The sequence below is a fragment of the Mustela putorius genome, unplaced genomic scaffold (genome assembly GCF_011764305.1).
Source record: "Mustela putorius furo isolate JIRA1106 unplaced genomic scaffold, ASM1176430v1.1 tig00003871_pilon_pilon_pilon, whole genome shotgun sequence".
Lineage (NCBI taxonomy): Eukaryota > Metazoa > Chordata > Mammalia > Carnivora > Mustelidae > Mustela > Mustela putorius.
Genome location: NW_025422023.1, coordinates 9763025 through 9907203, shown reverse-complemented (window position 1 = coordinate 9907203; position 144179 = coordinate 9763025). Strand labels below are relative to the sequence as shown.

At 39.0% G+C, this 144179-nt stretch overlaps 1 protein-coding gene across 3 annotated transcripts; it reads left to right on the top strand.

Annotated features, from left to right (window-relative positions):
- The first annotated feature begins 59182 nt into the window (after positions 1 to 59182).
- Positions 59183 to 143284, top strand: SLC39A8 (solute carrier family 39 member 8). Of its 3 annotated transcripts, none has more exons than XM_004748165.3 (9): positions 59183 to 59312; positions 60033 to 60484; positions 85177 to 85339; positions 92237 to 92406; positions 93513 to 93635; positions 94295 to 94462; positions 137969 to 138176; positions 138366 to 138550; positions 141346 to 143284. In XM_004748165.3, the coding sequence occupies exons 2-9, from the start codon at positions 60266 to 60268 to the stop codon at positions 141493 to 141495; spliced, it is 1386 nt and encodes a 461-aa protein (XP_004748222.1). In that variant the 5' UTR covers positions 59183 to 59312; positions 60033 to 60265; the 3' UTR covers positions 141496 to 143284. The 3 variants fall into 3 exon arrangements, with proteins under 3 accessions (XP_004748222.1, XP_004748221.1, XP_012909496.1); XM_004748164.3 differs by lacking the exon at positions 59183 to 59312 and adding an exon at positions 59458 to 59607; XM_013054042.2 differs by lacking the exon at positions 59183 to 59312 and adding an exon at positions 59639 to 59779.
- The last annotated feature ends 895 nt before the right edge of the window (positions 143285 to 144179 follow it).

Here is a 144179-nt window from a genome sequence, read left to right as displayed (position 1 = left end):
CATATTTATATTTAGTTCCAAACTTCTGATTCATCAAAGTCAAAAGACACTATTATGAAGTAAAGAGAAACACTGTCTAAGTACCCCTGGGGATAAAAATATATGTTTATAAAAAATAAAAAAATAATTCAATAGAAATAATAATAATAATAGTAGTAATAGTAATAGTAATAGTAATAGTAATAATAAATGCAGACAGACCTAAAGAAGTCAATATCCTTCTGGTTACAAAATTTGAGGAAGACTTCTCCACAAATTTAGTATTTTGGATGCTTAAGAATAGGACAAACAATCTTGGAATGAACAGTATTAGCAACAACATCCTTAAAATCAAAACAGCTGGGGCACCTAGGTGGCTCAGTGGGTTAAGCCACTGCCTTTGGCTCAGGTCATGATCTCAGGGTCCTGGGATCGAGCCTGCATGGGGGTCTCTGCTCAGCGGAAAGCCTACTTGCTCCTCTCTCTCTGCCTGCTTCTCTGCCTACTTGTGATCTCTGTCTGTCAAATAAATACATAAAATCTTAAAAAAAAAAAATCAAAACATACTGTTTAGTGCAGCTCTTTCTTTCTTGGATATAGGGCCAAAGCATGACGTAGTAAATGCAATAAGTAGGTGGTACAGAAATGAACAAACAAAAAGCAAGTAAGTTTTCTTATTGTCTGAGTTGATCTAAGGATCAGTATTTAAATTACTTATTGGGCTGAGTGGACTCTATTCCCCTTAATTAGTCCTTCATGAATATTATTTCTTGCACTTTGACTTTTGATAAATTTGACCAGAGACAGGTATTTTGGAGTAATTATTGGAGTAATTATTTGGTGTTACTGATTGAAGTATACATGTGTTTTTAAAGCTTATATACTTTGAAAAGTACTTTAAAAATCAACCGGGCGAAGAGAAAAAAATAAATGTCCCCTTATGAAAATTAAGGTGCCTAATGTAAACTTTGTCTTGAGGAGACATTGGCCTACGTCTGCAGAGCAGAGGCCTGGGGAACACTGTAGACAGTATAAAGATTTTTCTCAGAAAACAATTCTGGATCTGCTCCAGGATAAAGGCAAATCAATAAATAAGGTTCCAAAGTTCTATTCTGTAGACCATGGCTTTGACAATTTTAACCTGGGAAATTTTCAAAGCAAAATTGCCCATAGAAAAATTTTAGAAATCCATTTACGAAATGTGTGAATTTGTGAGCTTCCCAGAGAATCTTCTGGAGGTACTTTATGAAATGTACCCTATGCTAGTAAAAAGTATTGACATGCTGTTTAGAGTTGTTGATTTCAACCAATTAAACCTTGGAGGACTTCGGCCAGAAATGTGAATTGTGTGTTCAGAGATAAATTGGCCTTAAATGAACTCTTTCTGACTATTACATGGTAGGAAGACTGTTGCATGGTAGGAGACTAGTACAATCACAAAATAGTTTTTTGTTTTTTGTTTTTATTTTGTTTTAGTTTTTGTTTTTGCAAAGGAATTATATGTGAGTTATAAATTTGAGATTGGTGTTTCTCAATTTCTGATAGTCTTAGTGAGATTGCTGTTAACTGGATATTTGTCTATAAGTTATTAACAAATTATAAATATTAAAATTTTCCACACAACTGCTCAAGGAAGGTGGAATATTAGAATAAGTACTCCAAGGCCTTCTGAATTTCCACTGAGCCAAAGCCATATATATGTGGGGCACCTGGCTAGCTCAATGGATTGAGCACATAACTCTTGATCTAGGGGATGGGAGTTCAAGCCTCCTTTTGGGTGTAGAGCCTTCTAAAACAAACAAACAAACAAACAAAAACTACGTGTTGAAGGAACCCTCAGTGACTGAACTTGCATATAATGAGTCATACCTCAGTCACATAAAATGGCTTCTGTCCTCTGAGTGACCTCATGCCTTCCTTATTAAAATTTCTAATTTTATCTCAGGTGCTATAGCATGCAGAACTTCAGGAGTAGATCAACAAACATCACCATGGGAAGGTGGGAGGAAGTGAGAAGGAAAAAGAAAGCTGGTTTGTTCTAAGTCTTTAGAAAAAATTAAAACCAACAATTTTTTCCTTTTTAAAAAGTAGGCTTCACACCCAGTGCGGGGCCCAACATGTGGCCCAAACTCAAGACTGAATCATCAAGACCCCAAGATCAAGACCTGAGCTGAGATCAAGAGTCAGGCACTACTGAGCCACGCAGGTGCCCAACAACTTTCTCACGTTTAATCTCTCTTCAAAAATTGTATAAGTTATATGAGTTTAGTGTGAGTAAAATAGTATAAAGATAAATTTAAAAAGTGAATGATTAATCATTTTTCCCACCTCCTTTTCCACTTAATCCCCTTCTCCTGGGCCTTCACAAGTGACAAATGTTCACGACCTGATGTCCATCCTTCCACACATTTCTACATGCTCATTCATTCCCAAATCTATATGTGAAATCCCATGAGTCTTGAATTCAGCTTCTCCTTTCTCTCAATGGAGCTGGATTTGGGCTACCTTTTTTCTTTGTCTTTTTCTTTTTCTGAAAAGATTTATTGATATTTGAGAGAGAGAGAGAGATAAAAAGTGTGAGCAGAGGGAGGGTGAGAGGGAGAGGGAAAGAGAGAATCTCAAACAGACCTCCCTTTGAATGTGGAGCCCAACACCGAGGCACAATCTCATGACCCTGAGATCATAACCTGGACTGAAATCAAGAGTCAGATGCTTAACTGACTGAACCACCCAGGTGGTCCTGGACTATCCTTTTTTTAATGGACATTGAGTAATTGCTATAGCAGCCTGGGCTATGAAATGAGAGCTGGCAAGAAACTTGGAGAGAGCAAAACAGAGATGGCTCTGGGGTCTTAGGTAGGATGACTCAAATGGCTGAGGTGACTTGAATGACTGGGGTTGAAGATCTACTTCTAAGACAGCTCCTCCATTTCGTATCTCTCCTGGACTGTGATGGCTAGCTCAGAAGCAGCTCAGCTGGGATCGTCAGTGGTCTCTGTCTCTGCCCTCCATCATGGCCAGCTCCCGTAGTCAGATTTCTTCTAGTGCCTCAGGTGATTCCAAGGCCGAGCAAGGCAGAAACGGCATGGCTTTTTATGCCTCACCAAAGAAATCACATGGTATTGCCTCATCTGTACCGTATTGATCAAAGGAGTCACAGGCCCACCCAGATTCATAGAATGGGCACATGGGCCCCACCTTTTGATGGGAGGCTGGGTACAAAATTTGTGGTTACTCCTTACGAGTCTTCATGTGTAATAGTTATCTGAGAAGCTTGTACTTGCATTGTATCAAAATGAAGTATGGAAAAGCTTATGGGCAGGCAATTTTGTGTTACTCTTTTAAAATTGCTCTTTGAAAACATAGGGCTGTGTATATTCTGAGTCCAACCAGGCAGGACCATCTTCTTCGAGATTATAGGTGCCTGTAGAGATTTTCAGCGTGAAAATCAGCCTGCCAGAGAAGAATTGACTGAATAATGGCAAGAACTCCTCAATTACATATTTTAATTAGGTTGAGCTGTTAAACACCTCTTCTAAAGGTAAAACTTTACTAAGGTAGAAACAGGCCCGGGTCACCAAGTTCAGAGTAATTGCCCTACAAATAAAGCTGAGAAAAGCAAACTTCTCAGGCATCCTGTGTGCTTTGGACGTGCATGATCTCACCCAACACAATGATACTGTTGGCTTCCCTATCTCCACATCTGCCTTCATTAGTGGTTCCAACAGTGGAACTCAGGCCCTGCACAATCATTTATCATGTGTAAGGGTTCACAGTGCAGCAAGAAATTTACAGGAGAACTATGGCTAAGTGGTGGGCATGGTACCAGGTGCTCAGATATAAAGATGAATAAGGCAGGGTGGTTGGTTACAAAGCACACGCAGGCATTTGAGCAGATAAACTGCACCACAAGGCATTATTTGTAAATGAACCAGGTGATCTCAGAGGGAGATCTTCCTGTCTGGGTGTTTCCCTGGATTAGCACCTATAACCACTACCTCTCTGTCCCATCTGAGCCTTTGAACCTTATCTCTTATCTGGGCTTCTAGGATGTCTCTTTGATAGTCTTCAAACCCTGTGTTTCCCTCTGCCTAGATTTTTTGCTTTAAGTTCTGACTTGTATTTTTCTCTCTTTACCTATCATTTTCAATCCCTCCAATATCCTATCTCAACACTGCTTATTGCATCTATGCTCTAAAGCTTGAGGGTAAGAGATTCATTCACTAAAAATATATGAGCTGAACAGTGACTATATGCTGGGCAAAATGTTAGATGCTGGGGATATAGTGGTGAGGTGGTTAGATACAATTCCTGTCTGTTGCAAGGAGCTTAGTTCTAGTATGATGTCTACTCAACTCTTGGAATTATATGCCCAGTCTCATCAAATGTGGGGTGGTTTAGACCCTGAGAAAAATCAGAGAAGCCTTTCTAGCAGGTGAAATTTGATCTACTTATTTATTTTCTTAATGAAAAAATAGTTTTCCAGGTTGGAATGGAGGTAGAGAAGATCAGACATTTCACGCAGAAGGCATAACATATGCAAAAAGTAGTAAGGGTGCAGTATGGGAGATGAAGAGAAATTCATTTTTGAGTGTAGTGCGGCATATCAGTGAAGCTGGAGAAGCAGGTTGGGGTCATACTGGGAAGCGCCTTGTATGGATAGCCCTTCTGATTAAGTGTGGACTTAATAGGCAAGGGAGAGTCAGCAAAAACTTCTAATAGGTTTGTGACAAAATTGGATTTGTTGTTTGTTAAGAAGAGAAAGCCAGGAGGTGGTCTCAGAAGTGGGGAAAAGATAAGTGACAGGAAGTTGATGTCACTTAGGAGACTATTGTATTAGCCTAGATTAGAACAAAGAGGAATGAGAGCCCGAGGAAAATATTGGAAGAGGGAACAGAAGATAGAAGTTAATTTCGTGACCACATTTTAAAGTGGAATCAAGAACTCTTGGCCACTCATGAGTATGGAACCCTTGATGAATGGTAAGATCATGAATCTATGGTGGAAAAAAAAAGGGAAGAGAAGCAGCATTTGTAAAATGAAATCAAGTTTTGTTTTGGATACTTGGATATTCAAGTGAAATGAACAGTAGGCAGTTGGAGACTTTGATATAAATCTAAAAAGGGAGAGAAGATGGGTTAGAGACCCATTTTTGGAGGCCAGAAGACAGGCAAATGGACAGAAAATTAAACAAATATTTGAGAAAAGAGAAAAAAATCAAATCAATGAATAAGAAGGAAAACCAGGAAAAGATTAGCCTCCCCGAAGAGAGGAAAGGTCAAATAGATAAGTAGTGTTGCTTTGCTGACCAAAGTTCTGTAAGTGCTGGTGTCAGATATTGGCCATGTCACGACAAAGTTATAATAAGGGTCAGTTGTCAGTTCTGCAGCTTGGAAGGCTGCCATTGATGGTTGCACCAAAGGTGATATCCTGTGTATTTCCTAGCCCTCCCTCTTGGTTCTTGCCAATCAGGAGTTAGAATGGAGTTAGAACACTTCCCAGATTGGTGTCACTCCCAAGAAAGAGAAGACTCAAGAGACTTGGTACATCATTTTCCAAAACTTGGAAGACATAATTGTTTTGTCTTGGGAGATGATAGCACTTAGGTTTGGCCTTAAACCTGTTTTCTATGCCAGAATATCTTTTGCCCTATTTTTTTGGTTGGATACAAATTTTTGTCTTCTACTATATTACAGATGTATTTGAGTATATATGTTATGAAATTTTATGCTGGACAATATTTCAAATTATTCTAATAAAGTCCTCTCTGATAAAGTGGTCAGAATTTTCTCTTTCCTCATCAAACATAAACACACAAGCTGACCCAAAGAGAAGAGTTGTCCAAATGTCATTTGTTTCCATAGTTTATTTATTCATTTAATTTGCACTGGGAAGTGTATTAATGATAAATGCTCCATTTGTTTAGGATGAGTCATTTAATTTGCTCAGTAGCTACTGAGTAGTGTTTGGTATCAAAGCATCTGGGCTCAGTACAGATGCTAAGTGACACTTAACTGGGGTGTGGTGGAGTTAGGGCAGGATGATGTTGGCTAAGGGCCTTGGATGGATTAATATCCAAATGTTGGATTATCTAGCAGGATGAAAGCACTGTTTGTATAGTAGGAGGCAGGTGACCTGGAAACAATCTTAATAGTGGAGGAAAGTCACCATAAAACCAAATCAGACCAAGTCAAACCACTTAGTCTGCCCTGGGAAGGAGATACTGGGACAGGGCTTATGGGAGCCCTGAATTTCACTTCCAAAATTTCGTCTTTGTACTCCCTCATTGTTTATAGCATTTTCATTTTTATTCCCTGTAAGTGACATACTCTGTGTGATGACTCTTTCCTTCTTTTTAAAAGTTAGATGTTAATCAGCAGTGTAATTGAGGCTTTCCTGTTTGGCCTAGGAATGAAAGTGGTCCATGAAATGCACTTAATTAGGCTTTCTTTCAGATGGGAATCTCTGTTGTAAAAATACAGTGGCAAACACCACATCTATTGGCTTGTATCTGCTCAACTCTCTGTGTACCAGTTGTATTTTTCTTATTTTATAATAAATACCTTGAGCACAGGAGACACTAGCCTTTCACCCATCTAACCATCTAGCCATTTACCTAAAATATAAGTATCTCTGTGTCAGGCACTGTGGTGAATTTTGGAATGACCAAGACATAGTCTTTTCCTTCGAGGAGTTCACAGTCCAGTTTGGGTGATGGTTCTGAACTGTGGCTGCACATACGAATCACTTGGTTGCCAGACTTTACTTTCAGGAGGTCTGTTTGCATGGCACTAGAGTATCACCTGGTTTCTCCAATATAATTTTTAGAGCTTCCAAGGTGATTCCAGAGGGAAGCAGATTGAGAGCCACTGAGTTAGGCACTTAGGCCTATATTATGTTAAGTTCTATAACAAGGTAAAAATAGAATTTTGCTGGCTCACAGAAGGAAATGCAGTCTTAGAATTTGTTTTTCTTTTACTTCTTGTAGCACCAACCATAGGGCACAGGTCTTGAATATGTTAAACATTTCTTTAATTAATGAACTTGCTACTGTTAGACTCAATCATCTACTTCAGTATCATTAGATGCTTTTTCATACTGCGGTTTAATTAGGACAATGCTTTCATTTGTTAATTGGCTTTCTGTCCCAACTTAAAGAGTTTGGGACTTTAAAAAAAGAAATAATGAATTTGGTCATTTCTTTGGTCATTTACTTTTATAGGATTTGGATTCTTGATTTTATTTGTTAAAATCTAATTTATCTTTTTATGAGTGAAATTCTTTTTTGATTTAAAAAAAAACCCTGACTTGTTTTTTCATATTGGTTTTTCCTAGTTTAGTTAGGTAGTTTACACATGTAAATTATCTATTTTTTAAAAAGATTTTATTTATTTGAGAGAGTGAGAGAGAGATCGAGCATAAAAGGTGGAAGGTCAGAGGGAGAAGCAGACCCCATGCTGAGCAGGAAGCCTGATGTGGGACTGGATCCTGGGACTCCAGGATCATGACCTGAGCTGAAGCAGTCGCTTAACCAACTGAGCCATCCAGGCACCTGTAAATTATCTATTTTAATGTACTACATCTGCTTAAAATTTTAATTGCACCTCCTATAAAGTAGATAATGAAGCGTATATCAACCCCTGACCTAGGAAGAATATTTGAAAGATCACTTAGGTAATATTACGGTGCTGTACTTTTCTTTGGTGGGGAATCCATTTCTGCTCAGATACCCGATGTGGAAATAACTCTTCTCATTCAAGTTCAAGTGAGATAAAAATCCCCCTCTGTTCATAATAAGCAGCAAGCGTGAGATTGGAGAGGACACAGGGGCAAACCACTGAGTGCACAATTATAGTCCAGTTCTAGTCATGCTGAGAGACGCCGGTTTTGGGGGAACCAGTAAACTGTGGTGGACATTAATGGTATATTGAAGGTAGCCAACCTCGTAAGAAATGTTATTGAGGAAATATAGTTTTTCTTTTTCTTTCTTTCTTTTTTTTTTTAAGAGAAAGAAAGAGAGTGAGGGGGAGGGCAGAGAGAGGGAGAGAGTCTTAAGCAGGTTCCATGCCCAGTACAGAGCCTAATGTGGGGCTTGATCTCACAACCCTGAAATCATGACCTGAGCTGAAATGGAAAGTTGAACACTTAACCGACTGAGCCACCCAGGTGACCCTGGTCAAATGTAGTTCTTATACTGAACTTCAAGGAGTTTCAGAACAAAAGTGTAAAAATCTGCAAGTAAGACTTTGGCCTAGGAAAATGGCCTCTCAACACAGACCGTATTTTCAAGTTTCCCTTATAGTGCAGTGTGTCCATGTGACTAATTTCTGGGTAAGAGGATGTGAGTAGAAGATCTGTGTGCAACTTCAGGCTTTTGCTCTTGGAAATGTTCTCTCCTCTTCCCCATCTGTCTTCCTACTTACTGAAACATGCACGTGGTGGTGAGCTACATTGAACACTATGGATAAAGACAAAGATAAGAGGAACAGAGACCTGGATAATTTTAAGGAGCAGAGAAGTCATACCTGCTCAGAGTTTTATGCGAAAGCAGGATGAACTATCAAATTCAAGCCACTGCTACTTTGAGTCTCTGTCATATGCAATCTGTACCATATCTTAATTCACTGTTCCTTCAACGTGCAATTTTTATTAATATAAAGATTTATTCATTCATTTTAGTGAAAGACGGTGTGTAAACAGAGGGGGAGGGAGAAAGAAGGGGAGGGAGAAGTTTTTCATACCTTTTTACCTTCACCTTGCTGTTCCCTGTACCTGAACGGTATTTTCTTTTCTTTTTCTGAACTGCATTTTCAACAACATCTTCTCTATTAGCCAAGTAAACACCTACTTGTTTTTTAAGACTCACATTAAATATGGAAGTCTTCCTCAATATTTCCATGTAGAAGTGAGAATCCTTTTATGATTGCCTTCGATAGACCTTGTACCTAACTACAATGATGACAACATACACACTTTATTGAGTATCTACTTATGTCATGTACTTTATATTTGCTTTGCATAAAATAGCTTATTTGTTCTCACAGCAGAGAATAAGTTTTATGGGGTGTGTGTATTAAACCCATTTTATAGATGAGAAATCCAGACTTGCAGAGAGAGGCTAGATAATTTGCCCTTGTCATAATGTTAGAGTAAATCAGAGAGCTAGAATTCAAAGACAGATAAATCTGGTTCCAATTCCATGTTCTGTCTATCCTGCCTTCATTACAGCACTTCTCATAAGGCCTTGCATTTATTTGTTTACATGTTCACCTGGTCCAATTATACTCTGGATTCCTCACTTCTAACTCATTGCGGGAGCTCAGTATATAGACGTTACATTAACTGAGCTACTCAGTTTTCCTCGCCAGTTAGTTGCCTTCTGGAGTTCTGGTACAAACTCCAAAAAGAGCACCGCGCTGCCGGTGCTCGGCCAAGGGCAATCACTGTCTCGTGTTCTGATTGCTCTCTGGATCATGTCTCTGTCATTGATCTAAGGCCCCATCTTCTCTGTCAAGCAGTGGGTTAGTCTATTAGGGTTGTCATCACAGAATACCACAGGCTCTGGGGGGCTTAATCAGCAGAAACTTATTTCCTTGCTGTCCTGGGGGCGAGAGGCCCAAGATCAAGGTGCTGTCAGGGTTGACTTCTGGAGAGACTTCTCTTCCTGGATTGTAGACATCTGTATGCTTGCTGCGTTTTCATATGGCCTTTACTCCGTGCCATACAGGCCTGTATCTCTGTCTCTTTCTTTTTCTAAGGCTACCAGTCCTATCAGATCAGGGTGTGCCACCCGAATGACCTCATGGTTCAAGTGAATTTCTAGGCCCAAGACGGAGCCACTCCTGTCCCCAGTGGCAAGTTCGTCCTTACAGCACTTTCCTTCCCTGTGATGCTCCCTTTGATCAGAACACAGTATAAACAGTTCCAGAACGCCAAGTCAACTCTGGACCCTATCCATATTTTATTGTTGTTCATTTTTCTATTTTTCTCTTGTTTGTTCTTTATTTTTTTTTTAAGATTTTATTTATTTTATTTGACAGACAGAGATTACAAGGAGGCAGAGAGGCAGGCAGAGAGAGAGGAGGAAGCAGGCTCCCTGCTGAGCAGAGAGCCTGATGCGGGGCTCCATCCCAGGACCCTGAGATCATGACTTGAGCTGAAGGCAGCGGCTTTAACTCACTGAGCCACCCAGGGGCCCCTGTTCTTTATTCTTTATCCAGTAAAGTTTCCCGCCTTCCACCCCATTTTACAGTTTTCTGGATCCTTGAGAATAGAGGCTGCCTGCTTTGTGGAGTGTTGGAGGAAGTTGTTGGTGTCACCTAAATTGTTTTCTTTAATCATTTTTAACACTACATAGACACAAAGCTCCCCTCCTCACTATGTTCTCTGCACACTACTGCCCAAATGTGCGGTGAAGACGTACCTCAGCCTCCCTCATCCTTACTTTCTCAGTCTTTAAGATGGTGGGTAATGATAACTGTCCCATAGAGCTCACAATTTTCTTTTTATCTTTTTCTTTTTCTTTTTTTTTTTTTTTCTTTAGTGTCGAATGCAGTGATATTCAGAAAGTACTTTACTGATTAAAGGTCTGAAATGTTCTTTCCCCAACTGCCTGGTAAGTGTTGACTCATTTTTAAGACTCTGATTAAATATCACCTCTGCAGTGGAGCTATTATTCTTGCTTTTCATATGTGCTGACTAGTGGATGGGTGACGTTTTTACATGCCCAGGGGTCAGATCTCATTTGGGTGGAATATTAAAAAAACACAGATAATTTGCTGAAATCTTGTAAGTAACCAGCACTTGCTTTTCTAACTTCGAAAGTACATGGTTCTGAGTAAGTCCGGACACGGAGCAGACTTCTGGTTATTTCCTTCCTTCTCATCCTGTTTCTCGTCAGTGTCTTACAGAAAAAGTGTAAGATTTGTAGGTAGATGGATCAGGGGTTTAAATCTTTGTTCTGGGGTCTCCTGGGTGGCTGTCAGTTGACCATCTGCCTTTGGCTCAGATCATGATCCCAGAGTCCCCAGATTGGGCCCTGTGTCGGGCTCCCGCTCAGTTTCTCCCTCTGCCACTTAGCCGCCTCCTCTCTCTCTCTCTTTCTCTCTCTCTCTCTCAAATAAAGAAATAAAATCTTTGAAATAAACATCCTGATTCTGCAACTACCTGCTTATTTGACCTGGGACAGCTCATTTGACTTCTTATGAGTCTCAGTGTTCTATAAGTCTGATACTTCAGACAGAATTGCTTCTCTGATTTGGTTCCTACCTCTGTATGAGCATCAAGTGCAGGGGTTATGGGTGCAAGAGAAAAGAGACAGGTGGTGGAGAGTGAAAGGGAGAAGTACTGAGAACCAAGAGGATAAGTGACATTTGTGCCACTCTTTGGCTTTCGACTGCCATATGTGTCCCCAGATTGGGATCCTTCTCTAAAATCTCTGGATCTTCTATGTTAATTTCCCATTGAGTAAAATCAGGCTTGTATTATCTTTTATAAGCAATACTCTTTGTGTTTGGGGGAAACAGATGTCATAACTTACGCACAGAGTTCTAGGAGCCGGAGGAGGAAGTAGGAGACGTGACCTTACGGTAAAGCAGGTGGTAGGCTGTGGATGCCCATAAAGCGTGTGTGTGTGTGTGTGTGTGTGTGTGTGTGTGTGTGTGTGTAGTTGGTTACTGTGTTTACTTGGCCTAGAATATAGGAGAGCTTGGATTTTCCAAGAAGGTGAAAGAATTTTTTTTTTGGCACATGGGACAGAACAAAAGACACCAACCTTCTCTGTTGGTTTCAGATTTGTAGGGGTCTAAGGAATTTGAGAAGGGTGTGCCAACTGAGCCAGAGTGGAAGCTTCACATACTGAATCAACCAAGTATTTTGAGGCTTGCACAAGTACTGAACATGGTTCAGGCCTTCTCAGTAAACATTTATGACATTTCTCAACTCTGAGATAGCAAAAGAAAAAAAAAAAAAAAGGAAACACCTAACAAAAAGCACCAATTTACAAAACGATGGGAAAGGTTTTATCTTAAGACTGCCAGTAAATGCTGTTTTATTCCAAGAGGATCTTAAATGCTTACTTGTGACTTAGAGGGTTGAACTCCCCTGCTCTAACCTGCTGTTAGGTATAGATTCATTCTTCATTAGAGTGATTTTTTTCTTCAAATGGACAATGTTAACTCTTACCCATGTGGTGATTTAATGTAAGCGATGTACGTGTGGTTTGAGACTCCCAGGAAATGAACTGACAGGTATCTAAGAGCAAAGTTCTGTAGTAATGATTGGGTTATAAAATTGCATCTGGGGAAGGTGTTTTGGCACCAAGAGAGAGAAAGGGCTGGAAAATAGGATGTATAAAAGGCAAAGGTCTCCCAATTCACACAGTATCTCCTCCATCCCGTCCTTATGGTCTGTCCTGTCCCTTGAAACACCTTACCTTGGAAAATCTTGCCCAAAGAAGCAAAATCAAGCATGTGCCTATTAAAAGGTGGCTGATTCATTGAGCACCTCTTAAATTAATGAATCAGAGACCTTGGTTTACATTTTTTAAAGCCTGTTTCCTTCTCTGAAGAATAAAAACAATAATAATAGCTATGTCTAGTGAGCATTGACCAGGTGCTTCACATTCATTATTTTTGGTCTTAAATAAAATAACCTAACAGGAGCACCTGGGTGGCTCAGTCGGTTAAGCATCTGTCTTCAGCTCAGGTCACAATCCCGGAGTTCCTGGTTGGGGCCTCACGTGAGGCTCCCTGCTCAGCAGGGAGTCTGCTTCTCCATCTCTCTCTGCTCTTCCCTCACTCATGTTCTTTCTCACTATCTATCTCAAATAAATACGTAAAACCTTAAAAAAAAAAAAACCCAACCTTATAAACTAAGCATGATTTTCTCATTTACTTGAAGAGAAAATGATGTACAAAGTGGTTAAATAATATCCCCAAAGTCATCATGAGTGAGTGCCTGAGCCAGGATTCAAGGCAGACTTAGGGGACAGACAGCCTGTTGGTGCAAAGCAGGCCTCCAGGAGCACAAGTGCTGTGGTCAGGACTGAAGTGTGAGCGCGCCCTGTGTGAAGGAGGTACATGCCAGGCATTTTTCACATGTTGGTTCCCTGACACTTTGCTTTGGGTCTCCAAACTCTGCCCACGTCTACATTATTTCCTTCTTCAAGATAAACTTGTATGTGTATGTATGGGATCCAGGGGGATTCATAAGATGCCCCTGTTGATGTAGTACCCCAATGATTCACCACGAAAAAGATGTTCAGCTCTTAGTCACTTAATTTTTTCATTTATGTAACAATCAAGTTTTATTTTTCACTGCACTTTGGGTACAGATATGAGGGGAAGCCTAAACATTGGAGGATTAGGAGAAGAGATATACTTAAAATGGAAACTGTGGTACCATGTCCAGGATGTAAGGGGCTAGGCCAGAGCCTCTATAAGGGGGTATCAGGGGTGGCAGACAGTGGCCAATGTGAAAATTCTCTTCACCGAGGAGTTCAGAATAAGCTGAGCATTGCAGGGCAAGGGCTCAGCAGGCTGGCGTGAGATTAAAGTAAACCCATTGGCCAGGGTCTTAAGGTGTAGCAAGTTTTTTGATTTGAAGAAAGGACCTACTTTCTAAGAAAATATTAATGAGGCAAGATTTCTCAGGGTCAGTGGGGTGATTTAGCAATCCAATAATGGCGATGTGTATCTAATCTCTGAAGGGCCTTTGACCATATCTACCTAATAGTCTAGCTCTGATAATTCTGGGGTTGTGTGTTGACTGATACTCTCTTTGAAGAGAACTTTGAACTATAGATTCAAACTAGAAAGGAAAAATAATCAATAGTCAAAGAAAAGCCACACAGGTAAGGAGCCCCAGTTTTAGGCTGCTGAGCCATGAAATGTACTGCAGATAGACGCCAGGAATTAATACCAGACTGCGAATCGGAAGCTGAACCTTCCTGGAAGGGCTCTTGATAGGCAGTCTTTCTTCTTGTCTTCATTTTTTTGCAGAAGATTATATCTATTCCCATTTTTACTGAAGGGAAAGAATAGCGCGGGAGCAGACAGTGATGGCCAGAGGGACAGCTGAGTTTGGCAAATCATCCATCAGCCCTGCTAAAATCCACAAGACAGAGGATTGGTGTAAGATCTCTCTCTCTCTTCTCACATTGCATCACCACTACAAAAACAAAAACGAGATAAAAAACAAACAAGACACGACAAACAAAAACAAAATTCCATACTAGACTGTTAGTGATATACTTCCACGGGGATTAAACATTACAGAGGCAGAACTAATAGCTGTCACAGGGAGGTTATTGCCAGTTTTTTGTTTTGTTTTGTTTTGTTTGTTTTAGTCTGGTCCAGACATGCTGTTTAATTAAACAAGGTGCTAAATTCAGGAATTCAGTACTGGGGACGTATAATGACGTGTGGGCCTTCACCATGCCGGACACTAGAGTGAGTCATGCAAGTCAGGACCCTGAGCCTGTGGCCTCTAGTCTGAGGGCCTGTCTCCAAAGGAATCTTCCTTACTGTTTTCTCTCGAACTCCACTCTTTCAGATCCAGGAAGGGCACCAAGCATTGTATATATAATTCTTGAAGATTTCCTTTGAAATTCACATCTTAGCGATCTATCTCGTAACTCAGTTTTATTTTTTTTACCTACTTTTAAAAAGATTTTATTTATTTATTTGAGAGACACAGAGTAAAGGGGGGGAGGGGCAGAGGGAGAGGGAAAAGTAGACTCCCCGTTGAGCAGTGAACCTGACAGAGGACTTGATCCCAGGAGTTTGGGATCAGGACCTGAGCTGAAGGCAGACGCTCAACCAACTGATCTACCCGGTGCCTTCATAACTCAATGTTATACCTCATATCTTTCGTACCTCAGTCTTTAGATACAACGTGGTAGCAACTTCCAAGTTAACATTCTGGGATATGTGCATGGGGTTGGGGTAGAGAAGATTTGAATAGTTCTTATTTTCCTTTTTATGCTTATCTCTATTTTCTATAATAACCATGTATTACTTTTATAATAAGAAAAATTCATATGAAGTGTCACTTTCATTCATTTATCTTTTTAGCTCCAAAATGCTCAATGAGAGGTAGACAAATTCCTAATACCAATCAGGTATAGAAAGATTGCATGCAAAAACAAAGTTAAACAGTTTGGAGAAGTATCTCTCTACCTATTTTAATTTTGAAATGATTTTAAATGTTCAGGAAGGTTACAAGAATATTACAAAGAACTCCCAGAAATCTTTTGTCCAGAGACTGCATTCAAGTTTCCCATTATTGTAATAATCGTTTTTACGCAAAAATTTTCTATTCAGGCCAACCTGTTGCAACCCAGTTGTCAAGGTTTCAGTCTACTTCAATCAAGAACAGTTCCTCAGTATTTCCTTCACTTTAAAGACCTTGATATTTTTAAATATGATAAGCCAATGATTTTATAGAATGTCTATCAATCTGGATTTGTCCATTGTAGCTTCATGATTATAGCCAAGTTTTGCATTTTTGCAGAATATCACAGACGTAATTCTCTATTCTTCCCATCATATCGTAGCAGGAACATACTCTGGCTGTTTGTCCCATTACTGGTGGAGTTATATTGGTAATCACTTTACCAAGATGTAGCTGCTTTGTTTTTCTGTTATAAAGTTACTTTTCCACCTACTTAATAAATATTTGTGGGGAGACACCTTGAGATCAACTAAAGTTTTTTTTTTTTTTTTTTTTTTTTTTTTTGTGGTTGTTTCTTTTTTCTCTTTTTAAAAATTTTATTTAAATTCCAGTTAGTTAACGTATAGTGTGGTATTGGTTTCAGGAGTAGGATTTACTGATTCATCCCTTACATGCAACACCCAGTGCTCATCCCAAGTGCCCTCCTTAGTGCCCGTCAACCACCTATCCCATCCCCCCCACCTCCCCTCCAGTAATCTTCAGTTTGTTCTCTACATTTAAGAATCTCTTATTGTTTGCCTCCTTCTCTGTTTTTATTTATTCATTTATTTGAGACAGAGAATGTGTAAGCAGGGTGGGAGGGGCATAGAGAGTAGAAGAGAGAAAATCATAAGGAGCCTGATGTGAGGGCTCAAAATCACAATCCTGAGATCATGACCTGAGCTGAAATCAACAGTCAGATGCTTAACGGACTGAGCCATCCATGTGTGCCTGTTTTTTTTTTTTAATTTTAATTTAAATTCTATTTAGTTAATGTATACTGTATTATTAGTATCAGGGGTAGAATTTAGGGATTCATCAGTTGCATATAACACCCAGTGCTCCTTACATCAAGTGCCCTTCTTAATGCCCATCACCCAGTTACCTCATCCCCTCAGCCACCTCTCCTCCAACAACCCTCACTTTGTTCCCTATAGTTAAGAGTCTCTTTAGGTTTGCCTCCCTCTCTGTTTTTATCTTATTTTATTTTTCCTTCCCTTCTCCTAGGTTCATCAGTTTTGTTTCTTAAATTCCACATATGAGTGAAATCGTATGGTATTTGTCTTTCTCTGACTGACTTACTCCACTTAGCATAATACCCTTTAGTTCCATCTACGTTGTTGCAAATGGCAGGATTTCATTCTTTTTGATGGCTGAGTAATATTCCATTATATCTCTATACCTCACATCCTTATCTATTCATCTGTTGATGGACATCTGGGCTCCTTCCATGTTTTGGCTATTATGGGCATTGCTGTTATAAAATTGGGGAGCATGTGCCCCTTTGAATCACTATTTTTGTGTTCTCTGGATAAATACTTGGTAGTGCAATTTCTGGGCCACAGGGTAGTTCTATTTTTAATTTTTTGAACTACTATTTTCCAGTGTGGTTTCACCAGTTTGCATTCTCACCAACAGTGTAGGAGGGTTCCCTTTCCTCTGCATCCTCACCAACATCTATTATTTCCTAAGTTGTTAGTTTTAGCCATTTTGACTGGTTTGAGGTGGTATCTCATCATGGTTTTGTTTTGTATTTCCTTGATGTTGAGAGATGTTGAGCATCTTTTTATGTGTCTGTTAGCCATTTGTATGTCTTTTTTGGAGAAATGTTTGATCATGTCTTCTGTCCATTTCTTGACTAGATTTTTTGTTCTTTGCATGTTGAGTTTGATAAGTTCTTTTTTTTTTTTTTAGGATTTTATTTATTTATTTGTCAGACAGATCACAAATAGGCAGAGAGGCAGAGAGAGAGGAAGGGAAGCAGGCTCCCTGCTGAGCAGAGAGCCTAATGTGGGGTTCGATCCCAGGTCCTGGGTTCGATCCCAGGACCCTGGGATCATGACCTGAGCCAAAAACAAGATTCAGACACTTAGCTGACTATGCCATCCAGGCATCCCAAACGTCTAAATTTTTTAATAGATTTTATTTATTTATTTGACAGAGAGAAAGTAGGAGATCACAAGTAGGAAGAGAGGCAGGCAGAAAAAGAGAGAGAAGCAGGCTCCCTGCTGAGCAGAGAGCCCAAGCAGGGCTCAATCCCAGGACCCTGAGATTCATCACCTGAGTAGAAGGCAGAGGCTTTAACCCACTGAGCCACCCAGGTGCCCCAGGTTTGATAAGTTCTTTACAGATTTTAGATACTAGCCCTTTACCTGATATGTTATTTGAAAATATCTTCACCCACAATGTAGGTGCCTTTTGGTTTTGTTGATTGTTTCCTTTGCTGTGTGAAAATTTTTTATCCTGATGAAGTCCCAATAGTTCATTTTTGCCCTTGCTTCCCTTGCTTCTAGAGATGTGTCTAGATAGAAGTTGCTGGGGCCAAGGTCAAAGAGATTGCTGCCTGTTATCTTCTATAGAATTTTGATAGTTTCCTGTCTTACATTTAGGTGGAGATCAGATAAAATCTTTGTCCTTATCCTGCCCTCATCTATTAGTTTTTCATCTTTTGATAACAGTTGTGCAAATTAATTATTATGATGGTGATTGCCAAATTGTGATTTTCAATTTTGTTACTTCAATTTTGTTAGCTGGCATTTTATTCTAAAGAGGAACTTACTCTTCTCCCATTTATTTACTCACATATTTATTTATATCCATGGTCTTTTGAATCCTTATATTTATAAATGGGTTATAATTCATTGCTGTTACTATTTATTGAGACATTCAAATTATTCCATATTTGGGTGGTAACAGCCTTTTCAAATGGTTTCTAAATCTGTTTGACAGGTCTCTATCATTTTTTGCACATGTTCTAGGATCATCTTGTTCTTTCTCTGTTCAAGTCCTAGAATTAGCCACTTTTTCCAAGCACTTTGGTTCTACTTCGTGGAGAGTGATATTTAGAAGGGCTAGTCTGGCTGACAGGTGTGCTTATTGCTACTGAGATATTGCTGATCCCACATCCTTTCAGTGGAAAGCATTAGAAAAAATACATATGTATACACACACATCTCTGTCTTACTTATTTCTATCTATATTGCAAAACATGAGTTGACACTCATGTCTCCTATTCCAGCTCAGCACCACAGGATATATTCCAGCTTTCCTTGTTTCTCTATTTGTACCTTTCTTTGCTGCCATTATCCTCATCATACTTACTTACTTTTTTTTTTTTAATCTCTCTAAGTATTGCTCTCTTGACCTCATTAAGCTGTACCCCCAAGTGGCCACCTTCTTTGTGTGGACCCTGAGACACCCTTCTCATTCAGACACCCTGCTTGTATGGACTCCTATTTCAGCTGGGCTGGTTTCTTGTCTTCTGGGACCATCACGTGGGCCCTGGCCACCTTTTGGCTGCCATCATGGAGAGAAGGAAAAAAGAAAAAAGGAAATAAGAAAGAAAGGAAGGAATCTGAAGAAATAACCACAGTATTAATGATATAAATGAAAAATGATATAAAGGAAAGCCATTTATATAGTCATTGTCTTTTTCGGAAACTCAAGTTATAGATTGTGTTGTTTTATAGCCATTATTAAGGAATTGTTGCACTGAGGCTTAAAAGAAAAGTTAAAGAATTTCTAATCAAATTCTCCCATGTAACATATATGAAATAGATATCCTGAGAAAATAAACTACTTGGACAGGTCACATAACTAATTAGATGCCTTAATGTAAACAAGAAGTCAAGATACCTGAGTCCCTGGAATGTTCTGTCTTTGCTAGATTATTCAGAGGCTACTAGAAAAGTTTTTTTTTTTTAAGTATCAAATATGATTTCCGTATTACAGTGGAAATTTGTTGTTTTTGCTTTCTTGGTATACCATTTTTTCCTTTTGGGAGATGTCTCATGGCCACCATAGTTTCCTCTCAGCCATCACCAAATGTGGGGCTAACTCTACACAATAGCTCCAGGAGTGGGCGTGGCCCCAGGCCTGTCTGATAAGAGTCCATGGGGGGCATTTGTAGGAGCCCTCATGAGGGAGTTTCTCTCTACTGGGATAGTTAAATTGATCAGAGGTAAATCTGGCACTGTGTGGAAAATAGATACCAAAAATGGACTTGACTACAATTTAGGAAAAGACTGTTAATGTAGCCAAGAGATAAAGAGAGCTTCCTGATGACATCCTTAATCCCTGGAGCAGTTTGTGCTTCAAGCCATGAGATATCCCTAAACTTCAATGCTGCATAATCCAGTAAATTCTTTTGTTTGCTTAAGGCAATTTGAATTGGGCTTCTGTTACTTGAAACCTAAGGAGTAACATGCTCTCAGTTAACATCTCTGTCTCTAAAAGTGGGAAGCAGTAAAACAGAGCTGAGCTTATCTTCTGTTAACTTGATGTCAGAGAGTTCTTCCTTAATACTTTGATACAGGATAGGAGGAGGCAATAAGGAGTATTGGTTGAACACCTGGCCCTTTTGCTTACTTATGTAATGGCAGTCTCACCCATGTGAAGTTTCCAAGTGGTAAAGACTATTACTTCACATAATAGATCTTTAGCAGTGAACCGCATCATCTTTCAGCAAATAGAGGACTTTATATTTCCTTTTAGTTATTAGCCTCCCTGAAGAGATGATTCATACTGTGGAGCAATGGTGGTTCATTTACCTCAGCTTAAAAATAGAAATGGATACACATCAGATGGGTTCTGTTTTCTCTGAAGAACACTAATATAATAGCACATACTTTTCTTCTCATAAAATTCTTACCAGGCTTCCTAAAATTAAGTGATTAATGTTTCTGCTTCTTTGTGTCCTCCTGAACCTCAGGAAAGACTTGCCCACTATACAGAGGAAGAGAAGGGTCAGAGGGGCTCAAGAAATCCACCTATTTAAATAGTCAGCTGCTAAATAATTGAGACATTAGTAGTACCTATCTGAATTTCTAAGCAAATTGAAATTAGACAATAGAAGGTGTTGACTAAGGCCAAGGGAAGACAAAGAGTTTATGTTGACAATTTTTTGTAAACCAGTGCATTCAAAGATTTTTAAAATATCTACAACTGTGCTCATTAGAATCTTTTGTATTTGCCTTATTATTAAAATTTGTTGGTAGTTTTAGTACATATTTGTCTTATTGCTGTTAGAATATATTGCCAGCTATCTGGCTCCAATGTTGATGAACAGATTAAAAGTCTTGTTCAAAGTTATGTTCAAAGTCTTCCCTTTGAACATAATGTCAGTGTCACGCTTTCCCTGATAGTGCTGTGCTCACATATGACTTGCTTTTCTAGGATGTGTTGTCCTTTGAAGTTCTTTCTGTGGAGTTTCCTATGGCAATCCTAGACCACCACAACTCTTCTCGCTGTCAGATCCAGAAATGCTGCAGAAGAGATGCAATTGTTTGATAATAAAAGATACATGAATTGAAGGAAACTAATACATATGTTGCTCAAGGGGAGTCCTAATTCAACATTCTGCTGTCTCGGTCAATTAGCCTTGATCACACTCGGTAAAGGAGTTTGAGATTAAGAGCTTGTCCAAAGTAAAGTTATGAATTGGCGTAGGGAAGCAAACATCCTTCTAATATGGGAATGTTTACTAATGAACTTTCACTCAAAAAATTAATCCCAACTTATACTTTCTTCTCTTTAACATGACTAGAGATTTTGGTGACGATCGTGTGCCTCCTCCACCTGGACCTTACAGATTTTTGGATGCCAACTTAAAATGCAAATCAATTGCAAAGTGAAACTCCAAATCTTGCCAAAAAAGAAGGATTACATGCAGCATTAAATACAGTATTGAAGAATTTCTCAACCCCTTTATTGCAAAAAGAACATCAGTCACAATTAAATCAGTTAGCAATAGAAGATAGCAAGTCTATATAGATGTTAGAGTGATTGGAATGTCAAAGAGATTGATTCGAATACATTTTGAATATCAAAGGATGAAGAAACATACATTAAGTCCCCCCTTATCTGCAGCAACCATGATCCAGAAGCACGTGTTCCTCCTTTTGACATATTGTCAGAAGGTCAATAGTAGCCTATCGTTTAATCACAGTGCCTACATGGTTCTCACTTCATCTCGTCATGTAGGCATTTTATTTTCTCACATCATCACAAGAAGATGATGTGATAAGATATTTTGAGAGCGTGAGACCACAACTGAATAACTTTCATTCCAGTGTATTTTTATAATGGCTGTATTTTATTACTAATTATTGTTAATCTTGTACTGTGCCTAATTTATAAATTAACTTTGTCATAGGTATATATGAATAGGAAAAGACAGTATGTTTAGGGTTTGGTAGCATCTGTGGTTTCAGATATCTACTGGTGGCCTTGGAACATATCCACTGTGGATGGGAAGGTAGGGGAGACTACTGTACCAGCAATCAAATATTTCTATAAAAATGATGAGACATGCTGCTTGATCAAATATGAAGGATGTAATACAGTGATCTCTTGGAATTTTGTTGGAAAAATGCCAAAAAACCACCCAAATTCAAATAATACTTTGGCTCATATTTTTTACTTGTTTTCCTCCTCTTTTGTTTGATTACAAGTAGGAAAATGTTAAGGTAATAATACTTTTTGGCTCATGAACTACAATTAGTATTATTTTATTAGGTGCATTTCTTGTTCTGTTTGTCAGCTATCTATCTATCCATCCCTATCTATTCATTTTTTGTCTGTCTCACCTATTCTGTTTTTACCCCATTTCCGAATTCTGTTTGGGAGCCTCCCATATGAATTCAAACATATTTATTGTATATCCCAGTAATGTCATTCTTCGACCCTTGGCTCTTGACTTTTAGACTTCATGGTAGAGGGACCAGAACATCACAAAGACAAATTATCTAAGAGCACCCAGGAGGAGCCTCGATCACTAGGAATCCAGTGTTCAGACATATAGCATAACCTGTCTCTCTCAGCATTCACACTCCTGAATAACCCCACTTACTACTCTGGGGAGAACTTCTGTGTCTTTTGCCTGTACCCTCGTGGGCAAATACCCAGAAAGTTTGTGCACTGTGCTGTTGCCAGCATTAAGACAGACAATGTCTACAGTGCAGGAAGGGTTTGAGCAGTGCAAACATGTAGGTAAGAGAAAAGACAAATTACTTTGTCAAATCCTTGCTCTCAGATAGTATGAATGTCACAGATTATGGACCAATGTTTTAAGTGGTAAGTATTTTCTTGACTTCTCTCTGGGAATATTTCTTGCTTCTCTTTGTGTTCAAGTTGTGTGGTTGAAGGAGGATTTGTGAATTAGTGTGTTATTTGCCACAGTTACACATGGCAGCCAAGGAATGGTCTGTAATTCAATAATTACTCAGCCAAACATTGTTGTACCATAAAAGAACACCAAGCCATGTGCAATGATAGTGAAGTTCGATCTCATCACTGATGTTTTGTCAGATTCTATATATATATGTATGTATATATATATATATACACTTCTATATCTATATATCTATATCTATATATATCTTTTACATATATGTATATATATACTTATATATTTGTGAAGATATCTTTACATATGCTATTAAATTTTATCATTAGGAAGGGATATTTGCTAAAGTAAAAGAATAAAACATTTTATTTAACTATATATCAACTTGATTTATAACTCTTAAATCCTTAGATATGCAGACCTTTATTTGCATTCTTCTTCTAGGTCCTGCAAATTCTGTATATGGACTTGATCCATTTGTTTGTTAGTTTTGCTAAATATGTATGGTTAGTTAATATGCATTCTTAAAGAAAAATTATAGAAATGCTACTGTTTGGTAGACCTCATCTCATTCATTCATTCATTTTTTTTTTTTAACTTGGCTTCTCGATGTAAGATCTATCTGTGTAACTGTAAATAGCAGAGTCTTTCTAAATATTGTGTAATATCCTTTACTGTGCCTCTGTCACATTGTATTTATCAGTGCCCATGAGGGATGACTGTCAAATTGTCTTTGACTTGCTTTTATGACAATGCTGTGATGAGCATCCTTGAATATGTTTCCTACAGATTTGTGGGGTTGTCAGATTTCTCTCCAGAGAGACCGCACAAGTTTGCATTCCTGTCAGTAGAGCATAGGGGTCCCTCTAGTCATATATCCCTGCCCAAACCTGGCATTATCCTGCTAGCTAATTTTTGACAATATAATCACTGTTGTTTAAATTTTAATTTCTCCCATGGCTGATAAGTTTGGTTTCTTCTGTGAGTTTCCTGTTCATAACTTAAGTTTTATCTTCTTTTTTTTTTTAAGAGAATTTTAACCTATTTTACGTATTAGATCCTAGTAGACTTCACATATTTCTTTCAATCTACCACTCATTTGTTTACTTTATTGACATTGTTATTTGTTGGAAATACATCTTTACTTTTGATCTAATCAAATGAATCCAATTTAACCTTACGGTTTGTGGTACTGGGATTTTATATAAGAAGTTCTTTCTTTTGTTCATAAAGATACTCTCCTACATCAGACTCTCTAAGGTATCTTAACATTTAACCTCATTTTAACATTGATTCTTGGGTTTATAATTCATCTGTGATCCTATGATGCTAGATCTTCAATCCATACATTGACATACTTTTCCACTGGCATCCACTGCAACAGTTTTTACCTTCGCCATTGATTCATGGTGTCTTTTTCAACATATTTTAAATTCCCATGTATACAGTATTCTATTTTTGAGTTGTCTATTCTGATACATCATTTCATTTTCTCTTCTTGTGTTACAGTATTATCATAATACATTTTAATATCTGGAAAAGAGGTCCTCCCTTTTGCTCTTTTTTTTTCAAAGTTGCTTTAGTTATTTGTGGCCATTTATTTTTTCATATCAATGTTAGAATTACTCATTGAGTTTCTTGAGTTGAATGACCTCATTTCTCACTGGTTGAGAAGTCATATTACATATTTAGAAATTATATTTCTCTCTTTCTAGGATCCTATTTTCATGATAGGTTTCTCTACTTCTATCCTCCATATCTCTTAGTTTTTCTTTGATATTTTTATTTATTTAAGATTTTACTTATTTACTTGACAGACAGAGATCACAAGTAGATGGAGGCAGGCAGAGAGAGAGAGAGGAGGAAGCAGGCTCCCTGCTGAGCAGAGATCCCAATGCGGGGCTAGATCCCCATGCAGGGCTTGATCCCAGGACCCTGGGATCATGACTTGAGGTGAAGGCAGAGGCTTTAACCCACTGAGCCACCCAGGCACACCTATTTATTTATTTTTAAGAGATTTTATTTTTAAGTAATTTTTTGCTCTATGTGGGGCTTGAACTCACAACCCTGAGATCAAGAATCCCATGCTCCACCGACTGAGCCATCCAGAAACCCCTTCTATATTTTTAGTCTCTTTACATTTTTCTGATAGTTTCTGGGAGAAATTCCTTCATTTAATCTTATAGTTCATTGACTTATTCATTAGTAGTATCTATCTTATTTATCCAATTTATTGTATTTTAGTTCAATTATAATATTTCTTCAAACTCTATGACTTCTTTTACTGGTTCTTATTAATATTATACTCTGTGTGCCATTAAAGATAATTATTACACTTACTTTAAATTCTTCTTCAAGTGGTAGATTCTTTTCATTTTGATTCCTTTCTTTTATACTGGTAGTATTCCTGACATGTTAGTTATGTAGGCAGTTCCTAATATTTCCATGGAGACATCAGATATCTGGATGGAAAGACACATTTAGAAGAACTATGACCCTAGGTAATTCCAAATGAATAAATCATTTCAGTGGAGATAAGTAGAATGTGAACAGTAAATCAGGCCGGTGTGATGGAAAGGATGTGGGTATGTTAGGTATGTTAGCATTGACTGGTTAGTAAGGGAAAATATTTCTGAGGTTATAGCTGAGCTAGGAGTAGACTAAGATAGAACAACAATGAGCAGATCTGGGACATGAGCATTCTAGGTAGACACACATGTAGACACTTTGCGGACAAATAAACTTGAAGAACAGATGGGAGACCAAAGTCATTGGAGCAGAATGACACTATGGTGGAGTGATACTGGATGAAAACACAGAGTGCCTTTTGGCCTAGATTACACAGGGCAGTGCATGCTGTGCTTCAGGAGTATATGTTTTATTCCAAATGAGATGAGAAGCTTCCTTAGGTTCTAAATAAGGAACAAAATTATCTCATTTGCTCCCTTTGCCCAACATTTTATTATGATAATTTTAAACATACAACAAAATTGAAAGATTTTTACATTGAATACCTGTATGTCCATAGATTCTACTATTAACATTTCCCAAACTTGTTTTATCACATACTTATTTACTTGTCCATCTATTAGTCTATCAGATTTTAAAATACATTTTATAGTATTTTACAGACCCCAGTGTGTTACCTGTAATTAATTTTGTGTGTATAGCATTACTTAGAGTTTTGACCCTTTTTATTTGGATGAAAAATATACATAAAATGAAATGCACAGATTCCTGACTTTTTGAAAAATTTAAATTCAAGTTAGTTTCCATTTAGTGTATTATTAGTTCTGCGGTAGAATTTAGGGATTCAGCAGTTGTATACAACACATAGTTCTAACTACATCAAGTGCCCTCATTAATACCCAAATACCCATCACCCAATTACCTCATTCCCCTCACTCCCACCTCCTCCAGCAACCCTAACTTTGTCCCTAAAGTTAAGAGTCTCTTTTGGGGGGCGCCTGGGTGGCTCAGTGGATTAAGCCGCTGCCTTCGGCTCAGGTCATGATCTCAGGATCCTGGGATCGAGTCCCGCATCAGGCTCTCTGCTCAGCAGGGAGCCTGCTTCCCTCTCTCTCTCTCTCTGGCTGCCTCTCTGTCTACTTGTGATTTCTCTCTGTCAAATAAATAAATCTTTAAAAAAAAAAAAAAAAGAGTCTCTTTTGGTTTGCCTCCCTCTCTGTTTTTATCTTATTTTATTTTATTTTTCCTTCCCTTCCTCTATGTTCATCTGTTTTGTTTCTTAAGTTCCACATATGAGTGAAATCATATGGTATTTGTCTTTCTCTGATTGACTTATTCTACTTAGCATAATACCCTCTAGTTCCATCCATGTTGTTGTAAATGGCAAGATTTCATTCTTTTTGATGGTTGAGTAATATTCCATTATATGTACATATATATGTGTGTGTGTATAAATGTATATAATCTCCATATCTTCATTATCCATTAATCTGTTGTTAGATGTCTGGGCTCCTTCCATGATTTGACTATTGTGGACATTGCCACTATAAACATTGAGGTGCATGTGCCCCTTTGAATCACTATTTTCGTATTCTCTGGAAAAATACTTGGTAGTGCAATTGTTGGGTCACAGGATAGTTCTATTTTTAACTTTTTGAGGAAATTCCATACTGTTTTCCAGAGTTGTTGCACCAGTTTATATTCCCACCAACAGTGTAGGAGGGTTCCCCTTTCTCTGCATCCTCACCAACATCTGTTATTTTCTGAGTTAATTTTAGCCATTCTGACTGGTGTGAGGTGATATCTCATCATGGTTTTGATTTGTATTTCCTGATGCTGAGTGATGTTGAACATCTTTTCATGTGTCTGTTGGCCAGATGTATGCCTTTTTTGGAGAAATGTCTGATCATGTCTTCTGCCCATTTCTTGACTAGATTTTTTGTTTTTTAGGTATTGATTTGGTAAGTTCTTTATAGATTTTGGATACTAATCCTTTAATGATATGTCATAATGATAAAGATATTTATCTTCTCCCATTTTTTTCAGTTGCCTTTTAGTGTTGTTGATTGTTTCTTCACTGTGCAAAAGTTATTTTTATCTTGATGAAGTCCCAATAGTTCATTTTTGTGACAAATTGCTGACTTTTGACAAGTACTATCACCTGTGCAACTTGAAGCCCTGTTGAAATACAGATCATTATCATCACACCAAAATCCTGTGCTCTTTTCCAGTTAATGTTCATACCATCTACTCCAGAGGCAGCTACTATGCTTACCTTCCCCCACCATAGATTAATGAAGCCTGTTGTAGAACTTCTTATGAATATATTCATACAGTATGTGCTCTTTTGTGTAAGATGTCTTTCATTCAACATGTTTTCTTTGAAATTCATCCATGTTGTTGCATATATCAGTAACTTGTTCTTTTTTTTTTATTGTGGAATAGTAGTCCATTATGTAAATATTTGACAGTTTATTCACTTTAATGATGGACATTTGGACTGTCTGGGGTGCTTCACAATTATGAATAAAGCTGTAATGAGATTCTTATACAAATCTCCCTATAAACATGTATTTTTATTTCTCTTGGGCAAATCCCTGGGAGTATAATTGATGGGTCATAGAATAGGTCTGTTTCATTTTACATGAAATGAGCAAACCTTTTCTCAATTGCTCATGCCATACTCGTTGAGTTTTAAAAATGATCATTTTGATTACAGTGTGGGAAGGAGTGGAAAGGGATGGGAACAGAAACTGGGAAGCCAGTATTTTGTCCCAGCCTAAAGCCAGAATGTATGTGTAGGTTTCACCCAGAATTTTTGTAAGATATTGGTATGATTTTTAATTGCCCATCAAGCTGATATTTAACTCAGAATGTGATAACTAACCCTGGGCCAGTTTCAACTGTGTACTTTGGAGATCTGAAAAGAATTTTAAACTCCACTTCCACCTAGAGGAAAGAACTCTTCATTTGAGGGAAGGCAATACTTGTAAACCATGCAAGGTAAGTATTTCAGTGAGCCTGTATGGTGCTGTCCATGTGAGTGATGAGGTGTCAAATAAAGCTGTGTTAGTTTAGGTATTTTTTTTTAGTCACAAAGCTCATATTGTTTCTTCTTTATTGTAGAATAAAATACAGATCCAGAAAAACCACACAAAAGAATTGTATACTTCAAATTGTTATAAGCTGACCACTCTTTTAACTACCACTTAGACTAAAATGTAAAACTTTGCTGACCATTCCAGAAGCCTATCCAGGTGATCTGTTCTAAATATACCCACTCTTTTCTCCAAAGGTGAGCACTACCTTGGCTTTTACCGTAATCACTTCCTTCCTTAGAATTTATCACATGAATATGATTTTTTTTAGATACTATTGTTGATTTTGCCTATCTAAAAAAATTTAGTATATCTTTTATGTTTCTTTGGTTCTTGAGGCTTATCCTCCCTCACATTCCTTGCCTTTCGGTTTAGCGGCTGAAGAGCGTAGGCTCTCTAACGTGAAGGCTCTTCCACCCCGGACTTTTCTTATTGCATCCTGCTGATGCAGTTCAGTTCAGCATCTTTTATCTTTTGTCTTTCCTAAACATTGGCAGCTGGATCCAGGAGCTGGATCAGTCTCAGATTTTATTTCATTGACTCATACGTCTGCCTCCTTTACTTTATCTGATGCTAGAAGATGTTAACACTCATGGTCTCAAATTTTTCATTCATTGAAGGTTGTAAAAGGGTAATGCTCTAATTCTATTATGGTTCGCAATTATTAGCTAAAATACTTTTAGGAAGAGATGCTTCCTTCCCTTACTATTGGGCTATCTGCTAGTACAAGGTATATAGGAAAGGCAGGATGAACTTTTGATTCATGTCCTTTTTTTTTTTTTTAACGATTTTATTTATTTATTTGCCAGACAGACAGAGATCACAAGTAGGCAGAGAGGCAGGCAGAGAGAGAGGGAGAAGCGGCTCTCCGCCAAGCAGAGAGCCCAGGACCCTGATCATGACCCAAGCCGAAAGCAGAGGCTTAACCCACTGAGCCACCCAGGTGCCCCTCATGTCCTGTTTTTAAGTAAAGGATTGGAATTGGTTCCATGTCATCTTCTGTAGGTGAATAATTAGTTTTATATATGTATAGGGGGAGGGAGTTTGAAAAAGGTTTTAAAAATTCTCTTAACCTACAGTGTTAGCGATTGTGCTAGTGTTTTTAAAAAAGGCTGTTTTGCAAAGATATACATCATGAGTGTGTGTGTCACAGGAGAAATAAACTAGTACAATAAAGATGTTGATGAATTATGGTACTTTGGGTAATATAACTAGTGCCCCTCACTTTCCACATAGTAATTTTTCTGTAAAGCAAGACAAATTACCACTGTTTGTCTGCCCTATGACATAATACATTGTATTAAGTCACTATCCTTATGTTTATATAAGATATAATAAGTAGCCATTTTCTTTACTTCATAAATTCCTTGGCAGTAAAATACTGCAAGAAAAAGGAAAGTTAGAAATCATAGTTACCTCATTAAGCGTTAATATATGAGGATCTAACATTGACCAGACTCTCATAACCTCACTTTATTTCTTTTGTTCAGGAAGTAGAATAACTTCATCTCCAAAAAATAAAAAATAAGAGGAGCGCCTGGGTGGCTCAGTGGGTTAGGGCCTCTGCTTTTGGCTCGGGTCATGATCCCAGTGTCCTAGAATTGAGCCCTGAGTCAGGGTCTCTGCTTGGCAGGGAGCCTGCTTCCCTTCTCTCTCTGCCTGCCTCTCTGCCTACTTGTGATATCTTTTGTCAAATAAATACATAAAATCTTAAAAAAAATTAAAATTTTTTAAAAAATAAATAAATAATTAAATAAGAAGAAGTATACTTCCATGGAAGTCTGTCCTGGTGGACAGACATTTTGGAACATGTGGTCATAGCCGTAACCTGGGCACAGCGGTTGTGGATCCCATTCAGGCTGAGTAACTCCTCTGTACCAACATGTCTCCGTCCCACTTCTTTAAAGAAGAGCAGCCATAAGAAAGTTTTGTTCACTCTTTTGTGTTGAAAAGGAGATCGAGTAAGTTCTGCAATCTTTTTCAACCCCTAGGTAGAATTGGGAACATTCTTAAGCCTAAAACATCTTGTCTCCAGGAATTTTTCAGCTAATTCCTTCTCCTTAGTTGGTGATTGTTGAAACTTAAATCTGTATTTCCTATACAATAATAAAGGGGTACAGATACCCATCACTTTCCAAAAGTTGCATTACCCCACTTTTCTTTTTAAAAATTTATTTATTTGAGAGACAGAGGCACATGCACAGGGAGAGGGCTAGGGGAGAGGAAGGGAGAGAATCCTTAAGCAGACTCCCCGCTGAATGTTGAGCCCCACTTAGGTTTGATCTCAAGACCCTGAGATCATGACCTGAGCCACCCAGGCACTGCATACCCCACTTTGCTTTTATGAGAGATCTACATTAATCCCTGTTTTTGCTGAAAGAAATCCAAAGAGGATTTCATTTTTAAGAAAAACACCATTACTATGCTAGTTTAGATCTTTCATAAAAGTGAAATAGACTAACATAAATTTTTGGAAATTTTGGAAATTGGGTGATACTCTTCATTTTAGGCCATGTTGGCTTAACAAAAGTTTTCACAGGAGGACTCTGTTTTTGGATAGTAGGGGAAACCTGTATTATGAAATCTGCTTGGTGCCTTAGCCCAGTCCCAGATTCCATTTCTCAAACATCTCCCATTCTCTTGGTTATGAAGACTTCTAGGAGCCACCTTCATAGTTGCTAGCATTTTAAATTTTAAATTCCCCTCCCCCTTAAAAAAATAGGACTATTCTCAGCAACATTAGGAATCACTTTCTGTAAATAATCTGTGAATTGTGTATGAAAGTTCAATGCTGGCATTCTTTGTCATTTTAGAGCTAAAATGATTCTGTCTCTATTTTTGGTTTTGTTTTGTTTATGTAATTTATTTCCTAAAGTTGTCACCCTACTTAGTGAAGTTAAGGTATAAAAACCTATGAAATGAATAAAAAATCATTACCATTTAATGCAGAAGAGTAATTAGTGCTGCCGATATCAACCATGATTCAGTTGCTACCTATTCTTGTTGAGCTGATTTTAGCCTGTTTCTACTGTCCGAGTTTTGAATCCCAGTCTTTCAATGGTTGTTTGAATTATTTATCAGTGAAGCTGTTATATTTAAGTGGCTTGGTTGATCCAATTCAACTAGCAATCAATCCATGCTGCCTGAGTAGATACAAAGGTAGATAAAACATGCCCCCATCCCCAAGGAATATACATCTAAAGCAGCGCTACCCAAGGTGTGGGTCATGGACAAGTGCCAATCTGCGCTGGTTTCTTACCCAGTCTATCATGAAATAAGTACAGGGATTGAGAGTAATGTCTAAGAAATCTTATAGCAATTTAACAGAGTCATTTATGTGTGTTGATTTTATTCTGTTATCCATTTATATTTATTATATTTTTTAAAAGTATTGGTTTGAGATAGACTGAAAACTAAAAAAATTTTTTTTATCCAATGCTGCTGATGATTTGAGAGACACCTGTTTAAAAGTATGTCAGACAGGGGTGCCTGGGTGGCTCAGTTGGTTAGGTGTCTGCCTTTGACTCAGATCATGACCTCGGGGTCCTGCTCCTGCTTCTCCCTCACCCTCTACTCCTCCCCACTGGTCATGCTCTCTCTCTTTCAATAAATAAATAAAATCTTTTTAAAAAGAGCATGTCAGACATGTAAACAAATAGCTACAGGTCATCAAAAGGTAATCACTAACTATAAATAACTGATAACTAAGTTTCCTGTCATCAAATTAATCTCTGATTTCAGTATTTTCTTCACATCATAAGTGGTTTTCTTTTTCTCTCTTCTTACTTTTTAATTGGGAAGTGATTCATATAGAGTAAAATCAACCCCTTTAAAACATACAATTCAATAGTTTTTAGTATATTTATAGCTATGCACTCTATACTGCTACCTAATTCCAGAACACTTTCATTACCCTCAAAAGAAACCTCAAACCCATAAGCAGTCACTTCTCACTTCCCCATCCTCCCAAGCCTTGGCAAATGCTTATCTACTTTTTGCATGTATGGATTTGCCTATTCTGGGCATTTCCTATAAATAGCATCCTATAATATATGACCTTTTGTGTCTGGCTTCTTTCACTTTGTATAATGCTTTCAAGGTTTATCCAGGTTTTGGCAGATACCAGAATGCATTCCTCTTTATGGCTGAGCAATATTCTATTGTATTGATATGTCACATACTGTTTATTCATTCATCCATTGGTGAATATTTGAGTTGTTTCCACTTTTTGGCTCTTTTGAGTAATTCTATTATGAACATTCACGTGCAAGTTTTTCTGAAAACATGTTTTTGGTTCTCTTGGGTACCCGCATAGAAATTGCTGGATCATACAGTAGCTATGTTTAATTTTTTGAGTAACTGTTGAACTGTTTTCCAAAGTGGCTGTACTATTTTACACTCCCACCAGCAACATATGAAGGTTCCAACTTCTTCACATTCTTGTCAACATCTGTTATTATTCCTCTTTCTATTATAGCCATCCTAGTGGGTATGAAGTATCTCATTATAGTTTCAGTTTGCATTTCCCTAATAATTAATGATGTTAAACACTATTTCATGTACTTGTTGGCCACTTGTAGGTCTTGGATAAATGTATATTCAAATTCTTTGCCATTTTTCTTATTGAATTCTTTGTCTTATTGCTGAAGCATAAGAATTCTTTATATAGTCTGGATTCTAGACTCTTATTAGATACAGGATTTGTAGCTATATTTTTCTCATTCTATAGGTTGTCTTTTCATTTTCTGGACAGTGTTTTTAAAACACAAATGTTTCTCATTTTGAAATTCAAATTTGTCTATTTTTCCTTTCATTGCCTGAACTTCAGTAGTCAAATCTAAAAAGCTGTTGTTTAATTCATTGCCGCAAAGATTTGCACCCAAACACAAAAAGATGTTTTTCTAAGCATTTTATCATCTTAGCTCTGACATTTAGGTCTTTTATCCATTTAGAGTTAATTTTTATATATGGTATGAGTTAGGGGTCCTACTCCATTCTTTGCATGTAGCTAACCAGTTGTCATGGCATTACTTGTTGAAAAGTCCAGTCATTCTTACTTAAATTGCTATAGCATTTTTGTAGAACATTAACTTCCTATGTTTGTATGGGCTTATTTTTGGACTTTTAAGCTATCCCGTTGATCCATATGTTTATATTTATACCAGTACTACACAGATTTAATTACTTTAGCCTTGTAGTAAGTTTTGAAGTTGGAAAGTGTGAATCATGCAAGCTCGTTCTTCATTTTCATGACTGTTCTGGCTAATCTGTGTTTTCTGCATTCTATCTGAATTACAGAATCAGCTTGTCAATTAAAAAAAAAAAAAAAGCCTGTTGGGATTTTGGTAGAGCTTCAGTGAATCTATAGGTCATTTTGGAGAGTACTGTCATTCTAATAATATTAAAATTTCTGACCTATAGATATGGGATGCCTTTCCATGTATTTAGTTCCTCTTTATTTCAATGATGTTTTGTAGTTTTTAGTGTATAAGCCTTGCACCTCTTTAATTTATTCCTAAGTATTTTATTCATTTTGATGCTATTTTAAATGAAATGGTTTTCTCATGGGCAACTGGCTGGCTTAGGTGACAAAGTGTGACTATTGATCTATGACTATGTGATTTATGACTATATGATCTGACTACGTGACTCTTGATCTCAGGGTCATGATTTTGAGCCCCACGCTGAGTGTAGAGATTACTTAATAAAACTTTAAAAAAAGAAATGGTTTTCTTAATTTTATTTTCAGATTGTTCATTGCTAATTATAGGAAAGCAATTGAATTTTGCATATTGATCTTGTATTCTATAACTTTGCTTAACTCATTTATTTATTCTAATATTTATATAAGTATATTTCTTAAGGTTTTCTATATACAAGATCATGTCATCTGTGAGTGGTTTTACTTCTTCTTTTTCAATCTGGTTATTTTAAGTTCTTTTTCATGCTTAATTGCGCTAGCCAGAACCTCAAATGCAATGTTGAATAGAAATGGTGTGAGCAGACATCCTTGTCTTGTAATTAATCCTAGTGGTGACCCTTCTGTTTCAATCAGAGATATATAAAATGTGGGCTGTATTTTCATAGTGTTTTCAGGCCAGTCCCTCCTGTGAGGGTTCACGTCATCATTTTTTACGCTAGTCGTAATCTTAACACTTGAAGATTTTAAAAAGAAATCCTTCATTTTGTGTAAAGTATAAATAAATCTAGATGAGGATATTAAAAATTATAGCATATACAATAATCTTTTAAAAATCTAGAAGATAATGCATAGAATGCTAGACTAAAGAGCTAGTTCTCTTATAATTCATCATTCATAAGTTTTGTTCTTGTTAGTGTAATGAACCACTGTGATCTGAATACATTTCAGGATATATTTCAAAGGTGAAGTGGGAGGGAGGGAAAAGATAGTTCTTGGTTGTTCAGGACTTGTTTATTGAGCATGTAGAATTTAGAATCCTGGGATTTCAAGGTCGATATTGCAAGTCCACCAAGTTCAACCGTCTTCCAATACCTGAATTCCCTTTACACTTAGCTTTTCTAAGTTATGTACATAACCTGTGGTTCAAACCCTCTGATGAGAAGAAACTCTATCAGCCATTCCACCTTGGTCACTTCAGAACATTTATTGTTTCAATGACCTAAACTTTTTTTCTCATTAAAACCTTCTGCAGAGAGTGGGAAAGTAAGTTAAATGAGACAAGATTGTTATTACCAGTAGTAGTACAGTTAGCTAGAAAGTTATGAATGAATTGCGTCCATGTAATTTAAGAATAATAAATATCAACTTGTTTTTACTTAGAAAATGAAATTTGATGGAAAGTTAAATATCAAAAATAAGCTGAATAGAGTATAAAAACCAAAACTGAATAGCATTTCTTTAAATTTATAGCCAAATGTTCAGCTATTAGATCATAGTGATGGTCTTGCGTATAATAGGAAAATCCATCAATTAAACATGTTTATTGAGGACCTCTGTTGTAGGTGCTGTGGATGGCGAACAACACCTTGAGATTCTGCCTTTTAATGGGCTTATAATCTCTTTGAACAGGTAAGATAAAAAAAGAAAAAAGTAACTGAAAATAGGAGGACAATGACAGTTTGGCCAATGAAGGGTTAAAAATAATAACATGTAGGGCTTCCCAGGAAGGTGAGGTACCACCGAGGGGTCAGTGGGCTGTGCTATGGAGGATAGGACTTATCTTAGCAAGAAATATTATTTTTATTCTATTATATTTAGTGGTTGGGGGGGAGGGGGGAACTGAGGGGTACCTTGGAAGATGGTGTAATTGATCTTACTGAGGATGAGCCTGAGGAAGAGGATGCCTTTTGGGGCTGAAGAATGTGAGCACAGCCAGGGAGACAGAGCAGAAGAATGCCTGCAGGCAAGTCTGAGAGCTGCCGGAGAAAGGGATGACAAGGTGAAAATGGGGCAGATGGTAGAGGGCCAGGCTGAGGAATGAAGGATTTTGTCTTGCAAATGTATGAGAATGAAACAATGAGTTTGGATCCAGACATGCTGTGCTTCTGAAGCTCTAAAAAGCCAGAAGAACGAAGGAGACGGCAGTCATGTAGACGGTGATTATTTCAGAATTGAAATGGAAGTCCAGCCTATGATGGCGGTGGGAATAGGAGAGCAGGGCTGCATGTCAGTGAAGCTACACAAGAAAAATCAGAAGAATTCAGCAACTTAGAGTCAAGGGGCAAGTAACTCTCCAACTTCCTGATAATGATTATTCTAAGACAGGTATTTATATATTTCACATAGACGTATGTATATGAATAATACATGTATATGTAAAACAGAAACAGAATGAAAATTCTAATAGTATTTACCTTTACTCTAAAGTGATTCTTGCCTTGACATTTCTATTTCATTAAAAGATAACCTGGTGTTAACCCACTCAATAGGTTGTTATCCCTAATTTGAATAGTATATCCCCAGGGGTAAGAGTTAAAGGATACCACAAAGGTATCTTCCCTTATGACCTTTTGCCGATGTTGCATCTCTAGCCTTAGAAATGAGATTTTTGTTCTCTGTTTAAGGAAACATCTTTGGAAAAGGGCTAATTTTTGCCAATCTTGTACTTGAGAGTAAATTATTTATAATTTTTCTGGAAAGCAAACTGTGTGAGAGGGAAGAATGGAGAAAAACTGGAAGCTTTAAATGTGTGCCTGAAAGGGACAAAAGGTGAGAGAAGTTCTGAGAAAAATGTTACCTTTATTATTTTAACCAGAGGTTGCTGCAATATGTACAGATAAAAGTAATATTTCTTGCTAAGACAGGGCCTTAGTAGTTCATTCTCTGAGTGAGGAAGAAAGAATCTGGGAAGAAGGTTAAATCAGGACTGGCAAACGGACAGTAACAAGTCATTTCTCAACTATGCAGATAAGGTATTAACCGTACAGCTGGAAGTTGGAAGACAGGAAAGGGAGTGGTCTGAAATTACCAGAAGAGGAAAGGAGACAAAATATAGGGTTTATCTTATCATTTATTTGTTCATTCATTCATTCATTCATTCACGAGACAGAGAGCACATGTGCACCAGGGGGAGGGGGAAGGAAGTGGGAGGGCAGAGGGGGAGGGAGAAGCAGACTTCCTGCTGCGTAGGAAACCTAACAGGGCACTAGAACTCAGGACCGTGAGATCCCGACCTGAGCCAAAGGCAGACATGCCCCCAGGGCTTACCTCTTTAAAGCAAGATGTGTCAATGGGCCTTAATAAAAGTGACTCTGGTCTTCAGGTTTAGGCAAGTTACCTAATCTGGGCCCTTTATTTTTATTATTATTATTTTTTTTGTTATGAAGACTTAACCCCATCAGATTAATCTGTCCAAACAAATCAACAGCTAGAGAATTAGGACAATTGGTTCAGAGGTCATCAATTGTTTTGTCAGGAGGATAGAAGAGTCAGGAGGCTGGTACTGTCCTAGTGGTTCTACAGATTGAAGAAAAAATCACATTGGAAAAGGCGCTTTGAGTTCATGTTTAAATTTGTGTGTCTAGAAAAGGCCTCTTGTCACTAAGCTTGAATTTTGCCATGTTGGTATGTTCTGCGCTTCCATGGTTTTGTCTGGGCTGAGGGGTCACTTATTAGCAATGCAGGGTTATTCTGTAGCAGATCATTTTGTCAGTATGTAGAACTTGGCAGTTTCACCTTCAAAACTGAGTTGTTACTTTGTTACAAATAGCAGTCAGGGAGTGAAGTCAGATAATTTAAATGGAGCACAGTGGATGCATTAAATTTTATCAGTCTCTGTTATCGATTGCGTGAGACTACTTCTCTCTGGAAGGACCAATACCCGTAGAAGAAAGATTAATTTTCTCTTACTTAATAAATAGAGGCATTATAAATTAAGTTGCAATTCAATCCTCAAGATTTCTACCTAAAAGTTTCTCTTAAAATTGGGAGTAATTTCTGTGGAACTGGAATAACCAGACGAGTTCATCTGTTTTCTCTTTATCAATTTACAGAGGAGTCAGATAAAAGGATATGGCCACATTGCTTCATCCCAGAATGACAATCGCTCAAGTGCCCGAGAAGCCCAGCACAGAGTTCGAAGTCTTTATTTCTAGTCTCTGGTGAGAGTGTACGTGGAAGAATGTGGGCCTGTTCTTACCTGCCTGAGATTGAGGAGGAAGGGAAGCGTGTGTGTGAACCCCTCCTCCCCACTTCAGTGACTTTGCCCTTAGAGCCTTGCATTCTGCCCTGAGTCCCCACTTACCCTAGCAGCAAGAGAATTTAGTTGGGTGGTGGGATCAGGAATTCCCCTGAATGTTGTACTTTGAAAAAACCTGTGCCATTTCTAGTAATTGTGTAAAATGACATACAATTGACGGATGGCTGTGACTCCTGTTCCTCAATGCAAATGCCCCCTCAGCCCCCTCTACTCCCGCTCAGAAACTATCTGAGCCACACTTGGAATGCTGCCAGCCTGGGACAGAGATGAGAGTCTGCAGGAGAACCAGCGGACCACAGCACTAGATCTGGAAGTTCTGAGTCTCTCTTACTGAGAAGCAGGGAGTACCTGTTTGAGATCTTCAGTGAGCAACAGCACCTGTTTCCTCTGGCAGAACTCCTTCATCACTTCACTGATTCCGCAGTGGACCATATTCTAAAGGTTTTGCTGGGGGATCCGGTCTGTGAACATTCACTCCTCGTTCTGTTTCACAAGACCAGGTGTGAGAACTTCAAGGTCATAAACAAATCCAGGGATCAGCTCGGAAGACTAATTCACTATCTACAAGAGGCTAGCATTTGCACATTCGATATGATTTCACAACAGTGATAAATGACTAAGAATGGCATGGAACATGCAACGAGCCAACTCCTCGAGAATGACTTTGGGAGATTGTCTCTCCATCCTCTGAAAGCTGTGGCTGAAGAGTCCTGATTTTTGTAACACGGCCTTCTCCTTTCCTGAGTTGTAGTTGGATACAACACTGGGCTGTATACCACGGATTCCCAACCCACGTTGTACAATTCTTCACAAAGGCAGGTGAAATGAGAAAAGTCACAAACTGGAGGGGGTTGTTCGGAAGTCAAGTTTAATTGCATTTGACAGAACTTCTCTCACTTTAAGATTATGCTTTTACATTTAGATGATAAAATATCCTTCCTTCTAAAGGAATATTATGTACAGTGAGCGTGGATATACCTGTATGTGTATGTGTGCACACATGTATGTATTTAATGTACTTACTTGGCAAGGAAAGGTGAAAAAAATCTGTCTCTGAGACATTTTACTGGTCTCTGCATTTCCAAGATCTAGGAGCTGTTATTTTTGTGTAGTGTTTTGCAGACTGGAAGGTAAAAGAGATGGAGTTCATCTTAGCCTATTTCTTTAAAAAACATTAACTGATATATTTTAGAGCAGTTTTAAGTGTACAGAAAAATGAGTGAAAAGTGCAGGGGGTTTTCATAAGCCCCCTTCTGTTCTCTCAGTTTTCCCTTAAAAATACATAATGTAGTATTTGATTGCTACCAATAAAAGGACATTCATCATGAAATTTCAAGAAGTACAAGAAATATAATGATGAAAATAACTGTAAAAATTTTTTATTGGTCATCTCACTCCAAAGATAGCACTAGTAACTCTTATTGTATCTATTCTTTCTTTTTTCCTTAAATCTATATCTAGCTATATTTGGAAGCTCTATCTGTGTCTACACATGCCTCAATTAATTTTTTATAAGCTTGGGAATTATATATAGAGAAAGCTACATCATATAGAAGAAATATATATATATATATATATATATATATATATATATAGTTTTATATCCTTTTTTGTGGTCTTTTCCCCATTTAACATGGAAACATTATGTGTATGTATTTTTAAATCTTTAAATTTTATTCTTTGGGAGACAATATTTAAAACTACACAGTGACTCATTGTATGATAAGTGTTTTTTAAAATGAACTGTATATTATTTTGCTCTAATTCTACTAAAATATGAACTCTAAGAAAGCAAGGATTTAGTCTGTTTTGTTCATCAAAGATCCCTTAATACCTAGGAGAGGGCCTGGCAGACACAATACAGACACTCCAAAAACATTCACTGAGTAAATGAAAGAACTGTATTTTGGAAATTTGCATGATTTCATTAGCTGACACCTTAGAGTCACCCAAGAACGTATAGTAAAAGTTATTGCCTGCTAAATGGGGAATCAAAATAATTGTGCAGACTCAAATAGAGCATTTTTAAAGGAATGAGTACTGTAGTGGCTCTCTTGTTTAGCTGGTGATGACAATATGCCTGCATGTGGAGTATTTCAGTGAAGGGACGGTATGGTTCCTGCCCATTCTCTTGAGGACAATGGCACAGTGTCGCTAAGATGCTGAGCAACACTGTCTGGATTATGTACGAAATAGCTCCTCCAGGGCCACAGCGATGACCTAATGATAGACTGAGCTAAGAGGTGCTTCCCAAGCCTTTCTGGGATGGGAATTGTTTATTGGGAGTGATTGGTAAGATTCCACACATTCCCTCTAGAATGCCCAGAAAACCAACCTCCCCATCATTGCTCACCCCAAATTCCCACTCATGCACTCAAGTGCTGTTATTTGTTTGTTCCAACAAAGTGGAGAGGCAGACAATGGCAGTGACTGCACATTATTTAGATGGTGGGTTGCTGGGAAGGGGGGTTTACCGGGACCTCTGGTAAGATTCGGTGTGGCCAAGGGGCAGGGAGGGTGGTGGGCAGACACAGGAGGCTTCTGATTTGAGAGCACGGAGCTGAAGTGGAAGCAGTGAGAGGAGAAAGAGCGCCATCCGAGTGAGAACCGTACAGTCATGGCCTAGAACAAGTTTTCCTTACGTCTCAGTCTCACTGAAAGCGTAGTCTTGCTTAGTGCCTTACTGGTCCATTGAAGGAGGTCATAAATGAGAACCATCTCATTAAAAAGTCATTTCAAAATTCATTAGGTTATGGGGTTGACTTAATTTTCCATTGAAAATGCTGGCTTTGTATTACAAGCTTTTTAAATTGCTTTCTAAGTAATAGATTTAAAAAGTCTGAGTGGGCATGTATCCATGGTTACAGCAGTAATGGTATCAAAGTTTTCTGAAGATAGCATTTTTGTCCTAGATTTTTATAGAGTTTCTATTTATTAATCTTCCTTCTGTTTTGCTTCATCCTTTCTATATGATTTGAAAACTTGTTTGCCAGGTTTTCTGTTGTGAAAGTGTTTAGTAACATTATTCAACAGTTTATCTTCCATTTTTATTAATTCATTTATTTTAACAATATTTATTGGATATCTGTGCAGTACTTGAGAGATTATGGGAAATAGAAACCTTCAAAAATTATAATCAAATGTATGACATAAACAAATAAACAGTTGATTAAGACATAGCATAATATGTCTTGAGAGGAAATAGAAGAGGCACCTAATAAGTCAACATCAGAGGTTTTTAAGATTGAGTGCCAACTAAGCTAGGAATGGCAAAGCTGAGTGGTAGTGGTGATGAAGAGTGGGAAAAAAAAGAAATTTCAAGAGGAGGGAGCAACATGTGCAAAGGCCCTGAGGGGAGATATTGCATGGCTGGTCAGAGACCTGAAAAGAGCTTAATGATCCAGTCTACCAGGTGAGAAATGAAGGATGAAACTGGGGAGGAAAACTAAAAGACCTTGCAAATCATGTAAAGGACATCATGCTAAAGACAATTAAGAATATCTGAAAGTTTTTATGAGTGAGTAAGTAAGATCAGACAGTCTATTTAGAAAGCACACACTGACTTCCCTCAGTAGAACGATTTGGTGAGGGGCAATTCATAAGGCAAAGAAAATTAGTGAGAAGATTGTATTATTATCCAGTTAAGAGCAGATGGTGACCTGAACCCAAGGTAAAGGCAGTGGGCTTGGAGAGATTAAACTAATTTGAAGTCTGTGGTAGAATCAGCAGAAATTAATAATAGATGGCCAGATAAAATGGTTGAAGGAGGAAGCCAAGAGAATGCCATTGGCTTTTTATTCAAAACAAGTATGAGATTAGGACTGGGGTTCAAGAGTTTTATTTTAAAGGTGATCCCAGGAAGTAAGAGCAGGGGAATGAAAGGAGTGAGTCAGAAAATGAGAAAAGCCAATTTAGGAAGGAGAAAAACCAAAAAAGTGTACATCACTGAGCTGTTTATTGCTGCAAAAGCTGGAGCACAATTTGAAGGGACTCTTCTGTGGAACTGTGTTGAAAGCTCTTCAGAAGTGTCCCTCTGGACCGCTGGAGATGACTTTTATTTCTGCACTCTCCTCTGGTTTGTGTGTACCTCCAGGGATAACTCCTCTGCTCTTGAGAACTGCTGAGCAAGTTCTTAGAATTTTGGAGAAAACCCCAAGGCAGAAAATCAGAGAGAACTCTGAAGGAAAACTGGAGCTTGAGGTGGGGGAAGGGGTTTGACATGGGGCTCAAATAGCATCCACAAAAGTGACCATGTTTCTGGCTCAGGCAACAAGATGCCCCAACATATGGCAAATTCTTGAAATATTTTTGAGACACCAATTGGTGAGATCTAGCAGGAGTGAGATATGATTAGATATGGCACCACAGTCATAAGTTTAGCCTAATCATGGGTCGTGTATGGATTTCCTGAGGTTACCAAGCAAATTCCACAGACTGAGTGGCCAAAACAACACACATATACTTTCTCACAGTCCTGGAGGTTAGAAGTCCAAGACCAGTGTATCTACAGGGATGATTTCTTTTGAGGACTCTGTCTTTGGTAATCTCCCATGTCTTCATTTCATCTTTTGCTTGTGTCTACTGGTGCCCAAATCTCTTCTTCCTATAAGGACATCATTTATATTGGATAAAGGCCAGTCACACGATCCCATTTTAATTCAATTGCCTCTTTAAAGACCATTTGTAGCCACATTCTGAGGTATTGGGCATTAGGATTTCAACATATGAATTTTGAAGGGACACAATTTAGCCCTAACAGGTGTAACTGACACAAAGGGAATAGAGAAGCTTATTCAAGAAAAGTGGATCTATTACAGGGTTTATTTAAAAAAAATTATTATTATTATTATTTAAAGATTTTTCTTTTAAAATTTTTTGTTTAAACATTCTCCACACCCAACACGGGGCTTGAACTCATGACCCTGAGATCAGGAGTTGCATGCTCTTCCAACTGAGCCAGCCAGGTGCCCCAGAACAGGCTTTAGAGGGACACTAACATTACATAGGAGTAACACGAATGCTAGAAGGACTCACATTTAGCATTAACAAAACAGACTGATAAAGGGTATAGGAAAATTGAAGAAAAACAAGGCGAGTGTGGCTTTCTGAAAGACAAGGCAGGGTTGTTTCAGGGAGAGAGCTGTCATCCAATGCCAAATACTGCTGACAGGCCTGTCAAAGGAGGGATACCCGGAGATTGTTGAGCCTGTGGGTTGATAATTGAAAAGAAGTTTCAGACTTTGGCTGGGAAAGGAGAGTGAAATAGTGTATTGGCTCCAGTGGATCATGGAGTAAGTGGATGAGTGTGAGTGCTGCTGGGAAGAAACCAAGGGCCAGGAAAAGGTTGAAGGTGTGGGAGGGAGAGGTGAGCAGTGCCTCAGGTGCACGCAGAGAAGAGGCTTAGTAGTTCAGGTACAGGGCTGTCTTCAGATAAACGTAGAGATGCCTCTTCCATTTGTCTAGGTTGGAAAGAAAAAATGATGGGAAATCTGATTGGAAGGAAAGGAAGGGTGGTTAAGAGGAAGAGTTTTGGGGGAGAGAGAAGTTAGTTGAGTGAAACCAAGGGTTGAATTAAGATTTCATAAAATAGAATGCAAATGTATTTTTATAAATGATTTTTGTCTTGTTAAATCCAATAGCACTTTTCCTTAAAAGTTCTGGAATTAATTTTCTTCTTGAAGTTAGTGAGTTAACATAATTTTCAAAAAAGGTGACTTTAGTGGAAATATGAAACACAGTATTCACAAAAGTATTGTTATTATATATATTCATAGATGATTAAAATACTTTTGTTATATTACTCTCATTTCTAAAAAAGAGCTTGAAAAAAATTCATAATGTCTTTCTTCTATGGAGGCCTCCATAAACAGTGTAACAATGTATCTCTGATATCTTCATTAGCAAAGACTCAGTATCTTTAATTTGCTGCCTTATCTTGCTGTTACTGATAGAGAGGGCAATGAAAAAATGGGAAGACAAGTTCATATGGATATAGATGGTTGATCCCTGTGAACTATCACATCATAGACTAATGTGATCATAGTCTTATGCACATTACAGATAATGTACTTTCTGAATATGTTTAACAGTGCTCCTTAATTTTCTCTTTTTCTCACTCACTGTGCTAAATTTTGCTGCTCCTCAGAACACTGACCTGAGCAAGAAGTCTTCATTTATCCATTTGTTTGCATAATATATCTGATTTCATATTCCTCACCTATAAATTGCCATAATACCCAGGAAGAAGTTATTTTTTTTTTCATTTAGTATAATCAAGATAATAATCTTATATATCAGTGAAATTATAAGGTAGGTTTGATGGTGGGTGATTTTAGTAGAAATTAAACTGATTTGATCAGTTTGTGTTTTCTCATTTATGCACTTAGATGTCATAAGAAGACCCCTTTACTCACAAGTCATTTAGTTTCTGAATCTGTAAGATGCAAGTTAAAAAAAAAAATGCCTTTTCCCTGTACATAGGATGAATATGAAGAGTAATATCTGCTAATAGCTTGGAAAGGAAGAATATAAAATAGAGATGCCACAGTTTACCCTAGGGTGAAGAATGAGTAATAATATATGCTTGCAAAGCATAAATCATTTTTTTAAAAGTTTAAAAAAATTTTTAAAAATTAAAAAAAATTTTTTTAATTAAAAGATTTTATTTATTTATTTGACAGAGATCACAAGCAGGGAGAGAGGCAGTCAGAGAAAGAGAGGGGGAAGCAGATTCTCTGCTGAGCAGAGAGCCCAACGTGGGGCTCGATCCCAGGACCCTGAGATCATGACCTGAGCCGAGGCTTAACCTGCTGAGCCACCCAGGTGCCCCGATAAATAACCTTTTATTAGTAGCCTTCAAATTCCTGAAAACTGCAACAAATTCCTTACAAAATTTCTAACATCCATAATTAAAGAGTATTTAAACCCTAATAGAAACTTTATGTATCACATGTAATTAATACTCCAAAAGTAAATGTATTACATCATCCAACAAAATTTCACTAAGGACCCACTGAGTGCTAGGACCTGGAGGGAGTCAGTGAAAACATATCCCAATTCCCTGTCATTTTGGGAGCTTAGATTCTAGTGAGAGACATAGACAATAGCTAAATTAAGAAATAAACATAAAATTTCACTTCTTTTTGAAGAAAAGCAAAGTACAGTAAGTTACCTTGACAAAAATAGGATCTGAGGAGTGGAGAGAATGTGAGAGTCTGACCAGAATGAGTGTACTAGAAAACAGGAGATTAAGTAATGGCACCACTTCGAAGTGACTCTAAAGAAATTTCCTATAAAAGGGAAGCACAGGTGAGGCGCTTGGGTGGCTTAGTTGTTAAGGGTCTGCCTTTGGGTTAATTCATGATTCCAGAGTCCTGGGATCGAGCTCCCCAAGGTCCTGGGATTGAGGCTCACATGGAGCCCCACATCAGGCTCCCTGCTCAGTGGGGAGCCTGCTTCTCCCTATGTCCCTCCCCATGCTTGTATTCTGTCTCTCTCTGCTAAATTGATAAATAAAATCTTAAAAAAAAAAAAAAAAAAAAAAAAGGAAGCCAGGAGTAGGTTGCTAGCTTAAGGAAGATTTAGGGTCAAGGGAATTTTTAAGCGATAAAAAATAATGTTTTCTGCTCTTGGGAAAAATCTAACACAGAGTGGAAATGATCTATTTGTTTCCCAGGGTTGTTGTAACAAAGTACCAGAGACTGGGTGGCTTAGAAGAGCAGACATGTTTTGTCTCAGTGGTTCTGGAAGGTAGAAGTCTGAAATCAGATTGTTGGCATGGCCATCCTCCCCCTGAAACCTCTAGGGGGAATGTCTTGTTGCTTCTTCCTAGCTGCGGGTGGTTTACCAGCAATCTTTGGCATTCCTTGACTTGCACTGCATAACTCTGATCTCTGTCTTCATCATCACATGGTGTTCCCCTGTGTGTCTCTGTGTTTTCACATGCCCATTTTCTTACAGGACACCAGTCAGATTGGATCGGAACCCACCCTACTCCAGGATGACTTCCTCCTAATTAATTCCATCTGCAATGACCTTATTTCCAAATAAGGTCATGTTTGGAATCACTGAGGGCTAGGACATCGCTGTCTTCTTTTGAGGAAAACAATTCAACTTATAACAAATCAAGTGACAGCTTGAGACATTTATAGTGTGAAAGGATCTTTTTTAAGAGGTAAGAGAGAACGTTTTTTCTTGGGAGTAATCGAGTACAGAGGGAAAAACTGATGCTATGATCAGGGAGAGAAGGTATAATATGGGGGACAAAGACCTTGAATAAGCAGGAAAGGCTGTGCTCCATTGTTCCAGTGGAGGGTTGGTCTTGGAAAAAAGCTTGGAAAGTTCATTTGCTCTACCAGGGAAGAAGGCAGTTTGAGAATTCAGAGAAGGATGGGCTACAGAGTTGAGGTGGGAAAATAATTTTCTCTTCTGAGGGTTTATAGTTTTTCAGTGAAAACAGATGTTTCTGATTTGGAATTCAGGTCAATGTCATAATCAAGGATAGTATTACTTTAGGGGACTGGGGCACATATGAAAGTCTAGCACAGTGTTTGAGACCCACACACACACCCCTATGCCTTTATGCTAGGTACCCTACATATTTGACCTACTCTAATTCTCACTACAATTGAAAAAGCATCTCCTGGTCAAATCTCCTCTCTTTCTATATACCACAAAGGTTTGGGCTAAGTGTTCAGTATATTCACATAGTAGTCTGGGGGTTTACTAAAATCACGTTATCATATCAATAGGTTCTGTAAAGGTTATAGCGCAATCAGTGCAAAGCTGAGAAGAACAGAGTTTAATGTTTTTTAGAAGAAGTATTTAGGATATAGATTAAAGATGAGTTAGTAACTATTTACCAAAGAAAGCCACTTCATGAAAATCAGTGTTTATTGTAATCAACCATGTCCTATCAGTGATAGGATGGAGTGGTCCCAAACCAACCAAAGCAAGAAAAGTCCTTCTTCTGTCTTTTAAAATGTTCAAGGAACTCCATGCTATTCTTATTTTCTTTGTCATGTATTTTAGATAATAATTAGGTGTTATAAGAACCCAAGCCAAGAAAAGAGATGAAAAAAAAAACCCCACCAAAAAACCAAAAAGCCAAACCCCAAAACCAAAATGAAACAAAAGAGAACCCGTTCTAACAGTTATAAAAGAATTGCAGTTAGATAAGTACTGGGGCCAGCACACTTGGGTTCGTCATAACCCACTCCGCCGGCTGATCAAACAGGGCAGCCTCTGGGTACTTTGACCGGACTTCTTGGCAAGAAGCCCAGTGACAAGACATTGTCTCTTTTTGTTTTTGTTTCTCAAATGTAGATCCATTTGTTAGCAGGTAGTGCTCTTTACCAATATTTATATCAATAGAAGACTACAAGTTTGAAATATATACTGCTTATGATATTAACACTGTTCTTTGTTTTCAATGAGTCAATATTTAAAAACCAGTTTACTGGGGTGCCAGGGTGGCTCTGTCATTGGGTGTTTGCCTTAGGCTCAGGTAGTGATCCCAGGGTTCCGGGATGGAGCCCCGAATCGGGCTCCCTGCTCAGTAGGAGGTCTGTTCTCCCTCTCCCTCTCCTCTTGCTTGTGTTCCATCTCTTGCTTTGTCTCACTCTGTCAAAGAAATAAAATATTTAAAACAAAACAAAATAAAAACAGTTTACCTTTCTGTATTTGGTCTATCCTTGATATAAATGGAAATGGACTCCTCATAGTTAAGAACATAAGCTCTATGTGAAGCAATATGGTGGAGGCAATGAATTAAATTCCCAAATATTGACCCACTAGAATTGCAATGCCAGGTAGTAGTCATTCAAGACAGATTATATGACCAAAATAACATCTCTAAGGAAAAGATGTCATTTGGCCAATTACACACAAATTGGATGATGCAGTGAAAACATTGTTATCTTCACTGTAGGTTCTACCAGATGGGCCCCACAGACCAGATTGCCTCAGAGAGGTTATATCTTTGTAGTAACTTTGGCTTTGAGAGAGCAAATTATAGATATGATTTTTGTTGATGGCATTGAAGCTGCAGCCATCAATATTGAGTTTGGGTTTTTTTTTTTTTAAGATATTTATTTATTTATTTATTTATTTATTTGACAGACAGAGGTCACAAGTAGGCAGAGAGGCAGAGGGGGGTGCAGGAAGCAGGATCCCTGCTGAGCAGAGAGTCCGATGTGGGGCTCGATCCCAGGATCCTGGGATCATGACCTGAGCTGAAGGCAGAGGTTTTAACCTACTGAGCCACCCAGGTGCCCTGAGTTTTTTTTTTTTTTTTTTAAAGATTTTACTTATTTATCAGAGAGAGAGAGAGAGAAATAGCGAGAGCGACTATGAGCAGGGAGGGAGAAGCAGTCTCCCCACAGAGCAGGGAGCCTGATGTAAGACTTGATCTCAGGACCCCAGGGTCATGACCTGAGCTGAAGGCAGACGCTTAACCTGCTGAGCCACAATATTGAGTTTTATAGTGTCAGCAGGGAGATAGCTGAGTAAAATATGACAGTGATATAAATGTTCTCTAATTATCTTAACAGCCAGGCATCTCTGAACCTACTTTAGAAATGGTTTTGATATGATCTGGTCTGTGCTGGTACCCAACCCCATTCTTTGGTTTTATATCTACAACAGATCTGCGGGGCAGTGTCTGCAGATGGTGAAGCTGTGGCATACCTCTTCCTTTTCTAACCCAGCTATTTTGTAGTTGATTCTCCAGAGTTGGCCTAATAGAGCCTTACAAAACTCTTTTGAAGTAAAAGAGCAGAAAAGACACAGTTTTATCAACTTCACTTTCTCTCTGACCTCTCTAGATGATCAATTTATTTTGGCTCCACGTTTGTTCCAAGATTTTTCTGAGTCTTTGAAAATTCAAATCCTAGAATCACAAAATGATGAAGAATAAAGTAGGCGGAGACCTAATAGAAATGATTTTGCATTAGAAAGATTTAAAACGAGCATGATATTGGTAAAGTCCTTTTTATATTAACTTTCAGTGGGTTAAGTAGGAAGAAACAACTTGAACAACTTGGAGAAGTTACTTATTCCAATTTTAGATATTTTAGATGAAATGCTTTAGATTATTTTAGATTGTTAGTTTTATTTAGATTCTAATTAGATTTATTAGTTTTTAGTTTTTAAATATTTTATACTATTTTATATTAAAACTCTCTAAAGTAATTATTATTCTTATATAATATTTTATTTTATCTTATTATTTTTTAAGAGTCTAGTGATTCATCACTTCCATATAACACTCAGTGTTCATCACAAGTGCCCTATGTATACTTATGTAATATTTTAGATGAAAACTTGCAAAGTGGTAACTGTTTAGAATTTTGGGGGTCACTTATTATATCTTAATCATTTAGATTTTAAGGTTTTAGTCTACCTTTTTCCTTTGCATGTAGGTGGGAACAATTGAATTGCAGTTGGAAAGTTTTATGGAGCATAAAAATTCTGACCTTTGGGGATTTTCCCCTGCTATGTATTGAGTTTGCTATCTCAGTTTTTATTCTTAATGTGAGTCTATAATTAGCCCTGTAAATAAGGAGAAAGAAGAGTTCTTTCTTCAAATTAAAGGAAACCCCACATACATGAAATCCACAATGGGAAAATCTCACCCCATCTTAACATTGGCTTTTCAATAAAAAGCTGTGGATATCCTCATTCTACTCAACTCTCTAACTTTTCATTTTGTTATTGCTGTCTTAACATCAATATTGAACATTTAATTGTGAAATTTTTTTTTTCAGATTTAGAGAATATAAAAACATTATAAAGAAATAATTTTACATTCCTACCATCTAGAGATGATCCAGGCTAATAAATTTATGTGTGCAAGTCTTTTCTCTGTGCACATTTATTAACTTCTTAAAAAAAAAAAGAATTCAATCTCATTAAAAAAAAAAATAAGAGGATCTCAGCAACATTTTCACATAACATTTAAAATAATGCCATTAGGGGCGCCCGGGTGGCTCAGTGGATTAAACCTCTGCCTTCAGCTCAGGTCATGATCTCAGGGTCCTGGGATTGAGCCCCACATTGGGCTCTCTGCTCAGCAGGAAGCCTGCTTCCCCCTCTCTCTGCCTGCCTCTCTGCTTATTTGTGATCTTTCTCCCTCTGTGAAATAAATAAATAAATAAATAAATAAAATCTTTAAAATAATACTCTCTTTAAAGAGCAATAGTAGCAGGGTGAGAGCTCAAATAATAAACCCTCACATTATCTTCAAAAGATAAAACAGTTCAGAAATCGCTGTTTGGAGATTAGATTCCATTTTTAATACTAAAAGTAACTGGGAAGTGTCAAAGGAAATAAGAACTTAACTAAGCATACGCAATCCATTTGTTCAAACTTATATCATTATAGAATATCTCCCTCTAATGCAAGCTGGTGCAACCATTCTGGAAAACAGTGTGGAGGTTCCTCAAAAAACTGAAAATAGAGCTACCCTATGATCCAGCGATTGCACTACTGGGTATTTACCCTAAAGATACAAACGTGGTGCTCTGAAGGGGCACATGCACCCGAATGTTTATAGCAGCAATGTCCACAATAGCTGAACTATGGAAAGAACCTAGATGTCCATCAACAGATGAATGGATAAAGAAGATGTGGTATATATACACAATGGAATACTATGCAGCCATCAAAAGAAATAAAATCTTATCATTTGCGACGACGTGGATAGAACTAGAGGGAATTATGCTTAGCGAAATAAGTCAATCGGAGAAAGACGACTATCATATGATCTCCCTGAAATGAAAAAGTGGAGATGCAATGTGGGGGAGTGGGGGGGTAGGAAAAGAAAAAATGAAAGAAGGTGGGATTGGGAGGGAGACAAACCATAAAAGACTCAATCTCACAAAACAGACTGAGGGTTGCTGGGGGGAGGGGGGACGGGCAAGGGTGGTGGGGTTATGGACATTGGGGAGGGTATGTGCTGTGATGAGTGCTGTGAAATGTGTAAACCTGGTGATTCACAGACCTGTGCCCCTGGGGATAAAAATACATTATATGTTTATTAAAAAAAATAAATTAAAAAAATTCCTCATATTCGTGAGATCATATGATTAAAAAAAATAAAGAGTATCTCCCTCTATTGTCCTTCTTTTCTCCTCCCCTCATATTCACAAGTGACAGAGAATCAATGATGGAGAAGGAATCCATCTAAACTCTCTGTTTTCCTTGAATGAGCGCTGGGATAACAAAACTTTCTTCTTCTTTAAGAGAGAAACCTAGGCAGTAGTTATGGGGCTTTGGGATAAAGTACTACTATTCCTGCTTGTAATAAGCTTAAAGACTCATGGTGCTTTTGTGTAAGTAAATATTTAGGCTTCTTTCAACATGAGCTTTTCTCATATCTAATTGAGTTACCAAACTTCAGCGGAAAATATATTTTTCTGTTACAAAAAAGAGCAAACTTGGGTTGGATAGCTTGAGTTAAGAAATAACCTGTGGAGATCCTAGAAGACACTGAAGGGCCATCAGTCATCCGTCGGTTGTCCATGCATTACTCCTGACAAGCCATTTCTAGAGACTGTGCCTATAACATAAAAAACCTAGGATATTCGTAAACCCATAATTCTCTCAGTGGCATCAGATCTTATGTCTGGGGAATATTTCTTCTATTGTAAATACAAGTTGAAAACTACTCTACAGTCCTTAGGCCATTAGGACCTGTTATTTTTGGACCGGATGTTTCCTGTGTATTGTAACCATTATCTTTCCCTGTAACATCTATCCTGCTTTTATTTTATTTTGTGTAAATAATGCTTTATTCTGAGTACATTTATCTACATTAAGACTTTTACCTAAGAATGGATCATATTTAAGGATAAAGCCACAGGTATCAAAGCTTGGTTTTTCATGTGTGTGTGCCAAGAATAATGTTCCTCCTTCTGAAACGTACAAAACAAAGGCATCAAAACAAGAAATAGAACTAGAAAACATTAAAGTTTCTTTGATAAAGTGACAAACTCCATCCAAGTTAAAGAAAAAAACAACAAAAAACAAGCAAGCAAGCAAGCAAGCAAGCTGTGTTTTCTACAGTGAGCTCTCTGGACCCTGCTCGGGCCCTGTAGAGAAGGACTTCTCTTTCAGGAGAAGGTGGGCTATCTGGCGTGTTTGGTGCTGTTGTGTGTGTGCCTTAGAGAGACAAATCGTGTCACAATGCTGTAAACTGTGCTGAAAATGACATCTCAGTCCGGTTTGGCTCATTTGGCATTTTTTAAGTTTTCCTTGGCTTTGTGGTTTACGAAATGTTTTTATTTGTATTCTCTCAATGAACTCTTATAATGACCCCTGGGATCCCTGGAAGAACTAGGAACTCCAACGACATTGATGACAAAACTATTCTCATGTTTCAGTTAGAAGGAGAACTCAGATCTTCTGATTCTTATTTCACTTTTTCTTCCTCAATGCCTTGCTGCCAGGAGACCATGGGTGGGAGTAGTTTCCAGGTGTGTTGCTTGGAAATCATGGAGCTCTCTCCAACAGGGTTTCACCGCCTTGTCAGGAGTCCTCCATGAACGTGCAGTAACAGTGAGAGCACTTCTCGTTCGGCAAGAATGTGGTGTGAGTGAGTTTCTGGAAAAAAGACCAGAAGTGAAGCTGGTCGAGAGGATTCTACTAGCGTAGGCATGGAAGAGACGACACTTAGTATTTTGTTTTCATACTTCCAGTGGTCTCATTTAAATTCTTAAGTGGAAAATGTTTTGTGAACTGGAAAAGCCAGTGATACGACTGGCGCACGCACACACACACACACACACACACACAGACACAAAAAGCAAACAGTCAGTTATCATTTTTTAATTAGTAATTTTTTATATTTTAAAGGGAACAGGAGATCCTGGGATTAGGAAATGTGAAGGAAGGGAAGGCAAAGAAGAGGGTGTGGGTCCCAGGCAGTTAAGGGGCTGAGAACCCAGAGGAAAAAAGTGTTCTGTGTTATAGTTTCATTCTATAATTTTGCCTATGGCTAAAGCTTTGTTCTCAGTTCTTATCTTGAAAACAAAATTCTTAATTGTTCCTACATGATTATGTTTTCTTTCTTTTTTAAAGATTTTATTTATTTATTTATTTATTTGAGAGACAGAGATCTCAAGTTGCAGAGAGGCAGGCATAGAGAGGGAGAGAAGGAAGCAGTCTCCCTGCAGAGCAGAGAGCCCGATGTGGGGCTCGATCCCAGGACCCTGGGATCATGACCTGAGCTGAAGGCAGAGGCTTTAACCCACTGAGCCACCCAGGCCCCCCATGATTATGTTTTCCAGCAGCTCAATTTCAATCAAGCTTTGGAACTGTGAGCCTCAAATTTTGGGAGAGTTGAGATACGGGTAGTACCTCTCCTGTGGAGACTTACTCATGCCTGCTGTTCAGCTCGCTCCATTCCCCATCAAAGACCTGGGGCTATTCTGGATTCATAGAGTAAGAGGTTGGATGCCTTTTGGTGCTCTTTTTATAAATCTGTGCTATTTTTACAGGCGTTTTGTGATACAAAGAAGCATGCTGGCTACACAGCATGAGATCTTTGTGTCTGCTGCTCAGGACTGTCCCCACTGGGCACATGGAGACACATTGACTGATTCTAACCCCCCATCTTAGAGGCCATCCACCCTTCTGCCACTATGTATAGTTTGATAATTTTTTGTTCCTTTAATTATAAAAGATATACCTTTTAAAAAATTCAAACACCATAAAAGCATGTGAAGAAAAAGGTATGTTTTCTTTATTCTTCTTTCTAGAGAAAGATATTCTTGCCTTTGAATCCCCTGTTCTCCAAACCTGCTCCTTAGGAGAAAAATATTGTAAACAGTTTGGTGCATGTTTCCCTAGACTTTTGTTAAGTGCAAACATAACACACATGCCTACACACACACACACACACACACACACACACACACTGCTGTTTGTTTTACAACATATTCTGTTCTTACTGCTTTCATTAATTTACTCAACACCTTTCCATGTTAGTACATATACATTTTTCAAAAATTTTAACAACATGATAAAAACTGTCTAGAATTACAAAGCACAAAAACCATGGTGAGGTCCTGCTGGGTGAGCTGAGCTGAATGGGAGCAAAGGGCTTTGGGTTATTGGTCCATTAGACAAGAACTCAAGCAAAAGAAGGAAGAAGAGCCAAGAAAAACAAAGGCTAATATAATTTGTTTAATTTACTCAAATTAAAGTCACACGGGTATTATTTTTAAAACATTGACAGGGTTTTTTTTTACTTTTTAAGATTTTATTTATTTGTTAGAGAGAGAGAGACAGAAACCATAGCAGGGGGAGCAGCAGGCAGAGGGAGAAGCAGGCTCCCTGCTGAGCAGGGATTTCCCAATATGGTGCTCCATTCCAGGGCCCTGGGATCATGACTTGAGCCAAAGGCAGACACTTAACTGACTGAGCCACCCAGGCACACCTATTTTTTATTTTATTATTATTTCTTTTAATGGTAAAATGGAAAGAAGCAGATTCGGGCCTATATTCCAGTCTAAATGTGTTACTTTACTATTTCATTTGACTCTCTTGAACTTTCTCTTCCTTACTCATAACACGACCAGATTAGACTTGATGGTATTCCTGGTTCTTTCTATTTCTGACTAGTGCTTTAATTTCCTGGGGGGAAGAAACAGAACCAAAACAAAAATACCTCAAGATTTTTGTTAGCTATAAAGCAGTCTTTTGTTCCAAGGCATTCTTGGTGCTCTTTTCCATTTCTCAGTGGCACCTCACTGGGCTGATTACGCAGGTCACATTACCCTACCATGTTAGCTTATAATAATACTGACATTCTGTTTTATAGTTTATAAAAAGTCTTCACACACCTTATCACATCTGATTCTCACAGTTATTTGGTGACATAGATTGCACAGATATTATTTTAATCCCCATTTTATAGATTAGGATTTAGTTCACAGAGGACTCGCAGAAATCTGATTCCTGGCTACACTGTAGCACTGTTGGCTGAACAGACATATAAACACATATGATATGGACAGAGTCATTACCTTACTCTTACTTGCGATTTATGTGTGGCATGTTTGTAATAATGAGGAATGGATATTATTTGGTGCTTATAGTATAGGAAAAAGGAGGCTTAAATTCACTGAGGAGATTTTTTTTTTTTAACCACAGATGACCATAAAGAATCTTTTGGAGCATCAGTAGATGAAGTCATCTTTGACCCAGTGGAACTTGGAGAGTTTTTTGGGTTCTGTTAGATGCTGCTTTATGCTCCAGACTCTCCAGTTCCAAAGACTGCCTTGTGGTTCTTTTTGCTCTTTCAGGTCTCTCAGCACTTTTTAATTTTTTTAAAAAATTTTTATTTTCATGTCCCTCAGCATTTCTTCATCTTGCAATGTGCTTCCACTCCTTGTTTTCCTCCCAAACTTCTACTTTTCCTTCAGGCTCAAGGGTTACCTGCTCTATCAATTATTTGCTCAGCATCTTCTGCAAATATAGGGGCTTTTATCTCTCTCTATCGCAACGTTTAAAATTACTTCACTACGGCAATCATCTTACTTCTCTCTAAACTGAACTACAAGCTTCTTAAAGCTAAGCTAAAATGCATCCTTTCATTCTTGTATCCCCAGAGAGTATGGATTGTGATACAGATGTTAAAAATATGTATGAAATAAGTAAACTGATTTCGCTGAATATTATAAAGTTGGGATTTTAGCAAAACTTTTAGATTTGATTTCTATGTAATTTGTTGTGGGAACTTCCTATCTTTCATACTCATTGTTTTATTTTTTAAATTTTGAAGCAATAACAAACTTACAGAAAAGATGCAAGTGAAGACCTTTCCTCATTGAACCATTTGAGTGTAAGTTGCTGATCTAATGCTCCATTATCTTGGAATACTTTATTTTTATTTATTTATTTTTAAAAAGATTTTATTTATTTATTTGAGAGAGAGAGAGAGAGAGAGAAAGCACAAGCAGGGAAAGAGGCAGAGGGAGAAGCAGGCTCTAGGCTGTGCAAGAAGTCCAAAGTGGGACTTGATCCCAGGACTTTGGGATCATGACTTGAAACAAAGGCAGTTGCTTAACCGACTGAGCCTACCCAGGCACCCTCTTGGAATACTATAAAATGTATTTTCTACATTCTTTGACCACTTTCTTGTCTTCAAGCACAATGAGAGACTCCAGGGTTAGCTTGTGCTTTGCCTGCCTGGAGTCAAACCTTTCTCTAAAGAGCTCTGGTTCTTATTAGTGAATAAGTTTTATTTTATTTTTAAAAGTTTATTTTTACTTATATAATCTCTACACCCTACATGGGTCTCAAACTCATGATCCCAAGATTAGGAGTCCCATGCTCTTCCAATTGAACCAGCCAGCCACCCCCCGAGAATAGTTTTCAGAAGCCAAGCTGAGGGTCATTGGTATTCTCATTGATTGCTCTTAGGGCATCACTGTTTCCGGGACCTGCCAGTGGACAGAGCTATGGTGCTTTTTCAACTATAGTGAAAACCATGAATTTGCAATGATATCTCCAATTTCAAACCAACGGCATGGGTTCGTTCTAAATTTTCTCCCTCTCTGAGTTTGCAAATTCCTTCCTTGACAGTGAGAAAACTGGCTGCAATTATTATCTTTATTTACTTGTTTAATGAATCCTTTTATGTATAATTAATTTTTTTCTTTCTGCTGCCATTTTCTTCCCCCTCATTCCCTCCCTGTCTTGCTTGGATTCTGACACTCTATGATTCTGGGCCCCAAATTCATATGAGGGTTTTTCCCCACACATATCTGAGCAATTTTCAGATACTAGCTGAGTGTCCCACAATTAATTCCATCATACTAACTCTCATATCCGGGTGCTGACATTTGTGCTGGGTGTATGCACACACTCTTGTTGTCCAGAAATAAATGCCCACTAAGGAGGTATCTTCTGATTTTCCATGTTCCCTCTACATCTGGACACCTTTGCCACCCTGCGTGGGCTACAGCTGCCCACACCAAATTTCCCTCCTACTTGGATACCCTTTTTCTCTTGTTTAGGTTCCAGCACCCCACTGTGACTGCCCTCCACACAGCTACTATTTATCTATGCTATGCTCCACTTCATGGCTTTAAGACTGGAGGGAGCAGAAGAGAAGGGAAAGGGGAGAGGGATGTGTTGTCTCTTAGATTTGCTTATTAGTCATTCTATAGAGAAATGAATGCATGAGAAAGTTTAAAAGAAGCCCATTTGCTCCTTATTTGCAATAGTAACAAAAGATGTGGACTGGGAAAAATTTGAAGCTATTAGAAAAAACAAGACTTGACTTTAAATGCCCTTTCAGTCAGTTAAGCATCTGCTTTCCACCCAGGTCATGATCCCAGGGTTCTGGGACCAAATCCTAAACTGGGCTCCTTGCTTAACAGGGAGCCTGCTTCTCCCTCTGCCTGCCACTCCCCCTGCTTGTATTCTCACTCTCAGTCTCTCTCTGGAAATAAATAAAATCTTTTTTAAAAAAAATGTCCTTTCCATTGGTGATTTTTTTTTTTTAAGAGAAGAGGGGGCCCAAGGAGAGAATCTTTTTTTCCCCCCTTAAATATTCACTTATTTATTTATTTATTTATTTAAAAGAGAGAGAGAAAGAGCACAAGTTGGGGGACAGAGGGAGGTGGATATGCAGACTCCCCCTTGAGCAGGGAGCCCACGAGGGAAGAGCTCAGTATCAAAACCCTGAGATCATAACTTGAGCCCAAATCAAGAGTCAGACCCTTACCTGACTAAGCTGTCCAGGTGCTTCTCTTCTAGGAGTTTCATGTTTTGTTCTGAAAGATGACTCCTAAATTAGACATTTAGAAATAAGGCTGGAGTGGATACTTGTTCTTCTATCCCAATTTTCCTGTTTCATAGATGAAGGAATTGAACCTGTCACCCAGTTTCATAGGTGAATTGTCAGAAAGACAAAGCGTCTTTTAGTATCCTGGCTGGACTTCCTGGCATGCTCCCTTAAATATTATCATTTGAAATTACTAAACCTCTCAGGCAAAGTTTTGAGAGAAATTATAGTTATTAACATTACACTTTATATTTTAAACTGGAAGTCTTTTTTTCAGTAATGATATTGCTGAAAGAATGCCATATTTTGAGCCCTAAAATATTATCTGAGTAGTACTTTGGTGATTATATTTCATTAGAGTGGAAGATCTAGAAATTAGCCTTACCGGTTTGGTAGTTAGTAACTTGTAATTTTCTGAATACTCTCTCTTAATTGCATCCTTAAATTATATTAACTGCATTTGGTAAAATTGCCGAGCAAGTTGATTATTACTTATTTTACTGTTTATTGTCTTTTGGTGTTGATGGGCAGGCAAAATGTATATATATATAGATGTGAATGGCTAATACAAAAATTTTATTTAAAAAAATCCACAATACAAAATTGGTATTAGTTAAAATCCATTTATATTTGTGGAAAATCCAACATCTTATCAATGTTGCACTTCAGGCTGGGAATAAACAGCTTGCTGGATGTGATGAACCATCTGAGCATTCACTAATTTCTAAGAAGCACCTTGAGTAACTGAGATCAAAAGGAAAAATAACGGTGACATGAGTTTTCTTCTGGCCCTTGGGTGAGATATTTGCCCTTTATGTACCATTATAATTTCATAAATTATTACTAATAAATATACAGATTTTATAATTGGGAGGGACACACCATCAAGATCATTTTGCTGATCTCCCTCCAAGACAGGAATCCTTCTATCACTCACCTGTGGGGTTGAAATACTCGCGATCTTGGAGAAATCACTACCTCCCAAAGCACTTGTGCTTTATATTCTGCGGAAACCTTCCTCTTGGTGACTTTGCCCTGTTACTAGTCAGAATACAGTTAAACATTTTCCATAGGACAGCCCTTCGGTTATGTCCACCTAGAACCTTATTATCCCTCTGGAATTTTCTCTCTTGTCTCTATCTTTCACATTTACATTTTAGTTCCCCTTCCACATCTCCTTGCCTTTTTCTGCACTTAGAATATCTTAAAATCTGCTGTTTAAAATCTGCACTTAGTATCTCCTAAAATCTGCTGTGCACTCTGAGCCGAGTGAAAGGCAAGAACAACAATTTGAATTTCTTAGTGTCCTTAGCCATGTAGCAGCGAACCAAGATTTACTTTATTTCGGGACAATTATATCCACTAGACACAACCTTTGTCCCCAAACACCGCATTCACTTTGCACAAGCTTGTTGATCTCACACCTAAGTCAGCTTTTCTTGAACCCTCATTTGAACAAACAAACATTCATTCTGATCTGCGGATATCCTGTGCGGCGTCAGGAAGGGCCGACCTGGGCAGTGCAGGCTCAGTTCGCCCGCCACCACGCTGGAGATCTGGTTTCCTTTTTTTCCTCGGAGTTTACCAAGTAACACAAAAAAGCAATTCCTGCTAATCTCTTAGACAATGCATGGGGTGACTCTATTCCAGGAAGCTGGTTTCATCAAGGTAACAAAAGAGACCACCGAGACCAGAAAGGAGGCTGGGGACACCGACACAAACGTGGCATTCAGGTAACCCCCCGGGGTGAGGGTGGAGAGCCCTGTCCGGTGAGGAATGCGCCAACGCCAGCGGCTCTGCGCCCCGGCGCGGACGAGCGCGGGAGTTCGGGCTGGGGGAGTGCGTGTCACCACGTGCCAGAGAGGCGGGGACAGGGCCCGCCTCTTATCTGTAAAGGGCGTAGGGCCGGATCGTGGAGTTTCAGAGCTGACTAGCCAGAGATAGTGTTGAGAGACAGAGAGAAAGAGAGAAAGACTGAGACTCACGTGGACACACTCAGAGACGCAGAGACAGAAACAGACAGGCGAGGTGAGAGATTAGCAGGCTACGGTTTGCCAAACCCAGCGAAGAGGTCTGGGAGAGGGAGGGTCCCGCAGAGACGCAAAGTCCAGGACTCCGGAGGGGCTGCAGCTCCGTGGGGACTGTCTCACGCCGTCTAAGTTTGCTCTGAGGGAATTTAGCCCCAAGACAGGAAGAAGAGGTGGGGTTCTCTAGTGAGAGCGGTTTTCGTTCTTCCTTCCTAAAGAAATTGTTTGGTTGGGGCTTTCTATCCTGGAGGAACCTGTGTCACCACGCTATGCAAATCCTGGGACTTCTGCAAACCTGGCTCGGGAGCAGTTGGCCCCCTGCCTGGCTGGGCGTCCCAGGGCTCCCGCAAGGCCCTGCTCCCGGGGTTGGCCGGTGGGTGGCCCGCTGGCCTTTATCTCTGTCCCCCTTTGTCCTCTTTATCTTAGGCTCTCCAGGAGGCCCGGGGGCCCACTCAGCTTATCGCTCCCCACCCCCACTCCACCTGCACTTCAATGCCCCGCAGGTCGCGGGCTGCTGCTCTTCCGAAGGCGGCGGAGGACCAGGGGCGCCTTCGTCACCGCTGACTCGGACCCGCGTGGACCACGCCTGATCGGTGCGCCCAGAGCGTCCCGGTGCGCTTCAGCCCGTTTCAGGTCCTCGAGAGGCAGCCCCGGCCGGGATGGTCCCGGGCCGGGCGGTGGCCGGGCTCCTACTGCTGGCGGCCGCGGGCGTCGGAGGCACGGCGCTCGGGCCCGGGCTCGCCTTTAGCGAGGATGTGCTGAGCGTGTTCGGCGCGAATCGGAGCCTGTCGGCGGCGCAGCTCGCTCGCCTGCTGGAGCAGCTGGGAGCCGCCCCCCAGGAGGGTGTCGCCGAGCCCGGCCGGCTGCACTTCAACCAGGTACGGCGGGGGCCCCCCGCGGCCCTGCCAGGCTCTCGGTGGCGGTGAACTTTCATTTGTATGAGAACACTCTTTGTTTGGGAGAAGTGAGGGAGGCAGAATAGCGTGGCATTTTTCAAGCGTGAGGCGGTGACTCATGGGTGGCACTTGGTTTTCACCACACTGGGCTTTTCTTCCACCGGGCTTTTATAAGCTGGTGTTGTTGAGGGAGCTAGAAGTGGCAGTTTTACTCCTGATGAGCTGAGAGGTCCCACGCTTGTGGTTATACAATTTCAGAGAAGAGTTTATTAAGTAGTTGAGGGCTGGAAGCACCTTATGAGGTGGTTTTCTATTGGAACAGCGGACCTAAATCTTCCTTGCAAAGATAAAGGCTCACAACCCGCTCTCATCAACAGTTGCTTGATGGGGAAGAACTGCCAAGGAGATACGATGCAGTTGTCTTTCCTGGGTGGGTTTCACGAGGCTTATAGAGCTGGGGGGTCCATTGCACAGAGATCAGGAAACAAAGGAGGCTCTGACCAAGATCACATACCCAGTTGGTGCCTGGACAGGGCTTAGAGCCTTTGTTTTTAATCATTGGTCAGGTCAAGTGTTTGATTCTAATTTTCATTCAAAATAAAAAATGTATTTCTCAGTATGTATACACAGTATTAGCTAGACATTCCGTAAGGCCTAGAATACAAGGACAGCCATGAGCTACCTGGGAGAATTTTAAGGTCATACCTATTAGTAAGTTTCCAAAAAAAAAAAAAAAGATGCCATTATAGATTCCTAGTCACCTCCATAATAAAATATTCTGTGATTGAGTATTTCTTAAAACTTCAAGGTAGGCAAAATGTGCTATTAGCATCCTTCGCAGAAGTCCTCACCACTTCTAAAAATTTAGTTCACTCAGTGCTTTGATTTTTTTTTTTCCTTCTCCTCTTGTTCCAGTGACAACTGATGATGAATGGCAGTATGCAGTATTTTGCATAGTGTTTGCCACTTCTGGGCGATATGTTAGTTTCTCTTAGAAAAAGTGTTTGTTTTCAGATGTTTTGGGAAATACTGCATACTATGTATTCTCCACTCAGGAATTTAGGATCCTGATATCCTAAGATACCTAATCTTAGATGCCCGATAGGGAAACTTTAATCAGGTGAAATCCTTGCTAATAAAACTATAGCTAGGTTGGCATTCTTTTTATTAGAAATATCTTACCTCAATTAAAACATACAATAATTGGGAAGTAGAACTTTCTGATACCATGGGGTGGATGGGGGGTTAGAGGGCAACCTGCCTTTGATCTAGAAGGGTTTTATGGTCTGCTTATATAAGTTCTTTAGTAGACCATGTATAGTTCCCGTTCTGGCATGATACTGCCTTAGGTTTAATGTCTGAGAACTTCTATGTTGGAAGACTGAAATGCTCCCATAGTATATAGCTATTTTAGAAAATAAAGCAAACACCTTCCTAAGTATTTTCTGTCTAGTTGCAGTCTCATTTCAATTAGGGGAAATAGCTGACTAAAGTATTCTAGGAGGAGTAGGGGCGGTCATATGCCTGCAAAGGAGTGTGAGGAGTTCGCTTGCAGCTGCGTATCTGAGGTCCACACATTGTTTTCACTTAAATTATCTCCTTATCATGTCTGGAGGGGTAGATGAATTATAAGGTGACAAAAGACCCCTGAACCATCTGTTGGCAAAGACACTGGAAAATATGCCTAAATTTTTCAGGAAAATCAGATAACTTTATTAGCGATATGATCCCTGGTTTATGAGTAAGTTGGATGCCTCAATAAGTAAATTATAGGTATGTGGACACCTTGTTTCTTATTCTCATGTTTGCATATTTAACTGCCTTCATTATGGCATCAAAAAGAGAGAGGAAGAAGCTCATAATTACTTTGGAAACAAAGGCAAGCTGAGGAAAGTTTATCATGTAATCAGTTCTAACAAACATCAACTAAAAAGTTCTAAAGAAAACAATAGTCATAAGTTAAACGGTGACAAATGAAATGCCATTAGAGAGAATCTACTAATTTGCTGGCATTCAAATCTGCTGCAGCAAGACACCATCCAATTTGGGACAAGATTTAGAGCTATTAATATTTCTATTTTTTAAGAAAGACTTATTTATGATTTGAGAGAGAGAGAGAAAGCAAAAGCACAGCACACACGAGTGTGAGGGACGGAGGGAGAGAAAGAATCCCACATGGAGCCAGCACTGAGTGCAGAGCCCATCAAGGGGCTTGATCTCACCATCTTGAGATAGGATCTGAGCTGAAACCAAGAGTGGGCTGCTTAGCTACCCAGCTGGCCCTTAATATCTCTATCTTAAAGAATGCAACTTCAGTTTCCCCGCCTGCCTTAAAGTAGAATAAATAATACATGGGACTATTGTGAGAAGCCTGACTTTCTGACTTTGAATAAGGCTGGGAAAACAGAATTTATTTTGATGAGCCAGGGATTTATTGGATTTTCTGAGCGATCTATTTACAAATGACATTGTTCCTTTGGATGAGGGCTGTGATGTTTCTCAGGTCAGCTTTTCTCGAGTAATAGACTAATGTGCCGTGGAATTTTGTTAGACAGTTTTGGAAGGGGGTTTCTAACACCTTTTTTCAGTATCCCTACATACTATTAAATTAAGTTGTCAGTGTAGGAGATGAAAGTGGCCAGAGTTCAGACTGGAAGCTACAGAACAATTGAGTTTTATCTTTCTGCTTCTTGTGGTTACTGAGGGTACAAATAGCTGGTAGAAGAGGTGACCCCAGCAATGAGAGGACGGAACTCTTTGAGCTAATTGAGTCTTTGGGGCCCCAGGATTGGGTGTAAGTCTGATCTCTCTCGGGGGGGGCGGTTCTTGGAATAAACAGGGGCACCCCAATTGAATGAACACCCTGGCTGATTGATATAGGGGACTTAAGAATAGCTTCAGTGTTACCTTTTGTTTGTCCGATGTTCTTCTCTTCTTCTTCAGATATTCTTTTCTCTTCATTTTCTTTTCAGAAAAACCCCTCACCTCCTAGTTCTTAGGTGTAGACACTGGTTAAACAGCTTCATAAAGGAGGAGACTCTCATCCTCCAAATGGTAACACGAAGCTGCAGGAAATGGGTCTGTTCAGATAAGGCAGCCCTGCAGGGAGGGTTAGTAGGGGAGCTGGAGACATGGGGGTGGGTGTAGGAGGGGGGCATGCGAGGCGACCTTTGTTTCACCTATCACCCAACCCTATGCTTTTACTTCTCTCTCTTAACTCTTCTTCTTCTTCTTCTTCTTTTTTTTTTTTGCAATGTATCTTGCAGCACATCTCCTGCTTTTGTTTTTCCTTTTATGTTGCTACACCCTGTTACCTGGACCTTGTTTTTAAACCTCTTCCAATTCATACCCAATCTTCCCAATGCAACACTTGCAGTATGCCTCTCCCCTTTCAAAACTCAGCCACGAGCTGGCTGTCTCTTTGCTGGTGAGGTTTAAATCCCGAGACTGGCATTCAAGGCCCCCATCCCTGCTTTAAGATGCCAACCTACCCCTCCAGACTTAGCACTAAACTATTAGCTCTTCTGTGAATTCATCTGAAACTTCTGCACAGCCACTTCCTAGCTCATTATCTTCCTTGTATCTTTCCCGTTTCCAACTAGAAAGTCCTTTTCCTTGAATTACCCTATCAAAATTGTACAGTTTTAAAAGAAGGGCTGAACAACTCCATAAAACCTTTCTGGGACATCACAGCCAGGACCAATTCACTGATTTCTCTCCTTTTTAATTCCTACAATATTTTTTATTATGCTGTTTACACTTAACTATGCATGTGTTCAACAGATACTTTGAATGACTACTATATTCTAATTAAAGTGGTCATTTTAAGAGTAGAAATCTGATCATATCACTCCTTTTACTAAAGCAGTTCAACTCCTTCAAGATAAATGTCAAATTCTTTAATGTAGCTAAAGCCCTTTTAAGATCTGGTTCCTGAATATTCCTCAAGCCTTCTCCTTTGCCACCACTGTAGTCTTAATGGACTGCTCATAGTTCCTGGTTCTCCGTGTATATCTGCCGATGTTTCAGCTGCCAGTTTAGACCTTATTTCTTCTGAAAAGTCTTTCTTGATCGGCTCAGGGGTTTAGTAGGAGCCCTTCTCTGTGATTCTATGTTAACTGGTGCCTGTGTAATCAAAATATATATTGGCAATTATATCATAATATTATAAAATGTAAATAATTTTATGCATTACAATTTTCTGTTTATATGGCTCTCCCCAACACCCCTCCTCCCAGCCCCAACCTCTGCAACCAACACAAACACAAATGATTTTTAAAAAATTGAAGGGAATGACCTGACTCATCTCTAGGGGCTGGTATAGTGCCTGGTATACATAACACACATTTTCTGCATGTTTTGAGTGAATGAGTGAAGATTGTTTAATAAGAGTAATACAGTCTGGGTTCTCCCATGGCATTACAGTTTATTGAGGGAGGTATGACATATGCACACATAATTATAATCATGCACAATAGCATGATATGTCTAATGAAAGAATTGCAAATGAAAGTGGAATAGGGATCAGCCATGTGTTTCATAAAATTCACCTGCATGAGAGTGGAATGTGTTGGGTTGGGTCTAGACGGAGTCAGAGAGGAGACTGCTGTTGTTTGCTGATGTCATGATTGTTGGAGTCTGGAGACAAGGTAGCATAAAGGCTCTGTCTCTTGCAGAAAAGCAGGCAAAAAATCTCCCTTCCCCCAGTAAATATCTTCTACTTCATTCTTTTGCCTATAGTGTCTTTGACTCTTGTTAAATCTTTTCCTTTATTAGCTTCCAGCCTAATGATGCCAAAGGGAGAGGCAGTGAGATAACTCTTGGCTTTTAATTTTACTGGATGGCAGCATGTAGCCAACAGAAGAGGTGTGTGTGTATGTGTGTGTGTGTGTGTGTATGTGTGTGTGTGTTCATTCCATATGTGTTATATGCATGGTGTGTTGATCTCTGTTGTACTTTTACTTGGGGTGGGGGTAATGGTGGGTTAGATGACATAGGTTGTGGGGATCTCTGACATGGACAAAGGAGAGAAAGAACATCTGTTCTTTTTCTTCTTTTTTTTCTTTTGACCTTCATGTTCTGAGAAATGGTGGGGGGTAGATCTTCCAGGAATGTCTTCCAGCCTGCTTGTTCAGGTGAGAAATGAAGGGTGAGACAGAAGGGCAAGACAGAGGGTGAGGCTGCATTTAGGTCTCTGGTTGCTTTACCTTCAAATAATGTATCTGTTCTCACCTATTATATCCCTCTCATTAAAGTTGAGGGTGTATAGTTAGATCATTGTTTTCAAGAGGTTAAGGAAGTGAAGGGCACTTGTAATTCATTTGACTATGACTGTGATGTCAAGAGTTTAGCTTGCCTCCATGCCTGTTATGATTGGGATCTGTATGGGAAAATGCTCTTTAGTCTTTCCATATCTAACAACCCCAAGAGTCATATGCACCCTTTTGTATATACCATAAATAGTTATATCTGGGAATTTACTGGTCTTTCACTATGTGCCATATCTTTTTTTTTTTTTTAAAGATTTTATTTATTTGACCGAGAGATCACAAGTAGGCAGAGAGGCAGGCAGAGAGAGAGGGAAGCAGGCTCCCCACTGAGCAAAGAGCCTGATGCTGGCTGGATTCCTGGACACTGAGGTCATGACCTGAGCCAAAGGCAGAGGCTTAACTCACTGAGTCACCCAGACGCCCCTGTGCCATACCTTTTAACCGATTTATTTGTATTATTTCATCCTCACAGCAATTCTATGATAATAGCACCAATATTATCTTTATTTTACACAGGAGAAACATGTGGTACAGAATGGTTAAGTAACTTAAACAGTGTCACACAGTAAGCGGTAGAACCTCAAGGCAGTCCTAAATGCTACGCTGTTGTGGATGTTTTGATTATAGTCTTGAAAATCATACTTTCTTTAGCCTGAGCAACTATTACTTCAGATTTTGAACTATGAATAGAAGTTATTCATCATTGATCACAACCAGCTTATCCATAGCTTAGTCACATGAAGGGAACTGTGCCAAGAGTGTAGAAACGACAGTGGTGATGATGTGTCCCTTTCCTCAGAGCTTCGAATTGAAATAAGAAATAAGACAGAAACTCGTGAAAGGTGCACAAGGCAAAACCGCATAGTTAAGTAATCACTGGGGCAAAGACAGTGAGAGAGAGCATTAGGCTGGCTGTGATTCACCATCATATGAACACTGCTGAGGGCCTGTGCTGCTGGTTTAGAAGGAAGCAATGAAGGAAGAGTAGGTGAGTAGAATTCCTAACTCAGACCGCGCAAGTCTGCTCTGCGAGGGAGCTTGAGCTCTCACACACATGAATGGGAGAGGGCAGAGGTAAAAACTTTTTTCCTTGGTAGGGGTAGATCTTTATTCCTCATGAGGGATGTTCAGAGTCGAGTAGCTGGGTGGGAGGTTTGCAGGCTTTATGCTTTCCAGGAGTCATGCCATATTCCTGTTTCCTGAAGAGACCCGTCCAGGGAGATGCTAGGACTTCATTTATCCATCATAAAAACCCATTGCTTTGGGTGCCTAAGTGGCTCAGTCGGTAGAGCGACTGCTTTCAGCCAGGTCATGATCCTGGAGACCTGGGATCGAGTCCCGCATCAGGCTCCCTGCTTAGCAGGGAGTCTGCTTCACCCTCGGACTCACCCCTGTGTCCTGCTTTCTCTCTCTCTGTCAAATAAATAAATAAAATTTAAGAAAAACAAAACAAAAACCCCATTGCGTTTAAACTGTGACTGTAGTTTAAAAGTCTTTATTTTCCCCTTTAAATTTAATGTACGTTGAATCCCCTATGTTACCTGTTTCTTTTGGTGATGGTAGTGGTTGGGGGAGAAAAATAGGACTATAAATAGGAATGGAAAATGAGGCCTGAAGTTGAGAGGGATTGATATTCCTCAGGGAAAAGAAAAGCAACCCCTTTATGAAGGCAGCTTAATGTGGTTGGTAATAAGGGTCTGTGAGTTACTTATATTCAGAGTGGCATTTCCTCAAAGGAGTGTCCATATTGCTAGATGCAAACAATTAATATTAGGATCATTTACCATGCAATTTATTATTAAAAAAAAAAGAATGTTACTGAACTCGAGACTACCTAAGAAACTGTAGTTTTCAGAGTTTTCCCATCCCCAACTCCAGATAACAAACAGTAGGTTCCTGCTTGTAATTGAAACTAATTAATTTATTCTCAAAATATTCCCAGTTGTCTGTTTCAGGAGCCAAATGGGTTTGCCAGGTCTTGCGATTTATTTTATAAAGAAATGAAACTAACATTGAATTACCTTTGTGATGATGGGATTTGGGAACATAGAAAATCTCTAGAATAGAGCCTTGTTTCAACTGGTTTCTGTCTCCTTCCAAAGATCCTCTGTTGTTTTTCTTGGCCTGGAGTTTACAGAGAGCAAAACAAAAATCTGTGAATCTAGATCAAAGGTGTTAACCTGAAAAGTAGTATTAAGCCTTCCAAGTCCAAATATCTAATACCTTGACTTTTTTTATTACGAAGTGAATGGCTAGAGAACAAAAACAGGTGTGCATTGATAAGGCCTGAAGGCTTTAGTTCCACGAACCCAGCTTAAAAATAATCCAGAGTTGCCATCGATTTATTTGGTGAGCTCCTTAGATTTCAAACTGGAGTAGAGAATACAACATAATGGTTAACAGTTTGGCCTCTGGAATCAAACAGACCTGGGCTGAAACTCTAATTCTGTCACTTATTAGCTGGGGAATCACAGGCAAGTCATTTAACTTCCTTAATCCTTAGGTTTTACACCTGTGAATTGAAAAAATGATCCTTACTCATAGGTGGTTGTTTGAACTAAAAAATAAGAAAAATAATAACATTGACTGAACAATCACTGTATTTCAGACACTTAAATATTTACTGCATTACGTGTAACAACTCAAAGATTTTTGTCATTGCCTATATTACTTCAAATATTAAATAACATGTAAGAGTACATGTAAAACACGTATGGCCTGGCTTAAATATGTGCTCAATGCATAGTTATTATAATACTATGTTACTTGGTATAGCTATACTGTTTTTAACAAAATTGTCTTTTACTGGAGGCCTGAGTACCCCAGGGTCAGTCAACTTACGGAAAGCACTGCTCTAAAAAGACAGCAAGGATTAATGAAATGAAAAGTTCAATGAGAAATATGTCAGTCTAGTGCTGGTTTCAGTGTTAGTTTCCATGACAACTCTCACCTCAAGAGTCTTTTACCTTTTGCCTCTGCTTCCCTTTGATCAAACACTCCTGATAAATTCCTAAAAATGTAAACTTTAGGTGTATAGGCTAATGGGATGCTATTGGGTATTTCAGACCATGGGCATTTCCTCTCCTCCAGATTACTTCTGAGGCTACATTTAGGAGTTAGCTGTATTTTATTACTCTTGTCCAAAATTTACATCACTACTGAAATGTGAATGGTAGGGAGTCTATGTTCTATTTCCAGAAATTCATGTAATTGTGGTTTGAAGTTTAGATTTACTTTAGGATCTCTGTATGGGTTTTACAAGCTGGCAGAATCCAGGGCCCTTCATGTCAGCTGGCCTTGTTTGTTGAAAGCCAGTAAGAGAACAGGGGCTGCTTTGGTCTCACTGGAATAAGTGAGAGATGAAAGGTAGCCCAGACTTCAGGTGAAAGGGAACAGTAGAATCCGTAGGCTAATTCTGAGTCGGGTCACAGATCGATCCTGCTTTATACACATGTGTAAGAAAACACAGTTTCTTTTGTCGAGGAATGAATGCTATTGATGCTACCAGCTGATTGAGTTTGTGTATCAAATCGTGATCCAGTTCTCTTTAGGATCAGGAACCTCAGAATTTAGGGATATTCTTTGCTTATTTCACCTACACACCGTAATGAGAAAAGCGAGACATTAGCTCTGTTCCTAATTTTGGGATGAATGCCAGTCAAGGAAGTACTCTATTTTTAATTAAATTAATTAATTAGTTAGTTATTTTAGGGAGAGGGAGAGAGGAGGGAGAGGGGCAAAGGGAGCGGGAGAGAGAGAATCTTACCTGCGGTGCTCCATCTCAGGACTCTGAGATCAGGACCTGAGCTGAAATCAGGAGTTGAGTGCTTAACCAACTGAGCCACCCAGGCGCCCTCCCTCTCTTTTTTCAGTTAAGGAAATACTCTGAGTAGGACCTTCACCCTAGGAGAGGAAGCAGTTTCTGTCGTAAGGGGAATGAGGCTAATATTTTCAGAGGACTTACCTTGTTCCAGGTAGCATGCTCAGTGCTTCTTAATACATCATCCCGTTAACCCTCCTAATCTTTTTTTAATTTTTTTTTTCATTTATTTATTTTCAGCATAACAGTATCATTATTTTTCACCACACCCAGTGCTCCATGCAATCCGTGCCCTCTATAATACCCACCACCTGGTACCCCGACCTCCCCCCCACTTCAGACCCCTGAGATTGTTTTTCAGAGTCCATAGTCTCTCATGATTCACCTCCCCCTCCAATTTACCCCAACCCCCTTCTCTCTAACTCCCCATGTCCTCCATGCTTTTTGTTATGCTCCACAAATAAGTGAAACCATATGATAATTGACTCTCTGCTTGACTTATTTCACTCAGCATAATCTCTTCCAGTCCCGTCCATGTTGCTACAAAAGTTGGGTATTCATCCTTTCTGATGGAGGCATAGTACTCCATAGTGTATATGGACCACATCTTCCTTATCCATTCATCCGTTGAAGGGCATCTTGGTTCTTTCCACAGTTTGGCGACCGTGGCCATTGCTGCTATAAACATTGGGGTACAGATGGCCCTTCTTTTCACGACATCTGTATCTTTGGGGTAAATACCCAGGAGTGCAATTGCAGGGTCATAGGGAAGCTCTATTTTTAATTTCTTGAGGAATCTCCACACTGTTCTCCAAAGAGGCTGCACCAACTTGCATTCCCACCAACAGTGTAAGAGGGTTCCCCTTCTTCCACATCCTCTCCAACACATGTTGTTTACTGTCTTTCTAATTTTGGCCATTCTAACTGGTGTAAGGTGATAATCTCAATGTGGTTTTAATTTGAATCTCCCTGATGGCTAGTGATGATGAACATTTTTTCATGTGTCTGATAGCCATTTGTATGTCTTTATTGGAGAAGTGTCTGTCCATATCTTCTGCCCATTTTTTGATATGATTGTCTGTTTTGTGTGTGTTGAATTTGAGGAGTTCATTATAGATCCTGGATATCAACCTTTTGTCTGTACTGTCATTTGCAAATATCTTCTCCCATTCCGTGGGTTGCCTCTTTGTTTTCTTGACTGTTTCCTTTGCTGTGCAGAAGCTTTTGATTTTGATGAAGTCCCAAAATTTCATCTTCGCTTTTGTTTCCTTTGCCTTTGGAGACATATCTTGAAAGAAGTTGCTGTGGCTGATATCGAAGAGATTACTGCCTATGTTCTCCTCTAGGATTCTGATGGATTCCTGTCTCACATTGAGGTCTTTTATCCATTTTGAGTTTATCTTTGTGTATGGTGTAAGAGAATGGTCGAGTTTCATTCTTCTACATATAGCTGCCCAGTTTTCCCAGCACCATTTATTGAAGAGACTGTCTTTTTTCCACGTATATTTTTTCCTGTTTTGTCGAAGATTATTTGACCATAGAGTTGAGGGTCCATATTTGGGCTCTCTACTCTGTTCCACTGGTCTATGTGTCTGTTTTTATGCCAGTACCATGCTGTCTTGGTGATCACAGCTTTGTAGTAAAGCTTGAAATCAGGTAACATGATGCCCCCTGTTTTATTATTTTTTTTCAACATTTCCTTAGCGATTCGGGGTCTCTTCTGATTCCATACAAATTTTAGGATTATTTGCTCCAGCTCTTTGAAGAATACCAGTGGAATTTTGATTGAAATAGAATTAAAAGTATAGATTGCTCTAGGCAGTAGACACAAAAAGATGGAAGACCATTCCATGCTCTTGGATTGGAAGAATAAACATTGTTAAAATGTCTATACTGCCTAGAGCAATCTATACTTTTAACCCTCCTAATCTTACAGGAAGGCCAGTCTTAGCTAGGTTAAATACCTCACTCGGGGCGGGGGTGGGGAGCACCTGGGTGTCTTAATGGGTTAAGCCTCTGCCTTAGGCCCAGGTCATGATCTCAGAGTCCTGGGATTGAGCCCCGCTTAGGGCTCTCTGCTCATCAGGGAGCCTGCTTCCTCCCCCGTCTCTCTGCCTGCTTCTCTGTCTCTGCCTACTTGTGATGGCTGTCTGTCAAATAAATAAATAAAATCTTAAAAAAAAAAAAAACAAAACCCAAAATTCTCACTCGGAGTCATCGCTCCAAGGTGGCAAAGTGAGCATTCCATTGCAGGGTGACCAGACTTCAGAACCTATGCTCTTTCCACTTCTGTTCCTCAGGCTGAATGGTATCCCAAGAAGGGACTGGTTGATTTTCCGAAAACCCACGTGTCCCCTCTTGTCATCCATGTGCCTGGAAGTCAGGGTAGAACTGATGGGAGAGAGCTTCTTGAAGCCATGGGGACCTGCATAATTGTTTGAAGTAGGAAGGTGTTCTCTGCTGATACTACCCTTGTCTCAGTAAAACAAGAAAAAAGTTACCATTTTTGTTCCCCCTGCTGAAGTTGTCTCTGCAGCAATCAGGGTTAGCTCTAAAACCTGATGTTAGTTCCTTCACAGCCATTTTTCAACCTTACAGTGTTATTTCCTGATTACTGGCATTTGATACTCAAAACAGTACTGTGAGAGAATGAAGACCAATCTGTTTCCCCAGAAACTGAGACACAAGTAAGTCATTTGGCAGAAGTCACCAAGGGTCCAGACTGGACAGGGAAAACAGATATTCCAAGTTTGAATGCCCATTTCTTCTCATGGTTTGGGGCAGATGCTGTGTTCGTGAAGTCCCTGTGCTGTGAATCCCCTGAATATATCATGATCCTTGTGCCTCGTTTTCTGTACATAACTGGACCGTGGAACTATTTGTAGTTCTATTACATTTCTGCACCTTCTGTCCCTCCACAGCACATTGTGGTCAGGCTCTGTCCCTGGAGCTTTCATGAAATTAATCCTGGAGGACATTACCCAGAACCTTCTTATTGGTAAATACAATGGGAGCTTCTCCGGCCTTACCTCTCCCGATTAGTGTTGGTGACGTGCAGCACATCCTACTGGAAACACACACCCTTTTCTTGCTGGAAACTAAGTGTGCCTTGATTTTCTTACCTCCCTGCTGCTTTTCAGTTTCAGTGTCCTTTGGTCGTCCTTTAACTACTGATGTTGCTCAGGGTACTGTCTCAAGTCCTGTTCCCTTTGATTTTGCACACTGTCTCTGCACAGCCTCCTGTCTGTCCCTCTGGCTGCAGTAGTCACTTGTGTGTAGATGCTCTCTAAGGAGAGGGTTCAGATTTCTCTCTGGAGATTTAGTCTGGCCACCCCCATTGCCCACTGATGTGCAACCCCCTCTCCTCCCCAACTCAGCAGGTCTAAACTTGTTCCAGACTGAGCTCATCAACTCTAACCTTTCTCCCGCACAACCTCCAGGTAATCCTGTTTGGCCAGTCTCAGGGATCCTCATCACCCTGTGCTTGCTTGGGTGATGAAACTGAAAACTGGATGTCGTTCTTGACACCCCTCCCCCCCTTATCGTAATTGCACCTAAGTCCTGTCACTGTAACGTCCACATATTTCTGTCTCAGTCTGTCTAAACTCCAGGATTCTCTCTTGTCTCATGGGGGTAATTTTACCTACTTGACGGGACTGTTGTGGAGATTAGGTGAGTTACTGCATCTTGTCACTCCGTCATGTGCATGGCATGCAGTAGGTGCTCAGTAAAGGCCTGCCATGGGTCTGCTGCTGCCGTCAGTCTTGCTCCCTGCGCTCCTCATTGCAGCCAGACTTAATATCTCATACGCACATCTGATAATCGCACCATCCTCAAGTCACTTCTCATTACTCTTAAATCAAATCTAAGCACCTTTCCTGATATTTAAGGCACTGCAGTAATATTCCTACCCCCTTGTTTCTCCAACTCTATTTCTCCTTGTTCCTTTCCATCTCAGCTTAGATATTGTTTTCTCCTGGAGGCCTCTGACAATCCCATACATTTAGGGTGGCTTAATTAACCTTTTTAAACATTAAGGGATCCTACCCCAGCCCTTATCAGCCCATCCTGTAGTTACCTATATTTCTATCCAAACCCTGCAACAGTCTGAAACATCTTAGGTGCATTTCAATCACTTTTTGTGTTTCTGTAACTAGCATAGTATCTGGCATTTAGTAGGTGTTCAGGAAATATTTGTTGAATGAATGAAAACTTCCACCTTTTAACACTAAATTTTATACTGACGTACTAACATAACTTTAAATCAGCCTAGATGTCTCACTTAATTCAAGATAAACCAGAAGTTCCTTCATTTGTTGAAAATTCTTAAAATAGTATAAAGGAAATAGTATGTTAAACTAAAACCTGTGTATTATCAAAGTAGAAGGATGTAATAGTTTTTATCTCTTCTAATTTGTGAATTTTGTCAGTTTTTTTGTTTTGTTTTGTTTTTTTTTTGCTCACTTAGCCGTGGGTTTTCTCCATAGCTTATAGTTATAATTTCTAGGGCAAGTTGGAAATGTTGGTGACAGTGTAGCGTATCTGTAGTATCAAGGCAACACCAGGTTCCTTCTGGGAAAGTTTCCTGGCATGAGTAGAGAAACTTGTGTCTTGAAAATTTGGCTCTTCAGAGGTAAATGACTGGTAAATGACTCTCAGGTTATCCAGTTGTCTTTCTCAGAATTATACTCAGGTACTGTGTGCTAATTTCTGATTTCTTTTTCATCCATCCTTCCTTTCCTTAATCTGGCAAATTAATGATTATGATAAGTTGAGCATCTTACATGTCCCAAGCCTCAGTAGGGTTGAGAAAGATAGAAAAGGAACACATCCATCCTTTCTAGATCTTCATGTGATCTTATTAAAGAGATACCCATTTTCATGAACAGATGATAATACACAGTGAATTCCCAAAACACCATGGGCGTAGTAGTCTGGTGAGCATAGCCCTATTAGGCAGAGGAGGTGAGGGCCAAATGTTAGCACAGATAGGAGTTGGATTCTTCAAGAGGAGATACATCAGCATTCTAAGTGGGGTGGGGGTGCAGGGCCTACAAAGTCACAGTGAAGGTATATTATAAGACTTAGTAAAACTTTTTATTAGAATAGAGGGTTCAGATATGCTTTTCAGGTTGGTAGAGGGACAAAGGAAGATTGGGAGGTAGATAATTGAAGTTCTTCAGTGTTGGGATTTTAGACTCTTGGCAGAAGAGAAGTTTCTTGTTTTTGTGTGGGGAGCCAGTCTGAGTAGAAGAGTGACAAAAACATCAGCAGAAACCATCTTATGGGAATATAGGATGAGCAGGGTGAAAGATACAGTAGGTAAGATCTACCAGAAGCTCCCAACTGGTCAGTTAAGTGGTATATAGGAACCTCTGTGTCATTCTTATGTGCAGACAAAAGTTTGTGCCCCTTTGTACTCTTAATAAGTATTGAGAACACCAAAGACCTTTAGTAAATGTGGTTAATATCTATTGATATTTACCATTATAAAATTTAATGTCGAGGAAAATTTTAAATATTTAACATATTAAAAATAACATTAATAAGTCCATACCATGTTAACATTTTTGATGAAAACACAACTGTTTTTTCCATGATAAAAAATTAATAAGAAGAATGGCGTTGTTTTACATTTTTGCAAATCTCTTTACTGTTGGGGCTTAGTCGAAGACAGCTGTGTCCTCATATATGCTGCAGCCTTCAATCTGTTGGGATGTATATCACATAGCCTCCGGAATGTCCATTGTTCACGCATAAAAGAATGAAAGTGAAAAAGGAAAATGCAGTTTTAGTAATATTATAAAAGTAGGTTTAACCTTATATGTTCTCTGGAAGGGTTTTCGTAACCCCTAGGGCTCCCTGGAGCATGCTTTGAGAACCACTGTGCTAAAGGACTGTCATAAAATTGGGGCTGTGATGGATAAGGTCATTCCTTGTATGCAGTGGTGAGATGACTTTGAAGGATGAGCTCTCACCCCTGGTGGCATTTGCCCAAGCCCTGCCTGGAGAACAGTCCTACCTTCTACACCTCAATCCTGGAGGGACTGAGTGGAGGCCCTGGGTGAGCAGGAAGGCTCAAAGACCTTTTGAGCCTGGCAGCAAATACAAGAAGGTCATCCTACAGGTGATGGAAGCTAGGGTAGCTTCTGTCATCTGGAGACCGGTCAGGGTCAGAAAGTTAAGAGTCCAGACTGAGTGTCTGTGCTTTGATACCATGCCAGGCTCTTAGGGGTGAGAGGGCCTTAAGAAACTGAATGTGGATGGGACAGGATTGAGAAATATGTCAATAGCTACGGTAAAATCAGAAAACTTTGTAAACCTCTTTTAAAAAGTGTATCATAGATTCTAAAATTCCTTTTGCTTTAGTAGAAAAAGAAAAAAAATTCCAACTTGTCTTAATTGTGTTCGGAGGAACCTAGAAGAAGAGACTTAAGAAACTTCCCATGATTTAACTTCATTTTTTAAATTAAGATAGGAATACATATATGTTGTCTAAAACTTTGGCAAATATCGAGAAACAGAAAAGAAAAATAAAAATCACCCATAATTTCATTACCCCAAGGTAAAACACTGTTAAGATTTTGAAGCATACATCTCCAGGTTTTCTCTAACCCTGTTCATAGCAATGATGTCACTCTATGAATATTATTTCATGATACTCTTATTTCCCTGAATGGTGTTTCATAAAACAAGGTGTCTTTCTTCAAATAGCATATGTAGGAAAGGCCCTTTTTCTCTCCTCTTAAGGAATAGTTTGGAGAGTGAAATGTGAACATGTGCACGTATGTGCATGTGTGTGCTTGCATCTTTGTGTGTCTATGTGTATTCTGGGTGGGACTTCCTGAGCACTCTAGTGGCATAAGTAAGAAACATAAGAAAAACTTGAGGGAAAAATGAAAAAAAAATTAGGAAAAGAGAGTCGGGAATCACTTGATTAGCCATTTCTATAAAACTAGAGATCACTTACCTGGAATGTTTTTTGCTCAAACCTTTGAAAAGTCTGTCTTATCTTGGTAAAAGAGTATTGAGAAAACTTTGGAAAGGAAAGTAAGAGGGAAAAGTTCAAGAGAATGTTGGTAAGTGTGACTCAGTGCATTTTTATGTTGAGCAATATCAAGGAGGTTCAGAAGTGGTATGTACTCACGTTCCTTGTGACTAAGGTTTGGTCGTTCCGTTATTGCATCAGTAACAAATCTGGAAGTGGTGTTCTCAGTCACTCTTACTTCGAACACTCCTGGTGCCAGTGTGATTCTGGGCTGCCACTGCTTGTGACCTTGTGCAGTCACCCCAGAAAGGATAAGTACATGGGACTGTTCACTTGTTTCAGGGACAGAAATGTACCTCCCCCATTGTTAAACTCAAATTCCTCTTTAAACATTTAAGTATTTGAGTTGTTCTTCTGGGAACCTTGGCTAGTTGCCATATATGAAACACTCTTATGTATATGTCACTTTCTGCACTTGCTTACTTTCCTGTAATTTCATTTAGGTTACGACTGTGAACTTGAAATGTTTTTGCAATTGGCTTTTAAAAATACCATGAAGATGAGTGAGGAGTTCATTCATACATTTAGGCATTCGTTTATTCAACAAGTATTTACTGAGCCCTACTGTGTGCCAGGCACACAATATTATATTATTAGTATTAGGATTCATGAATACTGGGGTAAATATGATCTCAAGGATTCTAGAGGTTCTTGCCCATTACATACTTATTTTGGATCTTCATCTTTTCCTCCTCTTCATATGTTCTGACAACCTATGTCAGTCATACTGGTGTCATAGTCCAGTGTGGTTATGTGATGGTAGCTCGGGTGGATAAATTAACCTGTTGACTTCTCTGCCTGAGTTACAAAAACACTGACTCTAAAACAGTGATGGGGAAGTGAAGCATTCAGAATGGCACATGTGGAGGTACTCTAGGTTTGACAGTCCTGTTGCAGGAGAACTTCATGGTGGTGTCAGCGGCCAGGCATCGGTGGCAGAGAGGACTGTGCCAGTTCCACACACTGCTGCGCTGGTGTGGTCATTGTGTCCAGCGTTCCTGTTTGGGTGGTGGGTAGGAGGGGTCTTTGAATGGCAAAGAATCAAAACCATTATGCATTTCCTTCTTAATTCTCACCATGGTGAGAAAACCTGGCTAATGTTTGAGTGTTTTGAAGCTCTGTCTTTGGGTATAATGCTAAATATGATGTAAGAGTAATTTAACTCTATCACTCAAGTCAATTTAGGGGCAACAGATATACTCCTCACCCCGGTCTAAGTGGTCCTTTTATTATCTGTGTTCTTATCCATGTTCAATCAACAAAACATAATAAGGGTATAGCCCCAAGAGTAGGGGCTTAGAAGTTAGAAAACACACAAAAAAGACATTGGTCTGAATTCTGTTGTTAACAGTTACAGGTTATTTCATCTTGGACAGCTTACTTTTCTAAGATATTGATTTCTTCATCCCAGATTTCTCCTTAAATCTACTTTAGTAATTGATGTGGGGATTAGAGGAATATAGCTTTTCTGTGCTTCTCAGTACTCGTGTAATAACTATTGTCTACAAAATTCATTTGTCAACTGATCACATACTTACTTGCATTACTGATTTCTGCCTAATGTAAGTTTTTGTGGTTCCTGTCTTATCTCTCCAGCCAGCAGAAGCACTGAACGAATATTTTGGACTCAGCACACGTATCTCGTTCTTCCGGATGCCTTCCCAGACCTCTTCCCTCACAATAGCTTGCACATATCTTTATTATTCTCCTTCTTACATTGTTCTATAGCTATAAATTTGTATGTATATGTTTTGTCTTCTGAATGGTGAGCTTACTGAAGATGGAGCCGTGTCTTATTCTCAGCACCTTTCAGAACACCTGGCCCAGAGAAGACGTCATCCATGTGTGCTTGGTGAATGAATACAGGAATGGCAGTGAGGGAGGAGTGGGATTGGTTTTGATGGGAGTAGCGCCGATGAAGATTTTCGTAGGAGTCTTACTCAAACTCTTACCCGTTCAAAGAACAGCATATGAGTCATTCACTTGGGGTCTGGGGAAGGAGGAGTTGTTTGGCTTTCATCTCGGCTCCATATACGGCAAGTTCCAGAAGGTAGCTAGAGTTCTTGCTATAAAACAACAGGTGTGCAGAGCAAGGCAAGGTAGAAGAGTCACTAAAAGAGAAGGGTTAGACAGGGCTCTTTCAGATTTGGATTCTTTAAAAAAAAATTAAAAAAAAATTTTATTTATTTGACAGAGCGAGAGAGAGACATCACAAGTTGGCAAAGAGGCAGGCAGAGAGAGTAGGAGGAAGCAGGCTCCCTGCTGAGCAGAGATCTGCATGCGGGTCTCAATCCCAGATCCTGAGATCATGACCTGAGCCAAATGAAGAGTCTTAACCCACTGAGCCACCCAGGCACACCCAGATTTGGATTCTTAATTCCAGTTTTACTCCTGGCTTCTCTGGGGCCTGGTAATGAAATTTAAATTTTGTGTGGCTCAGTTACTTGACATCCGAAATAAAAGACTGGACTAGGTGTTTCATTCTAATTTTGAGTGTCCCTGAGTTTAAGTACATTACAAGGTGCTCTCTCTTCCTACATTGACCCTTGTAAGAGAGAGCACAACCATACCTAGCAGTGTCCTTACTGGGTTCGTGAATTGCTCAGCTTCCGCAGAAGCACAATTCATGGAAAAACAGAATCTGAAACCATCTTTGGGGTGACTTTTGAATGGGATGATATTTCACTTCTGGTGTGGTGTGAAGGCTTTGGCACGATGGGTGTGGGATCGGGTGGTCAGAGTGTTCTGTATTATTTAATCTGTGCCATTTAACTAGAGAAAATGGTCTATGTGTTGAGAATAAGAAGACTGGAGAAGATTTAAAGAATGGAAAAGCTTATCTTTTTGCTTTCCCTGTAGGTTCTGTATGTAGCATTCATTTCCTAGCTTTGAAAATGTCTTTTGAATGATTACTTTATGTATCAATCAGGACTCTTTCATTTGTAGGTTATAAAACTTCTTCGTATGAATTAGCTTAAGTCACAAAGGCCATTCACTGTCTCAGATGCCTGAAGAGTCTAGCTTCAGGCACAGGTATATCTAGGAGATTAACAGTGGTGTTGGAAACCTGTCTCTGTGCATTAGTTCACCTTCTTTCACATGTTAGAAAAATGGCCTGAGGAAATCCCAGACTCACAGCAATACTAGTCCAAAAAGATTTTTTCCAGTAGCTCTACCAGACAACGGACATGTTCCCTGGTCAGCCCCAAATACATCACGTGGAAGGAAGCTCCCATGGCATGAAGGTGGTCTGTTACTGGAGGATGAGGATCTCAGGCAGGCAAAACCAATAGGCATTCACTACATGTTACTGGCCTAGATGACTTCTGTTTGGTGCTTATATTGCTCTTTCTTATTCTCTGGCTCTTTCTGCTGCTTTTGCCCAAATGAAGTTATTTGTTCCTAAAGCTTTTCTCTGCCTTCTGTGCTCTGTGTCCTGATGATATCCTTTCCTCCCACTCATCTCTTATCTCCTCACAGAAGACAGCCACATCCTTATCTATGGCCTCTACTTTTCTCAGAAAAAACTCCCTTGCCATTTTCATCTGGTATCCCACAGGCATTGTTACTTAAAATGTCTAAAACCAAAGTGGCCATCAACCTCCCAAATGTGTTTCTTTTCTGAAGGTCCCCCAGTCACCCCTGTGGCAATATCCTCTGTCTACCTTCTGGGAGGTCTAACCTCAAAGTTGTTTTTGACAATTTCCTCTGCATATCATTTCTCTTTTATAGAAACTTTCCTAGTTTTTTATAATTATCTTTCATGAATTTAACACTTTTTCTCTGGTTTTATGGATATGGGTGTGAGATTTATTTCTGCCACAATTATTAGGTTTCTTGATGGAGAATCTTAGGACTTACTACCTTTGTGCAATTTCTTTCTTAGTTGTCATCCTTCAGCTTCCCCCACCTTCCCCTCCTCCCATCAATATTATACCCAGACTTTTATGATTCCAGAAATATTTTTTGAATGAAGAAAAGCATTTATGCAATGCATAGTACAATTACATGCTTATGATACTTATAGCATAGTACAACAGTAGTATAAGTGATAAAGACAGATTTTATTCAAGAACTGCTGCAGTAGAGGAGAAGGGACCTCAGTGTAGGACTGGGCTCAGTTCCAAATACATCATGGACAAGTGGGGATTTATAGCCACGGAGCAGGTGGGGGTCATTGAATGGAAAATTACTATGGGGAAGCATCATGGGTGGGTTGGAGGGATTTGGGTTGAGCAAACTTAATAGGATTCTTGCTGAAGGCAGGCCGGGGTGATCAGATATGAAAGATGGAGGATTATCTGTAAAATAACTTAGCAGGATTCTTGCTAAAACCAGACAATGCAGGCCCTATAAGGATGGATGCAAGACTAAGGCTTCATGGGAACCTGACCAAATTTAGTCAAGTTCAGTGCCTTTATCATTATCCACACTGTGTAATTTTTCTTTCTTTCTTTCTTTTTTTTTTTTTTAAAGATTTTATTTATTTATTTGACACAGAGATAGCACAAGTAGGCAGAGCAGCAGGGAGTGGAAGAGGGAGAAGCAGACTCTCCACTGAGCAGGGAATCCAGTGCAGGCTCTATCCCAGAATTCTGGGGTCATGACCTGAGCCTAAGGCAGTTGCTTCACCAACTGAGCCACTCAGGCTTCCCACGCTGGGTAATTTCAAATCTTGCCTGACTCTTTGGCATTTACCACAAGCAGATTTTTAACGCTACAGAATGTTGGATGAGGAAGTGGCCCTTATCATTCAACCCTGCCCCTCCCCTCCCTGTATTAGCATTTCCACAAAGTAATGTCGGGGAAAGACGCAAAAACAGCAAAACAAAACAAAAATTTCTGGCTAGTCAGAATTGGTGAGGAAAAGGGAGTAGGAGAAGTAGAAGTGCATGGAACTCCTTGGTTAAATGATTTCAAATATAATCTGAGATCACGTGTATGATACAAATCTCAATCCCCTTACCTTTACTCATTCCTTACTTGGGCCCTTCTTCTATAGAAGACCCATTTGAGATTTAAGATCACCTTAATGTGGCAAGAGACTCAAGGAGTTTAAGTCAGACACTGAGAAAATATCTCCAAATTAGACGTCAGCCCACTGAATATTAGGGTGTTGGCTTGCTGGAGTTTGCCTCTAGGAGCAAAAAGCTCAAAGGACCGCAGCAAACAGCAGGGTGGTACTCTTGAGAATAGGGGTGTTGTAAAAACAAATGGATGGAAAGAAAAAAGCTCAGTACATAAATGTAAAGCACATGGTAAAAAAGCTCAGGGGGTTTTATGAAGACATACTATTCAGGCTCATCATCCTCCCCTTGTGGCTCCTGCTGGTTTCATAATTTATTCCTTGTTTGTTTTGGAGCCGAAAGGGTGTGTTTGACAGGATGTTTGACCTTCCTCAACGGTTCCACCGGTTTTGTTGTCACCTCAGTGTTCAGGCACTGGGCTCTCATCCTGTTTGTCCTTAGGGTGTTGGCTGGGAAATACCACCCTTTCTTAGACAACTGCTCTCTTTGTTGCCGGTTCAACTTTGTTACATCAAAGCATTATGGAAATTGAGATTGTAAAGCTAACTAGGCAGCTGCTTCAAGCTATAGGCATCCTACTTGCTGGCTGATAGCAAAAGATTTTAAATAAATCAGGCCTGCCATCAACACTGCTAGGATTCTGTGAATATTCTCTCCTCATTCTAGGCAAGGCGTAGAGGATTTTTTTTTGTTTTTAGTTTTAGTTTTGGTTTTTGGTTTTTTTTTTTTTTTTTTTTTTTTTAGTTTCTCTTTAAATTCCAGCAGTTTCATGTGTGTGATTTAGTGATTTGGCACTTCCGGGCAGTACCGGGGGCCCATCCCGACAAGTGCACTCCTTAATCCCCATCCGCTATTTCCCCCATCCATCCACCCACCTCCTCTCTGGTAGCCATCAGTTTCTTGGTTCTCCATAGTTAAGAGTATCTCAGTTAGGCGAGGCCTAGAGTTTTGTCATGTCTCCACCTCCTTGTTCTTTCTGGAGATGGAGCAGTTGCCAGTGTCCAGGTGTTATTATCCATGACAACCTGTCCAGCCAAAATTTCTACATAGATGCTGCACAGATCTTCAAGACTTCAATAAGCTATTTCCAGTACTGATTGTATGTTCCTTTGGCTACACGATTTTCCCCCCCAGCTGTATGGAGGAGAGTGTCTTTAATGATGTGTGATGCACAATTAAAACATTTTTGAGGGCAGTGATTTTCAAACTCCTCACTGCCATTTATAGTAAAAAAATGAATTTTATATTGTGACCCAGGAGTTGTGTGCTTGCTGTCTAACTGGAGCAAGTCTCACTACGTAACACTTACTCTTGTGAGGTGCGGCGGTGCTAGTTTCTATTATATTTTTAGCCCCTTAAAAAATGCTGACTGTGACGTGGTAAGTGGATTTCTTGACCCACTAATGAGTCACCTTCTGAGTTTGAAAAGAACTGCTTAAAACAGTTTCAAGTTTTAGGAAGTCTTAGTATGCTAATTCTGAGAAGACTTTGGAAATTATCTATGGGCAGCTTCCCATTTTCATCCTAGTTTAGAGTTGGAGGAACTTTAAGTCCAAGTAGGTTAAGACTTCCTTGTAGGGGAACAGTACCATTTGATGTTTATGCTACTATACCCATTTATTCCTGGAATCATGCTGTGGGCAGTTTGACCACATGGACTCTAATGTTTGAGTCTAGCCATTATGCTCCTGGGCGGCTTCATCGTGACAAAGAAATGTTTCCCACTTTCCTTCCTCCAGTTGAGCTATTTTCTCCTTCCATTAGCTTATCATCCCCCTAGTTGGCCAAGGACAACGGGAAGACTGTTAACAGAGCATTCAGAGTGGTGTCCCCTCTTCTACAGATGACACACATCTATCCTTGTCATAAATCCAAACCCATTGTCATGGCTTGGACAAGAAATAGCTTTAGACACATACTTGGGCATTAAAAAAACAGAGAGATGTCGAAATGTGCACTTTAAGGCATTTGCAATTCTATTTCGACATCTGCACACATCTTGGTGTATTGGATGTTTTTTTCATCTTAGTAATCAGTAGTAAGTGATCTCTTTTTACGCGCATCTTACATGTTTAGTTTCATTGTTTCTGTTGCGAAGGGAATTGCAGAGCTTCATGGTCAAACAGTTAACACCAACTTTCGCGTTCTCAAATGCCATGCATAGAGTGTCAGTCAGCTCTTGCTGCCATAACAGAATATTATCAACTGGATAGCTTAAATGATGGAAATTAGTGTTCTCACGGTTTTGGATGCAGGAAGTCCAAATCGAGGGCTCAAAAGGGTCAATGTCTTTCTGGTAAAAGGTCTGTCTTTGGATTGCAAATGGCTGACTTCTAACTGTCTGCCATGGTGGAGAGAAAGGTCAGGCAAGCTCTTTGGTGTCTTTTCTAATAAGACCACTAATCTAGTTGGACTAGGACACCACTCGCATTACCTCATCTAACCCTAATTATTTCCCAAAGGCCCCAACTTTAAGTATCATTATATTAAGAGTTAGTGCTTCAATATATGAATTTTGGGGGAGAACGCAGTCCAGTCTGTAGCACAAAGCCAAGTCAGATCTTAGTGGGGTTTAAATATTGGCTGAAGCATGCAAAGAACTTTTCTGAATTGTACTCATTAAAGATAGAATCTCTTCTGTTTGAGTGAATGGATATTTTTCACAGTCTGTAACTCTTAAAATGATTATTAACCACTGTAACACATTTAATTTCTTTTATATTCTCATAATGTAAGTATATGGATGATATGTTGTTCATAGTTAAAATATGCCCAAGAATAAAATGATACCTTTAAAAAGTGATTTTCATAAAATTTTTGGCCTAAAAATTTTATTAATTGTTAATGAATTTCTAAGCAGCCTAGTACTATTTTCAAAACCTTGTATAAGGAGAAAAGCTACCCACTGTCATTGAGAACAATACACATTTTAGCAAGTAACCGTATGTGCTAAAGACATACTTTAAAAAGTATTTTAAATTGGAATTATTGTTGCTGTCTAGAAGCATGGATGAATTTCTTAATTAAGAAGGTGTAAGGGAGCCAGGTGTTTGTCTACAAGAAATGTTGTAGAGAGTTACTCCAGTAGACTACCCAAAAGATCCAGTCCAAAGACAAAGAGAGAGGAGAGATTGAGAATATAGAATCTTCTTTAAAGCTTTTGATTTGAAAGCTATTGGTCAACTTTTAATGTTTGTAAAGTGCTTGGGAACTTTCAACCCAGTTCTTACCTTTTTGGGAGCCATAGGTAGACTATTGGTCAAGAAGGACCTTTTGTTTTTTGGGTTTTTTCTTTCTTTCTTTTCTTTTTTTCTTTCTTTTTCTTTTTTTTTTTTTTGTATTTTTTCTTGTTTCTAGGTTTATAGAAGTAAGGACTGTTTTAAAATTTTAGGGTATAGAGTTAGTGCTGTGGGTCTAAATAAAATATTCTCTGTCTCTTTAAAGTTTGTTTGCTGGCATGCTTTTCCTATGTTAACACATACATGTTTACTTTGTTTATCCTGTTTCAGTGTCTGTCAGCTGAAGAGATCTTTTCCCTTCATGGCTTTTCAAACGCTACTCAGATAAGCAGCTCTAACTTCTCTGTCATCTGTCCAGCAGTCTTACAGCAATTGAACTTTCATCCTTGTGAGGATCGGCCCAAACACAAAACCAAACCAAATATTTCAGAAGGTATGTTGGAAGTTTTTTCTCCTGTTTGTCTGAGAAGTCTATAGGCTGGTCTGAAATTGAATTAACTTCTTTCTTTGCTTTATTGCTTTTAATTAATCTGCGTGAAGGTCCTTGGTAAAATACTTATATTCTGAAAGTATTTAGAGTAAGAATAATTAGAACTCATTTAAACTTCATGAACTGTGCTCTTCTATTTGTGGAGTCAAAATTATACTTGGTACTGCTTAAAAATTTGGTAAAATGCAATATTTGACTTTATTCTATGATTTATTTACCTATTTATTTATTTACTTATTTATATTTAGAGAGAGAGAGAGTGCATGGGGTGGGGAAGGGACTGGAGGGGAGGGAGAGAGAATCTTAAGCAGGCTCCATGCTCAGCCCAGAGACGATGTGGGGCTTGATCTCACAATGCTGAACCAAAGTCAAGAGTCAGACACTTAACTGACTGAGCCACCCACATGCCCCTCAATTCCTGATTTTAAATAAAACATGCTTTGTAGTGCTCATGTTTAATTGACATGAACTATTTGGCTCATAACTGATCAATTCCCATTACCTGTGCTTATCATATTATTTAAAAGCTTCTCAATTTATCTGTAATTTTCAGTAAAGGGATAGGGAATAGCATGGTTCTAGATTAAATATTAAGGTACTGAGTTATTACTGCTTTAATTTTTGTAAATGAAAGAAAAAGCCAGTGACTATTTTAGGTGCCTCTTACAGTGTTGGGATAGATGTATTTCAAAGGAATAACCTGCTGCAAAGAAATTTTAAAACATAAGAAAACAAGTGTGTGCTTACTATATGGTTGACACACTTAAACATGTAGAAGAAGAATTTTTTTTTTTTAAGAATTCTTTTGCAGGGGTGCCTGGGTAGCTCAGTGGGTTAAAGCCTTTGCCTTTGGCTCAGGTCATGAGCGCACGGTCCTAGAATCGAGCACCGCATTGGGCTCTGTGCTCGGCAGGGAGCCTGCTTCCCTTCCTCTCTCTCTGCCTGCCTCTCTACCTACTTGTGGTTCTCTGTCAAATAGATAAATAAAACCTTAAAAAAAAAAAAAAAGAACTCTTTCGCAAATGAAATAAATCATTTATTTGCCATCTATGTGCAGTTTCTTGGTGTCCTCAAATTGTTAACCTGACCCACATGGGCATTTTAGTTCTCATTTTTCTGTACATTATTCATTCAGTAGGTGTTTATTGAATGACATGCCAAGCACTGTTCTGGGCATTGGGGATTCAGTAGTCAACAAGAAAAATTCCCTGCCCTTTTAGGACTTAGAGTATAATGGAGAAGAAAAATAATAAATGTTTATTAAATAACCAACTAAATAATATAATTTCAGGGTGATAACTGCTAAAATAAAGTAGGCAAGGAATAGAAGGAAATAGCGGGCAAATGTGGTTTTTGACAGGAGGCCTTTCTGATAAGATTGTTTTCGAGCAGAGTCCTGACTGAGGGGAGGGAGAGGACCAAGGCGAGATCTTCTCTGGGAAAAGAACATTCTTGGTCAAGGGAATGGTCAGCATAAGTTTGGGAATGAGCTTTGTGTCTTTAAGGAATAGCTAGAAAGTGTGTGCATCTGGCACATGGTAAGCAGGAGGGAGAATAGAAGGAAATGATTGCTGGGGCCTAGTAGGGTACAGTAAGTTGACTGGACTTCGTTCTGAATGTGGTATGAAGACACTGTAGGGTTCTAAATGGGGGAATCACATGATTTTGTTTGGATTTGTAAGAGATGATTCTACCTGCAGTTTGAAGAATTGATTATAGTAGGGTAAGAGGAGAAACAAGGAAATTAGTCAGGAGGCAATTCCCAGGGGTTGGTGCTCAGATGATGGGACTTCGACTAAGGTAGGTGAGGGAAAGAGAGAAGTGATCGGATCCAGGATGGATTTTGGAAACTGTGCTAGAACGGTTTGCCTCTAACTGAATGTGGAGGTTGGGAAGAATGAATCTAGGTTTGAACCACTGAAACTGGAGAGATGGTTGTGCTGTTTCACAGGATGGAGAAGACTGGAAGAAGTTTCCTCTGGGGGAAGCAAGGGGTGAGGATCAGGTGTAATTTTTCACACGGTCAGTTTGAGACATTGACATAGACCCACAAAGAGGGATGTTCAGTAGGTAGTGACATGCATGTATTTAGTGCCCAGAGCACGGGTCAAGGCTAGAGATTGGTGGCCTTAGTGATGGCCTGTGAAGCCACTGGTCTGAGTGAGCACATCTGACCTGAGTATAAAGGACTATAAAAGAGAGAAATGGTGGAGAAGAAAAGGGACACTTCAACAAAGGAAGTTCTTAGTCTACTGAGTTTTGGATTCCTTTGTGTATATATGAATACTTTGATCTCTCTCTTACAACAATGATGAAAATACTGATAATAGCCAACTTATGTAGTACTCACTACATGGTGGATACTGTTCCAGATACTTGACCTATATTAACTCATTTTACCGTCATACAGCTCTATGGTGTAGGAACTGCTGTCCGCATTTTACGACCAAGGAAACTTAAGTCCAGAGAGTTCCAGGTCGTTTGCTCAAGAATATACAACTTATACATGATATAGTCTGATTCAAAACCGAAGCTGTCTCAGCTTTAGGATCCACATCCTCTTTTGTAGTTTATTTACAAACATGAAGAACAGAAAGCCCCAGACATACTTTATTAATAGAGTTAGCAATTTTATGACTAACAATAATTTCACAACTAATTGTTTAAGAAAATATTTTTCTAGATTACATACTAAATAGGAATATGTTTGTATCTCTACAAGTTTGTTTAATATGATTTGCATTTTATATTTAAAAGTAAATTCAGAAAATGTTTTACGTATCAATATTTAATAGTGTATAACATATGAAAAGCATAGGTTCTGAAGCCAGCCTACCTGGGCCCAAATCCCAGCTCTATAATTTTCCAGCTATATTGGGCACATGACTATGTCTTTATACCTCTGTTTTCTTATCTGAAACAGTATCTTTATCATAAGGTTACTATAACGATTAATAACTTAATATTTGTAAAATGTGTAGAATATAGTATAGCATGTAGTTAGGCCTTATATACATGTCTGTTAAATAAAATATATCTACCATGTACATAATTATGGACGTAGGAGATGAAGCTTCAGAAAAAGCAAGTCCTCTACTCCGTGCAGCTAAGTGACTGACACTCACAAATGTTTTTAACTTTAATTCCAGGTTTCCTTTAACTTAGGAATCAGGAGGGTAGGATCAGAGAATTAGGAAGCAGGAAGTGAGAGCACTCCATGGTCAACACTTCAAAGTCATAAAATGGAAAATCAATAGTTCTAAGTTACAAGATTAGACAGGCACCAAATATTTGGACAGAGACCCAATAAGGACAGAAATTCCTCTTAGGGTACAATTAATTATCTTAGGAACTGAAATGGGGCTGGAGTGGGTGGGACAGGTTAGGAGAAGAGACAGAAAAATTTCTGGAGAATTAGAGAACCTGGTGAAGTACTCACTATTACTAATCTAAGATGTTTAATTTGACACTACATTGCCTTTATTTGGTGTACGCTTTTGTTTTATTTTAAAATGTGCAGTTGTGTGTGCAGCTGTGTTGAGTAATTTATTCAATATCTCTGTGCCTCAGTTGTCTTCATCTGTCAAATGGAGATAATTATAGTACGTTCCTCCTAGAATCGTTGGGGGTATTAAATGAGTTAAGATATGAAAATATCTGGAATAGTGCCTGGCACAGAGACGGAACACTATGTCTTCCCTCCTCTTTGACATGTGTTCATAGGTTCACTCCATTTCCTGTTCCCTATGTAAGCCTCTTCTTTTCCCACAAATAAATTATTTTTTAAGTAAGGAAAGGCACTGGATTCTTGAGGTAACTGTTCACTTAATATAGAGCCAATCCTGAGTTCCTTCAAAGACAAGAAAAACCAAAGTAAAACTAATTCAGAGGAGTCATGATATAAGGATTTTATAAACATGGTATGTGGTCCAATTACCTTTAACCAAAGAGCAATGGGAAGCCTGAGGAGTGAGAGACAGCTGCCTGGAGGAGCTGGGAAAGCTCTAGAGAAGATGTCTTGGAGTCTACTTAGAGAAACCCCATGAGTTTCTCAGGCAAGGAAGATAGAAAGATGTTTTCAGATAAAGAATCACAAGTAAAGATAATTCTGTACTTGGAAAGCATTGTGTTAGCATAAAGGCCATGTTGAGAAGTGTGTAAATAACACTGGAAAAGTGTGGGAGTCTGTTTATGAACAGCAGTCTCAAATAGGGACATGAGATGATCCAAGTTGTGTTTTAGGATAGTGAGTCTGGTTGGTGGCCATGTCCTGTAGGGGGAGAAGACTGTCATAATGTGTCAGAAGAGGGAGTGAGCACTGATGAGGGCCCGAACTCCAGGCATTGGCAAGGAGGACAGAGAAGCTGGATGAGCTATGTCTCGAGCAAAACTGATAGGATTTGGTCGTCAGTCATCTATGAAATTCACTGGTGTGGATGAGATGTTGAAATTGATTGTAACGTCTCTGCTATCTGTGGAGGTTCCAGATTTCTAAGGGGAAGGCAATGTGTTTCATAAGTGTATGCGATTTTGACTCAGTCTGGTACTGAGGAACTTCTTTGTGTTTTAATTTCATTTTCAGCATTACGTATCCTGTCTGAGATTATAAATATTTGTTGAATGAATGAGTGCATGTAGGCTAGTGAAGGGACAGAAGGCTATTGTGTTAAAGGAAAGTATACATCCCTATACCATGGAGGGAGAGGTGGGATTGCGAGTTTTCTCTAAGGGGAGAGTCTGAGGGGAGTAGATAGTATTGTTTGAGGTGATAAGGTAGTAACCGGGAACGAGGTGGACCTTCCTAGTTCTACTGAGATGACTTTGCAGGGCCTGGTCAGGGGTCTGGAACTGATAGGAAAGCATCTGGGGAAGATAAAGTCGTGGTCAGTGCTGTGATGATTGTCATGGAAATAGGAATGTTTACTCTCTGTTCATTTTATTTGGTATGCAGCATAGACAACCTGTATTGCCTTGTGTGCGTGTGTGCCTACACATTTCCCAATTCCCCATGTAGAAGATCTAGGCTCCTCGTTGGCAGGAACCATGGTTATGTCTATCTGTGTGGCTCCATAAGCATTTGCTAAGGTTGTTTATTTGTAGATAGAGTCGCTTGAACTGGAATAATGGTGAGCAACCTTATATTCACGAAGCACAATATAAAATATCTGCAGTTTCGCTGAGTCCCTGGGGTTTTTTTTTTTTTTTTTAAACTAGAATATCTCTATGGGAGGAATGAAGCATATTGCTCAGATTTGTCAGCTTTAGAGCCAGACTGCCTGGGTTCAAAATCCAGCTTTCTGTCTGCATGGCTTGGGCATCTCACTGGAGCTCTGTATGCTTTGGTTTCCTCAACTGTATGGGGAAGGAGATAGTAGTCCTTACCTCACAGAGTTTTGTGAGGATCAAATTCATGAATACATGTCAGTTTCCTTCCTTCCTTCTTTCCTTCCTTCCTTTCTTTCTCTCTCTCTCTCTCTCTCTCTCTCTCTCCCTTTCAAGATTTTATTTATTTGACAGAGAGCGTGAGAGATAGCACAAGTAGGGGGAGCAGCAGGGAGAGGGAGAGAGAGAAGCCGACTCCCCACTGAGCAGGGAGCCCAATGCGGGGCTCCATCCCAGGACGCCAGCATCGTGACCAGAGCAGAAGGCAGCTGCCTAACCGATGGAGCCACCCAGGTGTCCCTCCATGTCAGTTTCTTAGCATGTATCTGGCAGTGGCAAATACTCGTTAGCATTAGGTATTGCTACGGTACTCCACCAAGAGTCATAAGGAAAGGGACCTAACATTTAAAAATGTTTTCTGGGCATTTTTAAGAAGCGAGAGGGCAGAGGCAGCTTCCTCATCTTTCACGCTGTCCTTTGTGCACAGCGGGTGGGGCGGAGGTAAAGCCATGTTGCGTGGTTCCGGGGCCTGTACTGCTGACCGCAGATGTCCTGGGTATGCTTCGCTTGCACTCCCATTGTGTCCTTAAATCAACACCCACCGCCCCGCCACCCAGGATGATTGGGGAAATGGAAGTCACACACACCACTCACTGTAGAGCTTAGGATAACATTCATGCATTTCATTGGAAGCAATATTATGCACCTATTGGGTACCAGACCTTACGGGACAGAGAGTCAAAAGACTCGCCACCTCCTTCTGTCATCAGAGTCCTCATTGCACAGCCATTTTTGCCCTGATCTGGGAGAGTTGGTCAACACAAGCTACTCCCTGGTTCCCACGTGCTCCCCTCTTGAGTGCTCACCGCGTGGGGTTGAGTCCAAGTCCTGGGGGCCCCAGCTGGAGGGCCGAGGTGCTGCCTTCCCAAGGAAGTGCACTCCACAGGATCCTGCAGACCAGTGATTATGACAAGCGCAGTGTCAGCAACTCTGGTCACCTTGAAGCTAACTTCTACCCACCCATCTCCACCCCTACCCTCCACCCATCACTTTGTACTTTTCCCCTGAAACTCACACCGTCTCTGTATTCCTCTGAAAGGCTGAGTTTTAAACGAGGCTTTGAGCTACAGATGAAAGTAGGTGACTTGGAGCCTTTGAGGTTTAGGTGGTTTGTCACCATTCCAGATGTCTTCCACATTTCTTGCAAGCTAGAAAATTCTTTGAGCCTTTGAGTAGTTTAGGGCTGATGACAGTATCAGCAGTATTACTATTAGTATTTATTATTCTGCATTTATGTTCACAGTTCTCTGCATAAATTTTGTGGAGAAGATCTTGTTATTTTAAAGAAGATCTGTTTCAAGCTTTCAAAGAAAAAGTTGTTTCAGGCTTCTTGTACAGTAAGACTTCATTTGGCTTCATTGCTCTGATTAATTTCTGCTCTTTACTTCTGATCTACAGTTTGGGGATATGGATTCCTGTCAGTGACAGTTATTAATCTGGCATCTCTCCTCGGATTGATTTTGACTCCACTGCTAAAGAAATCTTACTTCCCTAAGGTTTTGACCTTTTTCGTGGGTCTGGCTATTGGGACTCTATTTTCAAATGCCATTTTCCAGCTTATTCCAGAGGTAAGGATCTTGGCTGTTTGTTTCTGTGAATAATTGTTCCTTTTAGATGTTTTAGCACTTTGTACATTTTTAAGGCTCCATAATTCTCACAGCATTTTATGGTCTGGTTGATAGCATTGAAGAAGAGAAAGCTGAATCACAGTGGATGAAAAAGCTTGTCTCAAGCTACAGGGGATATCAGTGTCAGAGATAAAATTAATATTCTAGGAGGCCAGCCACCAGGACGTGCCCAGACGGCTCTGGGATACCTCTGAGGGCCTGAAATTTTATTTTGTCTTGCATTTGGCAAACTTAATTTTTCTACATACTTTTATTATTTACTTATTTTTTGAAGAGCCTGCAATGTCAGATTTACTGATGAGATACCACAAAGTGTCCTCAGACATTGATTGTAGCTTTTATTTAAGTTTGTGTGTCTTGTCTGGTAGGAAAACCTGGACTCTTCATAAGTTCAAACTCTAGCTCTTTCCCTGTGTCCTTTAGACAGTAGATTATTTCATTCTCATGGGTCTGTGTGGGTGTGAAAGAAATCTTTTCTTCTTCATTCTTGGGCCCAGCCCTTGAATTCTTTATCTCTTTAGGGCCAACCAGGATCCTCTGAGTTTAAAAGGATCTCTCTTGAGAAAACAGTAATCCAAATGGCTTGTCATATTTGCTTTAAAAATTTGAACCTGGATATAATGGACAAGTATATTACTTTTAGAGAAAATGGATTATCAGTATCTTATTTTTCTTTATTATTCATATCTAATATTATCTATAAAGGTGGGAATCAGTGCTTCTCCTTTACTATGAAAAGCTTTCTCTTCCAAGGTAAATATTGTTGAAGGTAGGAAACTATCTTAGAGTCAGGAAACCAAGATACTTGGGGGGTTTTAGTAATAGAACTTCTTCTGGTTATAAGACTCCTGTATGATCTCTTACAGTTTGGTTACTTAAGTTTCAGAGTTTTTGTTTTGTGATTTTTGTGGTTAAATTCCCCATATTACCTGATCTGAAGATGGGCTTAGAACTTTGATGAAAATTGTATACTGAAAGATGTATTGTTTTCCAGAAATCAGGTTAAATTACTTGTTTTACCTGATTTTTTTTTCCCCCTCTCTCAGGCATTTGGATTCAATCCCAAAAGTGACAACTATGTTGAGAAGGCAGTTGCTGTGTTTGGTGGATTTTACTTGCTTTTCTTTTTTGAAAGAGTGCTTAAGATGTTATTAAAGACATATGGTCAGGTAAATAGACTTTATTGAAAATGTTTTTTTGACCTCTTAAAGCTACTTTATATAGCTTTATAGGCAAATAAGGTAAGAATTTTATTTTATTTTATTTTTTTGAGGAAGAGAGAGAGAAAGCATGAGCAGAGTGAGAGGCAGAAAGATAGATAGAGAGAGAATGCCCAGCGCAGAGCCTGCCACAGGGCTCCCGCCATCTCACAATTCTGAGATCTTAGCTTGACCTGAAATCAAGAGTCAGTTGCTTAACTGATGGAGCCACCCTGGTGCCTCAGGACTTTTATTCTTATAATTACGTGAACAGCTCAGTTATTAGACTTGTGAATGTGAGGAGAAAGAAAAGAGTCAATATATTCATAAATATAAGAGAAACGATTCACAATGTAGAATTTGGAATAAGTACCAATAATTTAATGTCAAGAAAAATGTGCACAATCTGTATTTATTTGTGTTCATCAGAATAAGAAGGCATACATAGCCTAACATGAGAAAGCACAACATAATAAATGAAGATATATTTGTAAGTCTAAAAAGATTATATATTGAATAGATGTGTGAACTTTCTCTTACAAATAAAAAGCTCTAAACTCTCTACTTTGTGTGAGCCATCATTTTTTATTCTTATAACCTCCTCTTGCTTTTTAAATTTTTTTATGTAGAATGATCACACTCACTTTAGAAATGATGACTTTGGTCCTTCTCATGAGAAAACTCATCAACCTAAAACATTACCTGCCATCAATGGTGTGACGTGTTATGCAAATCCAGCTGTCACAGAACCTAATGGACATATCCATTTTGATAACGTCAGCGTGGTATCTCTACAGGTATGGTGATTCCATTTTTTTCTTTGCTATATTGCATCCTTTATAAAATCTGAAGACTTCTGTGAATGTAGCCAAATCAGTATTTTACACACTTAAATGTGTCTGACTTATTTTTGTGTATGAGGGATCTGTGGAATGTTAGTCTGTATTCTTTTTCTAATTTTCCTCCATATATTTACCCTGAACAAGTGAGTTAAGTAAGAAACGGAGGGTTACTGGATCTCAGACTTTATTATTCTCTAAGATTATTTAAGTATATGTATGAGTTACTTAGACTTATACAGTGATATGTAGCAAACTTAATCAGAGCATTTCTCTTATTTTGCAATTCTTTCAAGATCCCAAGCCAAAGAATCCCTTTGAGTAATTTTGAAACTGCAAGAAAAGAAAAAGATTTATAAGCTATTAAAATTGTGTTCATTAATTAATTGATTTAGAATTTGTAAAGTAAAGCTAGTACACAACTTCTAAGTAATGTTAATAGGTATCGTTTCTTTCTTTTTTTCTTTCTTTTTTTAAAAGATTTTATTTGTTTATTTGACAGAGATCACAAGTAGGCAGAGAGGCAGGTAGAGAGAGAGGAAGGGAAGCAGGCTCCCCGCTGAGCAGAGAGCCCGATGTGGGGCTTGATCCCAGGACCCTGGGATCATGACCCGAGCCGAAGGCAGAGACTTTAACCCACTGAGCTACCCAGGTGCCCCAGTAGGTATCATTTCTTGAGTGAATATTATATGCCAGGTACTATGCTAGGCACTTGTTTTATTTCTTTTACTTTTACTTTCAATATTTTAAAAAAAGGTTTTATTTATTTATTTGACATAGAGAGCACGTACAAGTAGGGGGAGAGCAGCAGAGGGAGAAGCAGCTCCCCACTGAGCAAGGAGCCTCGACTCGGGGCTTGATCCCCAGTCCTTGGGATCATGACTTGAGCCCAAGGCAGACGCTTAACCTACTGAGGCACCCGGGTGCCCCTCTTGTTTTTTATAACAATTATTCAAAATAGTTTATTTTCTACATATTAGAGCTATTTTGGTTTCAAATGCTGGATATCAAACCCAAATTATGTATGCAGAAAGGAGACTTTATTGGAAAGATAGTAGGCTGTCTAATGGAACAGCCAGGCTTTAGGAAGAGCAAGAACTTAGAAGCTATTAGAACCATTAGAACTCCTTGTCTTCCTCTTCCCTATAGCTTATAGTAATTTCTTCTTTCTCTGTGCACTGGCTCCTTCCATATGTGGGAAATAGCCACTTGCAACCCCTGAGGTTTATGTCTTGCAGTTTCAGTCACTAGAAGGAAACTGACCAGACTCTTTCAGTCCTAAGTCCAAAATTCCTGGCAAGTGTCTCCTTGGTCAGGCTTGAATTAGATGTGCACTTCTAGACTAATCTAGAGGGTTGGACCCTTGTATGGGTGCAGGGCATATGGATGGAGTAGAGGAGCAGATATTGAAAAGGGTGTTAGGTGACAGTATCATTGGTGCTCACAACAGTTCTCATTTGACAGACCAGGGAAATGGAAGTTCAGATGTTGAAAAAGTTCCGGAGGGTCACTAAGTTGGTAAATAGTAGAGCCATAAGATACAAAGTTAAACACAACATAAAAAAGAAATAGTGAAAACAAAATCAAGGAAAGCCAGCTAAGAAAAAATAAAAAGTAGAAAAAAAGGTATCCGGAACAGGTTATTATGGCAAATGACCTGAGTTTCCTTCTGGAAAGAAAACATCAGTCATATATTTTGCCCCACCTGATTAAGGAAAATCTCAAGTGTGGTTGAAGAGGCATTTTTGTATTAGCACTGAGCTAAGAAAGAAATTATTTCTTGCAATATAATGAATGGTACTTTCAGCCAAGATTTTGCAAAGAATGTGAAAATGTTCAAATAGATAATTTCTTGCAATAATTATAGATAACATTTATTAATTCTCAGGGACTCTGCCTGGAATTTTAAATGAATGATCTGCTTGGACTCTCATCATAGCCTAGGAGATAAGTACTGTCATAATTCGGAGACTGTAGCTTAAAGAGGTTAAATAACAAACCCAGGGACAGGTAGCTCCTACATGGCAAAGCTTGGATCAGGACCAAAGTCATCTGATACTGAAGCCTACATGCTTGCATACCTTGCCTGATTATCTTCTTTAGGTCATTGCTCTACTGGAATCAAGATGATGACATTAACTCTTAACCTAATAACTATGAATTTTTTGTAAGGAAAGGAGATAATTTGGCCCAAGACTTTTGCTTTCTGAAGACAAATTGAACTGTTAAAAAGTTTGATTTTAGTTTTAAAGTTTTTGGACTCCTCCTAATTTATAATTTACTATTGCCAGAAGACATGTTTGTAGTAAATATAAACACCATGACAAGAATGGGATCCTACACATGATCCTGTTTCATGTAATTTAGAAATATCAGTTGAAAAGTTATTCTTACTCTACTTCTGGAAGTAAAGCTAGTACACAGGCTTTTATTCATTTACCCAATAACCATTTATTGAGGACCTGCTCACTGTCCTAGGCACTGGGGAGTCAGAAGCACATGAATTCTTGTAAAATTAAAGTTTATTTAATGGACAATATAGAAAAGAGTAAAACTAGAAAATACCACATAACAAGATGTACTTTGATTTAAATAAAATAAGGTGATGGAGGGGGTCCCTGGGTGGCTTGTCAGTTAAGTGTCTGCCTTTGGCTTGGGTCACGGTCCTGGGGTCTTGGGATTGAGCCCCATATTGGGCTCCCTGCTCAATGGGGTGTCTGCTTCTCTTTCTGTCCTCTGCCTCTCCTTCTACTCAGGCTCACACTCTCTCTGTCTTTCTCTCTCTCTGAAAATAAATAAATGGACTCTTTGAAGAAAATGGTGATGTGGGAGTGGTATGTGGGAACTTCCTTGATCAAGAAAGATCCCTACAGAGATCAGCAGAGAATTAGATAATGAGAAAGAAGGCCAGCCATGCAGCTATCTCAGAAAAGAACGTTCTAAAATCTTCGAGACTAACCAAATGGGCTATATACATACAAGGGCGCTAGAAGCTAAATAAATGGCTTTGGATTTCCTGACATCGACGCTGGAGATGAATGGCACAATTCTGTCAATATTGAATAGAAATGACTGTGGAGGGTGATAGGGTGGCTCAGTCAGTTAAGCATATGACTCTTGATTTCTGCTCAGGTCATGATCCTTAGGGTCCTGAGATAGATCCCCGTGTTAGGCTCCGTGCTCAGCGTGGAGTCTGCTTAAGATTCTCCCTTTCCCTTTGTCCGTCCCCACCCTGTTTGTGGTCTCTGTCCCTCTAAATAAATCAGTCAATAAATCTTAAAAAAAAAAAAAAAGAATCAACTGTGAAATTATAAACAGTAATAGGCTATAGATCTAGTGAGAGAGTGTAATGAAGCTAGGATTCTGGAAATACACTTCTAGGAATGGGAAGTCCAGCTGAAGGCAGAGAAGATGTGTTCCAGGATGACAACCATGCACCAGGCCTTGAAATGAACCGTACTAATAGCCCTGACACTAATTTCTTATGGAGTCTACTTTCTGGCTCTTTTGGTTGAAGGCATAGTATTAAGTGGAGAGAGACTTAAACTGAGTAATGTATCATTATTTTTGATTTGCTCTTTGTATTCAATTAAAAAAAATTGAAAGAAGTAGAATTTAAGAAATGCCGTAAAGTTTTAGATATTGCTTTAATAGACAGTAGATAGTGTAATATAAATGATAGTGATTTCAATAATAAAATTAAAGTACTCTCTAATATTTTATATAATAAAAATGATTAACCTGGATGCTCCATTGTGAGAATTGAACAGGATATAGAAGATTCATGGTTCATGTCTAAGTTCAAGTATTGCCTTAAGAATTTTGTTGATGATTCTTGTTGCTCCTGCTTCAAAACAGTCAAGTTTTTTCAAATTGAAAATAATAGAAACTAAGAGCAAGTTAAGAAAAGTAGTCTAATTTGACATTCTATTAATAGAATGCATATTATCTGACAGTCTAGATGATAATAGCAGTTTATTTTTGATTTTGCTGGACTATATGAAGAACAAAAGAATTACAGAATAATTAAAATCCGAGATTTAGGGATATCTTTACTGGTATTCACTCCAAACAATTCTGGTCCATCATTGAATATTCAGATATGCAATAATACTTAACTTTAGTTGCCTTTGATATTTTGTTTGTGTTCAGTCATATAAAAACCATAGCTTTACACATTTAAAAAAAATGTATTGCCATGGAAGGGTATCTATGACCTTTTAAGAGGATAGGAGAGATTTTATTCAACAGTTCTTTAGTTTGATTATAACTTTTACATACTTAGACAAATTAGTGAGACTTCCTTAATAGCCTTGTTCCAGACCCTGTAGATGCACAATCCATGGGACCACAGGAGTGTGTGTGTGGGGAGAGGGGGGGAGGTGTACACGCGCGCACGTGTGTGTGCATGCACGCATGTGCACAGGCTCACAGGTGCCTGTATGCCGGAGCATGCATATTTCCAGGACAACCTGGGAGTCACAGGGGAATAAAAGAAAGCTGTTATGAGGGAAGAAGGGGAGCACAGTTACTCAGTTACTGCTACGAGGTAGTGTTTCACAGCTCAGCTTGTGACACTTGCTTTGTTCTCCCTCTCTGACGATTGTACAACCCTGTAGAGGAGTCATTTCAGTATCTATGCAAGCAAATGGGTCTTGTCCGCGTGAATCTACAGCTTTAGAAGGACTGGATTTTTATTAGGTGTTGATTGCTTAGGCAGGGGTGGTACTCCAGAGAGTGGTAGTTTTCTAGGTCACTAGGGGGACCATCTGGCTTATTTCTCCTGTAGTCTGTAATCAGTCTTTCTCTAAAGGAAACCTTTTGTGCTTTTCTTTAGGAATAAGTGTCAGTAAATATAAAGTGATAGGCATCACTTTTTTTCCCAACAGAAGAAACATTAATATCAGCTATTTTTAGAAGTTAACTGTTGTACCTTTTATCTTTAAAACCGAGGTGCAGGGAAGTGGAATTCAGCTGTAAAATGTGGCGATGTTAGGGACACTTCTTTGTCAACAACTGACACGAAATGATACTCTCCAAATACGGAGAGAATATTTTTGAGTTGCTTGGATCTCCATCAGAATCTAATAGCTGTTAAATACATATAATTCATTCCTCAAACATTTATTGAGCACCTGATATGTTCTTGGCACTCTTTTAAGTACAGGTACATATCAGTGGGATAGAACAGACAGATTTTGTGTGCTTTCATAACAAGTGAAATATTACACTGAATGTGGAAAGCATTCTTTTTAAAATATGAGATAGAAAAAAAAAAAAAAAGAACTAATCAGGAAGCCCATATGTGAAGGGCTTGTCCATTGGTCTTTTCTCTCAGGTGGTTGGTTTTTCTCTGTTCTTACCTGGAGGTGGCAAGGGTGGTGAGCCTTCCTGGCTGCCTGTGTTGGAAGTGGGGTGGGAGCAGAAAGGAATGGGGCACTGTGCAGTTTTGACTTAATACCCCGCCTTCAGCTCCGCATCTCACTGCAGACTTCAGTTTGCCTTGTGTCCTTGAAGTAAAATTCTCTCTGGTTCAGTAGTCTCAAAGGGTGAATCTCCGAGAGTCATGTGGGGTGTTTGCCTTGCTGCATTGTCTCAGGAGCAAAGAGCTGGGGTTCTGATTGCTCCTTAATAAACTTACAATGAATTCTCTTATTTTTAGTTTCATGCTTCACCTGTTCGAGGTACTTGGTGCCTTCATTTCCTAAACTTCTCTGAAGTTCTGGGCCCCACATCACTTTGTTTCTTGTTGACTTTTTTTCTCATAGGAAGTCAGTTCGACTACATCCTCCACTTTTCATTTTCTAAAATAAGTATCTCCATGTTGTCATACAATCTCCCATTCTTTTTGTCCTGTAACATGATGACTCCTTTATTTATTTATTTTAAGGAGTTTTAGGAGGGGCTACAGATAAATATATATGTCCAGTCTGCTGTATTTCTTTCCTTTTTTTTTTTTTTGGCCTTACTTATCTATCTATTTACTTATTTTTTCAGTGTTCCAGGATTCATTGTTTATGCACCACACCCCAGTGCTCCATGCAATACGTGCCCTCCTTAATACCCACCACCAGGTTCATTCATCCCCCCAAGCCCCCTCCCCTCCAAAACCCTCAGTTTGTTTCTCAGAGTCCACAATCTCTCATGGTTTGTCTACCCCTCTGATTTCCCCCAGCTCACTTCTCCTCTCCATCTCCCAGTGTCCTTCGTGTTATTCCTTATGCTCCACAAGTAAGTGAAACCATATTGTAGTTGACTTATTTCACTCAGCATAATCTCCTCCAGTCCTGTCCAGTTGATACAGCTCTGCTGTATTTCACCAAAAAGCTATTTGCTGTTTAAAATCATAGTAGTTCATAAAATAGAAATCGGTTACTTTCCTGTACGTGGTTATATTAGCCATTAGTTAAAACTGAAAACTACATAAGTAATAAAATGATATAAGAGATAATTTTCATTGATTTTGATCGACTGCTGTTTATGAAAAAGCTGGTTTAGTGACGGGCACGTGATGCCCCTAGACTGTGGTGAAGGAGAATTCTGGGTAGGGCTGGGCTGTCAGTGGAATTTGCTCTGGATCCGGCTCAACACTTCTTGCCCCATGCACCATTTTACCTGGCTCTAGTCTTTGTGTTGGAAACGTCCCAAAAGCTGATACCTGAATCCTCTCTGAATTTAGCCCACACTTCACCAGTATTAACTCTACTTTTACGCATCTCTAGTGAATCTTTTGAAATTTTCAAGAATCTCTCTTCTAAAATCTTTTCATTAGTCTGCAAAATTCCCACTCTTACCTTTGCTTCCTTTAGTGAGACGGAGGTCTTTCTTTGGAATCTGTGACCTTTGCTATCTCACCTCCTCGTTTAAGTCCTGAAAACTGCTCTGTTTCCTCTTCTGCTCTCCACCTCTTCATTGTATCAGGACTTGTATTCTTTATCTTTTCTTAAGGCCAGTTCCTCCAAATGTGTTCATCTTTCCCACAGCTTCTTCCTGTTTCCATTGACCTTTCCTGAATTTCTCCTTCTCTCCATGTCCACAAACATGCTTGAGGACCTAACATACCCTAACATATTCTTCTTTTCCTGACTCTGCTTCTCCCCAAGATTTCTCAACCTTACTCCTTCCCTACACTCTGCAGCTTCTTGAAAGACTAGTTAATACTGAAGACTCTGTGTCAGACATTTTCTTCAGTGCTTCACATACAGTAACTCATTTACTCCTTACAGCAACAGCCTTGTGACATAAGTATGGTAATTATCTCCATGTTAACGATGTGGAAAGTGATGTACAGGGAAGTTAAGTAACTTGACCAAGGTCACACACATACCAAGTTAGGGTTTAAACCCAGACATCCTGATCCATGGACCCATCTGGTTAACCCTTACTCTGTGCTACTCTATTATTTCCGTCTGTGAGCTAGTCTTCATGTGCACCTTCCTCTTTTTCATCATTTCCTCAGGTATTTAATCATGTATAAAAAAAATCAGTACTCTTTATCTAAAATTTCCCTTTGGGGTGATTTTTGTAGATAGTACACTACTTTCTTTTTCTTTTTTTTAAAAGATTTTATTTATTTGACATAGAGAGAGAGACAGCGAGAGAAGGCACATAAGCAGTGGGAGTGGGAGAGGGAGAAGCAGGCCTCTTAGTGAGCAGGAAGTCTGACGCCAGGCTTGATCCCAGGATTCTGGGATCATGACCTGAGCCGAAGGCAGATGCTTAACTACTGAGCCACCCAGGCAGCCCCAACAGTGCGCTATATTCTTAACACTCGTTCTCATTTTTTTTGAGATGTTCCTGTAGTTTAGTACATATTTGAGTACTTATTGTTGACTGAAAGCTAGGAATATAAAGGCAAATTTTTCACTGGAAGCCATTCCCTCTGTTTTGGAATTGCTCATTAGGTAGTGTCTGTGATGCTGTACTAACCTTCTCCTGCCATTTTAGCTACTACTTTTCTGGTGCTTTCTCTGTATCTCCTTTTCCTTGCAGGGCAGCTAAATGTGGAGGAGGAAGCAAGGGTTTTGCAGTTACATGGGCCAGTGTTCACATCTCAGCAGTAAAATGTTCATTGTTATGATACAGGGAAAATCAGTTCACGTCTCTGGCCTTTGTTTGCTCTTCTGTTAAATGATGAGCAGAAATATTTATGATAATACATTTTTATGCAAATGGAATAATTTGTTACAGGTTAACTGTGTACCAGTGTCTGGTGCGCTATATGCATGTGATAAGTACATTATTTCTCTTCTCCTGTTTGTCATTTTTTTGGTTTGTTTTTATTTTGTTTTGTTTTGCTTTGTTAATTCCTTTTTTATTAACTTACAATGTATTATTTGCCCCAGGGGTACAGGTCTGTGAATTGCCAGGCTTGCATCCTTCATAGCACTCACCATAGTACATACCCTCCCCAATGTCCATAACCCAACCATCCTCTCCATACCGATCCCCCCCCGAGCAACCCTCAGTTTGTTTTGTGAGATTAAGAGTCTCTTATGGTTTGTCTCCCTCCAGATCCCATCTTGTTTCATTTTTTTCCTTCCCTACCTCCCAGACCCCCCACTCAGCTTATCAAATTCCTCATATCAGGGAGGTCACATGATAATTGTCTTTCTCTGATTGACTTATATCGCTCAGTGTAATACCCTCTAGTTCTCTCCATGTCGTTGCAAATGTCAAGATTTCATTTCTTTTGATGGATGTATAATATTCCATTTGTGTGTGTGTGTGTGTGTGTGTGTATACACTATATATAATAAAGAATATTATATACACTATATATGTAATAAAGAAGACTACACACACACACACACACACCCCACATCTTCTTTATCCATGCATCTGTTGATGGACATCTAGGTTCTTTCCATAGTTTGGCGATTGTGGACATTGCTACTGTAAACATTTGGATGCACGTGCCCCTTCGGATCACTGCATTTGTATCTTTAGGGTAAGTACCCAGTAGTGCAATTGCTGGGTCATAGGGTAGTTCTATTTTCAACTTTTTGAGGAACCTCCATGCTGTTTTCCAGAGTGGTTGCACCAGCTTGCATTACTGCCAACAGTGTAGGAGGGTTCACCTATCTCCACATCCTTGCCAGCATCTGTCGTTTCCTGACTTGTTAATTTGAGTCATTTTGACTGGTGTGAAGTGATACATCATTGTGGTTTTGATTTGTATTTCCCTGATGCCAAGTGATGTGGAGCACATTTTCATGTGTCTGTTGGCCATCTGGATGTCTTCTTTGCAGAAATGTCTGTTCATATCTTCTGTTCATTTCTTGATTGGATTATTTGTTCTTTGGATGTTGAGTTTCATAAGTTCTTTATAGATTTTGGATACTAGCCCTTTATCTGATATGTCATTTGCACGTATCTTCTCCCATTCTCTAAGTTGTCTTTTGGTTTTGTCAACTGTTTCCTTTGCTGTGCAAAAGCTTTTGATCTTGATGAAATCCCAATAGTTCATTTTTGCCCTTGCTTCCCTTTGCCTTTGGTGATGTTTCTAGGAAGAAGTTGCTGCAGCTGAGGTAGAAGAGGTTGCTGCCTGTGTTCTCCTTAAGGATATGGACGAATTCCTTTCTCACATTGAGGTCCTTCATCCATTTTGAGTCTGTTTTCATGTGTGGTGTAAGGAAATGGTCCAGTTTCATTTTTCTGCATGTGACTGTTCAGTTTTCCCAGCACCATTTGTTGAAGAGGCTGTCTTCTTTCCATTGGACATTCTTTTCTGCTTTGTCAAAGATTAGTTGACCATAGAGTTGAGGGTCTATTTTTGGGCTCTCTATTCTGTTCCATTGATCTATGTGTCTGTTTTTGCATCAGTACCATGCTGTCTTGATGATGGCAGCTTTGTAATAGAGCTTGAAGTCTGAAATTGTGATGCCACCAACTTTGACTTACTTTCTCAACATTCCTCTGGCTATTTGAGGTCTTTTCTGGTTCCATATAAATTTAAGGATTATTTGTTCCATTTCTTTGGAAAAAAAAAAAAGGATGGTATTTTGATAGGGATTGCATTAAACATGTAGATGGCTTTAGGGTAGCATAGACATTTTCCACAATATTTGTTCTTCCAATCCATGAGCATGGAACATTTTTCCATTTCTTTGTGTCTTCCTCCATTTCTTTCATGAGTACTTTATAATTTTCTGAGTACAGATTCTTTGCGTCTGTGGTTAGGTTTATTCCTAGGTATCTTATAGTTTGAGGTGCAATTGTAAATGGGATCAACTCTTTAATTTCTCTTTCTTCGGTCTTGTTGTTGGTGTATAGAAATGAAACTGATTTCTGTGCATTGATTTTATATCCTGACACTTTACTGAATTTTTGTACAAGTTCTAGCAGATTTGGAGTGGAGTCTTTTGGGTTTTCCACAAAGTATCATATCATGTGTAACAAGTGATAGTTTGACTTATTCTTTGCTGATTTGGACACCTTGAATTTCTTTCTGTTGTCTCATTGCTGAGGCTAGGACTTCTAGTACTGTGTTGAATAGCAGTGGTGATAATGGACATCCCTGCTGTGTTCCTGACCTTAGCAGAAAAGCTCTCAGTTTTTCTCCATTGAGAAAGTTATTTGGTGTGGGTTTTTCATAGATGGCTTTGATGATATTGAGGTATGTACTATCCCTACACTCTATCCCTACACTTTGAAGAATTTTGATCAAGAAAGGATGCTGTACTTTGTCAAATGCTTTTTCAGCATCTATTGAGAGAATCCTATGGTTCTTGTTCTTTCTTTTATTAATATATTGCATCACATTAATTGATTTGCGGATGTTGAATCAACCTAGCAGCCCTGGAATAAATCCCACTTGGTCATGGTGAATAATCCTTTTAATGTACTGTTGGATCCTATTGGCTAGTATTTTGGTGAGAATTTTCACATCTGTGTTCATCAAGGATATTGGAAATTCCAATAAATAATAAATAATAATTAATAAATTAATAATAAATAATTCTCTTTTTTGAGGGGGTGTTTGTTTGGTTTTGGGATCAAGGTAATGCTGGCTTCATAAAATAAGTTTGGAAGTTTTCCTTCCATTTCTATTTTTTTGGAATAGTTTCAGGAGAATAGGTATAAATTCTTCTTTAAATGTTTGGTAGAATTACCGTAGGAAGCCGTCTGGCCCTGGGCTCTTGTTTGTTTGGAGATATTTATTTATTTATTTATTTATTTATTATTTTCAGCATAACAGTATTCATTATTTTTGCACCACACCCAGTGCTCCATGCAATCCATGCCCTCTATAATACCCACCACCTGGTACCCCGACCTCCCACCCCCCGCCCCTTCAAAACCCTCGGATTGTTTTTCAGAGAGATTGTTTAGTCTCTCATGGTTCACCTCCCCTTCCAATTTTTGATGACTGTTTCAGTCTCCTTACTGGCTATGGGTCTGTTCAGGTTTTCTGTTTCTTCCTGGTTCAGTTGTGGTAATTTATATGTCTCTAGGAATGCATCCATTTCTTCCAGATTGTCAAATTTGCTGGCGTATAGCTGTTCATAATATGTTCTTATAATTGTATTTCTTTGGTGTTGGTTGTGATCTCTTCTCTTTCATTCATGATTTTGTTAATTTGGTCCTTTCTCTTTTCTTTTTGATAAGTCTGGCCAGGGGGTTACCAATCTTATTAATTCTTTCAAAGAACCAGCTCCTAGTTTCTTTGATTTTTTCCTGTTTTTTTTTTTTTTTTGTTTGTTTCTATTTCTCTGACTTCTGCTGTGTTTGTTTCTTTTTCTCTAACTTCTCTTCTCCTGCTGGGTTTAGGCTTTCTTTGTTGTTCTTTCTCTAGCTTGTTTAGGTGTAGGGTTAGGCTGTATACTTGAGACCTTTCTTGTTTCTTGAGAAAGGCTTGTATTGCTATGCATTTTCCTCTCAGGATTGCCTTTGCTGTGTCACACAGATTTTGAACCGTTGTGTTTTCATTATCATTTGTTTCCATGAATTTTTTCAATTCTTCTTTAATTTTCTGGTTGACCCATTCATGCTTTAGTAGGATGCTCTCTAGCCTCCATGTATTTGAGTTCTTTCTAACTTTCCTCTTGTGACTGACTTCTAGTACACGTGGTCTGAAAATATGCAGGGAATGATCCCAATCTTTTGGTAGCAGTTGAGACCTGATTTGTGACCCAGGATGTGATCTATTCTGGAGAATGTTCCATGTGCACTAGAGAACAATGTGTAATTTGTTGCTTTAGAATGGAATGTTCTGAATATATCTGTGATGTACATCTAGTCCCGTGTGTCATTTAAGGCCTTTATTTCCTTGTTGATCTTTTGCTTGGATGATCTGTCCATTTCAGGAGGGGGGTGTTAAAGTCCCCTACTATTACTGTATTATTGTGGATGTGGTTCTCTGATTTTATTATTAATTGGTTTATATAGTTGGCTGCTCCCATGTTAAGGGCATAGATATTTAAAATTGTTAGATCTTGTTGGACAGACCCTTTGAGTATGATATAGTGTCCTTCCTCATCTCTTATTACAGTCTTTGGCTTAAAATCTAATTATCTGATAAAAGGATTGCCACCCCAGCTTTCTTTTGATGTCCACTAGTATAGTAAATTGTTTTCTACCCCTTCACTTTAAATCTGGAGGTGTCTTTGGGTCTAAAATGAATTTTTGTAAGCAGCATATTGATGGGTATTGTTTTTTTTATCCATTCTGGTACCCTGTGTCTTTTGATTGAGGACATTTAGCCCATTTACATTCAGGGTAACTATTGAGAGATATGAATTTAGTGCCCCTGTATTGCCTGTAAGGTGACTGTTACTGTATATTATCTCTGTTCCTTTCTTGTCTACTACTTTTTGGCTCTCTCTGCTTAGAGGACCCCTTTCAATATTTCCCATAGGACTGGTTTGGTGTTTACAATTTACAATTACAATTAGAGACAAAACTAAATTCTTTTAGTTTTTGTTTTTCCTGGAAGTTTTTTATCTCTCCCTTCTATTTCAGTGATAGCTTAGCTGGATATAGTATTCTTGGTGGTATGTTTTTCTCATTTAGTGCTCTGAATATATCATGCCGATTCTTTCTGGCCCACCAAATCTCTGTGGATAAGTCTGTTGCCAATCTAATATTTTTATCATTGTATGTTGCAGACTTCTTGTCCGGAACTGCTTTCAGGATTTTCTCTTTGTCACTAAGACTTGTAAATTTAACTATTAGACGACTGTGTGTGGACCTATTTTTATTGTATTGATTTCTGTGCCTCCCAGATTTTGATGCTTGTTCCCTTTGCCATGTTAGGGAAATTCTCTGCTATAATTCACTCTAATATACCTTCTGCTCCCCTTTCTCTTACTTCTTCTGGAATCCCAATTATTCTAATATTGTTCTGTTTTATGGTATCGTTTATCTCTCGAATTCTCCCCTTGTGGTCCAGTAGTTGTTTGTGTTTTGCTCAGCTTCTTTATTCTCTGTCATTTGGTCTTCTATATCACTAATTATCTCTTCTTCCTCATTTATCCTAGCAGTAAGAGCCTCCATTTTTTATTGCACCTCATTAATAGCTTTTTTAAAATTTCAGTTTGTTAGATTTTAGTTCTTTTATTTCTCCAGAAAGGGCTTTTATCTCTCCAGACAGGGTTTCTCTAATATCTTCCATGCCTTTTTGATCCCAGCTAGCATCTTGACAGTTGTCATTCTGAACTCTAGATCTGACATATTACTAATGTCCGTATTGATTAGGTTCCTAGCCTTCGGTACTGCCTCTTGTTCTTTTTTTTTTTTTTGTGGTGAGGTTTTCCAACATGTCATTTTATCCAGATAAGAATATATGAAAAAGAGAATAAAATACTAAAAGGGTGGCAAAGACCCCAGAAAAATGTAGGCTGACCAAATCAGAAGACACCCCAAATTGGGGGAAGAAGAAAGGGGTAAGAGGAAATTAAAAGAAATTTTAAAAAATTAAAAAAAATATACATTAAACTGTTGAATAGAACCGAGCCACTCATTTGATTTTGGGTGTATTTTGGTCTCTTAGAAGAAACTACCTCCCAAAATTTCAAAGAAAGAAAACCATATATATATATATATATATATATATATATATATATACACACACACAAAGCTAGAGTAAACATGATGAAGGGATGGAATAGGACTGTAAAGATGAAAATTAAAAATAAAATTCTAAAAAACAGATTGATAAGTTTGTTGGAAAAAAAAGAAAAAGAAAGTGGAGAGAATTTGCTCAGGCTGGAGGCTAGAACAAAGCCCTGTGCTAGATTTAGGGTATATTTTGATCTGTAGAAAGCAGAAGAAATTGTATCCCAAAATTTCTTAGGAAAAAAAAAAAAACCCTGTATATATATATACAGAAAATAAAGTTAGATACAATGAAGGATAAAATATGACTATAATAATGAATGTTTAAAAAGGTTTTTTTAAAGAAATGTATTGTTAAGATAAACTAGTTAAAAATGTTAAATGAGGAAAGAGGAAAAGTTAAAAAAATTAGAATAAGAAAAAAATAAAATTAAAAAAATTTAATTAACTTTGCAAGGCTAAAGAATCATGGGGAGAAAGCCATGAATTCCATGCTTTGCTTTCCCCTCCTTTGGAATTCTGCTGTTCTCCTTGATCAGTGAGCTTGGTCTTGGCTGGATGCTATTGCTGATCTTCTGGGGGAGGGACCTGTTGTAGTGATTTTCAAATGTCTTTGCTTGAGGCAGAATTGCACCACCCTTGCCATGGGCTGGGCTACGTAATCTGCTCGGGTTTGCTCTTGGGAGCTTTTCTTCCTTGAATGCTTTCCGTAGAGCTGTGGAGGATGGGAATGAAATGGCGGCCTCCCAATCTCCACCTGGAGGAGCCAAGAGCTTGGAGCTCCACTCCTCAGTGCACATTTAGAGAAAAGCAGTGAATCACTACCATCTCTCTGGTGTCTGGCTGTGCTCAGAGTTCTCCGGCCTGTGCCCAAGCATTTCTGTCTCTGGCATACAGCCCCATTTGGAGTCTCCAAAACCAGCAGATTCCTGCCTTATTGCTTTTCTGGTGGAGGAAGGTGGATCTCCTCGGATCTGCCAGTTGTGGGGTCCCTGCTCAAAGAGCAGTGGTCTGACTGTACCACAGATCACAGCTTAAGGTAACCACAAGCTGAGAGCTCACTCCTCAGCTCCATCTCTGTAGCTGGCTTCCCCACTCTAAGACCTGCAAGCTCTGCTACACTCAGATGCTCCCAATCCTTCTGTGACCCCACGGGACCTGAGACCACACTGTCTCTGTGAGGGCTCCACCCCTGCTCTTTCTCTAGAGTGAGGTCCCTCAGTGGAGCTGACTTCTAAAAGTTTGGATTTTGTGCTCTTTTGCTCCACCACTTGCCGGGAGCCAGCCCCTCCCACTGCATTCTGTCTTTCTGTCGCTTCAGATTTACTACTCTGCACGTCCTACCTTTCAGAATGTGGTCAATTTTGTGTTTCTAGAATTGCTGCTCTTCTTCTCTTCAATTCCCTGTTGGGTTTGTTGGTGTTCGGAATGGTTTGATAATTATCTAGTGGAACCCCTGTGACCTGATGTCATCTCAGTCCGCTACTCCTCCGCCATCTTGACTCTGGATCTCATTCATCAGTTTTTATCCTTCTCTTTACTTAATTTTTAATCATAGCGATCTTATCAAATCCTATCACTTGAACTTTCAGTCGTCTGGAAATAACTTCTAAATTTATATAATTATTTATACATCACCCTTTATGAAGCCATAAAGGCTTTTGAATCTATTTGCATTTTCCATTGGGAAACACAGAGTAACACACTGAGAGGATAAAACATACAGAATTTCATTCCTTCTTATCTTTATTATTTACCTTTTTAACAATTTGAGTACTTTTTCTAAAAACTAAAGTTTGATTTATATATATATATATATATATATATATATATATATATAAAGATTTTATTTATTTGTTTGACAGAGGGAGACATAGCAAGAGAGGGAACAGAAGCAGGGGGAGTGGGAGAGGGAGAAGCAGACTCTGTGCTGAGCAGGGACCCCAACACTGGGCTCTATTCTAGGACCCTGAGATCATGATCAGATGCTTAATGACTGAGTCACCCAGGTGCCCCTAAAATTCGATTTTTAAAACTTGAAGGCCATCTGGTTAATAAAGATAAGCTTCTGAATGTAAATGCTTGCAAGTCAGACATTAACTTAGACTATGAGAATGTGAAACATTTATTCTCATTTAATGGAGTAGAACTTTAAAGTCTAATTTAATTTGCCATTTGAATGATATTATCAGTTTTTGCACCCCAGATTCTCTGTCATAGTTGTTCAGTTATGCACTTTAAGTCCAGTTGTATCTGTCACACTATGAACATCAGTTCGTTTGAAAGGACATTCCTAAGGATGTTCTTTTTTTTTTTTTTTAAAGATTTTATTTATTTATTTGAGAGAGAGACAGTGAGAGAGAACATGAGCGAGGAGAAGGTCAGAGAGAGCAGCAGACTCCCCGTGGAGCTGGGAGCCCGATGTGGGACTTGATCCCGGGACTCCGGGATCATGACCTGAGCCGAAGGCAGTTGTCCAACCAACTGAGCCACCCAGGCGTTCCCCTAAGGATGTTCTAAAAGGAAATTCCTAAGGAGGAACTTAGGGTTATCTGCTGTGACTCATTAAATGAGCCAGTCATTTGGACATCTAGAACATACCTGATTTCACACAAGGAGGCTGGTGTCATCAGAGGCAGACATATTAAATCATAATGAAAAATGTTGGTACTGCCAGCTACTTACTAGACCAGCTGAGAGGATCAAATAAGTTAATATATATGAAACTGCTTTGAAAGGTAGCCAAACCTATACTACTTAACCTGTTTGAAAGACAGTTGCTTAATGGTTTCAGTCAGGGACTGCTCTGATATCCAATCAAAAGGGGAATATATTAGTTTCCTGATAAACATTTAAATGGTTACTATTTTTTTAAAGATTTTATTTTATTTGACAGAGATTACAAGTAGGCAGAGAGACAGGCAGAGAGAGAGAGGAGGAAGCAGGCTCCCCGCTGAGCAGAGAGCCTGATGTGGGGCTCCATCCCAGGACCCTGGGATCTTGACTTGAGCCTATGGCAGAGGCTTTAACCCACTGAGCCCCCCAGGCGCTCCTAAATGGTTACTATTTTTGTGGAGTTTATAATTTTAATCAATTGATATGTGCTGTCAGCTTCATGCAAATATAATTAAAATATGATGCAGTTTGACTTTTGGGTATAATTTGTAGATTTTTAGGCCTTTTTTCCTCTTTTTTATAGAGATACACAATCTATTTTCTGTTGACTGAATGATTATCTTGAAGTAAAAAGACAAGAGAGAGAAGATGTTCAAAGACTTTCCAGTAGAAGTCTTCTCAGTCTCCCTAGAAATTTCCAGAAATATCTGACAATTTCTTATCCCACATAGTGTTTGCCAAAGAATCCTTTAAAATACCCTCAAAAGGTCCAACTCAAAGCAGACAGAAGCCTTTTAAGAGTTTTCAGATAAGATGCCCCAAACATCTTGGTTTTGAACTTGATTTATAAAACACAGAGTGAGATAGAAAACAGAAGATCTGTTTAATGTTGGTGGCAAAGAAGGAAAGACAAATGTGCTAAAAGTTGCAGTCTGTATTTGTCAGTGTTGGCAAGAGTTGGTCCTCTGGTGTTGAAAGACCGAAAATGAGGGGATGCACCTAAGTCACAGAAAAAATCACGGTGTGATTGACAGTAATGAGGCAGTCGGGCAGAGATCCCTGGGAAGCAGGGGTGGGCAGCAAGGAGGATAAGTGATTGAATTTTGTCTAAATAAACATTTTCGTCAAGAAAAAACATACAGAAATATGAACAGGTCTCCAAGGTAAAGCTCTATACCTTTTTACAAAGTAGATTCGTTCCCAGAACCACCACCTACACCACGAAAAGGACATCACCAGCAATTCAACAATCTCCTTTGTCCTCTTTCCAGTGATCGTACCCTTTCCTCCCAAAGGGAACGGCTGTGAGTTCTAGCATTAGACGGTGGATTTTCGTAAAGTTTGTAATGTGTCGTATCCGCCGACTTTTGCTCAGTATTTATGTTGTTGCTCATAGTAGTCATTTGCTCATGTTCATTGCTTTATAGTATTCCTGCAGGCATAGATCAGTCACATCAGTGTCATTATCGTGAATTTATTAAATTACCATTTCTATTTATGCTCATCTATTTCTTATACATCGATATATCTACAAGATATATTGAATTTCACATTTTAAAAACTGAAGGGCATGTGGGTGGCTCAGTTGTTAAGCATCTACCTTTGGCCCAAATCATGATCGTAGGATCGTGGGATTGAGCCCTGCATCGGGCTCCCTGCTCTGCAGGAAGCCTGCTTCTCTGTTTCCCACTCTCCCTGCTTGTGTTCCCTCTCTCACTGTGTCTCTCTCTGTCAAATAAATAAATAAAATCTTCAAAAAAAAAAAAAAAACTGAGTGAAAATAGTATTTTGGACATTTCATTTTTCAACTTGCTTTTCTTTGGCCCATATTTTAGTACTTCTGTTATTAGTTCATTCCTTTTAACTGCATGATGTTACTACTACTTGTTTATGTATTTCCTCTGACATTGATAATTTTTTTTTTTTACTTTTTTGCTATAACAGCAATGCATATTCTTTTTTTTCTTTTTCTTTCTTTTTTTTTTTTTTAGAGAGAGAGGTAGGGCAGAGGCAGAGGGAGAGAAAGAATCTTAACTAGGCTCCACATCAGCGTGGAGCCTGTTGCTGGACTTGATCTCACCACCCTGAGACCATGACCAGAGCTGAAATCAAGAGTTGGATATTTAACTGACTGAATCACCCGGGCGCCACTGCAATGTATTCTTACCATATGTCATTGTGTCTGCACGTAGAGGTTGTCTAGGGCTGAGGTGGGTGCCAGTGACATTTCTGGCAGAACAATTCTTTGTGTTAAAGTGCCCTGTGCATTGAAGGATATTAAACATTTAAGACTCCCGGGGTGCTATTTGTCAGATGTAGGACTCCAGTCACTAATGACAATGGAAAAATAGCCTCCATTACCCTCACATTTCTCAATGCCCTTGGGTGATATTAGGTAGTTTCTGATTCAGAATCATTGATCTAGAGCTCTTCTCAATTGGAGTTTTGTGAGACAAGTTTTGTGAGACAAGAAAATGATTTAAAATGATTGTTTTCTCTTGTCTTTTGAGGATGGTACATAGTATCATTCTATATGCACAGAAGAGAAAATAATTTATTATGCATGATGGATACCTTAAGGCATTAAGACGTGTCTTTCAGAACATCTGTGAGAAAGACTGGTCTGTATAGCTAGAATTATAAGAAATGGGTCATAAGGTAGGCACACAGATAATTTTATTGAATAACAACAAATTGTCTCCCAGCTGTTACTATTATTATTATTTTTTACATTCGTATCAACAGCAGAAGAGAGTTCACATTTTTTTAACATCTTTAGTAATACTTGGGAATTTCAGGCTTCAAAAATTTTTTTGCCCATTTTCATGGGTTTGAAATCTTATCTTTTTTGTGATTTTCTTTGTATAATTCTGATTACTGGTGAAGTTGAGTATCTCATTATCTGCTTATTGGTCATAAGTTTATTTTTGTGTTTTCTGTTCAACTATTCTACATCTTCTTGAGTTTTTTAATCGATTGATTCACATTTTAAAGAAAAAATTATTCTGATGCTTGTTAAAATGGTGGAGAGGATTTGAGTCCAGGTTATTGCAATACAGTTCTACTCTGTAGAGGACGGGGATTGGACTCAACTTGGACTATAGAAAGGGCAGCTGGGGATTTGTAGCTAATGAGCAGAGTGGGGCTCAGTGGATAGGAAATCACTTAACAGGAGGCATGAAGGGTAGGGGAGCTCTCAGAAATCTGACTCTGCGGATTCTTGCTACTACTGGAACTTGCAAGGACACAGAAGCCCAGGATTGAGGCTTGGTGAGAAGAGGGCTCAGAGGAGACTGAGAGAGGGTTGGTCAAGGAGTCTCTGTTATTTGTAGGTATTTTACATATATTCTGGATCCTAATCTTCATTGAGTAAATGAGTTACACATATATTCTCTAAGTCTGTGACTTTTCTGTTCACTTAGTTTGTATTTTATTTTTAAAAGGTATTACTTTTAATGTCATCAGTAAATTAATATCTTCTTCAGGTTTTCTTTTCTTCTGGGTTTGTTTAAAAAAACCTTCCCTTGCCAAAGTAAAGAAGGTATGTTTCCATACTTTCCTCTATAAGTTTAATTTTCCATGGGGAATTTATTTTTATAGATTATAAAAGAAAAAGATCTAGTTTTTTTTCTGTATAAGTAAGTTGTTATCTTAGCTTCTTTATTGAATAGATCAGTGTATCTCTACCATATATCAAGTTTCTTTCCTTTTTCTAAAGGTTTTATTTTTAAAATTTATTTTAAAGGCTTATTTTATTTATTTGGCAGAGAGAGACACAGCAAGAGAGGGAACACAAGCAAGGGAGTGGGAGAGGGAGAAGCAGACTTTCTGTTGAGCAGGAAGCCTGATATGGGGCTCAGTCCCAGGACCTTGGGATCCTGACCTGAGCCGAAGGTAGATGCTTAATGACTGAGCCACGCAGGTGCCCCAACCCCCTGCCCATTTTAGAATCTTTGTTTTCTGATCATATCTTCATCAGAGATAAAATGCATAAAATGCTGTCTTCTTTCTAGTTGACATGTGCTTATAAACCTGGGATATGATCCCACAACTTTGTACAAAGTCTGAGCTGCTCCATACTTGGCCATTGAACTTAACTTTGAGTTCACACACAGTTCTGTCCACTGCTACTCCGATTTAATCTCATTGCTCCTCCGGAACATGGTATGTGTGATAATGTGGTAGTAGCAGTAATATGATTTAATATTTACTGCATACCTTATACATTACTTTTTAAGTATTTCATTTAATCCTGGTAATAATCCTGACTGGTGGAGATTTTTCCAATTTACAAATGAAGACATTGTAACAAAGTAAAGTAATCTGATTAGTTGTCAGAATCAGATTTTAAACTCAAATCCAACTGACTCAAAGTTCTATTTTTTAAAGTTTTTTTTTTTTTTTTTAAATATTTTATTTATTTGACACAGAGAGTGAGAGAGAGAGATCACAAGCAGGCAGAAAGAGAGAAGGGGAAGCAGGCTCCCTGCCAAGCAGATAGCCCAATGTGGCACTTGATCCCAGGACCTTGAGATCATTACTTGAGTGGAAGGCAGCGGCTTAACCCCTGAGCCACCCAGGCACCCTGACTAAATTTTAAACATTACTAATCAGTTACATATACTGAATAATACTGTAGTTCAGAAATGACACAAACATAGAAAATAACTTATTTATTCATTGAGTCTTTCACCCTGATTGAAGACTCCTGAATTCTGAAAGCAGAAAAATTAACTCTTATAGATTATCCATATTTGGTCATAGTATAGAAAACAACAACAACAACAAGTCCAATAAAATCTAACACTGAGAACAACACTTAGTAAATTCTGAATAGGAAGGAATTTTCTTAATCTAATTAAAGATATATATTTTAAAAAACACTGAAGCAAGCAATCTACTGACTTTGGAAGTATTCCTATCAAAGTCAAAAACAAGACAAAATGCTGACCATCACAACTTCTGCTCAGCATTATCTCAGGAATCCTCATCAGTGTAATGAAACAAGAAAAATAAGAGTTTTTTTGACAATTGGAAAAGAAGGAAAAAATGTCCTTACTTGTTCTTCAATGTCAACAGAGAAAATCCAAAAGAATAAGTAAATAAGGGGCGCCTGGGTGGCTCAGTGGGTTAAGCCGCTGCCTTCAGCTCAGGTCATGATCTCAGGGTCCTGGGATCGAGTCCCACATCGGGCTCTCTGCTCAGCGGGGAGCCTGCTTCCCTCTCTCTCTCTCTCTCTCTGCCAGCCTCTCTACCTACCTGTGATCTCTCTCTGTCAAATAAATAAATAAAATCTTAAAAAAAAAAAGAATAAGTAAATAAAATACAAGAAATAATGGGGTGCCTGGGTGGCTCAGTGGGTTAAAGCCTCTGCCTTCGGCTCGGGTCATGATCTCAGGATCCTGGGATCGAGCCCCATATCAGGCTCTCTGCTCAGCAGGGAGCCTGCTTCCCCCTCTCTCTCTGCCTCTCTGCCTACTTGTGATCTCTGTCTGTCAAATAAATAAATAAAATCTTAAAAAGAAATACACGAAACAGTAAGAGAACTCAGCAGTGCTGCAGAATACAGTTACTATATGAAATCTGTCATTTCTGCATATCAGTAATAGCCAATTAGAAAATACAGTAGGGGAACTGGTTCAGTCCAAATGCGACTCTTGATTGATCTCTCTTGTAAGCTTATGCCCCACGTTGGGTGTATAGATTACTTAAAAATAAAAATCTTTAAAAAAAGAAAAAGAAAAATATAGTAGGAAAAGAATACTAAGAATATCTGCAAAGCTACAAAATAATTAGGAATAAATCTAAATGAACAGTTTGAAGAGGTTCATATGGAAAATTATAAAACAAGGAAAATCTGAAATATTATAAAGATGTCAGCTGTCCCTCAATTGATCTCTAAGTTCATTCAAAGTCAATCAAAATCCCCCAAATCACATTTATATGGAAGAACAAGGTTAAGTTTCAGTGGGGGGTAAAAAAAACCAGGGTGAGGAGTCTTGTCTTAGTCACTGTTTACTACAAACTATAATATTAGGGTAGTGTGGTATTGGGCCCCCAAAACTCATTTTTAATATGTATAAACAAAAGAGAATAGAAAGCCCAGATATAGACACATTGATATACAGAAACTTGGGTAACGCCTGGGTGGCTCAGTTGTTAAGCGGGAAACCACTTCTCCCTCTCCCACTCCCCTGCTTGTGTTCTCTCTCTTGCTGTCTCTCTGTTAAATAAATAAAATATTTAAAAAAAAGATTCAAAAGTAGATGGCTAACTTCAGTGCAGGAGCAATTTATACCTAAGAGTTATATTAATGAAGGTGTCTAGAATAGAGGAGGAGAGCAGAATTTCCATGACAGTTTGCAGAGAACAAAACCAAGTAGCAAGTTTGAATAAAAGATCTGGAGGTAGTTGAATCAAAATTTTTTTTTTTTTTTTTTTTTGCTTACCTTTCAGAAGAAATGTCCCAAAGTCAAGGTTCATTAGAAGAGACTTTGGTGGACAGAGTCCTGTATACTAGGCAATGCTATCTTCAGGGACATTAGAGAGAAAAAGTGGATGAAAATGGCCAGAGCCTGGGGTGGAATGGGGTGGTGCTGTGTTTCCATCTGTGAAAGAAGACCCCCAATGGGTCCCCAGTATAGTAAATCCTCCTCAATGAGTCTTTGTTTACAGTAACCCTAGCACAGGGTAACGAAGGAGAACAATGGATCAGCGTCCCCAGCAATGAGTTTATTTGAAGATGGAGAACTGGTGTGGGATGGGGAGAGAAACTGTGGGAAGAATTTTCAAGAAAGATGAGATATGGAGGATCTGCTCTGATGACTGGAGCTATGGGTGAGGAGACAGTTCTGAGGGATATTTAGAAGTGGTGCCAAATGTGTTCTGAATAATTCCTTCCTCAGTGTTTTTGAAAAGGCTTTGGAAAAGAATACATACATTTTTCAATGCTTCTGAAGCCAGATATAGCTACTTTTGGAGGCATTATTATGCTGCAGTGGGCTATAAGGAGAGGAAATGCCAGATTTAATAAGTACAGAAAAAGACTAGAAAAATGAACTATTTTAAGGAGTTTGTCATTGAAGGGAAGAATGAGATTTGGGAAATGCAAGGGAGATTTCCTACAGGGAGGAAAGTTGAGTAGACAGGGAAAACTTGAAGATGCAGAAGAGAATGGAAGTCATGGGAAGAATATCGGTTGGAGCAAATTCTTAGAAAAGGAATGAAGAGGGAATTAGAACACAGATGGAGCTGTTGATCATGAAAAGGTGCAGGGGGTCCCACTCTAAGATGGAGTGGAAGGTGGAGAAAGTGTCTGTGGGTAGAGGAGAAGGTGTGTATGTCAGATGGCTTCCATCTCAGGCAGGTGGGAAATGGTGGAAGAATGTGGGTTTGGGGAAAAATGGAAAAGGTTTGGACTGGACTCTGTTACTGTGGTGATCGTAACAGATTGTAGCAGATTGCTGAGCAAAAAGGCAGAATTCTCAGAAGTCTCAGTAAGGACAATTGAGCCCGTGTCCTTACTTTCAGGGATGGACATGTTGACCTTCACAGCCTTGTGTGGAGCCCACAGACTTGAGCACTACTCTCTACAGATGTGAGACAGAAAGCAATAGGCCATCTGGGTGGTGTCTCAGATTATTGCAAACAGGGAGAATGACATGCCTGCTACTTTCAGAGGGCTGACGGGCTCAGGGAGCCAGGCAACCACATATGGAAATAGTTTGCTTTGACGTTGAAGTTCCAGAAACATCATTTGGACTCCATCTCTTGGAAGGCTGTTTCTGCACAGATTTTTCGTTTCTTCTAGTCTGTAAAACCTAGCCAGTATTAGGGAGAGCAATCCATTTGTATGCATGTCAGATTTCTATTACTTGTCACTCTCGAGTAATTCACAGCAAGGATGGTGCTGGTGGTAGTTGGTGTTGTGATGGTGGTGGTACCTATCACGAGCAGGGAGTATTCTCAGTACTTAACAAATATTATTCAGGTACAACCTTGATTGGTAGGTGTGATGGGGTGATCTCTATTTTCACAGATGAGGAAAATGAGTTTGAATTTACTCAATTCAATGAAGTCAGAGTTTACTTGAACTAAATTCAGTCATGCTCAAAGTTCTTCTAACAGAGCTAAGCTGCTTCCTGATTTGCATGCTTCTCATCAGCTACAATGACTACTTCTAATGAAATCCAAATATAAATAAATTTTTGTGAGGAAAAAAAATTCTCACCTACTTGACAAGCACCTACCATGTACTTGGTCCTCTTTAAAGGTCTTAGAGACAAGTGAAAAAAGTTACAACACAGTGCGATGAATGCTGTAGGTGTACACGTGGTGACATGAAAGATTTGGCATGTTAGGGTGGGAAGTGAGGCAAGTGATGTGGGTATGTATGGGTGCTTTCCTGAGATGATGCTTGTACCATCTTAGCAAGGGCGGGTTGGAGGTTACTAAGTAAATAAGATTTGATGAGATGGTCACCAAGCTGCAGAGGATACTTCCAATTATGATTTTAAACATTTGGCCATTTCAAATTTTGAAAAATTCAGGGAAGTTTGCCTATAGAAGATTCTGAAGCATTTCCCCCAGGAAGCTGTTTGATGAAGCGTGTTAACTTTTGCAACAGAAGAATATACATACTCACCAATTATTAAATATAATTTAAAGCGATTCTTGAACCCACTGAATTGCTTCTGTAACCTCCCAGCTAATCTGCTCTGATGTAGAGAGACAGTTGACAAAAGAAAAGGAATGCCCAGGGTAAGAGTAGGTAGCACTTACGGTAGGTGCTTTACAGCTATTATTATGTTTGGTTCTTACAACAGCCCTGTAAAATAGGTATTAAATTAATTTATGCTTGAGTAACTTAAGGACTCTTAAGTCACTCACTCAGGTTCAACCAAATAATAAGTGGCAAAGCTATGATGAAATCCCTTCCTGGGGTTCTGAGTCCCAAGTCCATGTTCCTTCCACACACGTGAGACTAAGTTCCTAATGGAACATTGCTGGGATCAGTTCCAATTCCTAACAGTTAACTTACAGGTGAACTTCTGGAATATAACTTGTAGTGAGTTGAGGATTGCCTGCATAGTAAAATCTCCTTAATTTTGACTCTACTAATCTGTCATAGCTGATGAATTATGATTTGTTAAAATTTTGTTTATATGCCTGTGAGCTGGGCTGTAGAGTATCTTGGCAGCATCTGTAAAAATTGCTTTTAAACAATTTGTAGGCAAGATGCACCTAATAAGGTTTTTAAGTTATCTAAAGAAATAATAGCCAAGTTATTATTATGTAATTGAAATACTATACTAGTCTCATCCATATAATATGGCCGATGGCTTAAGGACGTCTCACTCTGCACCATGCTTGTTGTGGGAGCCATTCCTTGGTGTGAGTTCTAGAAAGCAGTAATAGTGTATTTATCTAAACATGCTCTATACTAAATTGCTTTCACTAATCAAACAGGACTTATCCCTATTTAGAAGAATTAGTGAGGTTTTACTCAATTAGGCTTGATGTCAAGTTAATTTTCCCCCTGTTAGTATAATGAAGAATTGCTGTGTTGCTCTGTCATGCATGCTGATTGAGAAAAAAAAATAGAGAATGAATGCCAACACATTTTCCTTCTGATAAGTGACGAAAAAATTTGAGAGGTTCAAGTAAATTATTCCAGTCTCATCCGAAAGTTGCTTAATTCTATTGTGTAGAAAGCCCATTGCAAACCAACATAAGCAATGGAAGAATTTTAAATACATATTCTGTTGCTGGTTTCTTTAACATCAGGTTTTCCAAAATTTTGTAAAGGTTGCACTATAAAGGATGTTCTTGTCATAAATACTGGACTTGCCAACATGTGTCTGTCTTTTCTTTGACTTCTGCTATTTGCTCATTTGAAAATATTTATAAATTACTATATTCTTTGCATGCTACATCGTGCAGTTTGGGAATAATGGATCAAGACCTGGTAAGTAATGTTTACTCACATGAATTGCATGATGGAAAATTTGTCAAAGCTTGAGTTGTTTTATTATAATAAATACAATTTATTTTCTAGGGAGAAGCAGTTGGGGAGGTAGATTTTATTCTATATTCAGTTATTCTAGGTTATCTTTATCCTGTATATTTCAAAATAAATATCCTAAATTAGAAAGATTACAAAGTGAAAGCATCTTGTAAATGAAGTGTGGACTTGCCAAAATGTTTTTTGAGTTTGGGAGTACTACACTATAGAGTATTAGCAGATTGTTACACACACACACACACACACACACACACACACACACACACACACAGTCATCTGTAGATACTTACCTGTCTCTCTGTTCATACCAATCCAGTTTTATGTCTGAGGTACATGTCCATATCAAAAATATCACCCTTATAACTATTAATACTTCACTAATAATCTTAGTGAATAAAAAAATAATTGCAGGTTTTGAAGACTGAATTAAGTGCTTTAATAGTGTTGTAACAACTATACCAAGTTAGAGTCAGATCACTGATTGGGTGATGAAATTTGATATTACTGTATGGCTGCTTTTTACATAGGGGATTTCAGTCTCTTTCTGAGGGTCTTATTCCAATTAAGTTAATAACTCATTTATTTTAATTAACTGGTGACTTTATGTCTGTAACTTTTCTTGGTATGTTAATCAGTGGACCAGATGATTCAGATGTATTAGAAGTTTTGAGTTCTTATGGGTAGGAAGGAGAAGGCCTAATGTGTGAGCTCCATTATTTTTAAAAAGATTGGGAAATTATTACTTTATATTTCTGTTAATCAGGTATAAGAGTATTAAAAGTAAAAAAAAATTATTTTGTATTAAAAGTAAAAAAAGGAACAAAATTTATTTTACTGAATCTTCTTTGTAGGAATATCAATTGCTTAATGAAAATGACTTTATTTACCTTTATAGCAACTTAGTGAAAGCACATTAAAGTGAAAATAAGTTCTATAGCTGAGAAAGCACCAAGAAAGATTATTTTTGCAGGATCAGTAAACCTTGAAATTCTGGTTTATATTCTGGTTGTAAAGTATGTATCAGAAAAAATGAAGCGAGGGATCATTGTTAATAGTTTTCTAGGCTGCAAAACAAATACTTAAATCTAGAGATAGTTTTACTTTTAGGAAGTAAAATAGCAAAAATCTTTTACTGGGAAGAAATAGTCCGTATTTTCTCTGGGTTCTGTATATTTTTTGTGACTTTGACCAAAATTTCAGAGACATGCAACTTATATGTTAAAACAATAATCGCTGTATATATATATATATATATATATATATATATATATATATATATAATGTTAAAACAGTAATGGCTGTATATATATATTTATTTACTTATAAAAGTAAATATAAAGATTTATTTACTTACTTGAGGGGGAGAGAATCTCAAGCAGACTCTGTGCTGAGTGTGGAGCCCACTGTGGGGCTTGATCCCAGGACTCCAAGATCATGACCTGAGCTGAAATCAAAAGTCAGAAGCTTAACCAACTGAGCCACCAGGTTCCCAGAGATTGGCAGTTTTATTTATTTAATTTTATTTTTTAGATCAGGTATTAGATGCTTCTTTCTTTCTTTCTTTTTTTTTTTTTTTTTTAAGAGTTTATTTCTTTATTTGTCAGAGAGACTGCAAGAGAGGGAACACAAGCAGGGGTTTTGGGAGAGCGAGAAGAAGCAGGCTTCCTGCTGAGCAGGGAGCCTGATTCGGGGCTTAATCACAGGACCCTGGGACCATGACCTGAGCTGAAGGTAGACACTTAACCAACTGAGTCACCCAGGCATCCCAAGAATGGCAATTTTAAATTGGGACTTTTGTGGTAACATTTCTTGTTTTGAAAGACATTCTAGTGTATAAGGCAAATCAGTGAAGGTGTATTAAAGGGCAAGAAGTGGTATTCATTAATTCATCTGTCAGTCACTCACTTGTCATGTATCCTGTGACCCTTGCCCAGTGCTGGGCTCTGTTCTCTGCCCTCTTAACACTGTGGCAAGTTAGAAAATGGTCCTGCTTTCTGGCGCTCTATTCCAGTGGGACTCACAGCTCAGTATCCTAGGGTTACACATGATGTTCAGGAAATTAAAACATGGTGGTGTGATGATGTCTGGGTGACGACTTTAGTAGTTCAGGTGGCCAGGAACACATTAAGTTAAACTTTGAACCTTAAGAAGCAGCTATCTGTGCAAAGATGAGAGAGAAAAAAGTCATGGTGGAGGGAATAGTCAGCACAGGTCTCTAGGGTGGGAGTTCGGTGGGTTTTAGGAATAGAAAGAAGGTCAGGGTAGCTAGGGCACAGTGGATGCTGGTAAAAAAGGGACCTGGAGAAAATTCAAGATGGGATTCTTTCCTCAAATTTTTACTGTATTCTGACATTTAAATATCTCAATAACCTCAAATAGGTGCCTTGTTCTAAAATTACATTTTGTTAAATGTAAAAACTTAGGAAGAGACAGTGAAGAAACCATGTACATTTTTCCATCCATAATGCCGTCTGTAAATAACAGATTGTGGATTGGAAAGCCCAAGGATGATGTCTTTTCCCCTCAATGACGGGAAGCATTTTCAGTGCATATGAAGTGTTAGCAAACCTTTGAATACCAGCTTAGTGCATTCTACTCAAAGCCAGAGAGAGGTACTTGAATCACTGGTACCTAACAAGATGGAGGCTGGCGTCAGCAATAAAATAATCCATTATTGTAATGACAGACTACTGAATTCGGAAATTCTTACTTGAAAAACCCAGTTTTCTTTTGAGCAGTTTCTGGCTTTTACTGCGTGGGTTTAGGAGCCAGATCATGTGGGTTCAAGTCCTGGCTCTTTCCATTGCTAGCTGTATGTTTTCCCTGTTTGTGATTAGGGTGTTAAAAAAGTCAGGAGAGTACCTTGAAACAGTAAGCACGCCACAGTGTTTGTTGGGTTTGTTGCTACTACTCTTACTTTTATGCCTCCTTCTCCAGCAGTCTTCTGAAAGATTTGTCAGTCACATGAAGTGAGATGCAAGACGGCTGCTGATAAAAATATTCTGCCCTTTAACGGTCTCTGGAATGGAGGTGGGAGCACTCTGAGCTCTCTCTGCAAGAGTGTCATTTCCACATTCTACTTCTCTACTGGGTTTAGCAAAACAAGTCCCCATTCCCCATCATTTATTTAAAGAACATACTTACTGAACACCTACTAATGTTGAACTCTGGGCTGAAATGAAAGCAAATCCTGTCCTCCAGGAGCCTTTGATCCAGCTCGATAGCTTTTAGTCACAAAGAATTGGCAAGGAAACAAAAGACAACAGAAACACTTCTGCACTTGTCCAGTTTTTTAGTGTAGATGAACCAAATTAGCATTGATGAATGAACATTCTTTAGTGCACACCCTTCTCAGTGTTGTATGCGAGTGTCCATGTGTTTGTTCTTTGGTCACATTGGAATAGATTCTTCACATGACAATGTCTTGTGAGCCTATCGTGAGAGAACATGTATTTTACTATAATTACACCTTCATTTCTTCAGCCAAAAATGTTCGGAATGCCTGCAGCAGTGCCGGATACAGGAGTGAACAAGAAAGAAGATAAAATTCCACATCTCCTAGAGATCAGGGGTGTGGTTTGGCATAGGTGTTAAATCCTGTTGATGAAGTTCTAGAATATAAGTGAGGTTTGGTGGGGTGAGGTCCGGAGCCGATGACCAAGAAAGAATTCTTGAGATGTCTTTGGTGCAAAATGGTGGTTTATTAAAGCCCAGGGACAGGACCCACGGGCAGAAAGAGCTGCTGCCCTGGGTTTGGGAGAGGTAGCAGGTTCTATACCACTAGGGTGGGGGAAGTAAGGAAAAGCGAGTTTTCAACAGAACTTTCATATGCTAAAGTGGGCCTAGGAGATACCAGATGCTGAGAAACCAGATGCCTCGCGGGAGCCCTTGCCTTCGCCAAGGTCGTTCTGCCCTTTTTAGCAAGCTATTAAGAATAGTTGGGAGATTCCTAAAGAATGTCACATATGTCCCACCCAGGAGTGCGGGTGGGAGAAGGCTGCTGGGTGTCAGCTTTTGCTTTGTCCTCAGCCAGCCTTCCATCTCTTCTCCTTTCCAGAGGTATAACTTCAGGAGTGTTATTTAACCTCTTAATACCTCAGCTTCCTCATCTGTAAGATGGGAATAATAACCACCTAGGGTTGTTGGGAAGAGTAAATAACTTGTACTACTAATGTTGTTAGGATTACTGTTCTGGGCCAGTGAGTATGCCCTGTGTCTTCCGTGCTCAGTTCCCCACTATAAAAACAACTAGTGAGCAGATCTTCACAGTGTCATAGTGACATCTTTAAAAGGGAAGGAGGTCCTGGTACCCTTATCTCCTGTGCATTCCCACTCCTCACTTTCCAAATATGAAGTAAAGATAGCCTCTCTTTTCCTGAACTACTGAGGTACAGAAGAGAGCAGCTTTTGATTTCTAACTCTGGTGCTTATTTCCCTTTCTACCACAGGCCGATTGCCTATTTCTTAACACCTCCTCTGGAGTCCTAGTTACCTGCTTGGTCACGGTGACAGCAGTTAGCCCTTGCTCTCACCCCTCTCCTCTCTTGTCTCTCCACTTGTCCCAAGCTTCTTTCCCTAGGGAGCTTGCATTTCTAGATCCTCTCTGCCAATCCCAGAGCTCTCCTTCATTTAATCGCTAAATGGTTAATCATTTGTATTACATTGGGTGGGGCCATCTGCGTTTCAATTCTTTTGACATAACTTCCCATCAAATGGTAATTACTCAATGGGCAGCTCCCACAGGGGGCTGGTTCCTCTGCTTCATGCTGTCCTACCCCTGTTCTCTTGTTTGAATTGTTCTGATGCTGAGCAAGATTTGGGGAAACCACTTTTCAAGAGCCTAGCAACATTCTCCAGCTTACATTAAAACTTAACCAGTTTCCTGGTGCCTCCTGACTCCCTTTAAGACTTCTCAGCAGCAATGCGGGTTGTGTGGGCTGGGGTGCATATTATATAGGCCTTTTTGTAAGAAATGATATCTTGCTTCCCAAACGTCCCAGAGAGCATTAATGCTATCCCCATCTGTATTAGCAGTAGGCAACCTTTTAGAGTGGTGTAAATGGTCCATTAGGATAACTGCAAATGCTTAATTAGTGTATACTTTAAATTCCATTGGCAAAATAGTAGCATATTTCTTGAAAACCTGTCAGATTTCTCCTAAGTAATTTTTTTTAAGACAGTAAAATGATACAGTCCCAGGCTGAAAATGAAAGGCAATTACTTCAACTCCTAAAGACCAAAACAACGTTACTCACATTCCACTGAAGGGATAGAGGGAAAAGAAATAATTTTCAAGGTGTCTGGAAATTGTTATTTTCCTGTTAATGGTTATTTTCATTAGCGAGGGGAATTTTGGAAGTAGTTACGAGATTTTCCTAAAACCAAATGACTAGTGACTAAGTGCATTTGAATTATTTTTGGTTGCATACATTAAAGATAAAATCGGTTTCTTCTTTCTTATATGAAGTTTCATTTTGCTTAAAGTGATTTGAGACTGACTGTTCTGGGCCAGAGGAAGGACAAAGGAACCACTAGCTGTAAAGTACATCAAGATTACTAGAAAATAACGGTCATAAAAACAAAGCCCACTAAAATTTTACATTTGCTCTTTTAAAGTTTATTTTTATTTTCTATTTTTAGAGATGGGGGAGAGAGAGAGAGAGAGGGAGAGGGAGAGAAAGAATCATAAGCTGGCTCCACCCCAGTGTGGAGCCTAATGTGGGTCTTGATCTCAGATCAGATCTCGGATCTGAGATCATGACCTGAGCTGAAATCAGTAAGTCTGACACTTAAATGAGTGAGCCACCCTAGCAGTTCTCTGCTCTAGCAGACCAGGATCAACTGTGTCAAAAGGCTCCCATGCTCTGGCTTCTAGTTGGTTCCAAACAAAGAGCTCTACCATGAAACTGGTTTTTACATTTGTATGGTACCTTTAACTCTTTATAGTATCTTTATATTTATTTAATCCTTTTTGTAAATATTCCCATTAAAACATATTTGATGGTACTGTTAGGTCCCCCAGTATTGGGTCCGTGATTAAAGGAGCGAGACTGATACAAAGCGAAGGTCATGCAAAGCTTTATTTTGCGCCAAGCATCAATAATCAAACTGAAGGTTCGGGGCCGCGCCTCTTACAGAGAGGGCAACTTCTCTCTGCTTCATAGACTAGCTTTTAAGGGCTAAGGCCATGTGGTGGGGGCCTGGCCACACACAGGTGGCCAATGAAATTGTAACACACAGAGAAAGCTGCACAGTCATGTTAGGTCCCACATAAGTGAATTACAATTTACCCTAGTAGATATTTGAACCAGCCTATCACCTTAGTCAGAATTGGCGCTCAAAAGGTGCCCAAAGGGCAGGGCCCATACTCCTTGGTAACTAGGGAGACAGTATGCGTCCTCCCACTGATGGGATGTCTCCACCTGGCCTGACTCACCCTTGTATTTGGGCTTTGTTACCTGGGACTGGTTTCCGGAACTTGTTTTTAAGTACGGCCCCTGGCGGAAGGGGGGCAGGGACAGTTTAAGTTTTAAACAACAAAGTTATTATTTAACTGGATGGAAGCGCACTGGCTAAATAGGTCCTTACAGTAAGTGTAGAGTCTGTGAGCATTCTGTGTGGAAAGAGCATTAGACTTTAAATCAGTCATGTTCTTTCCAGAATGAGTTGGCACATTTAAATAAGGATAAATAATAAATAGGAAAGGGACAATTTACAAAACTCTGAGCAAGGTATAAGTGAGCCACAAGGGAGGGTGTAGTAAAACTGGGACTTGGAATAGTGGAACTGTGAGTAATCTTACCAAGCTAAGAATAATCAAAGGGAAAGGGAAGGAAGAAGTTACTGGAACCTAGGAGGTAGTCTTGTACAGAAAAACACTGTACATTGAATGGTGATCTTTAATTACGGACAAGCTCAGGTTACCCCTCAAATAAAGAGCTCAGGAAATAAGTACCTTGGTCTTCCTCTCTTTTCCTCCAGTTTCATGGTAGAGCTCTTTGTTTGGAACCAACTAGAAGCCAGAGCATGGGAGCCTTTTGACACAGTTGATCCTGGTCTGCTAGAGCAGAGAACTGGAAAAAAAAAAAAGGGTGGAAAGTGGATCTAGAAGGGGGTAGGAGAAATGAAAGATATCTGGTATACTCTACCCCTTTGTTTTCTGTCAGCTTCCACTCTTGCTCTTCATCTGGGTGAAAAATGCATGTCCCCAGCACAGAGACTGCATAAATCCCCATCCACTACTGTGTGGTTGTATCATCCCTTTGTGATAGCAATTCAGTAATAAGCAATCCAGAACTAAAATGTTGGCTTCCACCAGTATTCTTCATATGAAATACCAGCGGATAGAGGTAGGGAGAAGAGATGTAATTAAAGAATATAAATTTAAATTAGAGCTGATCTTAGCTTCTGTAGATGGTTTTAAGACCTAAGCCAGTAATTACAGCTGCCTCCTTCCACTAAACTTTTGTATTTACCTCACTGTCTGATACCACCTTGACTGGTAACGTCCTTTTCAGGTGAGGTGATCCAGACCTTGATTCCTGCCAGATCTGAGTCCTTGGTGGTTTGGTATTCACTGGGTTGTTGCTCTTCTTCCTTGACAAGGATCATTGGAAGGGGTGTATTAAGAAGTGCCCCAGTAATTTTCCTGAGTTTCAAACATTGTTCTTATCTTTATTCTGTAGCAGAAACTCAGGTTTTCCTGATCATTGGATGCCATTATCCTGGGCAATATAGTGACTTTCCTCATCTGCCTGTGGTTTACAGATTAAAAAAAAAATTAAATGTCCTAGGGTTAATCTCCAGTTCCAATGAATCAGAAAATGACCATGTTTTCTGGTGGATTAATTATTCCCTTGGACATTAGGACCTTCAAACTCACCAAATCTAAAGTATTGAAGACAGAAAGCAAGAATACTTCAGGTGAGTTATTAGGTATAAACATGAAAAGGGCCACCCTAATCTCCACTGGCTCTGTGCATCCCTATGGTAGTGGTAGTTCCCTATATTTGCCTGCGGGTGTAAGGCACATACCTACATCCTATGGGCAGAGTTCCAATCTCTCAGGCTTTCATCTCTTGGCTTACACCTTAACTGAGCCTTCACTAGGGCATTCCATAATTCTATCAGGCTAGTTTTTTCTATGAAGGGGAAAGTGATATGGCATGTGAATTCTAAGGATTGAGTCTATTGTCTCATTTGCTTTCCTGCAGAATGGCTTGGAGACCGTTTATAGAGGTTATTTTGGCTATATATCAGGCATACTATAAATCTGTGAATGATGATTCTAGCAGAAACTGCAAGCAGGGAAGGCATTTTTGTGAGTCCAAAGAGTACCCCCTTATGATGGGTGGTATCATCAATATAATCATCCTACCTCTGCCTATAGCCAGGTGGGCCTTCCACCTCATTGGGTGATGATACCTTTTTGGAGGTCCAGCATCAATCCTGGTTTTTGACAGGTTGGACCTTGTTTGGTGCAAGCCAGATAAACCCTGGCTAGAAGAAGAGAATGCTGAGCTGTGAATAATCATAAACTCCACTATTCTGACTCCTTTGTTTATGGACCCAGTGAACCAACATTGGGATGGTTGAAAGATACCAACTGATGTTTATAATTAGATCTTCTTGTTCCCTTTATCATGAAGACTGCTCTCCTTGATGGTCTCTATGAGATTTATTTTGAGTAACATAGTATAGCTGTCTGGTGCTGGCACACTTATAGATGTCCTCGTAGTTTACTGGCTTTAGGGAGCTATCCATGAAACCTTACTGTTGTTGAGGGAAAAGAAAAGAAACATCAGGCTCATATAATAGAGCGGTCTGAATCTCCTGCCATTGTGATTTGTTTGTGTCTCCTAAGGCTGGTGTGGCCTGTTCTTACATATATAATTTAATAATGGAATGCTGCTGTGAACAGCTGATTTTATGACTTGCTGACCCAGATAACATCCAGTTCATGTTGGGCATGATCTCACGGCCACTTACTATTCCACGGGCATGAGATAAGTCTCTGTAAGGATCCAGGAGCAAGGGACACCTTGAAAAAGGGAATAGTTAGTGGCAAAGGAAGACATGGCTTTACTCTAACATCTTAGGGGTTTGCACTAACATCTTAGGGGTTCTCTCACCAGGGCTTCCAAAGCCTCCTTTCAGCATCTCTGTCTGCCATAGACTCCTCTAATTTCACTGGTCCACTGGGTCATAAGAACCAAATGACAGGAAGGCTTGCAACATGGCTCAGACCTTGCAGAGTGCTTTTATGTTCCGGGCATCACTATAAAATGCAGCCCACTTATGGGTAACCAGTGTACTATTTCCCCATTCTTCAAATATATGAAAAACCCAATTAAATTCCATTTGGGGTACTGGTTGTTATGGCCATGTCCAACACCAGTGATTGTATCATTTAGGATCCCAATAGAAAACTGATGGAATGCTCAAATTAGAATAGTGTCTGGAAGATATAGGTATAAGGTGTGAGTGGGGTGTAAGAGGACCACAGGGACCAGTGATTGCAAAATTTTTACCACTGCTGGACCTGAAAGGGTGGAGGGGAGAGAGCAGTTACTAGACTCTACAGAGTTGTCTTGAGAAGAGATGTGGCCTTCATGTGAGGGTCATGGACAGGCTTAGATGACCACACAGATGGGTATCAGAGGAATCAGTACCCTGACTTCTTCCCCCTTTCTCCCCTGAAGTAATTTTCGAGCTCCCCAATGGTTAATCTCAAATGAGAACTGGAGGACAAAGAGCCTGAAGAGGTGGCTCATTTGGAACAGAGAAGCGTGAGAGGTTAGAGGGTTATTCAGGAAGGGCAGATAAGAGCTATTTATCATAGGCCTTGAGTTTGAATCCTGACTCTTCCTTTCTGGATTATGAATTCCAGCCAGATGGAGATCCTCTGATTTATGTTTCTATCCTCAGTTCTCAGCACAATTCCTGCCTCGTATAAAATAGCTGCTCAGCGAACAATTGAGTAGCCTCATCCCAGCAGCTCTTGTATGACTTTGAGAAAGTTATTTATATTCCTGGATTGCTATTTTCATCATCTTTAAAGTCAAGATGCCAGTATCTGTTTCGTTTCACTCATGAGGATGTTGTATAGGTAAAAAGAAAATGAAGACCCAAACATATGGAAGTGCTTTGTAAACTGTGAAGTGTTCAGTGTGCAAGGTATTATTTTACATCTTGGAGATTCCTTTTCTCCTACACTCAGTCAGCTATCTGACTTACCAACTCAGACTTCATACTTTTCACAGTGGGTTTTATTAATTAATCTCCTGGCCCTTTCATGCACCTTGGACTCTAGTAGTTGAACGTTCAGTAGTTTTCTGCAAGAGTATATTTATGCTCAAGCTCAAGCATCTTTTTAAAAAGTTTTCCTTTTTTTCTGGTTAACAAGTCTTTTCACCCCCTCACTTTTCTAAAACTCTTTTTTGGGGGATAGATTCAGTTTTTTCTCCCTTTTTTCTTCAATAATCTTGACCAGTGTGCTCCAAAATATATTCAAGGATGTGAGCAATCTCTTGTCTTGCACACTTATAGGCAGTTTTTGTTTTTCTTGTAATAATTCTGTGTTCATCTGTACTGTGTTAGGAAAAGCGATCTGTGGTAGATGTTAATAAGCATTCATGGAGTACTTAGTGGCTTATAAACATCTCATTTCATCATCATAATAATCCTATGAAATCCGTAATATTATTTTCTCCATTCTACAGATAAGGAATTTGAAGGCATATTGAAAGTGATTCTTTCTAAAGGACTTCATTTTTTTTTTTTTAAGAGCAGTTTTAGGTTCACAGCAAACTTGAGAAGAAAGTATAGAGATTTTCCATAGACTGTCTGCCCCCACAATGCATAGCCTTCCCTGTTACCAGCATCCCCCACCAAGTCAGGATATTTGTTACAACTGGTGAGTCTAGTGACACATCATAATCACCCAAAGTCCATAGTTGCAGTTGACTCTTGGTGTTGTACATTCCATAGGTTTGGACAAATGTGTGATGACATGTATCCATCAATGTAGTATCATATAGAGTATTTTCACTGCCCTAAAAATTCTGTCCTCTGCCTGCCTATCCCTCTTCTTTTCCCAATTGCTGATAACTGTTGATCTTCTTATTGTCTTCATAGTTGCCTTTTCCACACTGTCATATAGTTGGAATCATACAGTCTCTTCAGATTGGGTTCTTTTACTTAGTAATATCCATTTAAGAGTCCTCATGTCTTTTCACAACATAATACTTCATTTTTGGGAGAGGGTGTTAATATCACATGTCCTACAGTTTATTTATTCATTCACCTACTGAAGGATATTTTAGTTGCTTCCAAGTTTGAGCAATTAGGAATAATATTGCTGTAAGTATCTGTGTGCAAGATTATTTGTAGATGTAAGTTTTCAACTTCTGTGGGAAATACCAAGGAACATGATTGTTGGATCATATGGCAAGAGTGTCTTTAATTTTGTAAGAAACTGCTAGACTATCTTCCAAAGTAGCTGTACCATTCTGTATTCCCATCAGTAATGAATGAGAGTTCCCGTTGCTCCACATCCTTGGTAGTATTTGGTGTTGTCAGTGCTCCCAATTTTTGTGACCCTAATTGGTATAGAGTGGTATCTCATTTTTGTTTTAATTTTCATTTCCCCAATGATGTATGATATGGAGCATCTTCTCATATGCTTATTTGTTACTGATATTTCCTTCAGTAATGTGTCTGTTAAGGTCTTTGACCCATTTTTAAATCAGGTTGTTTTCTTGTTTAGTTTTAAGAGTTCTTTGTATATTTTAGTAGTTCTCTATCAGATGTGCAAGTATTTTCTCTCAGTCTGTGGCTTGTCTTTCCATTCTGTTGATATTCTTTTTGGCAGACAGAAGTTTTTAATTTTAATGAAGTCCAGGTTACCAATTATTTCTTTTGTGTGTTGTGCTTTTGGTGTATCTAAAAATTCATTGCCCTACTCGAGGTTATCTAGGTTTTCTACTGGGTTATTTTCAAGGAGTTTTACATTTTGCCTTTGCATTTAGGTCTGTGATCCATTTTGAGTTAATTTTTTTGAGGGATGTAAGGTATCTAGATTTTGTTTTATTCTGTTTTGTGGACGTCCACTCGTACCAGCACCATTTGGTGAAAGACTATCTTTTCTCCATTGCTCTGCCTTTGCTCCTTTGCCAAAGATGAGTTGACCATTACTTGTGAGTTTATTTCTGAACTCTCTGTTTTCTTGATCTGTTTATCTGTTATTTCACCATTATCACACTGTATTGATAACTGTAACTATACTAGTAAGCCTGAGTCATGTAATGTGAGTCCTCCAACTTTGTTCCATTCCTTCAATGCTGTGTTGGCTATTTTCCATATAAACTTTAGAAAACCAAAATACCCACAAAATAACTTGCTGAGATTTTGATGGGGACTGCATTGAATCAATAGGTCACACTGGGAACAACTGACATCTTGACAATATTGAGTCTTCCAATCCATAAGCATAAAATATCTCTCCATCTATTTAGTTCTTCTTTGATTTCTTTTATTACAGTTTTGAGCTTTTCCTCATACAGACCTTGTACATATTTTGTTAGATTTATATCTATTTCATTTTGGGGGGGATTCGAATGTAAATAGTATTATGATTTAAAACTCAAATTCCACTTATTCACTGCTGGTATTTAGGAAAGTAATTAACCTTGTTGTACATCCTTGCCATAATTGCTTATTAGTTCTTGGAACTTTTTTTGTCAATTCTTTTGGATTTTCTGTGTGAACAGTCATGTCATTTGCCAACAAAGACAGTTTTATTTCTTTCTTCCCAAATATACATGCCTTTTATTTCCTTTTCTTGTCTTATTGGATTAGCTAGAACCCAAGTGACTTTGTATAGGACACAAACCCATTAAGGAGATATTATTCAGACTCATGCCGATTTGATGCCAAGTCACATATCCTCTAATCATTAAGCTAGCTTGCACTCAGTGCTCCTCTCCCTAAATGTCACCCCTTCCTCTTATCTGCAGCCTCTTAAAATGTCATTTTTAAATTTTTATTTATATTACATTAATTTCTCTTTCATGGACATAGAATTTATATATTTCGTTCCATATAATTTCCATGTTTTTTGTCATTTATACTTCCTTTTACCATCTTTATTATGCTTTTTGGTGGATTACTCCTTTACTTTTTGGTTTGGTTTTATTTTTATCAGAGCTCTTCCTCCCCCCACCCCACCCTGTCATGCCACATCTTTTTCTTATGTTCTTCCTTTTCTGCCCCTTATGCCCTCCACCTCTTTTCAGTCTTCCTCCTCTTTGCATAAAGATAAGAATTCTGAAATAAGTCTACTGGATTTCTTAATTTTGATTTCTTAGTACTTTGTTTGTTTTTCTTTTTCTATTTGCTTCTTCCCCTCTATGCTTCCATTGGGATTCTAGTCTCCCCTCTACTCTTATAACTTTGGTCCATGATATTCTTCCCATTCCTCCCATTCTGAGTAGTCTGCACTTTGCTTTGACTTTTATTTCCATTAATAACTAAGGTGAGATGTTAAGAGCCTTGCTGATGATTACGTGGTAGTTCCTGTCAGAGCCAAGGCAGAATTTGGTCTTCCTGGGTTTCGGATTTAAGGTCTTTTCACTAGATTGAATTGCCACATCATGGCTGAGGTTAGAAAGAGCCTTAAAAAAAAGAAAAAGAAAAAGAAAAAGAAACAGCTTCAAATGTACTATATGTCACAGAAGTTAGCAAGCAAACAATGACAACAACAGTAACCAAAATAAAAGACAGAATACTCACTAACTTAACTAGAGGGACTTAAATTTTGTGTTTTCTTTGCTCAGTGACTTAGTGTCAGGTAAATTAAAAACAAGCTCTTTGTGAATGCTTGCCTACTTATGTTTGTTCCAAAAGTATTAAAAATACATGGCTATTAACCTACCCAAAAGTGTCATTTGACACAGAAGCCTATACAGCATAAGAAATACAGTCAATAATCCGTACTTAGAGGTAAGAGAATCATGCCTGATATATTAATTTAATTTCTTTTTCAGAATTAAAGGAGTTTGTATATAGACTCTGTATGTAACATCAGGTAGTCAAGATTTGGTCTTTGAATCTTTTCCCTAAATCCTCACAAGTAAATAAAAACATTATAAATATTTGACTAGGTAAATCAAGTTGTAAGATGAAAGCAACTGGTCTTATTAAGTGTCTTTGGCAGTAAGATTTTGCAAAGCTAAGGTCTCTTCCTCTATTGCTTTTCTCATGACCACTTTTGTTCCTTCTTTGGCAGTTAATGCTTCCTGCTCTGGGGTATTTCTTAACCCAGGTCACCCATATAACTTGTACTAACTCATGATTGTTTGTGATTGTTTATTATGTTGTCCATTTACAATATAGCAATTGTTCAATTAATTAAACTAGGGTAGCTTTAATGCCTTGGCAGCCTATGTAAACAAACCAAAATCTAAGCTGTAAATGTCTCAAGGTTATGACACTGAAACCTAAAGACAATTGGTCACAAAAAGCCACCTGGGCTTTAAGTTACAGCCCATCAATAATTTTCTTGCCTTGCTTCTTGCCTTTCTCTGTAAAAGCCTCTTCCTGAGCTCCTGTTGATGGAGTGCTCCTATCCATATCTGGTTTGACACTGCCCGATTTGAATTTTTTTTCAAATACACTCTTAAAAGTTTTAAATTTACCTCAGTTTATCTTTTAACACTATAAAGTAAAAGACCACATTTGAAGACTGGATGGAATTCTTTTTATGCCTCTGAGATTTACCTTTAAAATGAAAGGAGATTGAACATTTACTCCAACATTACTTCAAATGTTTAGAAGAGTTTTTTGAGAGAAAGGGGCATTCTTCTTGTGAATTGCCTTCAGAGCCTATTTCGTACAGTAAGTGTCCGCTCACCACCGTAAGTCTGGAGTAGTAAAACAGTTACTAAAAATAGTCGAATGACTTCTTTTGCATCCCTTGGTAAGCTCACCAACGTTTCTGTTGTGTTTCAGTTTCTTCAACTCTAAACTCTATGATAATAGTAGACCTTAATTCACAGAATAGTTCTAAAGGAGTGGAGTATCTCAAGGACTTAGAGCAGTTCCTGGCACATGATAAATACTCTATGCTTTTGCCGTGTCTCTTTCGACAGCTATTACGGCCCCTGCTATTACTACAACCACTGCCCCTACAAATAACAATCCTCCCTCCTTCCATGTTAATTTAAGAACTTAGTGGCTCCAAGTGGCTTTTGATTGTGTCTACACACGAAAACTTTTCCCAGAGATGAAGCTTTGCCAATAAAGACACAGTGAAAAGATGTATGGCAGGATTTAGTCCATTCTGAAAGAGGAGTCGCCAAAGTGTTTTGAGCAGTGAAGCAACATTGGGATAAATCTCAAACCTCCACCATGATGGCTTGGAAGGCAGCCCTTTTCATCTGGGTGTGTACTGAATATTTTTAAAATGGTCAGTCATATTCTTTACATCTTGTCTCTCCAATGTAAATACACTTCTTGAAGATAGAAGTTGTACTTTCTACTTCTGTGCACTCCCCATAGCATCCAGCACCCTGTTTTATAGATTGTAGATGCTCAGTAAATATGTTGATTAGTTGCTGAGGTAGAGTTGAGGGGAGGAGAATTAGGAATAAAATGTTCTCCGGTTAATTGCAAATTGCTTCCCTACTTAAAAATAAATTTGCATTTGATTATCTTTTTTATGATTTTTGGAAAATGCTTTCGGTTGGCATTTAGTATTTGATTTTATGTGATTTTGTAAATTTTATGGAAATGTAAATTCTTACCAAGGGTTTGTTTTAGGATTTTCTGTTTTTATTAAAATTGCTCCAAGATGGAAAGAGGTGTTAGTGCAAAGGGGTAAGTCTGTTCTAATCACATTTCATGAAATGTGTTAAGAGAATCACTGAAATTTAGAGCTGATAGGGAACATATTGTTACAGCTTAATCACCTGACACACTACTTTGGAACACAGTGGAGACTTAATAAGTCATTGAGAAATAAACGAATCATTTAGTACATTATCTTCATTTCACAACTGAAGAAACTGAGGCCCAGGTTACCTGCTCAGATAGCTTAGGAGGGATTACAATAAATGTTCTTTGGTGTCATTGTGCTCTAAATATGGATTTCACATGAACATAGTAACACGCAAAAGTCTTCAGGTTTAGTTTTTGAAAATTTACCTTTATTTTAAAGTATGCAGATAAATCAAATTCTTAGGTTATCATCTGTTACATTTTAGGAAGGCAATAGTAAGAATTATTCATACAAATCAAAAGGATTTTTTTAAGGGGAAACCAGAGTAATAAAATGTCTTTTAAGTGGCTTGTTCAAGGGCTGTCAACCTGTTCATTTCCTTTCTCCCTACTATAAGTTTTTGTTGTCATTTTGTTGTCATAAATGATTAGGAATTCTTAACCACTATGAAAGACTCTCTGTTGGGACCGTTTGTCTGTCTTAATACATAACACACCTCTTATTTCTGTGTATCTCTGAGACTTTCAAGAAATGTTGGTTATTGGTGCGCCTGGGTAGCTCAGTGGGTTGGGTGTGGGCCTCTTGATTTCCACTCAGGTAGTGATTTCATGGTAGGAGATCGAATCCCCATGTCAGGCTTGGTGCCTGTTTGGGATTCTTGCTCTCTGCCCCTTTCCCCCAGCTCCTGAGAACGCACTCTTTCTCAGTTTCTCTCTCTAAGAAAAAAAGTGTTGGTTATTTTATTAATTGATTTGCTGTTATTTTACAGGATGGAAAAACAGAGTCAAGTTCGTGTACCTGTTTGAAGGGACCCAAACTGTCAAAAATAGGGACCATTGCCTGGATGATAACACTCAGTGATGCCCTCCACAATTTCATTGATGGCCTGGCGATTGGGGCTTCCTGCACTGTGTCTCTTCTTCAGGGACTCAGTACTTCTATAGCGATTCTGTGTGAAGAGTTTCCTCATGAGTTAGGTAAGAGGCTCTGTTTATACTGTGAAAGTCACTTCTTGGTTTTGGTGGAGTGAGACATGTTCGGCGACACACTCTTAAAAATCCCACTGATGCATCAAAATGGAGGAGTCCTGCTTGGACATTGACCCTAATCTTTTCTCATCCAAAAATAGCCCAAACTATTCCCTTGGTATTTTCTTCTTTTCCTAGGGGACTTTGTGATCCTACTCAGCGCAGGAATGAGCACTCGGCAAGCCTTGTTATTCAATTTCCTTTCGGCGTGTTCCTGCTATGTCGGGCTAGCTTTTGGCATTTTGGTGGGCAACAATTTTGCTCCAAATATTATATTTGCCCTTGCTGGAGGCATGTTCCTCTATATTTCTCTGGCGGATATGGTAAGAAATTTTTAAAATTTTATTTTAACTTAAAATTTAGAATTAAACATCTGGGTTATGCGTCGACTAAGGGTAACCTTCTGCTTCCCACAGTGAGGAAATTCTGTTGTAATTTGAAACATTCTTGGTTCAACAGACAACTTGTATTAGCAGTAATTTGAAAGGGATTCTCACTGCTCTTTTGATCTAGGATCTTATTGGTAGGAAGAGAAATGATTTGCTTCTGTTAAAGAAGAGAGATTTTCCCAGGTTTTTTGCCCTGTGGGAGGTAAACCCTGTATTCTATTATAGTATGTCCCCATGGGACCTCTCCTCCCTCTTTGGTGGGGATGTTACATTTATTTATTTATTTATTTATTTATTTATTTTTAAAAAGATTTTATTTATTTATTTGACAGACAGAGATCACAAGTAAGCAGAGAGGCAGGCAGAGAGAGAGAGAGAGAGAGAGGGAAGCAGGCTTCCTGCGGAGCAGGGAGCCCGATGCGGGGCTCGATCCCAGGACCCTGAGATCATGACCCAAGCCGAAGGCAGCAGCCCAAACCACTGAGCCACCCAGGCGCCCCGGGATGTTACATTTAGAAGGGAATAACTTGTTAGAGTTAATAGCATTTTGTTATTTCAAAGTTCTAAACAGTGGGAGCCTTTTGGGTTGAACTAAAGTTGGTAAATTGAAATTGGACAACATCGACTTGGGTCAGTATACATTTGTATCTGTTTATGTTGGTGCTCTGTCTACGTCTTTATTTATGTGTTTGTGTGTGTGTGCACGTGTGTGTATGTGTGTATGCACAGGGCACTAGTCCCGTGCCCTGTGCATTTTCAAATGAATCATGGACAGCTTTCTAGAAAACGAAAATGTGCTCCATATATGCAAATCAAGGAACATTTCCTTTGCATTTGGAACTGAATATGTATTACATACATAATTTAGTAATTTAGCTTCCTTCATCTGCATTCTTAGCTCCAAATGGTAACTGTCTAGCTCTGTTCCTTGCTCTTTGCAGGCCCTTATCGGAGTAAGCATTTCATCTCGGGGAACCGTCACTGCATTTATATTTTTCTTCATAGAATTAATGTCTCATATTGTATCTGTGCTAGGGCATCATTTCTTTTTCTGTTATAAGAATGGAATCTATTAGAAGTGTTCAGTCTAAGGAAATAATGCTAATAAATGATGCTGTATGCCCTTACAGCAGTTTTGCTTTTTTTCGGAGTGGTTTCACAACTTCCACTCACTTTATCCTGGTAACAGCTTCTTCAGTCAGGCACATGGATTGGTGGGATTCTGGAGACCTCTTTGGTTCTTTGGTACATTGTGCCATTGTATATATAGCACATCGTTTTGGAATATGTTTTAGAAAGCTGCCATTTGCAGATCTTACTGAACCTTTTCTGTAGAGTTTATTCACTGAGTGAGGATAGATTTTAAGTACAGAACCTGGAGTTTTAATTTCCTTCATTGTAAGGAGATTGTTCTAGCCTTCAATAACAGCACATGATTTATTTAAAAGCCATAAGATTTTGTGAGGGGGTAGAGCAAGCAGAAGGCAACAAATTGAAGAGAACAGGAATTAAATGCATAGTGATTTCTAAAAATTAACTTAATCAGCTACTATTGATTGCTATTATGTTCGTGGCCTGGAATTTATTTAATTTTATATTATTATGTTAACGTTAATCACCATATAGTACATCATTAATTTTTGATGGAGTGTTCCACGATTCGTTGTTTGCATATAACACACAGTGCTTCTTGGAATCCGTGCCCTTCTTAAAACCTGTCACTGGGCCAATCTATCCCCGCAGCCCCTTTCCCTCTAAAACCCTCTGCTTCTCGGAGTCTGCAGTCTCTCATTTTCCCTTCCTTCTCCTAATGTCCTCCATGCTATCCCTTATGCTCCACAAGTAAGTGAAACCATTTGATAATTGACTCTCTCTGCTTGACTTATTTCACTCAACATAATCTCTTCCAGTCCCATCCACGTTGATGCAAAAGTTGGGTATTCATCTTTTCTGATGACTGAGTAATATTTCATTGTGTATATGGACCACATCTTCTTTATCCATTCGTCTGTTGAAGGGCATCTCGGCTGTATCCACAGTTTCTGGCCTGGAATTTGTAAGGCACTGGAGACCCTGGAATGAGCAAAGGAGGCACAGTCCCTGCATCTGTGGGACATTCTGTCTTTAAAGAGAGGAAACTAGAAATTGAGTGAACAAAATCACACTCCACGACTAAATAATTACAAGTAAAAAAATCTGTGAGCTAAAAGGAAATGCAGTATATGTGGTGAGAGATGATGTTAAGGGAATCTAATGTAAGGTAGGAGGGCCTAAGGGAAGCCTTGCTAGAAAGTATGATTTAAACTGAAACCTCAAGGGTGTAGCTCATTGAAAAATTGGAGGCGGTAGAGTTCAGATAGCAGTTTGGGTAGATGTGAAGATTTTGATGCTGGAAAGAGGATGGGTGCATGTGAGGTCCTGAACGAATGGTGTGGATGGAGCAGAGAGTGGTGGGGAGAGAGACAGACAAAGAGACAGATAGGAGGCGTTAGATGAGGTCAATCCCATCTCACAGATTCACTCACTTGAGGAACACTATTTCCATACTTTTATTCCTGTTGGTGTCTGATATGGCTACTTATCCCTTTAATGCTCTCTATACTGAACATACACACATCTGAATTAAATCCTAACTGCCTCCCCCAAAGAAATCTCTAGGTGACTGTTTTATGTTTTACCACCAGATGGCAACAGTTATCTAACAATGTCTCTCTTTCTCTCTTTCTCAGTTTCCAGAGATGAACGATATGCTGAGAGAAAAGATAACTGGAAGAAAAACCGATTTTACTTACTTCATGATTCAGAATGCTGGAATGTTAACTGGATTCACAGCCATTCTGCTCATTACTTTGTATGCAGGAGAAATCGAATTGGAGTAATGGGAAATGAAAGATGGTGTTGTTAATGAAGGCATTTAATAAATGAAAACATCTCCAAAGGGATTTTTAAGCTGATCCTATTTAGTTAAAAGATAATTTTGTTTTCAACTGTAGGTCAAGAAAACTGATTATTGGTTTCAGATCTGTTAAATAGGCCGTTATTTGTTGTGAGAATTGCTTCAAAGTGGTTTTGGTTCCCTTCGGAAAGGCTGGTATACGGGATCTTTGGTCAATACTCACTTCTTCATGTTTCATGCATTCTACAATCATTTAGACACCCAGACCCAGAGGAAAATACAAGCTAGGTCGTATAAGCCCTTAAACCTCCATGGCGGGCTCAAAAGCTCAGGCGGTTTCAGAGTGGTTTTCTTTCAGTTAATTTGTTCCAGTGCTTTTCATTCAAATGTAGAAAAGGATTGGCATGTATACAACACAGATAGAAGTGATTCCAAGGCCTCATATACTGGCCAGGGACCTGGAGGATTGTTTTAAAAACCATTCTAGGGGCTCCTGGGTGACTCGGTTGAGCGTCTGCCTTCTGCCCAGGTCATGATCCCAGGGTCCTGGGATCGAGCTCCGCGTCAGGCTCGCCGCCTCAGTGAGGAGCCTGCTTCTCCCTCTGCCTGCTGCTCCTCCTACTTGTGCTCTGTCAAATAAACGAATAAAATCTTGAAAAAAAAATTTAAAAAAAGCATTCTAAAAAAAAAGTGAATTATGATACCAGTAAAGTTTTGTTAGCCCTACTAAGTTCAGACTTTATCTCATACTTTATCTTTTACTGAAAACTCTCCCAGATCCCACACAAATCCAGACTCGCTATTTTTAATGACTTAGGCTCTAATCGCACCACAGCACATGGCAGAACGTGTGCGGCTGGGGCTCCTCAGCTTGAGGATACCGTGTGTTTGTGTTGTGAAGGGAGAGACTAGGTTGGCTTGTAGGAAGAAACTGAATGTAATTTTAAGCAATTTACTTTTAAAAATAAACACGATTATTTAGCAGAGGATATTTTAAATAAATACAAAATAACAGATGGACTGCAGAATGTCAAGGACTGATTAACTAGAAAACACATCCCTTTGGATGACTGAGAGTGATCAAAAAAGACTTATGTGTTCAGTCTACATTTTTGCTGTATGGCATACCTTGAAAACAACTTCCACATACCATGGTTATTTTTGTACCTCTTGTAGGTGATAGGGCCTATTTGCTCCTTTAGCTGCTCTAGAAAGCTGGTCTGCAATTGAGCATCTTAACCCCAATTCACACTCCCACGTCACTTCAGGAGAGATGATTGACAGTGAGGCAAGTGATGGATAAAAGCCAACAATGATCTCAGGAATCACATTTTCCTACAGACCGTGAGGTGGTGTCACACAGCAATAACGCAGATTAGATCAACATTTAACATGTCTGTTAATGTGGATTTCACTTTATGACCGACAACTTAAAAAAATTTAAAATTCTTGTTTGACCAAATAGTAAACACCTTTGAAGCTGTGCATTGTGTCCTTCATTATTCATTTTAATGTGTATCCTTTTGAGTGACTTCCATGTATCTGGCATTATGGGGAGAGAGAGAAATAGGAAGTTGGTGATATGTTTATTGCAAAGATATTTAGCAAATAAATACTGTAAAGATTAATCAGTAAACGTAGAATCAATTTTTATCCTTTAATCTGTTTACATTCAGTCTTAAGAAATAATCTTTACCTTTTTAAAGCACAGATTGTTTGTCTGGGTTAAGAAGCTATGTACAACATGATATTAAAAAAGACAGTTTAACGAACTCTCATTTGGTGTAGATCATTGTGCATGTGGGCAATCCAGGTGCTTTATATGATTCTCTCTACCTGTTGATCTTTTGACCATTTTCTTCAACTATGAGGGAGAACAAAAGGCAATAGGGCATAAAGGCCCAAAAAGAAAATTGCTACTTACTGGAGGTTATGGTTGCAGGTCGAAGGTAGGATATAGTAAACCATGATTGCATTTAAATTACCCTAGATAACAATTCAAAAAACCAGTTAGTGTGTCTTATACCAGGGCATTCATGATACCAGTTGAAGATTCTGTAATCTGCAAACTTTAAAGATGCTACTATGACACACCAACAGTGATTTCAATGCGTAATTTTGGGGGTTATGTCCTTCTATTTTTGCATTATCGAACTAAAAATGCCTACCACTAGCTGGCATTTTTTTGAGTACTGAATCATACCCTGTCTTTGCCCATCCAGACTACCCCAGACTGGGGGACTTATAAATAACAGAAATTTATTTCTCACAGTTCTGGAGGCCGGAAGTCCCAAGATCAAGGCAGTGGCAGATCTGGTGTCTGGTTCGTAGATAGCATTCTTCTTGCTGCGGTATCATGCAGGGGAAGGATAAGGGAGCTCTCTGGATCCTCTTTGAAGAGCACTAATCCCATTCATGTGGGCTCCACCTTCAGGACTTTCGCATCTCTCAGAGTCCTCTCTCCTAATATCATCATCTTTCGGGGGTCAGGATTTCAACACAAGTATTTGGTGGATGTAGCTGAACCCCTATTAACCATGCTGACATGGAGAAACCACCCACCAAAGAACCTGCGGTTCACAGCAGGTTATTCTCAGGCTCCCAGGTCTGCAGACGAGGTTCCCCTGATGCACCCTGGGCTCTGCTGGGTGGCCCACTTCCAGTTGG

Bases quoted from the DNA above. Each gene is read 5' to 3' on its own strand.
- SLC39A8 (XM_004748165.3), top strand. From the start codon at position 60,266: ATGGTCCCGGGCCGGGCGGTGGCCGGGCTCCTACTGCTGGCGGCCGCG. The intron at 92,407-93,512 runs GTAAGGATCTTG...CCCCTCTCTCAG, and splicing joins TTTTCCAGCTTATTCCAGAG to GCATTTGGATTCAATCCCAA. The intron at 138,177-138,365 runs GTAAGAGGCTCT...TTCTTTTCCTAG, and splicing joins AGAGTTTCCTCATGAGTTAG to GGGACTTTGTGATCCTACTC.